The sequence below is a fragment of the Anopheles nili genome, chromosome 3, assembly GCF_943737925.1.
Source record: "Anopheles nili chromosome 3, idAnoNiliSN_F5_01, whole genome shotgun sequence".
In the NCBI taxonomy this organism is placed as follows: Eukaryota; Metazoa; Arthropoda; class Insecta; order Diptera; family Culicidae; genus Anopheles; species Anopheles nili.
In genome coordinates, this window is record NC_071292.1 from 5,770,114 (window position 1) to 5,893,672 (window position 123,559).

A 123,559-nucleotide genomic window follows, 5' to 3' on the forward strand; every position below is an offset into this window, starting at 1 on the left:
CTGGCTGGGTAGATATCGATCGAGATCCCTGCACCTCAAGTGCGGGTGGTAAAACCGATGTTGGTGCTTTAAAATCTTTAGCTTGGGAAGTAATTTGGTACGGGATGGTTAAACACAAATCAAAACCAGAACAGGCAGCGATGTGCTGTTGCATGGGCTTTCGTAGTATCAGCGCCAAGTGGGTTGGTTTAAATCGTCTGCCCTTTTGCGTCAACCCTAGCGTCATCCAATTATGTTTTAAAAAGATTTACGAGCATGTTCAAAAAAAAATCATACAACACATTTTACCGTCTGCCATGTGCGTCGGTGGCTCAAGTGTCTATTCATGTTTATGGAAGTTGTAAAGTTTTTGCCACGTGTAAAGCCTAACCCAAGCCATGACAAAGTGGCAATTTAAATTGGCAAGCCGACGTGAACCTTTGCCCGGCGGCTGTTTCGTCTCGAACGTTACAAACTGCTCTGGGGAATTGTGCCGATGCACACGGGAACGCATTTAGGGCCGCAATCTATTTGCGGAACTCCTCGAGTCGTGTTCTGTTGCCGTATCAGCTTCGAACCTGTAGTACATTTTAACAAACGGACAGCTTGGGTTTTCGAGGAGAATGTAACTTCGCGGAAATATTGAACAGAAGCCAGACACGCCCGATCGTGCCCACGTGTTAATGCAATCTTGTGGGTTGGGAATGATTATTAGACGTGCCGATGAGCTGCAATGCCGAATCGTGACTGGACTCGAGCGAATTATAATGCTAATAATGATCATTTTCAATTGAATATTTTAGATACGGACGTGGAATGCAGCAGCCGTTGGCGAAGAAGACCCCAAATATTCATCGCTAAACCGAGTGTGAGCAGTTTGATACAGAAAACGAATGAGCCGAACCGCATGTAGCCTGGAACAACCTGACACGGTAAGCAAAAAGTCATAAATCAGTCTCGGCTGTTTGCAGGGGATTTTAATATACGAAGCATTACGGCTAATATCTTTTCATTCGCAAACGTCGGGAGGTCCCGTGGCCGATAAAGCTCGAAACAGCCACGGAATTGTTCCTTAGGGTAGCCGCCTACCAAACCGAGGTTGGTGGAAGTTCCAGCATTTTCCTTTTCGTATGCTTTACGATACTTCCTTTTCCATGCGAACCTACGTCGCACGTTTCCTAATATAAATCCTTACTCTTGGACACGGCGCTACGCGCTCGCAGGAGGCGGACATTATTTTACGATTTCTAGTCACGACCGCCCTTGTCCTAGGGCGCTTTTGTGCATTAATAAACAATATTCCAACCGAAGGGTCGGTCCCGGCAAGGTTTCGGGCATGGTCGAGCCCCAGTGCGAGGGATCCTGTCATGTCCTGTCGGAGGAATGAATTGTTTCACGAGGTGAAAATTTCATTTCCAACTCGTTGTTGCGAATGTGTGCGTACGTTTAGGAAAGATTTTGCTACTTTTGAGACACAAATTAAGGCCATTGAACTTGTATTCAATCAACAACTGCCAAGTTCAAGATCGGGTCAATCGGATGTTTGTATATTTGGGGTTTGTTGGTTGCCTTGCACTGTTTGCAAAACACGTTTAGTAATGATGATTGCAATCACTTCCCGGAAAGATTAGATCAGAGCGCAATGGATGCAATTTAAATCTTGACCTGAGACTTTCAGACGCCTGAGCCTGGCTAGAGGATGCAAAAGTCCATTCCGTTTTTAGCACAAAACCGACGACGTTTGCTCGCGCAACTGACGTCGGGAGGGCTGTTATTGAACATGTGATTCAACCTCGAACGGTGGCGATTGCGCTCGAAGCTCAAAACAAATCCCCAATCGATTCCTAGTAATGTGATGGAGATGTACTGGCAAGGTGCTTCCTTATTGCGTTTTAGGGAGTTTTCCGAGCAGTATGCGATCGCAATCGCGACGTCCCTGGTGATAAGATAAAACATTCCACCAATGCACCAATGGTGGAATGATTTTGTGATTCGCAGTTTTTAGGAAGTGCGGTACAACTTCGAACCAAACTAACCTTAATTAACATGACCTTTACCCGACCCCCAGTTTAGTGCTGTCGATGGAGCGTGAAGCTAAGAAGCGCCAAAAACCCACACCCACCAAACCGTAGGGGGGAAATGTGAATGAATCGCAACACCGGCAAACGACAAGGCCACACCATGGCCGTGCGAGTTCGATTTTTCCGAAGCGCCGATTGACATCCAGACCCCGTTAACTCAATCAGCTACCATAAACGTACGCACGTCTCCATCGCAAAGGTCGCCGAAATGTTGCCGCTCCGTTTCGGCCATTTATTAGATGATGTTTTTGTTCGAATCAACTTCGCGATCGGTCTCTCGTTCTGCACGCATCCCTTGGGCTGGTTCATTGATTTCGGTTGGCTGCTTTGAACCCACCGAACCTTGTGCAATGAAAGGAAGCTAGGGCGCGCCATCAAACGGACGGTCGATGGTACGGCGGGGGAGAGCCTTTGACCAGCGAATTCATTTCAATAATCAGCGCCGTTGGGCGGCCTCTGTTCCAACAATAAGCAACAATTTTGGGCTGACCGGTTCGAAAAGGTATGGGACTATTTTTTGCACATTTTTGCTTATTTGTTGCCAAACATCACTTGCTTTGTAGGCAGAAAATGAGAATGCTCGATGCGAACTGGGACGGAAAATGCGTTGACAAAATAAAAAACAAACCTCGCCAGAAATACATTCCTTGCTGCTCAACGGAGAAGGACAGGCGTTTTCGTTTGATTCCTGCCGTTCCGTGGATGTCCCGAGAGGGCAAAATAAATTTTAATCAAACTGAAATAACCATCATTACGCGCCGAAATATTTCACCCCAAAAGGTGACTGGGAAAGGCCTGAACAATCGTAACAGAGGTCAATTAAGCAAGAAGGTGACAAGTGGCACTGCGACGGTAAAAAAGTGCACCCGGGCTCTCTGAACTGCTCCATTTTTTTTTGAGAAATTATCTATCGAATGAAGGAATTATTGGCGAATCCAACCACAGTCGAACTAAGACGGGTGGTTGTGGTGGGTGTTATAAACCCATTACTCGAACGAGTTTTCCCGCGTTTCGTCGAAACGTTTTTATTGCGTAGTGCGATACACCACACCGACAGTTACAGCTGCTTGGAAGCAATGCGTGCTCTAAAGCGCTTAAAATTGCCCTCCAACCATATAAGCGACTTGTGGTCGAGATCGTGTTTTTTTTGTATCAAAGACCGGATACGAGCCATAAAAATAACCCAACGGGACTGCGTGACGATATTGCAATAAAATTCAAATATTGCTACCCCAGTAGCACCTGAGTTCGGTGCGGAGTTGAACGCTTAAACAAAAAACAGCAGCTCGAGTTTGAAGAACCCTACCCATAAAAGATGCGTAGCTGTAAGATTAGCCGCTGACCACGGGCCTAGCCGCTGACCACGGGCCACTGGTTAAGATGGTCAAAAAAAACAAAAAAAAAACTACGTTCAGATCGCGAGATGAGAGCAAACACCTGGCCAATGACTGGGGAATGACAAAAAAACACACGCAAAACAAAATAGATCCTTCCTTAAACTGAACATCATTCCGTAAACTTGCTTCGGCATACTTTGATCAATCTTTGATATAGCCGTGATAGCGGCGGCTTGTTTTACTTCCCATTGCCATTTTTGATCGATCACATTGCCTTGAAGTTGATCAGATCGGCGCGAAGAAAGCCGTCATTTCCCGTCCCAAAGTGGACAACCTTGCGTTTTAGTGGCCATTCGCTCGAAGCCGGTTTTGGGCAGGAGGAGCAACGAGTCACTGTTGAAATTTTGTCAAAAAATAATGAGCGTTTACGCGTTGTTTTTAAAGTGTGCCCTTAGCGATGTGAGGTATCAAAAATCGACAAGTTTATTGTGCGAACAGAGTTATGTTCCACACGTTTCGCGAATGGAGCGTTTTATTTCCCACAGTTGATTAATGGGAAAGGCGAATGGAATAATTTCACATCGCAATACACTTCATATTACGGTGTTATGGTGGGTAATTGTTTTTGGTGACGAGCTTTCTTGTCTCTAGTGAAAGGACGATTAATTTTAAGATGGTTGATTGGTAACTTTCAAAAGATCTCCAACACGTATAACAGTCCAAACTGATTAAAATGTGTAACAAGCTCAACTTCGGGTTTTTCCATTACAAAACTCTCCAACAGGTTCAAAGAGTGGTTTATGGAATAACAACTGTTCATAGACGGTAGTAGCTTAACTAACTCACAGCTTAGCCGCCATGCGGGTGCGTCTGTTGAAGAGTACATCCAAACAGTAGTACAGCGTCCTGCTGCCCTCGTTGGTGCGATTGAGACCGATTTTTATTCAAAACTGCCCCGAATTCGAGAGCGCCATTTTCCCCCGTCTGTATTTCGTGAGACCGCCCTTGCTTTGGTGGTGGCGTAACACTGCCGGTCTGGGAATTCGCGGGCCTATTTTATGTATTCTTTATGCGGCACCCCTTTGCCGCGACCGGTCAATCACCGGTGAGTCGTTGAAACCGGCCCGTTCCCACCCTTTTGCGCCAGCCGGTGCGTATTTTAAATACATTTCGTTTGCTTTTTTTTGTATATTTTTTACGATCCTCCCGAACTGTTGGCTTTTAAAAATAAACGCACAACTACGAAAGCACAGATTCGCATTTGTTGCACAATTAGCTTCATCGCCATGCCAACCGATACCATCGGTGCCATTGCTCTTCCGTTCTGGCACTATCCTGAGACGTCCTGATTATCCCGGCCTACTTGATGGCTCTGACATCACTCATCATCCTGGAGCTCAATGTCAAGTCTGTGGCTCCAAAACCTCCCCTGAATGGGGAGAGAGAGAGAGGGAGAAAGAGAGCACACCCGTGCGAGAGAGCAAACGAGACAAATGTGCACATCATTAATGACCTTGATAAGCGGATCAATATTTTTCTTTCAAAAAAGGATGCCACTCTTCGGGTGCGTCCCAGGTTTTCGGCCGCAGTATCGCAATGCCTCCGCGATGTTACAGTCGAGACGTGCTCCCGGTAGGGATTAATCGCGAAATAAGAGAGAGGGAGAGAAAGAGAGAGAGAGAGAGAGAGAGAGAGAGAGAGAGAAAAAAAACAATGGCACCGTAGCGTAAGGAGCGTAAGATAATGCCATACTCACGGTTGGCGCGTAAATGGCGATGCGTCAGCAAAATGTCGAGGGCCTCTGGTGGGTCGACGCAAAAACGAGAGATGAATTTCGTGCCGCCCTTTGACCGGCTCTATCGGGCATTTCCGTTTGCGGTTGGTAAATAAATACGTACCCCTACACCTCGTGGGGGAGGTGGTAAAAGGGTGGTTTAAAAGGGGGAGGTGGACAAAAGGCGTATTATGCTGGAATTCGCTCACACGCACCCGCGGAACCATGTGCGCGAGCATAAATGTGACCTCCTGTGCTCCTGTGCGTGGTTCGTGGGGTTTTTCGCGGAATTAACTTTCCGGCCGGCACGAAAACCGAGATGAGCACCGAAATTGTCGGTGTGAATGCGGGACACGCGCGCGTATGTGTGTGTGTTTGAGCGTGCGTTACGCAAACGTGTTTATCGCGCGGGGCTTTCCCGCGAAGGGTGCGCGTGTTTTGACGCGCTCTCCGCGAAAAGGGCACCCGCTGATAAGTGATCGCGTCGTGCGGGATGAAGCACGCTTGCGGGGGTTGTTTTTGTGTGATGCCTGCGTTGAAGATCTTGTTGTGGTTAGTGTTGTGTAGCAAGTTGGTAGGGTTTAATCAATGGTCCAACCGATACGCCGCGTGATGTCGACGTTTGTCGTTGCTTGGGAAGCCAAACAATTCGCCGCCCGTAGTGTGAATGCACGCACTGGAGGGCTGGGATTGTGCTGGACATAATTCGTTCGGGAGCGTTTTTTTTTTATTTTGTTGCGTACACTTCCGCTCCAGCAATGAATGCCCGTCCCACGAAACGAAACGGCGTAATTCATCTGCAGTTGAGTGTGTAGCAGCAAATTCCGGGAATCGAACGGCTTCTCGCAAACCCCGGTCAGCTTTGGGTTACCCAACGGCATTAAATACACTCCGCACTCCGGAAGCCTGTGTCACCGGAACGTTACGGACGAATATTACGGGCTACCCACCACAACGAAACTGCGTCAATGGCGAGGAAAAACGCTTTTATTTCAAATGTTCCACGAAGGCGAAAAAGAAGAGAGAAAAAAAAACGACCAAAAACCCAACGCGACAACGCCACGTGCCATCTTACGAAACACAAGGCGCCTCCATCCGGGTGTACGCAGCCCGCCGAAAAGCGGGATTATGATGCTACGGTAATACGGTCGCAAAAGCAGACCACTATCCCTCCTGGCGTGGTCGTGTCGCACGCTAAACCCTGAACCTCTCACCCACTAACCTTGCTTCCCTTCCCGTTTGATGTCTGAGGGGGTGGTTTCACGTACCGGAAAATTGCCGGCTGCTCCGTCGATAACCGACGACGGAGACTGCGAGCTGTTTCGTTGCTGGAAACGGTTGCTGGAAGAATAAATAAAGCCCCTCCCTTTTACCGGTTGTGGAGTGCTTGGAGTATCGTTTCAGCGTATCCACCCGCAGTCCTTCGGTGTTTGATCCCGAGCGTGGGAGTAGACCGTCCGCTTCGTCCTTGCCCTTGGTGCCGCTTGGTGGGAACCTTTGATTACACACCCAATCATATGCAGATTCGAGCCCGGATTCGCGCTCCACCATGGTCCCAAATCCGAAGCCTGGTGGAAAATTGCTTTTCGGCGCTCAACAAAACACACTCGCGGAAGCAACCGCGTTCTTTAGCGCTTTTTTTTTGTGGGTGAATCCCAGCACTTTATCCTTCATACCATGGGCACGACCAGGCGAAGATAGCATATTTTTATTTGCTCTTCGCTTCCACCACGCGAAGGTCCTTCCGCCACGCGCCACGACAGGGATCCTCAACTGAACGCGGGCTGCTGTTGACTTATGGGCTTTCGGTTTGTTTACAGCATTACGCATTTGATAGACAGAGAGGCCTAGCCGGTGTTGAGCTATTACGCTTAAACTGAGCAAAACTGCGTGTAAACGTCTGTCAATAAGCCATCTATGCGATGGTTCGGAGCCCTGGGAGCGCGCAAAGTAGAACAATTTGCCATTGACCTGCTCGCGATATTTATTTTTGCATCGTATGAACCGAAAGTTAGCGCAGGACGATCGAAGGATGAAAATTTGACGTTCCTGGCACACCCGGTGTGTGTTCGATTTCAGCCACCAAATGCCACCGGTGGTCATTAGGAGGAAGAGATGCAAATGAATTCCCAAAGTGTGGAAATGTTTGCTTAGGATTCGCTTCAAACATTTGGTGTCGGAAAAAGGTTTGCCCAAACTCCCTCCGGAGGCACGGAGACAGGCAGGCAAATCGTTTAGGCTAATGGGTGAGTTTAAAGTGGAAAATCTGTCCGCAACAACATTTTCGAACCCACCGCATCGCTCTAACGATGCGCCCTTGGGGAGGGAGAAAAAAGCCTTATCGAGGCCAGGGATCGCTGGTAATTTTGGAAAACACCATTGGCAGCGATGGCGCATTGGAAGTGCGTGTGTTTTCAATTTTCATGCGGAACCGAGCACAGGAAAATGGCCCACCAACGGGCTTGGTGGGAGTTAAACAAAGCGCACTAATCGAAATCGAGACCTATGCAGTGTGTTTACTCAAAAGCTGTCGTTCGTGGGTTTTTTTCTGAGGCCAATGAGATGCGATGAACCTGTTTTCCTTCCTGGTTCGGTTAAGAATCGCTCCAGAGGACGTTTAGAGTACGTAACCGCTAGATGCGTAACTCACCGCATTACCGTGTAAAATAACCTTTTCTCGCGGTGACGCACTCTTGCTGTAAATCCCGCTCGTAAATGTCTCGCAGCGCACCATTCAACTTCCATTAACTGCGACACATTCCAACAATAAACTAGCCCAAGAGACGCGTCTCAAAACGGCTCACGATCGTCTCGACGCATTCGGCTGGCGCATTAACATATTTTACCCCAACCTCCACCGGTAGCCAACGGCACCGGAATGCAGAATTTCGCTGGCTCCCTGTAAGTGCACTTCGTGCCGTCCGTGCACTTGTGCCTACCTTTCACTTTTGGTCTGCATTTCTCGTCGCCTCTCGTTGGGTCAGGTTCGGTGTGCTTGTTAGGCCACGCGGATTTATGCGCTTCTTGCGCGTTGAAAGCGCAAAACCCTTCTCTCTTCGACGTTCGAACGAATCAATCGACCAGCCGGCGGTGTTGGATGCTTCCGCAGCCCAAAATCGTGGCGACTCTTCATCCAACGTGGCACTCAGGTGAAAAAGGGAAGCAGCATGATCGAACTCTCTGTGTTGGCTGCTTCTTTTGCTCTTTTCAACACGGACTTTTGCTTCCCAGCATATTTTAAGCTTTTGAGCTTCAGAGCGGCATAATCGGCGGCATCTTGCAGATCGAATCAGCGTGGTGCCGTCGCGAGTTGGCTTTCGTCCCCCCGAGGGAGCTTGCAAACTCCTTCACCGGCAAGCGGCCAAAGTATTTGTTTACCTTTTGCGAGCACTCGTCGAGCACGGGATGTTGTTTTGGTTATTTTTAAAAACATCCCACCCCCCGGAGGGTGGAAAGAGACACAAACAAAGCAAAGAAACAAAACGAACGATCTCTCTCCTTCCGTCTGCTAAAAGTGCAGCATTCATGTTGTCGATTGCCAACGGTGGACTGAGAATTTTAGTTAGTCAACGGTGCATTCGCTCGATACAACCCGCGTCTAAACGCCATAGGGAATGGGAATAAATTGCTTTTGAATGCAGCTCCTCGAACGAGAGCCTTTATTGCCAGACGTTTGCATAGACGACCGGCAGGACGAGCGCGCAGACAAACGATGGCCAACAAACACACCGCGAAAAGCGCACGACGGCCAGCCAGCCAAGGTTAAGGAACTTACCGTGCTTTCCTTCTATCAAACTGGTTTAAAGGAGGTGTCCTCACCCCCCCAGGCCCCAGTCGGTGTTTTGGCGGCTATCCCCCCCCGTGTGTCGGATTAAATTTATGCTGTATTGCCGTGCCACAACCGCAAGCGAGGGATCTGTTTTGTTGGGATTTCGCGATCGCGTTTTTGCAGCCACGTTTGGGGACGTTTTTTTTTTTTGCTTGAGTGAAGTAGGTTTGTTGGGGTTTTGATTTTTCTCCCTAACCAGGATCAAAAAGGACATGGACCGACGAACGTGGCCTTGGCTTTCGACGCTGATACACGATCACGTTCACTTTCACCTGCGCTTTCGTCTTGCTTTTGTAACCTCTCACACCGGTATGGCTTCCTTGTAGGATGCTCGAAAAGGGCGCTTACGTGATGTCACGCACTCGTTTCCACCGGACAGGAACACCCTGGCACAGCCAGATTTAAATAGACACACGATATGCAAACACACCCGCTGGTCGGATTGCGCTGCATAGCGCATTTATGCGCCACTTTTCGTCCACCCAAGCGACCAAAGCAAAACACTGCACTTTCTCACGGACGCACTGCACTTTTTTGCATCTCACCACCCACTCGCTCGGAGCTGGCGATCGCGTGTGATCGGTCGGAAACCCTCCGGCAGGCGTTTTAATCCCACCGCGCCCTTCGAGGGTTGCATTTATCGCCCGCGTGCACTCTCACATTAAACGTGCCATTTTTGCGCCCTTCTGGTATGCGTGACGTGCGCGTATTGCGCGATCGCGATCGTAGCAAGGGTAGATTTGTTTACCATGCGTTCGCCCGGCGTCCTTGGCGATTGGCCGATCGCTCGACGGCTGTTAGGAATCTGACGTTGGCGCAACTTCACCGCTTGTGCCTCTTGACAAAACGCGCCCGGGATGGGATCTGGCGTGCACAACAAACACGACCACAACAGCATCCGGTGCGAGCTGCTAGTTTTGCTGCCGTTTTTGCTGTTGGCAGTTTGCTCGGTTGTCACTGTGCCAAGCGGGGGCCAAGCGTTTTCGACCCCCCACAACACTCGCTCGAGGGTAATAAATTAAATTCACGCCCTCCACCTTCCGCACAACGACGCAATGGGGCGGAATGGACCGCGCGCGCAACCGAAATCTACGTCCGTTCGTTGGTGAAGTCACAACACGAATGCGATGTGTGGCGCGCGTTTTGGGCCACTTCGCGTCTCGAGATTTGCGAAGTTTCCCGACGTGCTGGGGGGTTGTTTTTTTTTTCTCATCCGTCGTAGGCCGTTTTTTTTGCGCTCTCTTCTGTCCCTTTTTACGCAGGGATATTCCTTCAAATATATTGCCAATATAGCTGGTTAATGTACAAAATTTGCTAAGCTCGAAAAGGGGTTGCAAAAAGGCGTGTTTTGAGCTTGTTTCAAATTTTTATCATTAAAAGATACTCATTGCTACTGTTGAAGATTACTTTCAGAGTAGAGAGCATTTTATTTACTCATTATTTCCTTTGTAACAATTTTAAATGTGCGGCTGCATTGCATGGAATTCATGATATAATTTGTCGCGATGCTAAAAACAAAAAAACTTATGTCCACTCGAGACCCAGCGTGCAGATTCCGAACAAATCCGAAGTTGTTCGATGCGAACACGCAAACAAACGGCCGCGGCCCCCACCATGACGACAAGCAACGCTTGATTATGAGCTCGTCATCGCCTACTATGGTCAAAATAAATCAAACGAGCGAATACTTGTTTATTGATTGCACTAACGGGCTGGAAAAATGCATCGATTACAACTGTGCCACTGTGGGCCGTGTGTATGTGCCGAACGATGATGCAACTTTTTACTCGTTTGCATTTCCAGATTTCGCCAGTTGTCCCCACATTACCGCAGTTACAATATGGAGTTTTGAGTTCCTAGAACGTAGCTAGCGATAGACCAAGCCTACCAGCGCATGCGTCGACAAACACATGTTTTGAATTACGCCCAACTCGATTAGAACATCTCAATCCAATCTCTGGAAACGACATTTCGGGCTGATTAATCTCCTCCGCCGCAGATCACCGGTGCTTTCGCAAGATGGTGTTCAAAAGTCCGATCACCGATCACTTTTCGCCTCTCGATTCGCCCGCTAATTATCAGCAATTAACCGTCGTCTTGTTTACTTCGCCGCGGTCATTAGTTTATCGCCTCGCATGGTTCGGCTGATCGTTGCAAAAATCCTTCGTCCTTCGGGACTCGCGTCGATCGCGTCGATAAATGAAATAAAACCAGCCCGCCCGCCGATCCTGGGGAGGCCAACCGGGGGTCGTTATAAGATAACATAATTTATGTTCAAGGCGACTGCGGCGACTGTAGATAGAGAAAAGTGAAACACACACCCTCTTTGGCTTTTTTTTTCTCCACCCTAGGTATTTCCCGTAAAAGCGGCCTGGGTCTCACGGGCGCGCGCGCATATTCGGGAAGCATAAATTAGCGACCACCCCATGACCGAGGTAGGGGGTTATTATTGTTTCGTTGGTCGGGCCGCTTTGGCTTTATATGCAAATGCGATCCTCTTCGCCGGCTGGCAAATTGAATTAATTCGTCCTCGCGTGTCCGCGACCTTGTGAGAGAGTTTGGTGGCAGGCAGCCAGGCAGCCGTTACATGACCACGCGGTGGTTGGTTGTGAATGAAATCAAATTCAAAACAAACACCAACCATCCCCACCATCCCAGCCGAGTGGGAGAAAACAACCCAAAAACGGCACCCAGGGCCTCTAAAAAGGGGGTGCTGCTAATCATTTATTCCGTGGCGTGAAACGCTCCGATTTTCAGTGGATCGCGTTCTCACGGAGTGTGCGATCGCTGCCGAAGTGGGTTTGTTTTTTTTCGGGTTTCGTTGGAGACTCATCTTACAAAAAAAAAAACGAAAAATCGAAGCTTCAACCACCGATTAATTGTGCAGTGGAGTGAAATTAATAGTGGCCACGGGTACAATAAAAGCTTCCAGCGATCGTGGGGTAGGGTTGTTGGCCTCTGATCGCCTATCAACATACGTACCCTTTTGGGGCGTTTCCCGCGCGTGTTAAAGCAGCAAACAAAGCTTACAAACAACCCCTATTGGGATGGGGTTGTCAATGAATTTTGGCACGTGCCACCCTCAGCGATCGTCACGTTTGTCGCATCAACCCATCGACGGGAAGATGTCGATCGTGAAGTAGAGCGAGTCCAGTTTCCGCCCTCATTTCCCACGATGGTTCGTTTGTATCTCGAGCTCGAGTCATGGTGAGGAATTTTTCTTATCACTTTCGAAAGGCGTCACCACGAGGGGAATAAATTCGCATCACACCGGCCCGAACGAGGCGGACATGATAATTGATCTCATTTTTTGTCTGCCTCTCCGTTGACAAAGCGAACCAAAGCGACGTAAATGAAACTTAGGGTTGGGTTTTAATATGAGCAACTTTCACCGCACAACCGAATTCGGGTCGAAAAGCAATGACAAATAAGCCAACCCACGGGCTAAAAAAGTCGATAAAATTTACGTCTTATTTGTCTTGTTGGCTCGTGCCGTATCGCGGTATTTAGTGCCGACAAAATGGTCCAGAAAACATTTTTTATAGTGCAGCTTTTCTGGAGCTTATGATGGAGTTCATCGTTGCGTAACTATAGTCCAGTCGGGGATGATAAGTAATGTAATAGCAAAGGAATACCGCAATACTGAAGGAATATTTAATATTACGTTTATTAAATTTTACTTTACTCTAATCTAATAACCGCTAACTCGTGCAATTGAGCATCCTTCTCGCGAAGAAGCATTCTATCGTTAATTTTGGGCAGCACATGAAACATTTCAAACGAAACACTACAAATTTTATATTACTAATCACGAAACATTTCACTTTTCTTTCAGATCCTTGCAACAGTCGTACGGAACCTTACAACTTCAACATTTGTGGTGCGCTGCGCGTTTGACAGATTCAAAAACACGTGGGAAACGGTTTGTTGACGAAATAATGACGATCTACGGCCGCTGAAATTACACATTATACATGGAATTTCCCAGAAATACGACCTAAAACGTGTGACCAGATTATTTTTGATGAAAAGAGCTCGGATATTGGTGTGAAATCAGTAAAAGTTGGCGTCTTTTAGCGATCTGTTGTATGAAGGCGTGAGGCATCGCTAGTGCGGCATGTCGTTGGTAGATGGGGTGAGCCGGCGAAAAGTGCTTAGGTTAAGACTGTGCTTCATAGGATCATTTCTATAGGCAAGTTTTCATAGCTACTTTCTCAAAAGTAGAGTTCAACTAACCCACGATGATGAGTCGTAGTGGCTGTCCTGGAGCGTGAAGTTGCCGGATCTCGGCTGTGCCTCTGGCGCGTCGGTCTGTGCTTGATGATCGTATCCCTTGTAAGGGCAGACACATTCTGAGTGGTGGTTTTCGAAATACATATACATAAAAACAAAATAAACGTATAACAACTAAAAATAAACGTTATACCCGAGGTAAATCGATATATTAAGCGTTTATCGTTTATTTACGTGCGAAAGTACACCAATGTATGTGTATGCGTAGCATATTTGCGTCAAAACATGTATGCTTCAATGAAAAACTAATAAAATTAAGCCCTTTAGTGGGTAAAAAACTAAATTTATCAATGTTTAGCCTATGATTTCGAAGATCCGAAAGTATTTATAGCATTTGTAGGTGAAAAGCTACTTAAACATGGTCTGTATACATGAAAATTGCTTGTTACATGTGAAATATCACCCGAAAACTCGTTAGAACACGTTCAAAACACTCACAAAAGCAAAACAATACATTAATTACAAGCTTTACATCGACGCGGAAGCGATTACGCATCATCCGCGGTAAATTCGGCTGTTTTTAATCCATTTGGCAAAATTTTTGTTCGTCGGCAGCTCTTTTTAATCCATCCGGCAAAAAATTTCGTTCGCCGCCGACTTTTTCGCGATTTTGAAAAAAAAAATCAACCTCCTCGATGTTCTGCGCTCCTGTTACAAAATCGAGTTTTTCGATTTTGGTCGGCGAAAAATATTTTTTTTTGCGATTTTGAAAATTAAAAATCAACCTCCTCGATGTTCTGCGCTCCTGTTACAAATCCGACTTTTTCAATTTTGGTCGGCGAAAAATATTTTTTTTTGCGATTTTGAAAATTAAAAATCAACCTCCTCGATGTCATGCGCTCCTGTTACAAAATCGGGTTTTTCGATTTTGGTCGGCGAAAAATATTTTTTTTTTCGCGATTTTGAAAATTAAAAATCAACCTCCTCGATGTCATGCGCTCCTGTTACAAATCCGACTTTTTCGATTTTGGTCGGCGAAAAATATTTTTTTTTGCGATTTTGAAAATTAAAAAAACACCCTCCTCGGTGTTATGCGCTCCTGTTACAAACCCGACTTTTTCAATTTCGATCGGCGAAAAATATTTTTTTTCGGACGGCTTTTTTTTCTCTTTTAAAAAATTAAAAAAAAACACCCTCCTCGGTGTTATGCTCTCCTGGTACAAAGTGGACTTTTTCGGCACAGTTTGGGAGGAATTTCTTTCACATCTTCTTGCCTTTTTGGGGCGCATTCGCACAACGAAAAGACGTTTATTTTCAGTTTGTAACTGGAAGTAGTTTATTAAAACGAACGCTGCTTTTGTCTTCGAACGTTCATAACACTAGCAGCAACGCGTGTTTACAGGCTAATTACAGCTCAACGATCACAACTTCCCCTCGTCAATCAGCTTCTTAACGGTACGCCGCACGATCTTGCCCGACGGAGTCATCGGGAAGCTGTCCACAAAGCGAACGCCTCCACGCAGCCGCTTAAAGTCCACCACCTGCTCATCCACATGTCGCACGATGTCCTCAGCACGAACACCGGATCCAGGACGCCGTTCGACCACAGCCATGGGAAGATCGCTCGATCCGTCCGCCGAGGGGACACCGATCACGCACACCTGCTTAACGCCGTCGATCTTCTGGATGATGCTCTCCAGATCGGACGGTGACACCTGGAAGTTGTTGTACTTGATGATGTCCTTGATGCGGTCGATCACGTACAGGCTGCCGTCGGTGTCCATGTATCCGATGTCACCGCTCCGAAAGAACCCGTCCTCGGTGAGAGCATTCGCCGTGGCTTCCTCGTTGTAGATGTACCCCTGTGTTTGGGAGATAAATAAAAAAAAACAAAAAATGAAATCATCATCGCACTACACGCCACGAAACGGGCACACCTACCAGAAACATGTACCGATGGCGCAGCAGCAGCTCTCCGTGCACACCCGGTGCAACGAGGTGGCCTTCCTCGTCCACAATCCGACACTCGACGTTGGTGGCGAGTGGTCCAACGGAACCGGGACGAACTAATGCTTCGTTGCGCGAGATAAACCCAATCTCGGAACTTCCGTAGATGGAACGCGTGTGCCCATTCGGCAGGTGTTGCTGGAGTTGACGTATCAGCTCGGGTGGAACCATGGAACCACCGAGGGACCACTGTCGCACGCTGCTTAGATCCGCTTGGGCCAACCGAGGATGTGCCAATAGCGCCGACACGTACGAGGGTGGCGTGAAGAGGTTCTCGATGCGATATCGCTCGATCAGGTCGATCAGTAGGTCCGGTTGGCATGGTTTAGACGTAAGCACACGTGGCCGGCTGTACAGGAGGGACGTCATTACGGCGAAGATCCCGGTGGCCCAGAACAGTGAGCTAAAGTTGAAGATCGGTCCATCGGAGACTTGTCTGTGGAAAAACAAAAAAGAGAGAGAGAGAGAGAGAGAGAGAGGTTAGGAAGGAGTTTTATCAGTAGCAATGATGACTAATGCTGGCACTTACGTCGAGAAAACCATTCCATCGATGAAGTGAGCGTGTGATAAGCAAACACCTTTCGGAAGTCCAGTCGTTCCCGAGGAGCACAGAATCATCGCAAGGAGTTTACTCGCATCCCCAAGGTACTCCGGTTGAAATTCCATCTCACCCTCGATCGGGGCCAACAGTTCATCGACGGAACGCGCTCCATCCTCAGCCGGTCCCATCACGAACAGCTGCACAGGGCCATCGATCGCTTTCCGGATGGCTTCGGTCACTGGAACCCGGTTTGCTGGATCACAAAACACCAACCGGGATTGGGTTTGGGCCATCATGTGTGCAAAATCATCCCGCCCGAAGATCGGTGCCAACGGATTCACGGCCATTCCAAGCACCCAACAACCGATGAACACCGGAACTACATCCTCACCATTCCCACACGCTAAACTCACGAAATCTCCTCGCTTGTAACCGAGCCGACGGAGATGTAACGCCACACGCACGATCCGGAGACGCATTTCGGCACATGTCGTCTTCCGGCCAGTGTCGGCGTTGATCTGAATCACCCTGTCCGGTGAGCGGGCTAACGTATCGAGCACAATCCGTCCAACTCCGGCGGCCGGATTTAACACCGTCGGTAACCGTTCACCGTACCAAAACTTCCCATTTGTATCGTACACACTGCTTCCCGTCACGACCCGCTGGGATGGGGAACTCATTTCACGCAAATATCGGAGAATCGGTCTACTCACGACGACGACTCGAACGCGACTGATAGTGGGAGCCCTCTCGTGTCGTATCGGGTGTGTTTTAATCTGGCACCGATCGGTGGATCCCCACACACACACGTTTGCGAACACATCAGCAATTGGCTGCGTGACCTTTGGGTGATCTCAAACGATCTGCTGGAGATGCGCCGTCTCTCACTCGGCAAGAGTGCTAAGTCATTGCATCGAACTCGCAATGCGTAGCACAAATTCCTCCCACCGAACACGACGTCACGTTTTTGATTAGCAAAACGAGACAACCCTACACGGCGCAGTTTCTGTTTACGGAAATTAAAGCCAATGATAAACGTGTGTTGCAGTCCTATCTCCCTGTCGACCTGTCGAGCTTCTCTGCCGTTGCAGCTCAGGATCAAGTGGGACAAAACAAACGTCGGATCGAGGGCGAGATGTGCCTGGATTAGCATGATAAAGCCCGCCCGTGTGCGGTGTTGTTTGTCCGACGACCGATGGGTGATTGTTCTCGCGGGAATAAAACACCGACTGAGCATCGTTAGACCATTGTTTCTTTTTTTCACCGTATCATTTCGTATATTACGTTTATGCACTGTCGCCTGCCAGCTACCTGGCACCATGCACTATCTCAAGTACCTATTCTGTTTCCAGGGGTTGCGTTGCAGTTGCTAATTTCCGTTCACTCACAACATTTTCTGTTATACGACAATACAAACAGGATACTTGCTATTTTGCTACTGTGTTGCTGCTGCTGCTGTTGTTATCGTCCTTGGCTTACGCTCCTCGCAACTACACCCTGGTACTGATAAAGTTCACGCCCTTCCTTCCAGCGTGAAGGTGAGAGGTGGGAGCCTAGCTAGGTATAAGGGTTTGTGGTTTTTAATTATGTCAACATTTGTTTTCTCTTTCTATATATATTTATATATATCTATAGATAGGGGTTCTGCTTGGCGCTCGAAGCGAATAAACGGGTTCCACAACCACTGCCATTAGCCGCTATCATAAACTGTCGATAGTTTAACGTTACGTTACGTGTTTGCGAACTCTGGTTTGTTAATCAATTTGTTTCTCATCTCTCGCGTTTGTAACTATGTTGTATCTGTGGTTCCCGGGGGGTTTGAGGTTTGCCGTTTCTACGCTACAGGTCCTTTCTATTCTCCTCACTCTGCCTACACTCCTTCTCGATTCAGTGCTCTGGGTATCTTTACGTGCAATAGTTGTGTGTGTGTGGATGTGTTCGTTTGCATGTGTAGTGCAATATTAGCAATTGTTGTATAATGTGTAATCATGTATACATCTATTTGTTTATGCCTTTCCACGGGGTGCACCCGTACGTTGTAACATCGTATGGAATCGATTAGTCGTCCTGTCGATTCTCTACCGTTAAAAAAAGGATTAAATTCACTGCCGTACCAAAAATCATCGACCGTCGGTTAGTCCTGCCCGACTAACACATTTGGCATTCGTTTCCGTTCCGTGAAGAAACGAGATTTCGTAAACCGATCGTAAACTGCGTGAGAACTAAAAGGATGAATAATTGCGATATTTTTACCCTATTATGTACTCTAAAAAATCATGCTAAAATTTCGTGTACCGTGAATCGTGAAGAACCTCTTTCGACAAATCGATGGGAAACTGAGCTAACGATGGCCAATAGGAACTGAATAACTGATGAAACTCCTCCCGTATACAAGAGGATGAATGACATATCTTGCTAGATAATAGTAGAGCTAAGGATTCGGCTTTGAACATCCTAACAAATTATTGGAACCGTGCAATTATCTGCCATTGTGTACGTGCCTACAAGGTTATGTGTCGAGAATTTAGAATGATGTAAACATTCCGTTTAATTGTGGGTTTTTCCTGTACTAATACTCTTTCCTCTTACACATTCCTCGAAACTAGCCTTTACAACTCAGAGTTAAATTACCTTACCAATTCAAGATATTATAAAACTCACTTTCGTCTGTGAAAACGAAAAACATCGAAGCATTTTCTTTTCCTCTAATTTCTTGCTTTTCTCTCCATTTTAACTACTGCAATTACGAATACTTAATTATCAGGCCCGTGAAACGCGCCCGTCCGAATCTAAACACATATACAAACTACAGAATATGGATCACACCTTTTGCTCTCGTGGCAAAAGGATGACACAGTGAAAACAAACAAAAATGTAGGGAGGAAAACTATATACAAGTCATTTTGCACCACGGAGATGCACAAATTAACCTAGACGAAGGGCTTATCCAATCGGCGGTTGAAAGCGAAACAAAACAAAAATCTTTAAAAAAAAAAAAGAAAAAAAAACAACCAACCAATTGCTCTAAACGAATCAAAACGGATCACAATGCCACCTATACATATATGCTGCTGTTGCTAACACTTTTGTTTTTGCTTTCGCTTTCCCTTTCTTTTGTCTCTTCCCCTTGGTTCAGTTGACCACAGTAACAGAAATTATCAATAGGACTAATTAAAGTGTTAAGTCTCAAACGCAATAATAAACAAATATTGTACGCGCGCGCGCGTGTAGCGTACTAGCGAACCATCGGATCGAAATCCTGCGCCCTCGACGGACGTCAGCGTCTAACAGCTTCTACATGCTACCCTTCAATCGTCATTCGTGAGATTACGCCTCGGTATGCCTTAGGTGCTAGGAAAAACTATGCTTATCTACGTTCCGGAGGGGCTCACCGTCGTAGCCCTAGATCACACTCGAGGAAAACTTCTCGAACGTCGCCTGATCGATGGTTTCCCTCCGGCGGGGCAACGTACCACTGGCGGAGAATGGTGCCGGATCGGTACAGCCCAGGCTCGTCAGCAGTTCCACCAATGCCGACGTTGTCTCGACGTTCACATGATGTGGCGAGTTGGTCGCCTGTTTGGCTGCGGCCAGCGAATTGGCTGCCTTGGCGAAGGTCAAACACGACCGGCCATCATTGTCGACGTGCTTCAGGTTAGCGTGATGCTGTGGGGGAAAAGGCAAATTAACGTTAGCAATCAGATGGAGCTAAACTTTCGCTTTCGTGTGAACACTTCGCCGGTTCGTGCATCCTACCCATATCAGCAGCTGGGAAATGGCGAGATTTCCTATCGCACATGCCAGCAGTAGCGGCGTCCGGAGGTCCCGATTGCTTGCGGTCGAGTTGATGTGCTCGTTGGTCGCGTTCGCCAGCAGTATGATGATGGATTTCATGTCCGAACGCACCACGGACTCACAAAGCTGCTGTCCGATCGGGGGTGATGGGTTGAAGTGTGGCAGGAACTCCTTGCCTTCGTACTTGCTCCGGATCCACGCTTCTTTCTCCTCTCGCGAGCTAGCTGGAGTTGGTTTCAGACGACCGCGCGTGTTCGCTTCCCACACCGAGTTCGCTAAGCTGTTGCCAATCGCCAACATAACACTCAGATGACCGGGACTGTAACAGAGTGAAGTGTTAATGACGAACGTGGACGAAACATTCTCGCTAAGCAGTCAAATACTTACGGCCACTCGTCTAATCCGAGCGAGCGCACTTTGCTGATGTGCGAACCCAGATTTCGGTGGACGCCGGAACATTCGATGCACATCAGCACGCCCAGATTCAAGCTAGCCCATTCGGGATCTACGGCAGAAACAAAAGCACGTTTATAACTGATCCTAATTCTTACGAGCCGAGTTGGCAAGGAGTTTGCAAGGATGCTTACTTGGCGAGTCACAGTCCACGCAATAGCCGTTGCCGGGTACCCTGCTACGAATCGACTGCATAGAGGCGATATCGCTTGGGTTCAGGGGCTTCGACTTGGATGACTCGATGCCCTGCAGACTCTTGAAGATCTCCTGCTCTATCACCGACACCCATTCGTCGCGTTCCTCCGAATTGGACGCCTCAAAGTGCCACTGCTTGTTATCCAATGAGACGATGTAAAACTCGTACGCGTCGGAATCTGTAACAATCGAAAGGAACCCATCGTTAAGTTAGCAAAACGTCAGCGTCATTCCTCCATCTAGCTCCTTCGTTCACTTACCATCGTATTCGCTGTTTTTCCCCACACCACTGCTCTTCATGCGTCGGTGGCGCTTCTTCACGTTCGGTGTCTGTGCATCGATCTTGCTTCCGCCTCCACTGGCCCCGACATTGTTGCTGTCACTTCCGGGGAAACTCTGCGAAGTGCTGCTACTGATCACGATCCCCTCGTCACCGCTCGTCTGCGAGTTCGATTTGACCGGCTCACGCAACGTGTCAAACGCCGTCAGCAACACCTTCTCCGTGCACTTGCGGTCCTTCGCCAGCGAAAGTCCACCGATGCCCTCCGTTAGCCCGTTACTGCTCGCTTGCCCATTGGCACCGTGTGTTCCGTTGGAAGTGGCCTGGGAGGCTGCAGCGGCCGCCGCCGTTAGTGCACTGTTCGTGATGATGGATTTCGTGCCACGAGGCTTCTGACCCGGCACTTTCACCGTGACGTACTGCAAGGACACCTCCTTCCCGTGCACATCCTCCATGTAGTCGTGCAGAGAGGGATGATACGTGAGCCGGCCATCATCGCACAACGTCACGTACTTCTTTTTCCAGTCCTTGTTCAGGGACTTGCTGCTGCGCTTGTACAGGTAACCCTGCTTGATCGGGATGGCCCGACCGGAACCGAGCTCGCCGTTCTTGATCTTCTCCTGCTGCTGTTGCTCCTTCTTCGAGGACGACGGGATGAAGAGGTTCGATCTTCGGCGGCTCTTGCGTGAAGTCGTCGGAGTCGACGTCGGTGTTGGCAGCTCCTTGCCGTCCTTACTCTCTTTCCCTCCTCCACTGCCACTACCACCACTGTCCTTCGAGGACATTGCCGACAGTCCGAGTGGCTGGAGGTTATCCGTATGCCCGGCGGAAACCGGATGCGATGGTGGCACAAACTTGGCGATGTTGTTGTTCTCGTTCGTAAGCGCCAGCAGGGTCTGTTGGGAGGTGCCGTGCGAAATGGTACCCCACTTCTGGGCACTGGTTCCACTTCCGTTCACTCCGGCCCCGGTGACACTGTGGTGGTGCGACTCGGCGTTGATCAACTCCTGGCTGATCTTGATCGGAATGTGATGGCTCGAGGCAGACAGAACGTGATGCCGATGAGGCAGCGTCATTGTGCCGCTTCCAGTCTGATGGTTCGGCTGCTGCTGGTGCTGATGACTCGGCGAGGAACTACCCAGGGTTAATCCGACCGAACCGGGAACAGTGCCGGTTCCGCTGTTTGAGAACCCATTCGTCGGGCTAGGAACTGACGGGTGAAAGCTGGCCACACCGAGCCGTGTACCTTGTGGCGTCGTTGGCCGCGAGTTGGTCGGTGTTATCGTGGATCCGGTCGAAAGGCGCTGCTGGACGATCTTCTGGCAGGCTGCGGAGAAAAAAAATGCGAACAACGCATGAGAAAACCATCATCAACCATACAACAAGCCCACCACAGGCAGATGTTTTTCGCAAGGGCACACACACACACATGTTGCCCCTGCTCTTTCTGGCCATCGGCGTGAACCCGTTGATCCTTTTCCTCTTTGCGAGGTTGTCCCTATCACGAAGTAATAATTACAGTATCTCCTGTAGAAAGGCATCGTCGCGGCGGTCGTTTGCTGTTCTGTTCGTACACAAGATGCAACAGCAGCAGCAGCAGGAGCAGCGTGGTTACCGAGTGGGTCCGTGTTGCTGCTGTTGCTGCTGCCTCCGCGGCTGCTGCTTCGGACACACGCGTTGGAAGCTTTTTCGTACATAAATGCGGTAAGTTGCACTACGACTGCACGTAGGAAAGAGTTTAAAAAAGACCTCACTACAGCACAACGCTTTTGAGGCACTGAGAAATGCACGAAAACGCGCGCCCTTTGGTATACACGTTTTGCTGCACAAACTACGTTTCTCCAAGGCAACCACAAACACGCACTGCGAGCCTATCCAGTGCGGCTGGCAGTAGGCTGTTCTGTCGGAACGGAGGCTTGACCGTAAAGAGATGCTTTAGAAGCCCGCGCGCGTAAGCTGAGATGGGCATCGGAAAAGGAAACCGAAACGAGCCCCGAAAACGAAGGAGAAGGAGATGATACTGCACAACGCGCACCGCGGCGGCACACCACGATCCGGACCGGTCCACAGAAATCAAGAAGGAACCAAGAAGAACGGAGGCCAAGAAAGCGAAACATAAAGCATAAACTTAAGGGAAACGCAAGCTGCGAGCATAGAAGTCCTAGGAGCAGCAAGGGATAGGGAAGGAAGGGTAAAAATACACAAAAAACATACCACTCATGTGGCGTCCCTGGCACAGGAGTGAGCGAGAGAGAAGGAGAGACAGAGAGAACGAAAAAAAATACCCTCAAGCAAGATGACACGACGGGTGTGAAAGAGATAGCGGCTATGCTTGGATCGGGACAGTGTGTGCATAGTGCCAGTTCATTGGACAAATTTTCTAAATCTCATCTTCAAATCAGCAATCCGTGGTCAATATTCGACTTTAGATTACATTAAAAAGGTGAAGTTCCATAAAAGATAAACACCGAATTGTTCAATAGTTCACATATTGAAAAAAATCTCGAGCAATCTCGATGTAATTTTGGACAATTAAACGACCACTGTGTGTTGTCGCGTTATCCTTGAGTTTGACAGATCCTTACCGTCAAGGGGTAGAACAGCGCAAAAACCGTTTGGTGCAAGGAAGCACATTTCAAAAGCACCATTGTACGGAGAATGATTTTCCAAAAATTCTAAAGGATGATTTTAGAATTCTCTACTGCTGACAGAGATTTTGAAGGTTTAAATCTTCGCTAACGTTTGCTATTCCTGGCCCAACATGTAATTGCTCCTTTTCGCAGAGGGATGCTTACCGTCCTGAAACACTCGTTCCACGTTTAGACCATAGGTGGCGCAGGTTTCGTAATAGGTGCACCGTTTCAGATCTTGCGCCAACTTGCGAGCCCGGGCATCATCAATCACGCGTGGTGCTCGTTCGCAAATGCCATCTGCAATGTAGGGAAAACGCGATTGATTAGTGCTGGGAAATGGAAGCATTCCACCATGCTAGAGGCATTTGTGGCAAAGCCTTAATACGCACCTTGCGTACCGACGAGGATGAACGGGATCTCGGCCGTGTTTCGGTGGTGCGCAATTCGGTTGTAGTAGGTGTAGATCGCATTAAAGCTGGATTCGTTGTCGAGGCTGAAGACGAAGATTACGGCATCGACCCAGGCGGCGAACTGGAAAGGGGGAAAAACCGGAAAAACGGAATGGTTAGTTGGCTCAAAATGCTGCTAATAGCTTACCACACACACGCACACGACATTCATTTTCACGATTTTGGGGTGAAACCGAAAAGCGGTTTTTGCAAATTTGCAACCCAACAAAAGGGGAAAGAAATGCAGGACCCATAAACAGAACGTCTCGCAATTGATTCGTCACGGTGAGCCAATAAATCAAAACCAACAATGTACGATTTCTGAAGGCCAGCGGCGGTGCGGTTTTGTTTAAAAAAACTTCTTTTTTACACTCACTTTTGCGGAATTACGTTACCGTTTAGAACCGTTTTTTTTGGCAAAAATTAAAGAAAGGGAATCCTTAATTTTAAAATTGCACAAAATGGAGAAAGAAAAGCAACAAGGATCCTAAGAAGCAGGCTGTGATGTTCGTTTTTTTGTGTGTGTTAAACTTCGGTTACGCTTGACAGTCGGGCAAAATCAGCAGGAGTTCCAGCGGGTCTGAGATAATAGACGAAGGGATAATATACCGGAAATCCGAAAGCAAAGCGCAGCTCTGCAGTCCATTGGAGATCGTTTTGACGAAATATTAACTCATTAATGGACCAAGCGGAATGGGGTAGAGGTGATAAATGTTGGGAAAGCGAATCCGAGAACAAGGGATTGCAGAAAAGCGCAAGTCTTTCGGGGTGGCGTATAAGACGACGCCCGGCAAAGGGCGGACTCAGGCTTTGATTAATAATGCGTGATTTTTTGAGAACGTTGGAGAAGAGGGTTAATTTTTCGACAGTTCAAAAATTCGCAAAGAAAAGGCACAGTGTGACGTGACGTTCCTTCTCCGTTTGAAAGCCTTCGTTCATGTGCTAGATGATGTCGTAAGTCTCCAACACATTTGATGAAGTCATGACAGGAGTGTTATAACCTACTTTTAAGCACATTTAGACCCCTCCGAATGTGTCTGGCACTGGGGGAGACTTCCGTTTGTGTGTATTTGCTGCCGAAAAAAGAAGTAGCAGACGAAGTCAAGCCACAGGAAGCGTCCTTATGCTGCCAAAAACAAAAGCCAAATGTAAATTTAACCAACATCTGCTACGGTTTTGGGGGCAACTAGCAGTAGTCATGCATCCAACAGCACTAGAAACAAATGCAATGTTTGTCAGCATAGAACGCATGCTGCGCGAAAATTGAGCAATATGATTTCCTTTCGGCCGTGCAGTAACGGAAATGACTTATTTCCCGCACTGATGATGGTACCACGAAACCGTCCGACAAGCCCAGCCGGAGGTCGCGCGAAAGTACTCCGTGGTACCGGGACATTAAATCATCAGACCGTTCTAAAACGCGCAATCGTCCGATTGGAGGTACCGCTAGACGCGCAATCGCACAAGTTGCCTTACTTTCCCCTACGCTGGCGTCTGTTGGAAGGACACACCATGCGGGAGCCACTGGATAATGATGATAATAACGAACACGAGCCGTTCCTGATCCAAAACAGAACCCGCACGGAATCCGCCAGAGAAAGCAATGGCCACTGCGTGGAAAACAACGGGTGCCAGATTTATCGTTTTGGGCCATTTGTGAGAGCAATTCGAACAAAAGAAGAAATAGAAAAAAAACATAGAGACGAAAAACATCCAAACTATCACTGCGCACGTGTTTTCCGCCCTGGTGCGCGCTGGTTGTTGGTGCGCCGAGTTACGCCACTAACTACGCCTAATAGAGCTGTCATCGAACGCAGGCTCGGTGTAAAGGAGCGGCTAACATGCGCAAGAACGTGGGGTGATGGGAGAAAACAGCTACAGTAATGGCACAATGAATAGAGCGAAAAAGCGATGTACGCAACGCGCGGAGTAGAACACACGGAGTGGAACACAACAACGAGCAAAAAAAAAACACACACAGAACATAATCGACAACCGGAGAGCCCACCTTAATGGCACCGATTTAATTTATGGTGGGCTCGATTTTGGGCCTAAATTGTGCACAACATCCCCCTACTGGTAGGCGAGGGCATTGCGCAAAGCTCGCGCACACCACGGAGAGGGATGGACAGTAAGGTCGGTTGCTTCAGTTTTCGTAATTTCTCTATCCACCGTCAACGATGCATTGTTTCGTTCTTCGCACCTCTCATAATCGTCTAATATATCTCTAGAGTGGTGGTTCAACGCACCACGGCCCAAGTACACGTTAGGAGAAATGCGTTATGCTATGGGCTGTGACATGGATTTTTTTAACAATCACCATTCCCTGCTCGTACACAGTCATCGTCGTACGGTTATACGGGTTTTGAAAACATGCGATAACATTCCACGCTACTCTGCTGTGCCATCAGGGACGAGATTTCCTGATGTTAAATATGTAACGCATGTTTTTTCCCCAAAAACAAAACCACAACTCACCAGAGAATGTTCGCAACATTCGTAAACACAACGTCCATATCACCGTTGGGGATGCTTTCAACGAAAGGACTTGCTTCTGCTGTTGGCGCAAACACACACACACACACACGCTTTCACGACACAACCGAGGTATCCAAAGTACGGTATGTGTATAATCAGCGGGCAAACAACCTCCAAGTGCTCTGGTAATGATATCCTTACCGAAACCTGGCTCCCGTTCGGAAGAAGTCAACTCTGAACGCGTCCAATTCGCACACTGAACCGTGCCAGGACTCCGCCGAACCTGCACACCAGTAGGCAATGAACTTGATTTGCAACACGCCACACCGCCTCCTCTGTTTTTGTTGTGCCCGTTCGTCAGCTGAAGGTTTTTTTTTTGTTTTTGCTGTGTTCACCCCACATGGGGTGGTTCTCAAAGAGAAAACGCTGGCGCTTTCTTTTGCGATGTTTGTGAAACAGGAGAGAGAGCAACGAAAAAAAAAACACACACACAATAATTCCTGCAACGTGGGGGAGCCTGCCTGCCTGCCTGCCTGGCTGCAGCAGACGGAAGTTCAAGAGGTCGCCATAATGCCGTAACGGTTAGAGAGGCGCAGGCGCGTCCAACCAACCTGCAGCTCACGGAACTAACCGAGGCGAATGGGCCGAAATTCAATAGCAACGGTTGCGGCGACAAGCACCACACGACGAAGACAGGACACGGTAGAATTTGCGTCGCCGACGGCTACTTCCTGCTGCTGTCGGCCAGCATGTAAGAACACGCCGCTCGGTGCCCGTGTGTTGCGCTTTGCCTACCTTTCGGGGGCACTTGCAAGGCGTATCTCCCGTTAATCACGAAACCACGCGCTCGGGGAGGGAGTTGTTTTCGTAGCAAAGCTTGAGACGCCACTGTGGTTCAGGGGGGAGACAAGCAGACGGGTGGGACAGTAACGCGGAGGTGCGTGACGGAAAAGAAAAATTGAATGCCCCCCGAGGCCCATATTTTACAGCTCACGTTACTGCTTTTCCACGGCAAGGTTCATTGAAATGGAAAGCGAATCGGCGACGACTGGCGACTCTGTCTGTTGGCTTTCACGGATCTCGGGAGTCCTGATTGCGATGGGTGTTGCTTTTCGCCACACACACACACTCAGCTACTATTCGCGGCGTAATATTATGCTCAGACGCCTTACAATTATGCAAACATGCAGCACGCGCCCCACACACTCAGACATGATAGCACGAAAGAGGTTTTTCTCCTGTCGCCTCTTAGATCCTGCGGCATTCACAGCCAGAGGCAACATTGGGCTGCAGCTGCCAACCAGACGGTAATTACCGTGCCAGTTGAGAGTGCTCCAGCACACGAGATGACGGTGTGGTGACATTTCTTTGCGTACGGGTGGATTTCGGAACGATGCCGTCGTGCAAGCGCAAATTCGGCATTCCACGATTCCTTCGCCCATTGCCTGCGGCCGACATGGTTGTGCGTGCAACTTCCTTTTCCTGCTTGCGGCGAGGGTTTACTGAACCCCGTCCAAATCAAGACCTCTGGCGGAGAAATATGAACCGACGAGCGAGACCAAATTTTATGATCACCCTGCGGGATGAGGGTACGTCGTGTGCGCACACTTTAGTCCTTCAATTGTTTGATTCAATTTTAGCTTAATTTCCTGTTCTCTCCTGCTTCCGCCTTCATGCGCGAATGCGACACGTAATTAAAGGGTGTTTTTCCGTGCGCATAGAAGTGGGACCCAACCGCGGGTGGTACACCTTTTTAAGGATTCTGTGGCTTTGAAGCGGACGAGTTGTCCCTCCGACCGAAAGGACCATGTGCATCATGCGGTGCGCCATTGCATTGTCGAGTGGTTGCGAGTGAGATTGAGGTGTCTATTATTAATTTCGTGCGTCACATCCGAGTGGAAAACAATGCGTTCAATATTTAAACACATCGTGAAGGGAGAGCGCAATTGTGGGGTAAATGATCGCTAAAATATTTTTTCGCTGCATGAGGTTTCTCGGTGAAGGAATGGAATATCGAACCGTTCCCGTTCACCTTACTATTTGTTCTTTTTTGTCCTAAAAATAGCTGAAAGTAACCGACCAACATTGAACAACCACTTTCAACCGATCGAAGGGCGCAAATCTAGACCCTTTGCTAATGAAGCGATAAATAATCGATACGGCTTCTGGCTACCGAGTGGTGGCAGTGAGACCGAAAACTACATACGAACGTATCTGTGCAACATAGCATTCGTTCTCGTTCAAGGATAATATTTACATTACAATTCCCACTAGACCCAGCGATACATGCATCCTTCGCAGGGAAAGGCCATTCGTTCGTTCAAGCTGCCAGCCAGGACCGATGTCATGCATGAAATCGACGATTTATAACGAGATTCGCGATCCTTTCCACCGTTCCCGCTTCTGCATCGGAAGCTTTGGAACAAGCAGAAATACAAAAAACGAGCTCCGATACCGTTGTCCCAACCCACCGGACTGATGAGAGTCAATAGCTGCTGCGCTATGGATCAATAAATCGTAAAACTGATACGAAAACAACCCATTAACGATTCATCCCGGACTTGCAAATTGCCCTTCACCCTTCGCATTTTCCCTGGTGTACATAACGGGGTGTGCAGACCTAGTTCTAGTCTAGCTCTGTCAGCCAGACCCGCTGAAGGGCACTGGGATTTGCGTAGATCAGAACCTCACGATCGATGCACTGATTAGCAATGCAAATAAGGTGCATCATCCATCGGCGGGACCGTCCTCCGGCTGCTACAGTTACGGGAGAAAGTCATTAAAGTGCAACAAAATAGCGCGACGCTCGCGCTTAACGCTCCGATAAGCACTAAGCCGTCGATGTTCGTCGCTGAAGGTACGCATCGGCAATCACGCTGGGGCGTGTAATTGATTAGCGAGCGCGTAGTTCCCGGGTGGCAATCGACCGTTGCGTGCGCCGCTAATAGCGGTTCGATCCTTGCACAAGCCTGCCGATCGTAATCGAGGGTGCACCCTGCGTTCGGTTTCGATCTGCATTGTTCGGTGCATCAGACGCCTTGGGCGCATCGGACCCATCGCCAGCTAATGCAGCCAATTATTCACGCACCCCATCTCGTAGCGGGGGGCATATGCAAATTTTCTGCAGCACCCCGTTTCAACCGAACGCACTCCAGGACGCGTTTTTTTTTTCCGTGCGGTGCCTTTCGCGTGCGGATTATCGATGACGTTGGGTTGCGAGTGATGGCGGGGAATCGCGAATCAATTGACGGCAGTGATTTTGCGCGATCCTTGCGAGCCAGTTTTGCGCTAACGGTTGTTGCGTATTGTTGATGGTTGATGATTGCGCCTGCGCCATCCCGGCCAGTTGGGTGAACACATTTGCAACAATTAGGCAACAATTTGAGCGATCCCCTTTTCCATACGCTTTTGTATGTGAATGGTAAAAAATGGTGCACGGGAAGATCCGCTGATAACTCCGCGATGTGGAGGGAAGCGAACAAAAAAAAAAGGAGCTGGTCATGCTGCCAGGGATGCGCGCAGTCAATAGGATCGCGGCCTTCGATTGTTTCCCGATGTGAATGACTTTTAATTGTTACCAACATAAAGCGAATTGCAACAATAGCATTGCACACACGCAAAAAAAACGGATGCAACAATCCTGTGATGAAAATGCAAAAAAATAAAATCATCATTTAAACCAGAGCAACAGCTGCAGCTCATATGCATGATACCATCGAACTGCAATTATGTTCCTTAAATAAACACGACAAGCATGTCTGGTTCTCTCGTAAAAGCTTTAGAACGCCACAAGTGAACTGATTTTTGCCGTTTCTGCCCACATATTCAGAGCGCCAACGAATCTCAGACAACTCGAGAGGCGCCAAACTCGCCAGCCAAGTGGAACCTCTCGATCACCGGGATGGCGCCGCCAAAAGCTTTCAAAACGTACGAGGAACTCGCTTTCCATGTGATGCCCAAGTACGTTACACCTGAGGGCGTGCTTCGTCAGGCTGCTGGATCACACTTACGATTGACTGGCGCACTGGCTCCAGCATGCTCGGAAGCAGAAGAAAATGAAAACACCCTTGAAAATCCAATCTTCGACCTACACAACACAGGCACGAGGCGTGTTCGACGGAAGCACCAGAAGCAGCAGAAAATGGAGGCCTGGGGCAAACGAAGCCAGGTTTCTTGTCCGATGGATGTTTCATCCAATCGCTTACGCAATCACGGCTAGATGGAGCCATAACTCATCGCGTCCATTTGGGGGACGGTCCGCCGTTCAGGTTTTCCGATGACAGTTTGCGTTTCCGCCTGAAATGCTATTTATAAATTAACGCTCCGCGTCTCACCGGAAAATCGCTTATCGTCTGACGAACCGATAGCGAACTGGAGGCAAAGAACAGGTTCCATCGGTTTCCGGAATACACTTCCTGGACGGGGAAAGACATTCCGTGGGTTGCACCACAACATTCAGACGGTTAGTGCAGATGGCATCAAAAGTTATTAAAAGCTATGAATAACGTGCGCTTTGCAGACTGCCACCGATAAGAAACACCAACAGCCGAAGGTTATACACCGTGTCACGCGTGTTGCCGACATTGGGATTGGCAGCGGTGTTTGAGCAAACATTTTATCGGGAAAGTTAATTAGAAGACCTTGGCGAACGAGCGAGTTCATCGTTGTCTGTACGGTGGCATCAGGGCACGGTCGAACACAGAAGGTATACGAAAGGTCAAAGTCTCTAAATTGGGGCAAAAGGATGAGCTAAGCTTGCGAATGGCGTTTGTGAGGTTATGAGCCGTTTTATGGAATCGAAGCGAGACGCTGCACCCTTTCCGAGTGAAAGGCCCCAAGGGAACGCTGCCAAGTCTGGGCGCATATATATATTTTTATAGCCATTTGGCCCAACCCAACTCTACTCCGTGTGGCTCACCTGAATCTCCGGTGGACCTCCTTCGTCTCGTATCAGCAGCAGGTAGCTTTGATTGTCGATCTGAATTTCCTTCTTGAAGCGGCCACCCTCGGGCGATTCCTCCTGCATGTACGTGCCGGTCAGATAGCGGTGCACTAGGGCCGACTTTCCCGAGCTTAGACTGCCGACGATGCCGAGCCGGATGTCCGGCACGGATCGAGAAATCGTCCATTCCTGGCTGTTAACGAATGAATCTGCGAAATAGAGCGTAAAAGAATGGAGAGGAGTCTAATAAGTAAGCCGGAACAACCACGAGCGCCGGTAAATCACAAAAACCCACAAACCCTGCCGGCGAAATTCTTAGTTCAGCTCGCCCCATTAGTTTTGGGTGGAATTCTTGTGTGTTTGAGATGGTGTCAGCATAGACAAAAAAAGACTAAGAAAACAAGTTCCGCAGAGGAGCGTTAATGAAACTTTCGCAGGCAACGGTGGACCAAAAAAACCAACGGTAACTAATCCTATTTCTGACAGGAGGATTTGCATTTCATTTTCGCCATTGCGAAGCCGGAGCCAACTTCACCTTAGGGCACCACGAAGGTCAATGTGAGGACCAGGACGACGAGTCCGGTAGTCTACGGCGGGGGACGACGAGGGGAGATGCCGTTTCATTAACACCTCCTTTCAAGTGTCAATCTTGAACTTCACCGTTCGCTGACGGATCATGCAGCGTGACCGAGTTTTCTTTAAGGATAATAGAGCTATTTTCGGGGGTTCCCGTTCCATCGTTCTTAGCTTCACGCAGTGTAAGCCCGCTCTTTTTTTGCATCACTTACGCTGAGGCTGTTTGCAATTGTGGATTCGCATCAACCGCGTGCGAAAAGAAAACGGAATTAGATCTCATCAAAATGTCATTTTTGGTGACATTCCCTCAGGCTGTCCTAACGGACGGACCTCGCCTGCTAAAGGGACGGCGGCCATCGCAACTCGTGTCCAACGACGAGCTGGTTCCTGTGGTGTTTTGCTTTCGGTATTATTTCTATTTAAATCTGCTTGTAGTTAATCAAAGAAGGATTATGTTTTGATAGGCCGACGTTCGCATGAGAGAGTGTGCGTTCGCATTTCGGCGCCCTTGTATTGCCTTCCTGTGTCCACTTTTCGCGAGGACGATTCGCTCAGCATGTTTCTTTAATTCCCTGACGGAATGTCACCAAATTTTGTTTGGAAAAGAGATTTTTGACCCAACCCCCTTTAAAACGTATTTTTTTCACATTCGCTCATCATGACGGATTGTGACTGGTTTCTGTTTGAGCGGCCGATTCGGTCTGGTTTTGTTCGTGGTGATTTATCTTCGGGTGTGTTTTTACAAAAAAGACAACATTCACATACATGTGTAGCTATATATCACGATTTTTTTTTCATAGTGGCATTGTGAAATGTAATCGCTTGATGGAATAGAATGGATATCGTTGGACGAGAATATTTTCCGTTTGCAAAAGGTAATCATTGCTATTATTTTGACCGAAGCATTGCTTCATCTTCACCTTAACTGAAGAGAAGATATATGCTCTCTCAATAGTATACATCTCCTATATCGCATTATGACAAGATGATCCGTCTTCGTTGCTTATAGTAGGATGCTCTGGATATTCTCGAAAATAAGCTTGGATGCTCGTCAAACCGGCTCGTGAGCAGAAAAGGTGATTGATTGCAAAAAGATTAGCCTCCAGAATTGGGGTCGATGTCGAAGGAAGAAAAGTGTAGACCCTGCTGAGCCGTGAAGCAAAACATAACTGGACCGAAAACGACAGTCCGACGAAAGCCTGCGTGTGATTGATGTTATGCGACCAATACCTTTGGTTGGGCTCGAATGTGCTGTGTTCTGAGTAGCATTTGATATGCTACAAGAAAATCAGCCTACAGAACAACAACAAAAAGGGACGAAGGTGACAGTTATAGTGGGGAGGAGAAAAAATCGACAAACAACAGAAAACATGCCAGCATAACCAGGCCGGGAAGGATGCACACAGAGCAACCGACAAAAAACGAATGCCGTAGAAGACAATCATTCGTCAACCGACACCTTCGAGCAAACCGATGTACGGAATGCACATTTGCATCTTGATTGATAGCCGCAACGCCCTTGCAGCTCGAAGGGCCAACAAATGATGCTACTGTCGCCGCTGCCGCCAAGCAAAGGAGCTGTTCCAAGATTGCGCAAGATTGATTGCATGTAAATTAACACCATTTAGGCAGCGCCGTGAACCTCGAAGAGGGCGCGTTGCAATCCAGCAAAAGGGTTACCCGGAGACGCTAATATCGGCGTGAGAATCGTCGTCCCGCCAGGCAACGGTGGTGGCGTCGTCCGTTGGTTGGGTGGCGTCGGCTGGATCGGGAGCGGACATATACCGGTCGTCAGTGGCGAGGGTCCCGGAAACGATGCTGCCTCCTTATGCTGCCGGTGCCGAACGTCCGGACAAATTAGTTGACGCATATAATCTTCGAATTAATCACCGGTCCATTTGTCTTCGAGAATGCGTGTGTGCCACCTTGGAGAAGAACTTACGTTCTTGGTGCTACGTTCACGTGGCAAATGGTTTCGGTTTGCATTTCAAGGGACGGCATTTGTTTACAAAACTTAGCACCATCAGGGCAGTCACCGGTCGATGGAGGTGAACATAAAGTTTGGTATTTTATAACCGTGCCTATTTTCGTGGTCTAACCCTTTCCAGTCTAGCGCTGAAACACACTCTTCGAGTTTCAATGAAGTACACACGCGAGTGTATGGTGTTTGTTTTGCAACCGTTTTGAAATAAACGCTAGTTCTACAACCGATCAAGAGTACAAAATTGCTGTGGTGTGAAATTAATTTCAGTTTTGGCATCAATCATATTTTGCTGATATTATTGAATGGCACACGCGTGGCTGAGCTGCAAATTGGCTTTTGAACGGCATTTCATCGACGTTTCCAATCAAATTTTTGACACGCCTTCCAAACCACGCTTCTCGGGGGATTAATAGTGTAGGCACGTAATTTATATGGCGCAATTTTGTTTCGCAGCCAAGAGATGTTTCTGCTTTTTTTCTGTAATAGGATTTTCATATTATTAAAGTGCTAGCTGGTTGGGCCTTTTTCTTATCGTAAATGTGGCTTCAATTTGTTAAAAAAGTGAATGTGAAAATCATCTTAAATACCAAAGTTTATGAAGCACCCACGCGTCAGCAACCGTCCCATATCGAAAAGCAATTTGTCCGTGGACGATTACAAACTGGTTCATCGGCGTGCGGCATAAATTTGAATTCATGATTCGCGTTTTCGCTTATTCCTTTACCAAACGTTTCCTTGTGCGTCTCAGCTTTGCACACATGGTTTTGGCATTTCGGAAACTCGTAATCCTTTAAATAAATTTACATATGCGTTGGAGAGCACCATTTTATGAGTACGCATTTTTGTACGCGAATTCCCGCATAGTAGCACGTTTCGACGTACGATTGTGACCAAATGACCTCACTGGCTTGGGGAATCGCTAAACGGTTGGCGTTATTTTGGCGTAATAAAGCCGATGGTAATGATGGCGTCAACGCCATCGCCTATCAAGCCAACGACGGTTTCACTTTCCACAACACAATAAAGCCGGAGGCACAACTTCCGCCAAGGTCACGACACGACAAATGGAATGGCCATACCATGACTAGCCCGCCTTGCATACAGCTTACCAGACTGTGGCAAGTGAAAACCCTAATTAACCAATCCAACTCGCGACTGAGAGAATGGAATAGAAGCGATGACATAATCGCTGGAGCTACATTATATCCCGAACGCCCCAGATGGAGCAACATCAACGGACAAAGTGGCATAAACGTGAAGGAAAAACGCAACCAAGTGAACACAATTTTCCCTTGGTCGCTCATTTTCCTCCCAACGAGTACACTATGCTGCAGGCAGCAGGACACACAGGCCCGAGAACCGGCTACGCACCATCGCCATTTTGCCGCAATGTTGGAGGAAGTTTATGGCCATAAATAATCGCGTGAAATGATTCAAACAAATCATTTACACCTCCTGCCTGCGGGCAAACGGGAGCAGTTGGCACAACATGGCATCATTCCCATGTCGTTCGCATGTTGGGCAGTTTAAGTTGTCGCCACATCTTCACACTGCACCGCGGCTTTTGGCTTGCTTTGTACCGCGTTATCATTACTCATCTTGGTGCGAGAGCTGCCTCATCTGCGACGCGGTAAACGGCGAAAAGTGCAACCACACACATCGTGCCACATTGCGAAGAGTACGGTGACGATAGCGAGACGACATTTTCTGTTCCGTGGTACTAATTTTCACACGCAAACGCGCCTATCCGACCGACAGCTCACTAAATGAAGATGTTGATGTTTCTTTGGAAATTGTCGGGCCCAAGAAGGAGTCCCTTCCGTAACATAACAAGAGCGAGAGCTTAGCTAGGCACTGACTTTGAATAGAAAATCGAGGGGCCAGAACACTTTGTGACGCCCAGCAACGGAAAAACCGCCCGCTGGTGTGTCCGAAACGGGAAAAAGGTGGAATGCTGCCACGAGCAGTTTGTTGGAACTCTTCCACGGTCGTAAAGCTAATGAAGTCTGACGCCGAGAGCTGGGCCTCCGTGCCACGCCACCACGGTATGAAATTAGTCAGTCGAAAAAGGTCCGCTAAATAGTGGTGCGAGTCCAAAAATATCGCTGACTAACAGCAAACGCTCAGCGGGAAACTACACGAAGTTCTCGCCGAATGACGACTTGCTACTAGGGGAGTTGTAAATGTCGATGAATCGACGCCTTTTTTTAGAGTTCACCAGTACACAGTGGCTTGTTTTCTTCGTTTAGAGAGGAAAATAAATACAAAAAATGACTCCCCCATGACAACACAAGTTCGTAGGTCAAACGTCTCGCAAACGGCTTCACTTTCGTGGGTCAGAGTTGCATTATCGTTCGCTTGTCATCACCGTAAAAACCAACCACGCGATGCGAACGAATGTAGACCAGTGATGCGCAAAAATAAGGCAAGGGAAATTAAAAGAAAAAAAGCTGTACGAGGGGAAAAGCGCCTAAGGTGTTCCGCTTAAGTACCTCCTCAGCAGGCGTTGCGAAGGAGGAAGGGATCTTCTGATTACACCTGACCTGGTCAGAGGGGAGCCATTGTAAAGCCGGCTCGGTCCCCTTGGCTATCCAAATGTCAGCAATATTTACCGAATATTGAACAGGATGCTTCCCGGGGGTGGCCTTCAGGGATGGAATTCCATTGAACCACATCCGGAATCTACAACCAGAGGGTGCAATCAACCGGAAAGTATGAGAACCGCTAGCAGGTGTTAAGGACCACTCTGTGGGCTTTGCTCTGAGGGCAGAACGGAGTTAATTGAAAATAATGAACCGGCAAATGATTCGGCAAGCATTTCCGCAGTATTTTGGTTTTGTTTGTGGAGTCTACTTCGTTTTTCCGATTCCAGGTCTGGTTGCGAGATTCTCTTTTGTACGTGTCACTGTCTGAAGAGTTTTCATCTCGAACGATCATAAACATGTTTTCCTTACCCTGCATTCCGTCTTTCATTCATGCCTCGCTGGCCAATGCAGACGGGGGTGGAAAATGTGAAAACGCTTAAAATCCGGAGGGCCGACAGCACTAATAGCCGAAGCGGCGGAAATGTACTTCCTTCTGATTATGCTATTTTGTTCGAATTTCCATACCACCTTTCCCGCTCGGGATGCAACGCTTTAACAACGCTCATCCTCGCCTCATGAGGGCGTTTTGGGTGCTCACTTTTCTTCGTTTTGTTTTGATCGATTTATGCACTGGCAGCGACGGAGCGGTCGGCTAGCTAAGAAGCAGCTACGAAGGGAGAATTCTCCACCACCCCGGGAGAGATCTGAACGTGCATATATTTATTCTATCGCTTCCGTTTCCTGCGGCGGCAAAAAGCGCTTTACCATGGGTCAAATATTTCCTTCCATTGAGCCACCCCTGGTGAAGGAATAAATTAATTAAACATGCAAAAACCGCCTTCTAAATTTCATTGTGGGGCAAGTAATACGCGACTTGAAAAATTATCCTTTTCCGGAAGCGACCATGAAATTTTCTTCCGACCGCATCAATTACCTTTTTTTCTGTTGAAGCCAAATTATTGAGTCCCTTCTAGCTAACAAAAAATGATCATCGATGGTACTTCGAGGGTCATTTTGACCCTCATCTTACAGAAAATCGTACAGAAATATGTCGTACAACGAAAGATATTCGTTTGACTGTGTTTTGCCTTCTTTGAGAAATTTTAAAACAATTTAAAAATAAACAAGCAGATTTGATGATCTCTTTAAGCAATGAAAGAGTTCGAAATTGCTCTAAGCCTGAGATTGTTTCCAAACCAACCGCAACGAAGCTGCGAAGCCGTTCCGACCAACGCCTAAATTATCCACCAGTGGCCACTTGTCCGAAAGGTTAACGAACGCTTTTATAGCCTCTTAGGTGGGATGAGAGCTTTCTGGCCATGGCAGAGCACAGGCACGCTCGAAGCATGGAATGATTTCCTGCGCGTGAATATGTAGCAGACCATTATGTTGCTTGTTTAGCTATCTGTTCTTAGCAATGCCTACGATTCGGTGCTGCGTTGAATTATTCTTCGAACGACTTCCATTTCTATTCCATCGATGACTTCCTTATGTCAGAAGCCATAGGAGCTGCGGCGATCATTATTTTAATATGCATCAACATGCCTGTGTCCATGGGGAACCAGAACGAAAGACGTTTTACCGTTTACACAAAACAACAAAAGACCAGCCTACACGGTGATGTAACAACATAACTAAATTCAAGGATGGCATCATACGCCCTTACCTACGATCTGTTAGCATGTTCTATTGAATTCGATTAAATTATTTCTGCCAGCCGTCTGTCGATAATTGACCGACCACATGTGTAATCGAATATACGTCCAAGCACAGCGTGAATGGCAATCATGATCCACTTACGCAAGTGACGAGCTGGTGATTAAATTAAACGTGATCTGATTCGTAATTGATTACTGCAGGTGAAATCATTTACCAAGGTGCTCCCGTGAGTGTTGCTTTTCTTCCCTGATGCCAAATGCCGCTAGCGTACCACAGCCACAGTGCAGCGGCCGGTTGAAATGAAACAATTTTCGAAGGTTTTTAAAAGGCGCTGTTTTGTTGCTTCATCCGTGCGACCTCATTTGAAGGAAGTTTCAAATCGGTTACAATTGGATGGTTTTGCGATGGAGGTTAAGCCGCATTTGAGCGATATAATCGTTTTCTTCACACTGCGATTTATAGCCTGCAATGCAACAGTCGGCACCAGAAATTGCCACCCGGTGTTCGATTATTTCGATTACACATCGATGATTGCTCTCAGTTTCGACCGGTACCGTGGCGTGTTATTTTTCTTTTCTTGCTTTCCTCGAACTATTATGCAACACAATTATGCTTTCCACTTCATGCTCAAGTACCGACAATGTCGCTCTAGAGATCGAAGATCGCAAAATAAATATGTTTCAAACGCTACGTACTTTCACTCCACCTTGTTGAGAAAAGGAGTTATGGAACAGCGTTCGGAATCGCACGCAGCCGAAGATAAAACGGGACCCCGTGTACGTTGGGACACAGGGATAAATCAATTAGTTCGTCAAACATCGAAAGCACGTGCAGGAAAGTGGCTACAACGTGAGGTTTACCAGCAAACCACGCCAGACTGCTAATCATCGATCCGTCATCTCACCAAGAGGCAAGCCACATGCCATGCACAGTAAGCACTGCATATTTGCATGCTCTCGATACTGCTCAAACATAATGGGCGGTGGGGAAATCGATTAGGTTGGCCCGGGGCGTCATTTAGTTGAAGCGATTACCGAACGATGGCGCCACAAACGTTTCACCAATTTCCTGCTTTGGGTTAATGGCGGTGGGACAACTTTTGCATACCGTGAAAGCCGTAATTGGCGGAACAGGATAAAAGCAGCTCGCCGCCATTATGTATCACTTTGCACCGGATTAATGACATTTTTCTTGCTCTTAGTTACGCTATACGATTATTTGATTGCGCAAATATCGTCAGATAAATCAAACTATGAGCCAAACTGTTTGAACATCCACGGCGCGGGGTATTCCTTAAATCAATACTTCATCGCCTTTCGCCAAACTCGATATCCTAACTACTGAGGTTAGCATCTACGATGCTAAGTCAAAGAGACGTACCACAATTTGAGAGTGTGTTCTTGGAACTAACCTAGAAGATATCATTTCCGGAGCTGCAGTGCTCTCGAAGTCTACACTGCAAGCTATAGACCCTTGCAGCTCTGCAAACTCTCGAAATGAGTATAGAAATTGAAATCATTCTCCCGATGCTCAATCGATGATGGTATGCAAGGAATGGGTTAAGTTGTTTGTTTGTTTCCGAGTCCCGGTTGCAATAAATCATACCAGGAATTGGAAAACATTCGACCTCCGATGGGTGGCTTCCTGCTACGGATAAGCAAACCGTGGCGAAGAATTTCGTATACAAACTCACTCACTCGTCGCTTCGAACCAAACCGGCACGAGCTGACGTAAGATGAGTGAAATAATTCATTACCATCGATCGATTTGCACAACGGGACCAGTCATTTCTGGGAAGATCAGCCAGCTTCTGCTTGCAAACCGTATGGGTTGTTGGCGTATGCCAGAAATTGGCACGCTTTCTGCTTGTGAGATATTTATTACTCCGGCTAGGACGGGCCTGACTGAATTCGATCTGTGACGTGTTGCCTGAGCTAAGGTATTGATGACGGCGTTGTTTTGACGTCGTTGGTGAAAAGAACAAAACGAACAAAGCGAAACGATCCACGGACCGGATGCCAGTCTGAGCAAACACAAAATATCTTTTAAGTAAGCAAAACATCGCAGGCAAAAACTATAGAAAATCGACGACCCAATCAAAAACAAGAATGCAAAAGGAGCCAAACAAACGGGACAATCCAAGGATGTTTTTTAAGGCGCTCACCATGGAAAGTTTGATTTATTTTTCTTCTCTACCTTGATCGCACATGTTTTAAAGTTGATTTTCTAGAAATTGTTCCATGAAATAATCGCCTTCCGGTGCTGCTCTGTTGCGTCACATAAGCCCTCAGGTGGGTTGTGCAAACTGCAACTGGAACCTGGTTGCAGTAGAACAGAATGTAAAGGTCACCCCAAAAACAGGTCGCCTTGGTGCATCGCACTGAATGAAAGGAAAGCGTACAATAACTGCCAATATCGTGCCCTGCGCACCCTCGCAAGCCACACGGCAGACAGCAAGAGAAATGGCTTAGGGTTTTTGTTATCCTTCGCTTTCCATTTCTTACCACTGTGTCCCCGAGCGAGCAAGAATCGCAATGTCTGAACCGTCGCGCTGACGACTTGAGGTTCAGAAACAGAAGAAAAAAACTGGCAATGGAAAGGTGGCCTGGTCTGCGCCGTTTGGCAGTGTTTGCTCTAGATTACGTAGGCATGTGCCCTCGGAAAAGGGATCAATAGCACTCACCAACAAACCCGGGAGCAACAGCGAAGGTCTTTGCGGAGGCACGAATTTAAGGGAAAATTCCAAACAGCTGCCTCACCGAGACGGATGGACGCCTGGTGCACGGGTGTGTTTGTTCGGGAAGAAAGTTTATCGAGATTTCTTCGCCAGCACTGCGCCCTCACAGCGGGTTGATGCGTTCGACCCCTCCTCCGTTGCCAATTGCAGCAGCGCACCAACGTCTTTTATTTACTCTTTGCAGAGATGAGCAGAAGCGTTGAGCTCGGAAGCAAAGGAGGCCAACGGTGCCAATAAATTCGCCACCGAAGAAACGGAAGCGTCTCTCCGCAAGGATAAGAGTGCAAAGAACAGCGTCGTCTGGACCGGATGGGCCGGCACGATGTATGCTCTAGTTTTAACTGATTTTGTACGGCTTTCTTTCGGACCGGCAACAGTCGTTTCTGCATCACGGAAGGGACACGGCATGCGACTAATTACGGCACGATTGTGCTCCCTATGCGATAGCTCAGGAATTGGACAGGAAGCTGGCCATTGTCCCAAAAGCCGAACCGTTGATAAAGGCGCTTACTTTTTGCAGTCTCATCAAAAGCCGGAAGCTCGATGCAGAAAATGAAATGCATCTTTAGGTGCACAATGATGCAGCAGCAAATTACAGTCCTTGTTCTCGGGTAGTGGTCAGGTCAGGTCATCCAGACTTACGTATCATATATATTAAGCATGTCTTGGCCCATTCGACAAGATTTGCAGTTAGGCACGGCTTCTAGCAGAGAGAACCGGTAGAAGGAGTAGTGACCGATGGCCAAAATTCAATCGTCATCGTGCAGCGAAAGAAGCTGCAGTGGATGAGCAAGAAGCATATGCACCTAGAATGTTGGGACTCTTGCATCGGGTGGAAACAGATAGAGTTAATTGCCAACGGGTTTGCTTCAGAACGAACTTCAGCAGTCTTGAATCGCGTTGATTGGAAACAAGTTCAACATTAGATCCGTCACACAGCACGATCGTGTGAAAGAATGTTCGCGATTGCAGCATAATGTTCACAGATTTTCAGCGAACAAATACCTGCCAGGCATAAGGGTGCTTCAATTCATTAAAAAGTAATTGAGTTCTTCGCTGCCATCGGAAACGTCATCCTTTCATCCATTCAAAGCTCCTTCCATTTCGCCCTGGGCGGTGCCGGCCGAGTTTTCTTTGGTCGCCCTGTTGGATGCTAAAATTTGGACAAACGTTTGCGCTTCACTGCAGTCAAATCGAAAACCAGTTCAAATATTCATGCATGGCGCTGTATGCTCTACAAAAGGGAAAAAAGGAGCTCGCCAAAAACGAAACTGAGGTCAGAAGGTTTTCTGTACGCAAAAAAAAACGCGGAACTTCACATCGGTTCTCCTGCGACGGAATTTTTTCGGGTGTGAAGGCTGTTTTGTTTCCTCGGTTGGAAAACGAAGCGGGGAATATGTTTGGCAATAAAACATAGGTTTTCATATGCGATGGGGCGCACACTTGCATGACAATGGCAGCGGAGGAATCAGCAAGCAGAAAACTCTGATTAAGCAAGAAGACAACACCGGTGGTAAATAGGCGCGGCGAGTTGTAGCACAAGGCTCGGTTCCGTACTTGCGTACCCGTCGTTATGCCCTACTCGTCCTAACCCATGACTATCTTTGGTTCTGTTTTCGGCGCTAAATACGGTCGAATCTTCTTCTTCTTCCTCCCACCACTGCGCCAGGATCAGCAAAGGGGTGCGGAATCATTTTCCGCGGTCCTTCGTACGTCCTTCGAAAATAGGGTAATGTCTACGAGCCTAAAACGAATGTTGCCGATGTTTTACCGACGATAGCATTGTTTGCAGTTGATAATATTCTGTTTTTCTTGCATCACATTTCACAAACATACACACAACGTGGCGCATGATTATTCATTGCCGAAAACAGCAGAGGAAACAAAGGTAACGACACAGTAACAACTGACCTCTTGTGAAGTATCTGAAACGAAGCGTGGTGATGGAAGCCGGAGGAGTGAGATGGAACCAAGTACGGGGAGGAGCAATTCTTAGTATCACTACAGAATCGCAAAAGGGATGGGAACGGAAGGACATTCGCTGATCGCAGGATATGGTTCCGAACATGGTGTCCTGCCGTGTGGTGCCGAGAGTTTGATCAAGATGGTGCCATTACGGGCTTGAACGAAAGGATGCTGGTCTTTTCTTGTGCAGAAAGGCAGCACGCCTCGCAGCAGGAGATGGCGCTCCCATTTTTTTTATCAAAGGTAACAGATATCCGCGCAAGATGTATATCGCTGTCCAGCGCTAATTCAGGTGACAAATTTAAGGTTGATACTTAGTTTCGCCCCAGGAGCGCGCCACTTGAGCGCAACATTGTACGAGACCGCGGGGGTTCGTGAAGAACGAAGGGGCGTTCCGGTTTTATTGCTGCTAAATTGTAGCAGACTTCAAAAAGAAGTCTGTTTTCAATTACAACCACGGCCGGACCTGTTTGTTACTGCGATTTTGCGCGGCAAAAGCGTCTTGGCTGATAAAGACGTTGAGGTCTCCTGCTGAGAGTGATCCAGCGGTGGTCGCCTATGTTGGTCATTTTAAAGCCATGAGCTGGCAGACCATCCAAACGGTAGACGAAGTTTTCCGCGCTTACCGTTTTTATGCCGTTTCCCTCGTTCCAACACGTTCACAGTTGGCTATTTCAGTGCAATCTCGTGGAATATTAACGCAGGTTTACTCATTCTAACGATAAAACGCACTGTTTCTTGGCCGTTCTTTTCGCTTCTTCTCAGTGAGTGCTTACCTAAACAGACAAAAAAAGAAAAGAGAAGAAAAACGTGGAGTCAGTATAAATACCATTTACAAAATTACTCCCGAAACATCATATAAATCAAAACATTTGCCACATAGCCGAGGGATGGAAAAAAAACTCCGAAAATCTAAATACGACACAATTACACGTTAATGTTTGCCAAAAGTTCTACCCCACAACGATCCCGGTCAAACCATTTATCAAACGAGGATAATGAATTCGACTCGGTACGCACATGCAATTTGGGTTTGTTTCGTCCAGTGTCCGGAGCTCGGTAGCAGAGAAACCTTACGAAGTGTTTTTTTCCTTTACGTTTTAGGCATAAGATAGCTCGGTACTAGACAATCTGCTGCAAGAAGAGGATGCTACGCGCCATTTGCGGGATCCGAGTTGATCCTGGTTCTAAAAGTTCCTCCTTTCCACTTGCTGCCCCGCCACGAACTGTACCTACCCATTCACAATTTAACGCATCTTTACCATCAAATTAATGCAGGTATGATAATGAACAATCATAAATTTAACGAGTTCCAAAATTTTGCCATAACCCTTTGAAATTGCTCCTGCCACATGGCCGTACGTTGATGGAGCAAATCCGTCCTCGTCGGTTCTCGCTTTTACCTCTACAATTTCCAACCGTAACATCGTTTCTGTTTCCAAACGATGGAAAACAAAAAAACCTTTTCTTGCAACGAAGCTTCTTTCGTAATCGCATTGTAACAGATTTTTCTTTGCATGAAGGGGTTATATAAAATTGCTGCGAATTCATGTTCTCTCCTTGTGCCGCTTCCGAGTTTAGAATGTGACCTTTCCCTCTAACCTACTTAGCACACGTAACTTCGCCCTCTATCCTTCTCGATCGTTCTCCTATCACGCTCCTTCGTGGCACGATTTCCAAACCGTTTCCAGGCTCTCCATCCGCTGTCTGCCTAGCGTACAGTGCTTTAAACACATCAGCCACTTGAGGCGATGTCGTTATGTACCCGAAAAAAAAATTAGGACACCACGAGAACCCAACTAGAGGGATAAACTGGATAGAAACAGGAATTTAAAAAGGCTTGAAGCAATTCAATTTAAAATTTATATTTTTCGCAAATTAAATTCCACTCAAGCCCATACGATCTGTGTAGCAAGGCCGGCCTGTTCTTATCCCTTTTCGCGAACCCACCACCCAGGACAAGGCGTGCTAGCGTACCGTGTTATTGTTATTCTTCAGCTAGATGCGCTCGACTCATAGAAGTGAATCAAAAGCGGTCTCCCGAATAGCGCAATTTTTTGAGCTACACCGCGCGCGCCAACGTTTTTCTGGGCGTTCCGGTCGTAAACGCGCGCCAGATTCGGTTTCATACCTGCCCCGAAGCGGTTGGGCAAAAAAATGAACTTACGCGATCACGTCTGGCGGCACGGTCGATTGTTTTTTTTTTATATTCGGAGCATTTTGTGGTAACCCTTTCGGTGCATAGTGGTTGCAAAAATATGAAAAAAGTACGCTGTACTCTTGTTCGATTTTTTTTGTATTTCGGGATGGATGGAATTAGTTTTAGAGCGTTCTCCTTTGAGAAAAAACCACAGAGATAACAGAGTAAACAGGCAAAGCTCAGGAAAAAAAAAACATTACGCTTTCCAATTTTGATGCGAATAAATCACTATAAGACCTGCGTCAAATTCAGTTTGATAATCTCGAAAGCAAATCATGTCTTTAGTTTTGCACACATATATTGTAATTAGTAAGAGCACAGAAGAAAATGGATGAAGTAAAAATTTGTTCGATATTCTCTTTATAACAAAACAATGCCCAGATATGAAAAAGAAACTATGGTACGGCTTGATGGAAAAATCCGCTAAGTAAACAATCACTCGCAATTTGAAAGACAGCAATAGCAAGAATCGGTCCTGGTTTGCTTGATCCCTGCTTCGCCTTGAATGATCGAGAAAAACGGGACACTTTTATTTCAATCATGAAAAAAAAAACACGCACCAATGATGATCATTTGAAATTTATTAACCTATTTCTTATTGCCCCTGTTTGATGCGTCCGTGTGTGCCTAACTAAGACTATGCCCGGCTCAGTTCCTCTAGGGTTGACAATGTACGGTTGAGAAGAAGTGATTGGCATCAAAAAAGGACGCAGCAACACCGACTCACGCTTTCCGCCAGCTTCTGATTGAGAGATGTGTCTCGTATTCGAAGAAAGGACGAGCCTTTCGCTCCCATATTGCGATATTTTGACTGGTGATGCACTTTTCCGTCCAAATGCCTCCGTCAAAAAAAGTGCATAAATTGTACCGTTGCGAGAAGCACGTTTCCATTTCGATACCCATTTCGCCAGCTCACCCCTCGTTGGGCAAGAAGGATGCGCTCCGGGAGGAAGCCGAGGTGAAAAGAAAACTGTCACATAAATATCACTTTCCCGGGCAGATCTCATCATCGTCAACGGCCAGGGTAAAGGAAGTGATCGGAATCGGAGTGCGATTACAGGGGAGCGGGATCGATTTACTGTCAGCCCTGTCTTGTCTTTGGACCATTTCACATCAAAAAGGGGCAAACAACACGATGCAAGGGACAGAAAGTGCAAGCAAGCACCATTTTTTTGCTTTCGCTGTCGTTCGAGAGACATTTCACCCATCGTGCGATTGATTGAATCCTGTCCTCTAACTAGAAATCAATGACTTGATACGATAGCGCAATGCCCAGAGCAAATATTTCCTCGACCTTCTCCATGGGGTGTTAGCATTACCACGCTGCGCGGTCTGCAACGCAGGCGCATTGAACAGTCCGAAATCAGTGGCACTTTTCAAAGCAAAAGGTTTAAAGTAACAAAAAAGTGCGCGTTCTTGATTGCCTGTCCTCTCCTGTCTTGAAGGATAGTTTATTGCAATTAATTGCGATTATCCTTCCGGAAATATCGAAAAAAAAAACCAGCGATATGAGAGTGTTTCAAATGCATGGAACAGCGGGGAAATATATTTCGCAGGGTACAAAAGGTTTTATTAGTTTTTCGAAACATTATTGTTTTTGTTATCGAACTCAAAAATTTCCGTTAGGTGTCGCAAGACAGCACATTTTAGGCACACACATTTTGTTGATCAATATAACCCACTCGTTTCGTTTCACCCTCAAACAAATTGATATGTTACTCTTCATCGGTATAGATCATTTTGTCTCGTTTGTATTCAGTAACTTAAGTCAAACTTTTGATACCATCTCGTCACCATTTTCATTAGTCAACAGAGGGTTGGAAAAACCAACTTCGAGTTCATGCGAAATGTGACTGCCCATTAACATATGTCAAACGTTTGACAATAATCGGTTCTATCATTAACTTCGCGCATTTTCGTTAATGATATGCTTGCGGCATGCGTCAGGGTCCGAAAAAAGGTGGCCCTCGCCGGCAGCAACAAATTTGACACGTTACTGGGAGTTAATGAAAAGCCCTGGTGGTAATGAAAAGCGACCAATGGCACCCGCTTTTTCACCACCCTTATGCAGGGGTGGCTAACAGAGGGTCCAGTTTTTCATGGACCTCGATTCCGGCCGGAATGACTCATTTGGCGAAACTGAAGGTTGAGACCCGTTGACAGTTATTGCGAAAAATCATGGATTTGTCCCTCAATGCATATTCATTCAGTGCACACGACTAGCATTACGGTGCGATATTCTGCAACATTCGGGAGGGAAAAAAGGGGAAATGGACACAGCAAATTAGGACAATTGCATGCACGAATCGAATGCAACGTGCGGAAAACGTCGAAACCTGACCCAGCAACAATATGACGTTGGCTTGCTAAAGTGCAACTCACAGAGAGTTCCTCACAGGACCTCACTGTTTCTCCCTTGCATTTGGAACATTCATTGAACAACTCGTAGACTGTCGCGATCGCGATCGTCGACCGTTAGACATGCAACTAGCGCATTACGCGCGCGGCACCGAGCATTTATTGAAACCCAACGGGACCAAGTTATATTTGGCCCGTTTGTTGCTATCATTGACGAAGATCGGTCAAAGTTTGCGGTGTGGTGGTTTATGATGTCCTGCAGCCGACCGGTTGCCCCCGGGAAGAGGGAAAATCGACGCCGCACACATGCCACGAGCGAAAAATGAAGGAGGAGAAAAGGGAAATATTTTAATAACTGTAATAATAAAATTATAAAGTGAAACCTTCGTACCAACCGCCCAAGGGACGGCACAGGCACGGTACCTGAGGGATAGAAACGTCCACTGCTTGTTTTGAGGGGTGACTTCTATTAGCCGGTGGACGAATGTCCCGCGCTTTAGGGTTCATCAGTGCAAAGGGCACAATATAGGCAGGCGAATCCGGATGTGTGGTGTGCTGTCCAGTTGGCATGGACCGCTGCAGAAAGACGCAGCTCGTCATCCATGCATCGCTCGGAAACAAAACGGTCAGTTTGCTGACGAAACGAAAGAAAAATGACGCACGACGAATGCAGGACCTCGGAATCGTTTACAATCCGCGCCCGGCTCGGAGTGAAATATGAGCTCATTTTTTCAAACAATCGCGCATAATCGGTCATAAAGAAATAAAACGATAAAAAAAGACCCATTTCAATTGAAGAGTGAAGGGACAAATGCGGAACTGACAGGACATTGGGTGGAAACATGTAAAGAATTTCGCTCCAGACGCGACAATGCGAGCGGCAACGGGTAATCATATGCATCGCGCCCGGTTTCGCGGGGACACATAATGGAAAGAATGGCAAGCATTTAGTGTAGAAGAAAAGAACGCTAAACGGGGTTACATTAATGTCAATTTGTCCGACTGGCCCGGAAGCGAAGAGCGGGACCGGGAAAACTAAGAGACCACCGCTTGATGAACGCGATAGCGCGCAAGAGGCGTGCGTGACTCGCCTGCATCGGTCTACCCTTTGCATCGGAATCTCGGATTTTGGTCAGCTCATCCTCATTCACGCATCCGTCCATCAAGCGGAACGATGTCGCCGGCTATCTATCTGCAACCTTTCCACTCTCGAGTGGCGCACAGCCGCGATTAACCGCGAAGCCCCAGAAGAGGAAGATGTCAACCGTAATAAAGCGTGATTGTATCTAACGGGGCGCTTTCCTGCATGTACTTTGCACCGATTGTGGCCTGGGTTGCGTGCAGATGCACGTTTCCCGGGAAAGATCGATCAAGCCAGGCAAAAGGACACGTCATGGATTCGAGAACAGGAATGCCACGGATGGGACATGATGAAACAAACAGGCTTCCAGGACATGTGCCCTACACCGACCGAGCCAGCTTTCCTGGTGCAATCGTCTTCCTGCTAAAACCACCACTTGAGAGATAATTGGAATTCAGAAGAAACTGTTGCATCCTTAATCGTGGAGAACGCGTACTTGTGCGAGGAAGACGCAGGAAAAAAGGAAGCTGCAGTTAGACAAGAGTCCTGATCGATGCTCTCGTGTCCTGACGTTCCTGCTTTCCGCTTCTGTTTCGCTCTGCTGCCACTACTAATTGAAATACATTGAATTTATGATGCAACCAAACGACGTGAATCAGAAGAACAAGCACCGATGGCATAAGTGTGTCTACATAACGCCGGAGGATGCAGATTATTTGTGATAATGAAGACGACAGATCAAGCGTACGAGGGAGTGAGAGCTTCCTTCAAAGTATTGATCTTCACATTCAGCCAAAGCTGATTGATAACGTTCTCTTATCTTGTAAATATCACCATGCATATGATTTTCTTGAGAGGCACATGCGAGTTCACATGACTCAAACAGGATCATCCTTGGGACATCATGTTTAGTAAAACATTGATCCGCTGATCGGCGTCCGGCTGTCGGGCTGTCAATCAACGAATACGATGTTAATGTTTGTGGTGGCTCTTTTCCGATTCCAGTCCACAACTGATGGATGAATGGATGCGCTGCGTTCTGGACCGGAAGCAACAACACATTCAAACAACGATCGGGAACGATCATTCAACAATTGCGTCTAATAATAAATCGCAACTTCCTTCCGCTGGTAATGATGAACAAGTTGATGAATGAAAGCCAGAGAAAGATCCGAAGATAAATGGAAAGAACAATTAATGGTACACCTCCGGACTAGGCGCACGTATTTTCTTTTGCATCAAAACGCTTGAAAATTAATGTACTCATTAGTTGCTTTAGCTATTTTTGTTGGAATTTGATAATTAGAATTGTAAAAAAAAATCATTTATTCTACTTTAAGGCACGCAGCTGTCATAGCAGAAAATACAATCCAGACTTTCCAGAAGACAAATCAGGCATGAATGTAGGAATTTGAGAATGCTAAAAAATGCAAGCGCCGAGAGAAAATCCTCAAGCCCATAATCTTTCTCTGAGAGTGCGTAGGATTACCATGTCTAAAACGTGAAATGAAAATGAACTCGTCAAATCTCAACGTCGGTGATCGTTCGGAATAAAAGCTGTGGTTTCGAAGTAACGCGTAGCGTGTTTGCCGTCAAACGAAGGATAATCCTCTTTCTCAAGAAACGATATCATCTTCATCATCACCATCGCCCCCTCCGCACTGCACCCTCACACACACACACATCCGATCTCCCCTCGTCGCACACCCAAAGCGGCCAGATGGCACGGCTGCATCGAAACATAAATATGCAATTCGCCGGCTTAACCGATGCGCGCTGCCAATGACATCGAAACGCCTCGAGGGGGATTCGTGTCGGTGGTGATGAAGGTGTTTTTGTGCCTTCATCCCAAATTAGCATCTAAATTGGCCTGCTGGGTGCTCGCCCCGATCCCGGATTGCGTCGGGTTTCGTTTCGGGGAAGAGATCTTGGCGATCCGATCAGAAGAAGGGGCAGCTTTGGAAGAACAGCTGCTCACGGGTGCTTCTTCATCATGCGCCGCGTCACGTGAGGACTCCTGCGTTAAATGCCACGCGTAGTGTGCGTGCGCACTACCTGCGTGCTAATGCGAGCACCTCTGTGAAAGGACATGGAGGAGGACATTTTTTATCCTGCACTTTTTCATTCCACCATTGTCCGTTCTATTTCCTTGGTTCTATTCGCTCGTTCCATTTATTGACCATTTCCTTTTTCGTTTCTTTTTCGGTAGCCCTAAACCTTTCAAGTGCTGCTTTTTACCATCCTATCAGCTGTTTTATACATCGGAAGATATGCGAATGCGCACGCACTTGAAAGCCTTTCGAGTGGCGCGTGGTTCAAGGACCACGTGGGAGAGCACAAGGTAAAAAAATGTCCGTGCATCCTTTGCATTCGCTATTCGCAGTTGCCTTGAAACATTTCAACGGTACCGATTCGATGAAATATTTCTCCAATATACCGTTACAGCGAACCATCGTTCCCTTTAGAGCCCTTCAAAAATGCCGTCACATCATATCACAGCCAACCCTTGCGTCAACGGGGAACCCCTAAGGGCGCGCAGTGCATCGGTTTGCGCCAAACCGAACGAAGAAAATGCAGTTTTCTTCATGCCCGAGGGGTGGAGCTTATTGAGCCGGGTGAAATCACCCTTCACCTTCGAGCAGCGTAAGGGTTCGGTGGGAGAATTCCTCAGGCAAACCGGTCGCGATATTTTTATGTCATTGGTGCAAGGATTGCAGCGGAAAGCCGATGTGCGTTTCACGATGGCGGACGACGGCAGTGGCCCTCTTTCAGGCTTCTCATTTTTGCAATGCCATGGCCAGAGCAAAAAAAAAACGCCGAAAAGATCGCTCATTCCTTCGTATGCCGGGTAAACGTCCGACCGAGCGGACATCGCTCCATCGAGATCGTGAAGCGTGGTTGAATTTTTAATAAACCACCGAATATTCGTATTCCTTCTCACCTTCATCAGTACAAAAAAAGCGATCGCTAGAATGGGCGCCAGCCAGTGAGTGGGTTTCGAGCGCGTGGGGGTTTCGACACATTAAGGTCCACAAACGTCAGCACCACCACCGGAGAATGGCAGCAAATGCGAAAAAAACAACACCACAACCCAGCAACGCGCCACTGATTGGTTAAACAGCGTGGGAAGGAAGCGAATAATTTACGGAGGGATCCCGATCCTCGTGCGCCGTAGCAGAGCAGAGTGCTGGCGTTGTCAATTGAGGCGGAACGCCGGCACCGGTTATAATGTGGATTCAATTTACCGAATCGTGCCCTCGGGTACGGACATTTAGTGAGTTTAAGGTCAATGAGATTAGGCCACATCCGATGGCAGTAGCCCTCCATCGAAGAATCTTCTATTGCTATTGTCTTCTAGGGGCTAGGTTAAGGAATAGATAATTGAGCAGAGTACTAGACCTCGTTACAAGACAAATGAGTCTGCAAGGCATTTGCGAGCTACAAAACGTATGTATAACTCGGTAAATATATCCTACAAAATTAAAATATATTCCTCCAGACAACCTCCAAAAACAGCACTAGCCCCACGTCCACGTTTATAGAAATCGTGAACTCGTTGGCTGTGCTACCAGTGTTACCGTTGACAGCACGAAAACAGGATCATTATTTTGCAGAACGAAGATAAATGACCGCTGGATTTAACTATTTTGTTTTGGCTGCAGATTCTAGCCAGGCCCGTTTCGATGATTGCACTCAAGGCGAACGGCTTTCTATTTTGCGTTGTAAAAATACACCGGACAGTCCTGAATCCGTTCGACCTCACACACGATGCCAGGCGCGAGTGGAAAAAAGCGCTTTCTAACAATAACAACAGTGCCCTTTTCTGGCCACTATTGTGTGGCCTATCCACCCGTGCCATTTAGCTTGGTGGGGCCAATTTTGTCTCCCATCGAAACTCCAACTAGAACACACGACAACGACTAGTCGCCGACCGATCACGTTTAGAAAAAAAAGACCGTAAAGAAAGAATACCTACTGGAGTGAAATGTCGCAGTGCGCTGCTTAGACGTTTTCTTAAGCCGCTCGCAGACGGCAAGTCACGTTTCCTTGTTTACTTAGATGGTACTGTGTGGTGCACGGCAGCTAAAAAACACACTTCTACTGCCATGGTCGCGAAAACAGAAACACTTGTATCGCTTGGAAAGCCATCAACCTCGCTAAGACTAATCCTCAAGCGTATGGAATCGTAAATGGACTCCAAACAGGGAACACCGAAATACTGTCAGGAGAACAAACAAAATAATACTCCGCTCAGGTACACTCAAATTTGGGGCTCCCAAAAATAAGAACCTGATGAGCTTAAAATGTCCCCCCTACAAGCCAACACGGAACAATCGATAACGGTGGTGCGTACATATAAGGAAAAACAGGTCAGGAAATTTCGAGAAGCGCGAATCCTCACAGCCGACCAGCGTAAAAAAACAGGAACAACGAATTTCACCACTTGGCCAAATGTTTCCTTTTGGCATGTGACTGGCATGGAGCGCAACAATGCGCAATCCCATCCTAATGCTTTTCCAAGGACAGGAAGTCCACCCTCGATGTTCACCCGGCGTTGGACGCATGTGGGAATTTGATTACGTGCCTTTGAGCTCCGGCCATGCTTCCGAAAGGTGTCCAGGCGACGTGCTTCAAGCTACGTAACTCCACGGCATAATCACGTATGCGCAGCACATGTGCCTGCATCAAAGTAGATCCGCTGAGAAGCCTCCACGTGTGCAAAACTGACCGTTAGAACCATTTCGCTTCTTCCTTGCTCCGTTGGCCGAGGACCAGAAGCAATCATACCGCTAATGTGTTCTGACAGATACGAACGATGCCGCCACCGCCACACCAATGACATCATCTTTCATCGCATGTTTGACCCAAAGGCTACCTTTTGGGCGCTATTTCCAGCCAACCATTCGCGCGAACAAGAAATGACGCAAGACGAATCGATAGAAAATTGGAAAACTAGAACGTCGAAACCGCTCGTGGACCTCGTATGCAGCTTCGCAAGGAAATGGACCCGACGTGAGAGTTTTGCGCCTGTAGGGTCATAAATTTCACTCCACCTTCCGGTGCCCGTTTCGGACACACAGCTGGCGGCCCTGGGGTGGTTTCGAGGGTGCGCAAGCATTTGGTGCGTTGGAGAGCCGTGCTTTCTTTCCGGTGCAAGAATTCTGGATCTAACCGGAACAAGATTCACTTTCGCTCGGGATCTCGGACACGCCGAAACACGCGAGGAAAATGATGCTGCTCGGAGCAGGGAAATTCGCAACGGTCAGCTGACGCGTTTGTGGCGCAACCCGTGTGTATGTGTGTGAGAAAGCGGCAAATTGTAGATCCGGAGCGTCGGAGAAAATGAAAATCCGCCGTCGATCTGGCCCGTCCCGTAGAGGCATCTCTTTAAATGAGTGTGAAATTTGTTCACGCCGAAAGAAAAGAGTGCATTGTACAAATATGCATGCATCTTCACCGCTCGGTGCATTCGATCCGCTGGTGACGATGTGCCGGGTCGACCGGCTGCGTAATCCCGGCACACACGACTCGTGGAATTGTAAACCGCCCGTCGAGCAGCTGCTTAGGAGAAAGCTTGCCCACCACCGATTGATGACTAACCGAGCCGAAGGCAGTGAAGACGAGTAAAACTTTCCTTCAAGGTTGTTTGCCGGGCGCGAAAGCAAAAGCTTTGTTAATTTTCGTTTTTCCTCCCCAGCCGAGGGCATGGAAACAATACGTCGAAACGGAAACCTTTCTTCACGCATGGGAAAACGACCGAACCGACGCGTGTCGGGTGCACCACGTCAGTCCACTTTCGATGGATATGCAGTTCAAAGTCTGTGCACGATTACCAGTACACCCGGCACTGATAAGCCTGTGTGCAGGCGCTCTTGATAGCTTAACCAAGTGGTAAGCGGCTAAGTTGGAGCGTTTATCTTATCTTTTGATGCGTTTGAATCAAAATAAGGTGCGGTACCTAACGAAAGATTACGTGTTTTTTTTCTTATCGAATACAAAAGATGCATTATAGTTTTTTTAGGTCTATTTTTGTTTAATATTTTTTTTATCACGGTATCATTGGCACATACATACAATGCGGTTATCTTATCTACACCTTTTCGACCCCTAGCCTGTCAATGCCAAAGCAAAATGAAAGCAACACACTGTTTCGATTGTGCGTTGCAAAAAAAAATGCCTTCTTAAGGACATATTATTCTGTTCACATTTTTTAAACCAAGTGCTTAACAAACTCACAAGTTGAAACACACGTTAATACCGTTAACGTTACATATTATTTTACTATGCTTCAAGATATACCCACCACATTGAAAATGTTGCTGAAACGTTCCATGTGTGCACGCTTGCTGGAGTTCCATCACACTCCCGCAATTCTCGACGTGTCCATACAACGACATCATTGCATCACCCTTTTCCGCACTGCCAACCGACATCATAATCCTCATTTCCGACCAGACGAGACACGCCTCATCTCCGATAGGAAGGAAAAGACAAAAACACATGTGGATTCCATCTGGTAGCGGGTCGCAAGACATTTGCATACCGATAGTTTACTCCCAGCCAACAGCACCGTCGTACGATTTCGCGTGACGATGTCTTTGGTGAATTTGGACGCCCCTTCGGAGCTGCACCATCCTCCATCCAGACGAAGAGATTATGCTAGACGGTGCCCAAGGAGCGTAGGAAAAAAACCTAAGCACCAACTAACATCTAAAAATGGCTACAAAGCAATATCGGTCATTGGCAGCCTCACGTCCATTACGAAAAATGAATGCTCGTGGGTAGAAAGCGAAAAAAAATGACACCCAGAATACAGCCGGTGATTAATATTCATTAAAAGTGCCATTTACGATGACACCTCGCGCCGGCACCATCATCGGAGATTGGAGATGAGATAAGCCCGACCTTGAGAACGAATTTTGCACAGTTTGGAAACATGTTTTATCTTCTCGCTGTTCGAAATTTGTCATCATACGAATGGCTCATTTTCCATCGAATGATATTTTATCGACCATTTCTTTCGTCTACTGTGCGCCTTCTCCCTCAGCGGGAAATGCGATAGGAACCCATTTACGGCAGGTTCGGTTGGGGTTTTTATATGTTTTAATTACCCGATTTTCGCTTTTCCCGCTCCACGATGACGGTTTTCGGGCGCTTGATGCGCAACGAGCGGCGCCGGATGGAGCGCAGGAATGCTTCCGGCATGCGGCTGAACTTTGGCGTTTCCGGTGGAGCCTTCCGTTCGGGGAGGAAGAAATTTTTCACCGCCAGCATCGTCATGGTGTGATTTTTCTCTTGTTTGCCGCTAGATAACTGCGCGCCCTCTGTACTCTGTGCGCTGCTCTTTTTCTTACTGTTTCGGTTAGACGTTCTTATATACCACTTACACACACACTCTGTGGCCCACGATGGCCTACGTCATACCATAAACGCTACACGGAGGAGAACTTAATGCGTCTTCTATGCGATTCTAATCGACTTTTTCGGTGCGTTCTCGTTAGTAGCCTCGCGTAAGATGAACCTCGCAACACTTTTATGGATGTGTGTCGACACCCTCTCAGGCAGATTGCAGGTGGCACGAGTTTCTTAAAAAGGTACAAATATTGCTACACTACACTTTCTTTGGCATCGATTTGGCGGTGCAGTCGAGTTACGCTCCAAGCTGCATCACTATTTTTGGCATACTCCACACCGGCGGAATCCGATATTGTTACACTATCGTCACTAAACACCGCACGACATCAACAACATCAACACGCTAGGTTTGCAGAGGCCCTTCTCTTTTGATACCACTAGCTGCGCAACGTGTCGTCGGATAAATTTGGCACCGAAATCATCATCAAGATCTCGCGGGAGAAACTTTCAAGGTTTGTGGTGCAAATACGGTCACACTGTGCCACTGGTGCACCCTCGGTATCACACTGCTAGCGCTTGATAGGAGATTGCACATCATTACTCTTTGGCAGCCACGTGTCTACATTTCACATAGCCGTTTGAAATATTCAGCTACTTTTCTAAACTGCACTTTTGCGATACAGATCACAGCGAAAAAGCGACACCGATCAAATGCACCACGTAGAACACACAACACGAATTGTTGGTTGGGTTAACTCGATAGTGCCACGTGCAATAGAACCACGTCCGCACCCCAGCAGAGCGAACATATGAATGCTATGCTTCTGTGCTCATCGAGCGGTTTGGCCGGTTCAGGCCTTCAAAATCCCTCGCACCAGGGACGTCAAACTCCAAAAGCTGCTCGACAACGTTGCGCTCGGTTGCTCTCATGCTCTCGTGTTCGACATGCGCATTGGCGCTGTACACACTGTGTGGAACGACCAGCATTTAGTTGGAATTGAACCATGTTTGATTCGTGTTATATTTGAGCTATGTTTGGAAATCATCGAATATTCCTCTACTGCCAACTGTGGTTTAGAACTGTGCCATTAGCTGTTTTAAAAATTATGATATGAATTACGAGTTGCATCCACAATGTTGGGTACAATAGTGTGTATATCGTATATGCGTATGCTGCCAATCAAGGTAAGAAAAACCGAAGTTATCTTCGTGCCACGAGCGCTTTCGTACGTTTAAGGGATTGCAATACATTCCAAATGGTCATTGAGCAGGACCCTTTGCGGTTGTAATTTGTTAGAGTAGACAAAATATTTGATTACAAGAAAAACAAAAAAAATAAGATATTTTAACGTTAAACGCTTTACAGTCTCCCAGTTAGTTCGCGCACAAAGTTACATAGTTCTAAGCAACTATTAAGCACAACCAACTTTAGCTCCCTCTTTTGCAATGCATCGAGCGGTCTGCTTCGCAGGCCTTATGCGTGTGGGTAGGTAGTTTTGCTGCATGAAGGAGACAACGCAATATTCAAGGTGATTTATAATCCGGAAGGGTTTATAGATCCAAACAGGCTTGTGGAAGGTGAATAACCTGCTCGAAGCTGGTTTTCATCGGTAACGTAAGCTTTGATGTCCACAGGAATGCAGGAAGAGAAAAATGCAATTTAAGGAATACACAAGTACTCGAACGCTGGTTCGTGCGTTCTAACACTTCCACCAAATCCCTTCGTTCTTGTTGAGCTTCTACAGAAGATGGCTAGACTTTTTTTAATTTTTTTTTAAATCCTGGGTCTTGGGAAATACTGAGAGTTTATCTATTTCACCGGCTGACCTTTCGATGACACATATTGGATCCCACATTGACTCACGAACCGGTTCCGGTACAAAGATTCTGCTTGTCGAATAGACAAACGCTTAGCGCCATACATTATACAGTATCGTGCATTCAATTTACATCCCACGAATAAAAAAAGAAACAACAACCATGAAATGAAATCTGGGAGAAATGCATTAAAATACACAACCGAATGGAGCAAAGGACCGCCCGAGAAGTGTAAAAAGAAACTGGGTATCGTGGCATTCATTACCATATCTGGAAGTCCGATAGTCTTCGCCTACGAGCAAATGCCTTTAGGAATGGATGTTGAGGCTATACGGAGCTAGAATCCGCAGCCTTCTTCGATGGATACTGCCCTCCCAAGAGCCCATTCCCTACCGGCAGAAACATTATGCTTCACGATCACTAACTAGCCGTGCTATGCTGTCGTGCGGATAGTTGAGAAAGGAACGCAACACGCAGCCTCAAGCGAGATGTCAGGTCCTTGGTACGATAGGCGTGGGATGCTGGAAGGTGGACAATGTAAAGCCTCGAGTTCAGGGTGTTTTCGAGACGCAAAACGACTTGGTCGCAGTCTTACAGAAAAGTATTATGTGTTACCATTCAACGGAATAGAAGGTGATAAAGTAAACGATACGATTTTTGTTCCACTGTAGGTGTTAGTCTGGCCCAAGAATTAGGAGCGAAACTATGTTGAAAATGGTTCAAGCTATAGCGTCTGCGTCTTGGTTGTGTGGTAAATTAGCATAATTCATAGCTACCTTATCAAATGTAAACAATTCCCGGAAACGTAATAGCTATTGATGACAATTTACCTTAAATCCAAAGAACTTGAGCAATTATCGAGGCCTTTCTAGGGTTTCAGAAGCTGAAAGCATCACACAAAACCATCAATTTGGTACAAACCTGGAAGAAAATAAGAAAAACAGTAGAAGTTAGTAATGCGTAACGCAGCCTACTCCCACATTTTCCTCAGTGAAACAATCCCGTCGAGCGGGTTCAGAATCGATCACGTTAAATTGAGTAAGCTTGCTAGGTTTCAGAAGTGGTTTAAGAATGGTTAACTTAAAGACAGAATAATCTCCGACAGAAGACGCACTTATTAAAGGGCTTGAAACTCCCGTTGCGTGAACACACGGGGCGGTATCTTTTGACCATTTCGTGCCGGAGAGGTTAATCAAATTTAAATAATTACAAGATACTCGTTTTTTGGCTCACTTCCCCTCCCAATGCTACCAGTGTTATGTTTCAAATTATTGCCCGCACCGTTACCTTACGGAGACGGCGAATCATTCATTTTTTGCCATTTCGTCACTCGGTCGCCAGATAATTAATCTCCGTGGCGATTCATAATTTATCTCCGTTTCTTTCATCCCACTTCACTACTGGGTGCAAATTTGCTGGTTAATGATGAGCGCCCGTCTCAGGTGATGGGTGCATAAAATATGAAGGCACTATAATCATGCGCGATAAGAGGTCAATCGCTCCCAAACTGGAACGATGAACGTGAATATTATGACGGGGCTTTGAAATAAAATCGCACCAGAGCTCGTAAGAACGGGTATCACCTCAACTTCTTTGTGATGCAAGTGCTATGAAAACAGGCACCGAAGGCTTTTACGCAGAACAGAAGAGCCAAGAGGTAACGGTTGCAAGAACGTTTTCTATGAAATGCAACCAAAACGAGACGGCGAAAGATGGTAGAATACCTGTAGAACATAATCATTAGTTTGCTGAGAAACAAAATGGCACAAAAAAACAAGACATGCTGGAACAAAGTTAGTAGATGCCATGAGCAAAAGATACGTCGTGGATTTACATGCATTCTAATACTAAGAAGGCGACGGATGGATAGAAAAAATCCAATCCGCAACAAGAAGCGCACACGAAGCATTTTTGTGCGGGCAATCTAAAGGCAGTAGTAATGAGTCAAAATCGTTACAAGGCATTGAATGCGACTTCCTGTTGTTAGTACAGTAGAAACTGTAGTACTTGTAAATCAAATTCAACATAGATAACTAGAGATTATGTCTGTCAAAGACCAGTAAAAAGCGATCAGAACAAAGATAGTTCAGCACACGCTGGAACATTTTGCAAGAAAGAGAACTTTTACTTCCACATAAACTTCCCCAAGACGAGGATAATTGCATCCCAATCTAGCACGATAAGAATCGGAAAGTTTTCGGACAAAGTTTGGCATATCGATCCGAAATAATGATAGCCACCGCTCACACCAACAAAGGCTGAGGTTTATTGTCTCTCTTTTGTGGAGTTTCCGAGCGCCCGGAAATAGATAGAAAAACTTTCCTATCTCGAGCGAAAGTTCTCAAGCAAATCAATAGATATTAATAGCAAGAAAAACGATTCTACCGTCGGGCTGGGTGACGTAAGAAAACCATCACTTATGGAGTGTGTTTGTGGTGAAGCGAAAGTTAAATTGAAGACAACTTCCTAGCTGAAACATCACAGATCAATACGAAACGTATTAACATTTACATGCCCGCGTGATTTAATATCAAATGTCTATACTAAAAAAAACAAAAATGCAAGTAACAAACTTCACGCTCGGGTACAGGTATCAACGATGTACTGCGGCAGGAATTAATGTGCCGTGAAAAATGTGCATAATTTCCCATCATAGCATATCACACGCTCTGCTGGCCTCCCATTTGCTCGCCAATTTGGTTGTTATTTTGCAACGAGCAGTCGTCGCTACTCAGCTCAGATTGTCATGTCTAATTTTTCATACGAGAATGCTCGTTTCTTATCTTGTTCCCATCCCTTTCGCAGAACTTTTTACCTTTTTCATTTTTGCAGTATACGCAGAAGAATGCATTGCATTGCTTAGTTCTGATTCTTATCGCGGGGCCACGACACCACCCAGGGTATCGTGAGGTCGCAAAAGTAGAGAGCGAACGATACGCCAATAATCGAAATCGATTAGTTCCAAATTGATGTACAAACAGTAATTTTATCCCGGCATTTCAACCTTCCAGCAGGGAAAGGGTTTCTGCACATTAAAGTTTGCCAATAGAGGAAGGGAAATAAAAACTAACCCATTCGGAACATGCAAAGATCGCATGCAGGGGTACGCACCGATAAGGATGTAACCGAGAACATCATGCAGACCTTTTCTGTCGTTGCTATTTTAACTGTTTTCCTTAGCCTGAAGGGATTTTCTTACGCTAAAACGCACATTCGACCAGGGTTATCGATTAACCCGGTTTGGCAGGAACGCAACGAAAAAAAACAGTCACCAGTAAAAGGGTTGAACATTTCGCGAAAATTCTCAGCCCTTCTTTTCCAGAACATGTTCTAATGCTGTGTAGAAAAAGTGTCTATTTCATGACAAGCGCCAAGGGTCAGACGGCGGTTGCGATTTTCCTGGGGTGTAAAAATTAATTTCACGCAAATTTGCCAACCACTGCCATGTTCGAGGCGAGCGATCTGAGGCGCATTATCTCAAGACCGTCGCTCGAGAGCAGGATTTAGATCGGGCGGTGCCCATCTCAAGCTCCTTGATCGTTGGTACCCGAACGCGTGATGGGCGTGAAATTTAATTGTATTTTTGTTGACATTTATGTGAATTTATTTACTTTACGAAACGAGCTACGAAGCCCTCCAGGTCGGGAAAGGTAACATCACGCCCGGGCAGGGTCGAACTTTCGCGTCGCGTTACGTACTCCTTCCTAAAAGCGACCTCCAGTAACCCCCAAAGCGAAGTAGCCATAAAGTGTCAAAACCGATCGATTTCGCCGGAACCGACCGATGCCATCGTAAATTTTGGACATTCAGTACCGGTAGGACGTTCGATGGTTCGCTTTTTTTGTACTTCATCTTGCGGATCGATTGGACAAGCACGCTACTAGCATGTTGATACGGAGAAGACGTCACAGTCGTTCGGTGTGCAAGAGGACAGAGCATAAGCTAAACAACAGTGGAACATTTATGATTCCGCAGCTCCATCATCCGGGAATAGAGGTCTTCGCGTCAACGCGTTTCTCCGTCAGTCGGTAGGAATTGGCCACACACCATCAACGAAATTGTACGAGTCGTAAAAATTTGTGATTTATATAGCAGCTTTCTTCAGCGGCGCATTCGAAGATTCGCAACGTACGGGATGGCATCCATTTATTGCATTCCTGGTATCACCTATGGTTGAAATTGTAAGTTCGTCCTCGAAGCACCGAATGCTCCTGAGAATGTTCCTTGCATCATAACCAATGGCACAAGCGGTCTCCTGTAATGGTTTCTGACTGTTGCTGACCCAGTTTCGGCAGCTTCTCATAGTCAAGATGTTTCTATCACCAGGATCAACACGCTACACTAGAGACTGTGTTCAGAATTTATGGCATTCCCTGAGAACATCAGGAAATTGCCTCGGAAAAGTTGCTAAGGGGTTGTAACCTTTTACGGCTCGAATTTAGGATTGTGTGCGAGAGCGATATCTTCGGAGATAACATCTCGAAACATTTACCCATTCTGTAGGGCAGCACGGGTGAAAGAGTGGCAGTGCGAATATCATTACACATGAATATCAATTTGCAAATGTGTCTGCATACGATCGATGCCGAAATATAAGGTCTTGAAAGGGTTGTTGGGCTATCTAAACACGATCACGATAGGTCACGAGGTAAAGCACATAATTTACGATCGCTGCAAGATCGTTCGCTACGAGCTTAATTACAGGGGATGTGACTCTAGAAGGCAATCCTACCTAATTATGTAATGTGTAAATCACGGTACCGCATTATCGGGACGTAGATTTAATTAAAAAAACACGCTATGCAGCTGGGTTAATGTTTGCCAACCAAACGCAAAAGATTCCATCGTACGACCAACCGTTTTTGGGGCAGCAAGCCCTCAAATTAACACGGCACGATAAGCGACAGCTCGTTTCAAGCTAGGGCTATCGTGTAATCATGCATCATGCCGTACTCCTACGGTCGATCCATCGTAGCGCACTTCCCTTTGCATGACAAATATTTCCATAGATATATCACTAAACAAGACTGCCTCCTATCGTCGGACCCCAAAATTCAAATGCTTTGCAGGAAAAGAAACATCGCTGCGTAACATGACTAAAAGGTCCATGCGTGCACAGTGTGTGTCGGACAAGAAATCCATGCACGTGCGTGCGCATTGAAGCCTAGTTCCGCGCTGTTCGCGTGCACGCGACGTCGTTGTGTCATCGTCGTCTTCAGAAACGACCGAGGTAGAGACCTGTTTCTCACCACACCGGCAACGATATGCGTCAGTTACAACGTAATGGAACCGCACGAAACTTCTCACTCCCTTTAGTTTTGCTCGAGCCCACCTGAAGGGGGAGTTGCCGAACCCACACGTTCGGAGGTCAAAATGGAAAGCCTCAGTCTTTTCCGGGTACAGGTCGAACTCCAGCACGACCCCTTCAGCCCATCTGCTTTTGGTTATCTTCCGTTCGTTATCGCTATTCACTGTGGCGTGTGCGTTAAAGAAATAGTTATGAGCTTTCCTTACAGATTAATCATACACATGAAGTTGCTAGCAAGGGTGAACACTTCTCATTTGGGGCCAGGTGTAGGCCACGCGCGGTCATATCTCGTTCGGTAGCATGATGCAAAGATACACCTTCAAACCAGGAAACTAGGAAGTACACCCGCACAAGCAATCAGGTGATAACTCGCGTTTCCTGTCGTCTTTGAGTTTGCGCAGAGCATGTTAGTTCAATTTTTCATCCGAGAAACAGTCGGAAGATGTACACATTTGCACATGGATTCAATGGAATTCGTTGCGAATAGCTTTCTCCCAAAAAATTGATACAAGCAATGAGCCACTACATCCCTTACGAGAGCAAGTTTCTCTTGGCGCAAGTCACGAATTCTTGACGGGAGCGACCCGTTCGCACGAATACGTGGCTAATTAATGTGGTACGCGAAATTAAAGACACTTAAGATGCCGTTCGTGATCGTGAGTAGTTAGCTTGGCGTTATATCCAGTAGCCAGCCGCATCAGTAGGTGCGGTTTTAGGAAACATGCTCAAATATATTTCCCCCACCATAATCGTTCATAAGTTGGCGTGAAGAAAGCGGAAGCAACCTGCGATTCTATTGTACTACAGATTGTTCCCGAGAGAACAATGGCACCTCATACTGCTACGTGGAATCACTTCGGCGATATCCACAACGCATGCGAGCTCCCCAATGGGCGGTAACATAGTCTGGGTTTGGTTTGAGGTTAGCCGACCGCGTGAAAATTTACGATGTTTCTCCGGCAGCATAACCACACCGGTGTCGGGTTGTGCGAAGTGAGCGTTAAAAACTCTATTACGCGAGCATATGCGAGTTCGGCGGTGTGAGGTGATATGATTAATGTTTCTATTTTACTCCTAATCCAGGAAACACACTGCGCGGCTTAGCCGAGGCGACAGCGCAACGCCTCCACCGCGAATGGACAAAGCGCGTTTGTTTTTGTGGTCGGCCAAGGAAGCGCATAAGATAAGTTAGTATAATTTATGGCTTTATTTCCAACCCTCCGAAATCAACCATTGGAAACAGACGGTGGAATTTTAAACATTATTTAACAGTCGACATTTAACGTTAGAAAAATAGAATAAATTTTCATCTAAAATACGTGCATAGATCACTCACAGCGATCCAGAAAATCACACCCTCTAAAAATCATTTTAAGCGATTAATAATTCGTTCTATCCACCTGGCGTTCAAACTAGCCATTCGTGATTGAAATGAATTTCCGGCCCTCAGATTGTCGATCAGAAATGTACGAAAAAAAATCGATCAGTGCATCGATCAACGATCGCGTGACCATAGTTAATCAAATTGATATTCCGAGTAAATGACTGCAGTGTCCCTCGTTTTGCTTGTCATCGAGAAGTCCCGAACGCGATGGTGACTCGGCTCATTAAAATATAATTTGTTACCCAGTAACGTAGAGCAAACATACGCTCAACTCGCTCCGTATACCGCGCGGTGGTCAATAGCTGCTGCTCGCTTTTCAACGGAACTCGTTCGCCTAAAATGGGCAAAACTCGGAATGCCAGGTGCGAGCAAGGACCGTCCATCCACCAGCACGGCACGCTGACCACCATCCAAATGCATTTCGCTCCTATCAAGCGTATCCCAATAAACTAATGACCCCTTCGGGCGATATCCCGCCGTTTCTGTTTTTCCCCCGTTCCAAAGCAGACTCCTCCTTTGTCTGGGGTGCGTTTGCCTATTCCACCGGTCAGATCCTGTAGATGGCGAAAATGATAGCATCGTAACGGCTTCGAAGCGTTCGGACGCGGGCTGGACCTCCAAGGGTGCCAACCAACGGGAGATGGTGTGCGGTCAGTGAAAGTGAAATGAAAATATTTGGACAATCGCTTTGACCGGTGAGTTTTAGCTGATCGACCCGTTAATGCTCGGGGTGCGGTTTTCAACCGTTCGTTTGGTGGTTCGGTGCTCTACGATCGAACGCGAAAGGGATGAAGGTGGTGTGTGCGTATGGATTCTGCCGAACCGGGTGCAGATAATTATTCCTCACCACAGGATGGCAGGAAAATTGCCATATCACGAACGTGTGGCACGATCTACTCGGCCCTGCTCTGGAAGGCAGGCAGCACCACACGGGTCATATGCCGCAGGAAGTAAGGGAGTTTGGAATGTTTTAAACCTCGTAATTACGCTTGGTAAATTTTCCCCGGCGATGCTAGCGCCATCGAGAGTAAGTAGATTTTGTTTTTCAAAACCTGAGGGAAATCATGATATCGAGAAAAGTACGGCAGTTTCCGAACCAATTCTGGGACGCACGAAAATGCTATTCTTCTCCGGAGTACTGACTACCGGATTTTATGCTGGTGGACGATGGTCATAAATTTCCCCGCCACAGCAAATAAATTCGCAAATGACCTACATTTGTTGCCAACAGAATGGAAATATTATCATTCATTTTCCTCTAAGTACACTCCGCAAATCAACAAAACGCATTGAAACGAAAGAAAAATGTTGAACAACCGAAAAGAAAGGCACGAGGGACCATAAATCAGGATTTTCGAAATATAAACTAGTCCTTCGAAAAAGGGATGAAAAAACTGACTCGTCCAGTTCCCGTGAGGTTGCAGTTTGATCTAATCTGCCTGCATCTGCATGAGGCGTAAGTTAAGTTATTATGTGCTGCTCTATCAACGGCAGTCACATACACACATCAAATTATAGGGATAAAAAATACACTTTCTGCATGTTGAGACTACACGACAGCAGTCGCCTCAAAAGGACCCCGAAAACCCGCAACCAAAACAGACCCAGCATGATACCTACACCCGGGCGCAGGCTCTGCACGGCAGGGTGGGGATTTTTTGTTGCAGTTACTGCCATCCAAAAGCCAACATCGTTGCGCCCATGTCACCGGATAATGCTTCACGGGTGGTACGGAGGATTGCAATGCACTTTTTTCACCCTCGAAGCTACTGGCACCCGCATTTGAGTTCCCGAGCACGGCGGCATCCCGTGATGAATGTGCGATGATACGACTTTAATAAGCGCGAAAAACATTACGAAGCATTCCGCCGGGGTGGATAATCAGCATTTCCTTTATTATTATTTATGCCTCGCAGGCAAGAAACGGCCCCGCAAGCGACTCGGGAGGATGCAGATGATATCCCTACGAAAGGGAGAGCCGGCTTGCTCGGTGCAGTGTTGTTCCGGTCGGTAACAATGGTTACGTTCTAATCCTCTCAGCCCGTGCAGATAACCTGCTGAGTGAACGTTTCACCCTTTATCAGATTGGCGTGTGTTTGCTGCTATCCTTCTCGGCTTCTGCCAACGATCTCCCTGAGCGGGAATACCCTAGAAGAACTCCGCATCATCGCTCACATGGGGAAAGTGCATTTTAATTAATTTGATTTGCATCGGCAATAAGCAAAACACAAAAAAAAACGCCAACCCGCCAGATGAAACGCTCCACCGATGCAAAGGATGTGTGGTGTGATCCGTTTCGGACCGGCGAAAGGATTGCGATTCGTAATGGTCGGACCGTTAAAGGATAACAGCATCGCGAAGCGCAACCGACGCGGATCTAATGGTTTTGTTCGCGAGCCCTTTCACAAACAAACACTGGGTGCGATGGTAGGGGTTCGGTGGATAGGGGAAGCATAACGCGAAAGCACGAAATTATTCGGATTCATTTTTATGACCATCCGACAACGTGCGTCCTTCAGTGGACGGTGAAGTACCATCGCACACCGAGAAGAGGTCCTTCTTTCTTCGGTACGGCACGTGTTACTTGCGTCGTCTGGGAACCGGGAAACCGGGACACGACACCCAAGGCACGCGACGGTACCGGTCGGAGAGCCACGAGCATCGAGAGTCCTTATGGGCGCGTTCTAATAATAATCATAATAGTTCTACCAGTCCGCCAAGGTTGGCGTGGAAATTGAAACTCACTCAAGTGACGCGGCCCGCCAATGGGTCGTATGCTGATTGTTTTAGTCGAGTGTCCTGAAACCCGCGTGTTGGAACTACGAGCAGGCATTATAAAAGCATCTGCTCGCGGAGAACGAGCGTACCGTACGCGCCGTAGTAGAGGTGTGACGGAAGAGCGTTGAAACCTCGGAACGGAATGGGAGAAGAACACTTTCCCCTTTCCAGTTATACAGGTATAAATAGGTCACCTGGCTACCGTACGCTAGACAGCACCTAACTGAGGTGTTATCTATCTACAAGAAGTTCGGGAAAGATTTACGCAAACAAATCGGCAGCATGTGGCTTTTCGTGTGGGTTCTAAATAATATTTACACGCTGGAAGCTAACGATTGTAACCATGACAAATCGATCAAATATGTATATTTAACGATATTAATTTTTATCATTATTCTACTCTGGATGCAGCTGTTGGGTGCACTTCTTAGACATTGATATCTCGTTTTCTTGTCTCAATATTATTGAAAACTTCGTTCAATAGAATGCAGAGTATGATATAGAAAATCGTGTTACAATTACATAAGTCGAGTGATGGGTTAGAATTCACTTATCGATATAGATCGTCGTTTAAATTTGTGCGAAAGTAGGAACCCTTGTTTTCTGCCCATTAATTTCGATTCCGTAGTCCATAAATTGAAGATAATTTTATGTTCGTAAAGCGAAGCACCACAACTGCAAGTGGATGCATCGCAGGACGATCATTTAGCACTTACCCACGACCACAATCGAGCATTAATTAACCCAACTCATTTGGGCGTGTAATGTTCTCCTCTAAACGATACGCTCATTGCCATCATGTCCTTGGAAGCCAGAGTACAGAAGAAGACGACTCTCAATGGAACGATCGCGAGGAGAAATAATCGAAAGGCTACTCTCCCAGCTCGTTATGCTGCAAACATCTGCTCGATAAGTATAGAGCGCTTCTTGAAAGGCCACTTATTATGGGTTCATTTCTAAAAGAGTCCTTTCGTCGCAGCACTTCGTTCGTTCCATTTCCGTAGCGCTTGAAGAAGTATGCGCGATGGTGAAAGTATGCGGACTTGTGACATTTTCAGTGAGTCCTTCAGCACATGCGAATGAGTCCTGTCGCGTCCTTTGAATATGCCACTCAAGCCACCATGTCACCAAGTCCTAACGATAAGTAGAAACCAACAGCTGACATAGTCATGGAGGTAATGGTCATCGCAAGATTTGGGTTTATAACAAAAATCTCTAAAGAGCAAAAAACGAAAAACACGCACAATCATACATTGCGTAATTGTTAGGGGAAAATATCGAATTCACCCAACCAAGCTAGCAACGAAAACTTCGTTTAATTTTTTAGTCCGTTGATTTTCGATGGCGGTTTACCGTGACACGCCATGCCTTAACCATTTCGAGGCACACTTCCGTTTGTAAACCAACAAACGATCATTTATTATGATTGCTATGAAACCTCACCGTAAACCGCGCCATGAGTGAAAGGGTCGCTCGAGGCGATCCACAAAAAAGTTACGCTGATTTCAAGCAGCACGGGCTATAATTTTGCGCATACGCGTGTCGTCCGTCGGTCGACATTATTGGGAAACGTTTACGCTCATTATCGGGCTTGATGTAGCCAGAGGCAAAGCCAGCTTTGGATTGATCCATCATTAATCATAATATAATTTACTTCCGATCCTCCTGCCATCAAACGTGTTACGCGAGACGTGTTTACCCTAATGCATGTAGTTTTTTTTAACATTTTCGATTAAACGATACCAGCGAATCATTATAATTTCGCTAGTGACTAAAATGAACATTACGGGGCACACACGCGATGCTCAACGCACAATTTTTTTAATGACAATCCCGCAATATTGTTACACACTGTGTAACAATAGGATGTTTTATGAACATTTTTGCACGGAAAATTTACCATCTGTTTGTAGACTAAGGGAGAAAATGTATATTACTTTTCTTCTTATGGAATCGATCATAATCCATAATTATGTAACAACACAATGTTAAAGGTTACTGGAAGAGTAATAAAACGACTTGAAATCAATCAAAAACAATTCAATCGTCATTGATGAGTAATTGCGGGATGTTACATTTAGATAATTCACATAAAAAATTATCCGTTACAAACGGTACGATTCACGTGCGCGAATTTCATACGGGTCTGTTAGATCGGGTAGGTCAAAAAACCGTTCATAAAATTAGCTCCCAACAGTGGAACTAGAACAACGATTACCATCCTAACGAGAGCAGCCAACACAAGGCTGGCAACATAACGTTATATCTTAATTATTACACCTCCCGTCTGGCACGCGATGCATGCTGACTTTGTGGGAGCGAAAAACATAATAGTAACGCACATCAGCTGCATAAGGTACATGCAGCTAAAGGCCTACGTTTCAATCTGGTCGTAAAACCTAATTTGAAAATTATGGAAAGTGCCGCATAGCACACGTGAGCTACATTTCACGCGGAAGAGAATTCTTTTCCTAGGGTTGCACTGCATGGTGGAACGATAAATGAACACAATTGCTTGGTGTGAAATGACAGCGGCAAAACACGATATTGTCGAGAGATAATGTGAAATGAAATGCTACTTTCCAGTTGGAACATTTTGGGCATTTCATGTTCATTCGAATTCTTGATATTCTTAATTCTTTTACGAGGGTTCCACAAGCCAGCTGAAGGAAAATTTGATACACGTGCTACACTATAAATGACCATACTCAAATCATACATCACTGCGAAGGTCTGCCATGCATTCAACACAATGGATTGTGCATTTTACCCCCAACCAAATGCAATGGGGTTCCCAAGTTTGCGAAAACGCACTAAAAATAGTGGACCAAACCCTACAAATGCCAATAGAACGTGCCAGGTGAATGGGCTTTTTTGCCAATTTGCATCAAACGCGACCCAGGCGGACGTTCTGTGCAGGAGTGGAAAAACCATCAACTTCCCCATTTGCTGAACCGCAACGACTCGTGATTCGCGTGTGGCAAAGTTGCGCAGCTCGCAAAAAAAGAATAGTCGGAAACGACACTCGAAATTCAAAATCCGAAGCCTTGCTTGATGGGCAGTGTGCCCATTTACACGCAAAAAAAAGCACGCTCAAGAGCGGGATCCGTTTGAAGAGGCTCTATAACGTACTTCTCTCGTCGTTAGAGTGTTAGTTTGCCATTTGTCGGCGCGGGTCATATGCAAAAAAGAAGGGAAATCATGCTAAAACCACGCAATTGCGCCCCTGCGAGCGATTTTGCAAAGCACACGCACGAAATGGTATGCAATTTGTAGGTCTTTGTCCTTGCAAGCACTTGGCTCCCTCCAAGTCGTATTTTGTTCATGTTACATTACTCTAGCTCTGCTTTCCGAATGCATATCCTGCGCAGCCAGCAGCAAGAGGAAAATAATCTACAAATCCTCTAATCCCTCCATCGATGCGTAGGGAAGGCATCACATTCCACTTTTTTTGATGTGCCACTGCAGCAGTGCAACCTTTTCCATGTTTTTCGCATGAATGAGCATCAAGAGGATCACGAGGTGGAACAAAAAACATCCCATCGGAAGCAACAATTTCCTAGCATCGTGACAGCATAGCGCACGTACGAACGAAAAAAAATCTTCAAAGGAAAATCATGGAAATGAACGGCTTCAGTAAAGATCCATCCTATTGCATCGGTGGGTGCGACGTGCGTCCCGTTCATTTCACTCGTAGTTTTGTACCATCGTTCAGAGTTATGTTCAATTCAAGCGCTCTAGCATGCTGAAGCAAAACCCGAAAGCCCACAAACTAGCAAAACCACCCAGTGGCACGTCAAGCAGGAATCGTTTCATGATATCATTAGCGTGGTGCATTTTTTGTACAAGCCACTCTCATCGTTCGAATGCCCTGCGTATCACTTCAATGTTGCGCACAGCGTACAAACGTTAGCGGATTGACGATATGTTTTTTATTCTTCGTTTTCTTGCCATTTACGTCAACATAAAAAAATGTTACAAAAGCCGCCTCTTTCCGGTCAGCGCGCGCACGTAAAACAATCTGATTAACGGGATCCCGGCGCAACCGATGCGAGGGGTCGACATGATCCTACAGCGCAGGGGGAACAACTATCATCATCGTCAACCGTTCGTTGTGCACGTTCGGTGGACTGTGTGTGTCACTGTCAAGCGATCAAGCGGCCCATCGGATCCCAAGGTTGACAGGAGGACAGGACACACGATGACAGTGAAAACAAGCCAAAAAGGATGCAGCAGGACGATGCGGTGCTCATGCGCGCGCAGGAGGTGAGTCCTGTGCGTCGAAAAAAGGGGTTAAGTGGCGCATGATGCGAATGGTGGATATGTTTTCCAACGTCCAAATCATACTCTGTAAGCGTCAGCGCAGAGTGAGGGCTGCAGGGACATCAACCGACGTTGGGACGTGGATAGAAAAGACAAACCAGGATCGTTGAGTGACAGTCCGAGGTAAACCTTGGCTGGTTTAGAGATCATGCGTTTTTCCTCACTCTCTCCAAGGGGTTCCTCATAACGGGTGGGATATATTTCCGTTTGCTCAACGAAGACCGATGCCACCGATTGACCCGGCATGACCGATTCAGGACCCAATGATTAGAGCCTGCGCTTCGATTCGACAAGAGATAAGCCAGAGTTTGACACCGCTTATCTAACCAGTACAATCGATACACGAGAAAAACGATTTCGTTTTTTTTAAGCTACCGAATTTGAAACCGCAATGTTACAGAGCAAATTGATTACGTCGAACACGCCGATCTCCCTGTGTTTTATTGTGCTTCCGGTTTTTTTGTGTGGTGTTTATTTTAGTCCGTTCCATTTTCACCCGTGTTGATTCTGCGCTCGCGCGCGCGCATAATGCCAGAACTATTCTTCCTGATTCCCAGATAAACGAAGGGGGTTGCTATTTTTTCATTCAATTTTGCACAAATAATGTCAACCCCTTCGCTGAGGTTGCAAAAAAGGCTTATCCTTTTTCTGTGCCAGAGCTACATTGTATGGGAGTCAAGCATTTTGCGGCGCTGGGTAATCGTGTTTTAAACGGTTAAAACCGCAGCTGAGGTTACGACAACGATTTCGCAGTCATCGATTGAAGAGCGCTTTAATATGCCAAGGAGTGTATGCAAATAGCTAATAAGGTTTGCTCTCATGGCAAAGCGCACATAGATCTATGTGTTTGAAAAAAAAAAACGCGCGGCTGTTTGAAAACGTCATTTCAGGAGCAAAACACGCTCACAAAAAGATCTCTGTATTGTTGTCTGGCAAAAAGGATCAATTCTAGGTATGCGTCTACACGATCACCATAACGCATGAATGCATGAGTGGGTTCTGCAAAAACTATCGCAAATCCGCTTCAGTGATTCGCGGATTGGCAGATTTTTTTAGCTCCAATTGCAACTAGTACCAACACGGTAAGTCGATTTTCCCCTGTTTATCGTGTAATTCTGGCTACTTTCTATGTACTTGGAGGGTATCGCATAATACGTCACCCCGCGAACACGTACGGGTGCATTATTTGCAAAAAATTGCTTGCATGCATTTCCCCCTCGTCCGTTACCGAAGGACACCCTCTCTCTCTCGTGTACCCATGGCAAATAAACAACATTTCAGCTACAGTTTAGCCTCAAAGCTGATTTCGTTTTTAATTATTCTAATTATAAATTGCTACCGGTGCATGCCATCGTTATCCTTTCCGGCGTGCTCGGTGAGGATTTACGATTTTTTTCGTCACTTTTACTGCCATCGTTCGTGAACGATTTGTTGATTCTTTCTCCCGTTTTATTTATTTATGAAACGTTTTGCCCGCGGTTCTATTCCTGCCGCGCCCTTCAAAGCATTCGGTATTCCGTTGCGCAGAGCGCGACGTTTTATAATTTTTTAGCGGATTAGAGAAATTGTTCAGGCTCTAGAATTATAAGCTCGTGATGTCGGGCACCGGCAATCTGATGCCGGGCACGTGCGCAAACCTCGCGTGTGCGATAGGGGGAAGCGCCATACTTGCGTGCCGTTTATTGGCGTAGCTACTGGTGACCTCGCGCCATCGGTTGATCGAGGGAATAGGCATTAAATTGCGAGAGCACAAAAAAAGATTCATATCTGTTCGTAACCGGAGATGCAAAAGGACTCGAGCTCGTAAAGAGTCTGATATGATTGCCGAATTTGAAACTTCACGAAAACATGTTCCACATTACCAAGGATGCTTGAGCAAAAGGGCGTATATTCCAAGCCATAGTTAAATTTGAACCGTTTTGCCTGTCGTATGATCGCTCTCTCTCCCCTTTCCCTAAATAGTAATTTAGTCGGGTTTTTCAAATTTACGACACATTCCGACAATAATCTGTAAATTATGATTGGTGCTAATCCTGTATTACGGGTTTTATGACAACGGTTCTGCGCGCAGGATAATGCCACCGTATTTCGGATGCCATTGGGCGCCAATCGATATAGATTGTGCATAGAAGGATTTCGATCAGCCATTCACAATAATCAAGTAATGCATTGATCGAATTCATACATGTTACAGAAATTATGCAACATTCTTGTAGCTATTTTTAGCAGAGATTATTATTCCAAGAGAGAAGAATTATTCCAAAAACAAAAAGGGTTAGAAGCAGGTGTTCTTGCGATGACACTATTTATTCAAACCTATTCCCACACAGACGTAGTAACAAAGCCTAGCGTTGGGCTTTTGCCATTGTTCACTACCTAGAACACAGCTCGATCGAATATATCGATTTCTTATTAAATTATTCACAGTTTCCTCTCGGTCTCGGTGAGGCTTCGCTGTCGTGTGCGAAAAACGAGAACGTCATTGGCGAAACTATTTTTAGAAAGAACCGAACATGTAACATGTAGAAAGCTTCGAAACACGGGAGGAGGAGGCTATTTGTGCCATCTTGCTCAAAACACCAATTTCCCTACCATCGGTACGCCGGTGTTTGTCATCGCTTTATACCCACAGACAATCGACACCCCAACGGCTTCCGAAAGAAATTTCTTTTTTCGGTCGATACCCATGGGAAGCCTGTTTGCGACCACCGATTGCTAATGGATTTATACTTGCATTTTAGTGGCTCTATTTTTCCTATCCCGCTGATGAGTCGCCTGTTTTCGATCCATCGGAAAGGCGATTAAGGTTCGTGCCGTGATTTTTTCCTGGTCTTCTGTCCGTTCTAACTATAACCGAGTGTTCCGTTTTCTGCTTCGGCTTATCGTTGTTTGGCGTAATCACAGACACAATTTCATTGACTCGCCACAGCGAACGGAGGGACGAAAGTTCGATGATTCGGCAAATAGACAGTTCCGTCTATTCGGTGTGCGACGTACATCTAAAATCCGTACCAGCTTTCCATTTTCATTTTCCTCTGTGTCATTAGATTTAGCTCTCCCTCGACAGGGCGCACTGAAGCCGCGTTGGTCCTGCCCTGACCGCTTCAAATCCGTCTTCTCCGATGCAACGTGTTTATTTAATGAAATTCATTTATTTGCATTATCGCTCAATAACGAGCGAAGGATTAGCGTCCTAACGGCCAACATATATTTGGTGCGTTTCGCGATCGACACTGGTAGCTCGCGTGCATGCACTTCAAGGGTGCAGGCCCGAAATATAGCCTGGTTTTGATCATAATGCACTGAGCAAACGGTACGTGGTGCCGAGGGCAACACAAATAATAAACGAAAACAGAAACACACACTCCAACGACCAACCAAATAATAATAATACCGAATATACTTCCACCCTGCGTTTGAGGAAAAGATTAGAAAAGGCTCACGTTCAAACAATGGCGCACACCACGGACCCTCAAATGCACAATCGGGGAAAAGAGCGTGCGTCAGCGTGGTCAGCATTTCGCGTCCCAACTCCGGCAAACACATGAGCAATCGTACCGGACCATCGGGCTATGCGCTACCCTCGGATCACTGAAACGGATCCGATGGCGTATCGGTGGACGCATTTAGCCGGTGGGCAATTTGGCGACAAATGCTTACGACATAATCCGGCGACCGGTCCGTGGCCGGTCTCGTACGGTTGGGTGGATTTCAGTGGCAACTAGAAATAGCTGCGATACGGGCAGCCGGTTCACCAGCGTGTGAGTTGTGCGACTTCACTGTTTGATTAGCTTAGCTGTGGCGTCTGCATTGTACACGTAACGCTTGTTTACGAGCCGGAGTGATTAGTGCCTAGACTATTGATGAACCGTGCCTAGCTAATTGGTGTGTTGGTATTGGGCTCATCCAAGAATACACTGATCGGAAGGGATATATTTATACTTGCAGTTTGGATGACTACCATGCTGACTATGTCCCATATCGATCCACATGATACTTTCATCTAACATCGGCTGTCAATTATGTTTTTTTTAGTTACCTGAAAATGAAAGAAAGAATGATAAATATTAGCCAAAATACAAGAAAAACGTACTTTATACAAAGGCAAGACCGATTCTTATCGATTGCTTAATTGCTCCATCCAAAAAAGTAGAACAATAGTGATAAATTAGCAATTGCTATGACCTCATTCCGGTGCGACGCACCCGTGTGCTTTACACCAGAAAGTGAAGAAAAAAAGACCAACAAAAATCTGCAACTGACGGAAGTGGAATTGGCTGCACAAACGAATGCGCTCTCAAATGAATTCATCAAAAGGTTCCGTCGTCAAGTCACGCCCGTGTTCTTATCGCCGGGAAATGGAACCTAAAAAAGGAAAACAGGACGCTGTCGATTGCGCTTTAGAATATGCAAGCCGACAACCATTTACGGGCGCTCGTGAGGCCATGCTGGATGTCTTGCAGGCGTACGTAATTAAGTTGCATCGCCATTGCGTGAAGAAGAAACACATTTCAATTCTTTAGAAACCGCGTAGCAGCCCACTACCCGCTACCATCGCCGTACGGTTGCATTTTCTTCTCCACTGACCGTTTGTCGCGCCGCATTCTTTTGTGTTCCGACGCGTTTCAGCCGCCAAAGAGGATCACGAAAAACACACGAAGATGCATTCATGAAGTTTTTTTCTCTCTATTCTGAACGTTTCCGAAATAGGCACGTGGCACGCTTTGCTACTCGATGGGGGTCTCAGACCACTGCTCTCCCTCTAAGATGACCGTCGTAAATAACAAACGCCTTCAAAATTATCGTCCTTTATCGTGTCCTGCGCCCAAGCTGGGTCGGTTATCGTGTGCTTCCTTTCAGTGCCCACAAGCCGTACTTACTGAACCCTTATTCAATGCAATGTAGAAAACGAAGAAGAAAAAAACGGATCGCCAGACAGAAGGTGGCCTGCCTCTTTCAACATAAGTGCGCCCAAAGCACGGTCGGGTCTTGAATCCGCTTCCCGCTCAAGTAGCCGGCCGGCACACTGCCACCACGCATCGCAAGACAGCCTCTCGGCAAACATCAATCGTCATCTGCAGGCGTACTGCACGTGTGAGTGAAAAATGCAGCTTTTCATTGGTGGCCCAGGAAAAAAGTAATGCAAAAAAATCCAGCACCGGTAATAGAATCCCAAACTTCTCCAATGTGGCTAGCTCGCTCTATCCTTGTTTCCTGGCTGTACCATATCGTTCCAGAAGACGCAGGTGAAAACAAGATAGAGAGAGAAAAAGAGCTGCATCACGTGCCACCAACACCAAGGGATCAATGGCCTGCTAGCTTGCTTGTTACCACTCTTCCCTTGGTCGCTACCTTCGTAGATTCGTCCTTTTTGCCCCGTGCCTTAAACCGTACCGATTACCACCGGCGAAGAAGGTGCTTATGTTTTTCCGCCAGCGCTTTAAGCAGTGTTGTTCGCTTCGGCGGGATTTTACACTTCTACTCCCACACAACCCACAGCACGTATCGTCTCCATAACATCTTGTTTGCTGAGCCTATTTCGTTCCAGCCCGGCTCTACCGTTTTACCGACGTTTTCCTCGGCAAACACATGTATAACATGTAGACCAATTGAAAAGCCTCCTGTCTGGGCATGCATGCCCATATAAAGCCAAGATTGAATTGCACCAGCATCTACCAGAAGTCTCCCCAACTTCCCGTTCCAGCACATACGCCGCTTGGTTTCATCTCCCTTGCTGGCTAGATAGAAGGCTCCCCCTCGTTGTTGCAGGTATAATTTTTCATCATTATTTATTCATGCACCTCTACCGAGGCCAACAGAGGCAGAGAACGAGATGATAGTTTTATTTTTCTCCACAGGAGGAATCCCTTCTTATCGTGCACATTCTTTGGGGGCTGCTCACGATCGGTTCTGTACGCCCAAAGAGCGCGTTTCAATTCACAATCGGTCATTTTGGATGGCTTTTTTTCCAATTGCCTGTGCCAAGTATGTTCGCCAACCCAGGCATGACAGACAGAAAAATGCGTCGAAGCATTGCGTTATCCAAACATTCGAATACCCTCCGGAACGGTGCTGAGAGCAGCGTAGCTTGCATAATTTATATTTCAATAGCATTAACCGCACGGGTTCGATTCCGCTCAAAATATGATCCAATCCTATTCCATCTGCTTGCCTCTACACCTTCTAAAGACGTGGTTTTGGCGATAGAAGAAAACAAAGAATTTCTATCCGATTGCAAGTACCCAACTCCGTTTTTATGCGCAAACGCTGAATCATCGAAAATGATTTCAAAGCTTAAAATGAAAAAAAACAAGGCACAATACATACGATGCAGAGAGCTTGCGACGTGTCACTCTTAATTCTTCAATTTATCATCACCGCACACTTTATCGCCTTCACAGCGCTGGAGCGCCACGAAGATGCTGCCCACACCTGGAGTATGAGTTTAGGAAATATGCTAGCCAATTGGGTTTATGCAATGCAGTTGCGAGAAATGTCATTCCGATTGTGCTTTCTCTAGGGTTTGCCTACACCCAGAGGAGATTTACAGAATGCGACAGAAGAAAAATGATTTCAATTCAATTAGGGAGTAACTTTGTGAAATGACTTTTTTTGTCGTACGTGTTCAAGAAGAAAAAAGCCCCTCGAGAAATGGCGATGTTGGTGCAAGTGACTTGGGTGTGTTTGTTGGTGAAGTAGCTGCAAGATAAATTGTAGCGATTGCGACAAAAATGAGCCAAATCATTTCCAGATGCGCCAGCGTACGTGCCGTGCATACAACATGGAAAAAGCTTTTGAGCAGAATTTATCACGTCTACTCCAGAGAAATGAAGATTTTCAACCTCACGACACTTTATGCTTCATAAACATTTTTTTAAAATATTTTAATTATTTCTTTCAAACATAACGTGATTAGATGCAGTGAAAATCATGTCTGTCTAAACCATGTATTCGTTGGCTGGATTAGTTCAACCTTATCCGAACAATCCCAGCAGACCCACCCAGGGATTCTCAACACCTGCTCAAAGAACAGCAACAGTTTATGTGTAAGCAGCCACACACCCAGCATACCTAATCCGATTTGGTTAGTTTTTAATAAACAACTAGCTCATTTGCACAGCTCTACCACAACTCTGTGCATCGGTGGGAAAGACATGTTGCAAAAACATTAAAGGAAAACCCGTGTAAAGCTTAATTTACGATTTGCATGGGGATCGTAGGATAGCAGGCTTAAATTCAAAACCCTACCGGTAAGCTTAAAGAAGAGACAGGTATGGAATGCTCGAAACAGATTTACTTAATCCCTTCCTGGGACTTCTTGATGGTAATGAGACAATATTCAGAACAGTTCAGAGCAAAGAGTAGTAATAAATATTTTATAAAATATTTTATTAAAAGTGACTATGGAATTTTTAAATCCAACAAAATCAATTTCGAATTGCATACTCTAAAGAGCAGTGTACAGCATGACATCAAATGCGGCATCTTTCTGTTGCTATTTCACTTGTGTAGGACACGTAAATCTGTTTTGCATCTAGCACCAAGGAAGAAGCTGATGTCCAAAAATACTTGCTCAAACATCCGATCGGGAAATCATTCCGTAGGAATTCCATCCAATTAGCCTAACACCTCTAAGCACCATGATTCCAGGGCACCCGGTCAGTGCACCGCTGCGACGACGCCTATCTCCGACGTTGAGGAATTTTCCGCGGTATTTCCACGAAACGACGGACGACCATTTCGATTATAAACGTGTCTAAATATAAACCACAACACAACCGGTTGGGCTACCGCTCATTGTTAACCGGGTGAAAATTCGCTCGGCGAGGAAAATCCACAAAACCAGTGGGTTCAGAAGGAGAAAGGTAAAAGAAGAGAGTGTGGTGGTTGATCTTGTAAGATCCATGTACTTGGCCACCGCTCTACATGTGTGTTCCCTGAAACCTTGACATGGTTCGACCTGAAACTAACCAGCAAACTAAATGTCAACAGCTCCCAGTTGCCATGGTAATGAGGATTCGATGTTTGGTTCCCAATTATTCGCCAGATCAACCTAATTTGCGCAAGCGGATCAGCAGTATCGGGACAATCTGATGAGAAATTGTAGAACATGGGGATGGCTACCTTCGAAATGTTCAATGTATGTATATGTGATACAGCCATTACAGCGAACACCAGAGCATTTCATCACAAGAATGCATGAATACAAAGCGCTCTGTTACCAACAAACTATTGAAGAAAAGTTTGCAACCACATACATAACCACATCATCAGAACACCGCCAAGGACGAATCTGAGTATTCAGTCGCACTTTCTTTGAGTTTATGACGTGGAAAACAATGGAGCATCCCTATTTCAGTTTTCAACATCGTTTTCCAATGTCCACCCTAAAGCGTAAGATTCACGATCTCTACTGTCGGAATCATGAAGAAAAGCCCCAGGAGTTCTTTCTCCCCCTCGAAGGCGAAAATAAAATTATTATTTATCGGCAAATAAATTATAAATAAACAATGGAAACTAGACCATCCCTCAGTGACTCGCTATACAGGGGCCAGCTATATTGATGCGTTCCCAATTAATGATTCCTAGTTTGGGGTTTTCTTCTCTTGCGCTATCTATCATAAGAACACATCTATTGGCGAGATTCTTATTTTTTGGCTGAGGAAAATAAATTTTACACTGTTACCCAAAAGGCAACCGTGGCAAATTGACCAAGCAAGACAACATGTTGAAACATGAAATAAGGACAGAATCTATCGCCTTAAGATATTTCAAAAATTCCTCAAACATGTGGCTCTAATTGGAGGGTTTGAGAGGGAATAAAATACGAATCACCCCATAAAACAGTACAATGTCTTGCTCGCAAACGAAAATTGGGCAAGGTGCTTTATTCTCAAATATATTGTTTGAAAATATATAAGTCTTGAATGTGCATGTGTGTTTCTGCATATTCTGTTTAACAACAACGAACCTTACCACATTGAAGGCGCTTTCCCGAAAAAAGAAAACCTTTACCGAAACAATTGAATTAATGCAATTATTCACATCCATCCAGAAGCAACCGATGTTTCTTGCTCTAATTATAAGCTATCGAAAACAGAATCGAAGAGGAGGCAGTTTTCATTATGCTCCGGATTGTATGCCTCCAGATGACAGGAGGGTGTGACGGACATTTCAACGAAATGCACGAACGAAAGCAATATTCCCCCTCTCACGGATTGGCGCAATCGAGAATCCTTCGCACTGAACTTTGCACCGTTCGTTCGGTCGAACTACGAACGTCACGACACGGACTGCATTTAGTCCATGTGCGATTGGGAAGTTTTTTTTTTATTTTCCTTTAATTTTTTTGTTACCCCCCGTTATGATCGGTACTTGGCGTAATGAACGGCACCATAAATATTTTTACCGGATTTTTGGGGACGTAAAGAAGCGTGGCTTTTGGGCTTCTTAATGAAACCCCCTAAAAGAAGAAAATGGGTTTTGAAGCATGAAAAAAACAGAAGGTGTCGAACAATGAGCGTTTGAGAGCATATAATTATGATGTATAATGCAGGACGCTTGCAACGGCCTATATCAGCTTTAGGAAGGTTTGTTTCCGCTTTCCATGAGGCGACGATGCTTTGCGGTTTTCCTGTGGTGTATTGCCGGTCGCATTTGATGGTAAGTCTCAATTAACACTGCAGGAGACTTATGCTCTAGTAAACGATATGCTGTAATTTGCGGAAATCGCTGCGGATAAACGTATGAAAGCAAATAATTAGCTTGGGATTTTCGAGAAAAAAAAACCATCAGCTCAGTGGAACTTTTACGTAAAACGTCGCCTGTTATAAAACATTGCACGCATGTAATTACACATAAAAAAAGCGATGTAGCGGTTTAATGTAGACAATCTATATCACGTCTCATACAAAGGAAGGTCAAAACAGTGCTTTCAACTCGAACCGTTTGTTGCTTCGTCCAGAAAATTATTCGGTCAAGTCTTTCTGGCACGAGACAGCACGTCGACGTCCAAACTCCATCGGATTTCCTTTCACGTGCCAGCGATCCTCATCCTTTAAGTTGCTGGCTTACATGCGAAAGGAGAACGACCGCAAAACGAGGCAATGTTCCACGAGATGTGGGCGACCTTTTGCCATTGCTGAAGTGAGGGCCATCTTTTCCATCTCGTTCAGACGTAACATCATGTGGCGATCACACGACACGAGCCAGCGGGTGTGAATCAGCAAGTCTGGTTCATCTTCTTCGAACAGTCTTATCCGCCCACGAGTGGCGTTCAGTTGCAAGAACACATTGTGCTCCGGGTGGTCTTTCGTCGGTGGAAGCGATGGAAGATGGTATTTTCATCAGTGGCTCCCACCCAAATCCCAGCAGAATGATTCACGGGTTGAATGTGTTACTTGAGACGCCAACGACGAGGCGAACCTGCCAGTGAAGAACGCTCGTTATTCGGAAACAGTTCCCAAGCACCATCGACGAACTTCTCTGACACGTTCGTTATGGCAGGTCCTTTATCATGATAAGAGTCCCGCGTTGAAATAAATGGGTTAAAGTGCAAAGTTGAAAAGAGAATATCCTCCAGCGTTGGGAGAGATGTGAAACGGGAAACTTTCCTCGTCTTTGAGGCTAACGCAAATGATATTAGGTTTAATGCGGCAAAATGTGTGCCATCCTACAAAGGACTTGCGGTTTGGAAAGCGACACATAAAAGGATCAACCCGACCAGATACGTACCTGGTGTGAATCTCTTTAATGTTCCATATCCAACCATAAAATAGACTGTAGTTCTTTACCAATGATCTTTTGAACGAACCAAAACCAAGCACAACATGTCTGCGAGACAAGCCTAAAAATAGGCTTGTAAAAAGGTTTGCGCCCTTGGCAATGGAAGGTACCAAAACTACTGATTTTAAGAGTCCATTTTTGTGATGGGCCAAGCCATGCTGCCGCTATTATGTTGCGAACCGTTAAACTTAATGTAAGTGCTGATACAGTAGAGACTCCAGTGGCAATCTTCTCTGCCGCAAGGGTCACTGAGATGGGTTTGCTGTAGTCCTTCTTCGGATTCCATTTGAGCAGAACAGTGGCCACAATGCATTCATACAAACTCAAGAATATTTCTGCATCTATCCAAAGAAACGCCGTCCTGAAGGATCGAAAAATCGGGCTGACACGCCAAGTGACATTAAAAAGTCGTAAAACCAAACTTTGTTAAATGAAACGATTCTTTCTCGAGAGCAGGACTCTTTTCGTACGCATTGTTTGCTTTGATGGTAGTTTTTTTTTCATGCCCAAGAAATCCTCAATGCACATTCAAGCCTTCTTAAAAACCGTTCAAGCTCAGCTGCAGAAATGCACAACAGTGCAACGTATATGGCTCCATATCCGGAAGCACGCTTGAAGATGGTACGCTTTTGATCTCCCACCGATCTTAATTTTACGATGTTTTACCCCGGCAGCTCAGCCAAAATTGAAACAGCCACAAACGACCATACTTCGTGGTCGTAAAACACAACCCACTTATAACCCACGAGACACATCCGAAAGGGGCTCGCTCCGGGACAGGAAACGCAAACTTTTTATAACCGATTTTAACTGCCTTTTGGCAGGCTCAACATCCAGTTTCGGATTGATGAGACCGCCGTAATTTATAGTATTTTGATTGAACACTTATTGGGACGATGGGGCTTTCGGGGAGAATCCATATTTCTCTGCAATCCGGAACGCAACAAAAATCAGCGTAAATAAAAACTGAAGATGACACACTTTAGGCACTTAAATGCAACCTCCTTTCTGTGTAACCATATGCGCTGCCGTCACATATGACTCATCCAGAGGACTCTCGATCAGCTGGATAGTCCCACACCTGGAGGTGGGTGGGTTCGTGTGATGTCATTATGCTAATTTCTTATATACTTTATAATGCAATTTGCCTTTTGAAGCTCGCTTAGTCATACGGTCGATTTTGAGTTTCCGTAAATTGTGACAAGTGATACGCAAAATTTTGAAAAAGTACTACCCATTCGTACGAAAATAGATTTCGAGATCGCATGAGCGTTGCAAGAAATACGTGCTTATTCATGGATTTTTACCGGTCACGGCTGAGTAGGTTGCCAAGTTAAAAAATAAAACGATGAACTATCGTAAGCAATAAAAATGACGAAGATACACATCATCATATACCACGAACGTCATGCACTGTGACTAATATTGGCACTGAATTGCTTGCACAAAACGTGGCAGAATTCACCATTCACCCCTGCTGGAACCATTCGCAGGGTCACCTAGCTTCTTGACCATCTCCATTTCCGATTGTCAGTTTCAGTCATACGATATATTTATAAAACGATTTTGAAATACGATCCTAAGAACACTGTTGCACTGGGCAAGAGTGGAAAACTCGTGCAAGTCATGCCATCTTCCCACATGATTTTCTCCCCATACAAACCCCGTACGGGCACAATGCAGTGACATAGCCAAGGCCCCGAGGGCCAACGTAAATGGGTTTGCAACAGCAGAACAATTTCTGCAGCGGACAGAAGCCCCTGATGCAATGGGATCTTGGCCGCAGAAGGCACTCCCAAGCGTTCGTTTGAACTGCACCGCTCTTTTCCCGTTTCTGGCCGGCATTACTTATTCTTCCAATACAGGGAAGCAGAGAGGTTCACGTTTCAACATGTTGCAATAAACGATTCCTAAATTCAATTTCAAGAAAAGTTCGGCGAAATTCCCTTTGGTTGGTACGTGCCTCTGGGTATGGTTTGTTGTAAAACTGTCGTTCCAAAACGACAGTGTTGCAGATGCACACAGCTCAAGAACCCTCGAAGGACCCCCACTTGGTGGCCTCTTGGCATCGACAGGATGACAATTCTATTTTGGGTTTCCTACCAAGGGTGTGTGATTCATTTGAACAATGATACGTGAATTTCTTTGTAAAATTTTGTTTTTGCTCTAAGAACGACCACGACGTATTGATAAACAATTGTTAGACATGTAGTTTTGAAAAAATAATTATTTCATATTCATATTCATGTTATATTAATAACAAGGTCATTGAACTTAACAATACCTCCCACCTTTTCAGAATAAAACGATCAATCCTACGGCGATACCCTATATTGTAGAGCACCCGAAAAAAGCCGATCTAAATCAGAGGGGAAATGGAATTAACATAATATGCCATATCCCAAAACTTGATAGCAAACGCTATGCTTTCCTTAACGTCGAAGCAACATTTTTGGTAATAGCGATGAAACATGTAATTTTTTTTAATGAATTGTCTAGTTTGTCATGTTTGAGCTAACTAATGATGTTGATTTTTTTGCCTCTTCCTCCTTTGCACTTTCAAACGATCTGAGCATCATGCTAGAACACTTCATAACGTCAAACGGAAATCGCGTACCTTATGATTATGGTTGAAAAGTAGGCGTTGGCGCTGTACTGCAGGCATACAACACCAAAAATGCATTAGCTGCTAGGAGGGTGTGTTGTGACTATGAATAAACGAATGCATCCGTGAGCACTGGAACCCAAACCCAAACTAATTAAAAGTCAAACAGGAACCGAATAACGTAACACTTTCCAAACGTTATCGCTCGACTGATGAGCTCGCAAGTTGATTGCAACGGTTTAGGTAACGAAACGCAGCGCTTATGGACGACGCTCGGGGAATTCGGCCGATTTCTTAATTTTATCACCAAACCATCCTGGAGCGAAGGGAAATTCGGATAAACTTTCTCCTCTCTATCGCACCATTAACACTTACGGAAAACTAGAACTCCTAACTTAACTGTGTTTATTACCACCCGATAGTTCGGCCAAGCTTGCCGAACCAGAAATTATGCCCAATTGTGGTCATCAACAAACGGACGAGCCAACGTCGAACACGACGCGTCATGTGTCTAGGTGAAGAAGGGGAAAAATGGGACCAGCCCGATGCATCGCCATTGTTGGCGATGTCGATTGTTTTCGGAGAGAAGCGTGATAAGGAAGAAAGTGAGCTGTTAATAATGAAGCAATTAAAAGCCCGTCAACGTGCAGCTTCGGTGAAGCGTCCCAGAGGTTTTAATTGCCGCTTGTGCCAACGCCGATGCAACACCCTCTACATCCTACCAGCGCCATTGGGAACATAATTATGTTGTGGGTTGATCGACGCGAGCATTCGAAAAATTCTGCGGTTTATTAGAGGGCTTTTAAACGGACACTCTGGATGACATATTTCTCAGAAAATAGACGATCGTCGAAGGGCTGGATGGATAATACAAAATGTACTATAACAATAATACAATAAACATAAAACAAAGAAAATACCACCATCTCTATTTACTTGATCGAAACCATGCTAATAACTCGCGATGCCACCTGAACGCTGAAATATCACCACAATGCATGTGGCTGAGGAAAAGTTACCTGTAAAAAAGAAAAACAAAATAGCAATTAGAATCCAACCACTGGATCCAACCACTTCCCTGGTGAACAGGAAATATCTTATCGCGATCTATAGGTCTATAAAATCTTCAATCTTATTATAGATCAGTTCAAATGCAATGCAACGAGAGAGACAGGGGACAATAAAACCCCAGGCATGGGCATCCTTTACCTACATGGCGCTCAGTTAGGGGAAGCGCCGAGTGAAAGATCCTTATCAACAGCGTGCTTCAGCTTGTTGTGGCCGCCAGGAAATTGAGCAGGGGGCACATCTTCATCCACCTAGGCTTTTTTTAACCATTACGAATTGCTCGAACGCATGCAACAAGAACCACGCGTGCGGCGTACGATCGTGATAAAGCACCACGATATGATCGAGCGGTTGGGTTTGGCAGGACAGACAAATAGAGCGCACTGAGGGGAAAAGCAGTCGAATCTAGAAATGCTACATAACGATCATTTCCGGATATGTACTGCCATAAATTATCCAACAAGTAGTTAGTTAAAATACGATCTTAACACGATCAATGTTGTGTTACACCGACGCAGCAATCTCAATCAAACTTCACCGATTTGATTCTCATCAAACTTTTCGTTCCAAAACGACCGCTTTCTTCGACCAATGAAAGCGTTCTTTCCTTCGGCACTTTCTCAGGCATTTTCCCACATTCTACGCTAGTTATATGGTCATTTATTTCCCCTTGTCCGACCACCCGACGTTCGTTCTCGTTGACCTAATCGGGGTCATTGACGGTGGCGGTACAGCACGACCGAAATCCCAATAAACCGTCAAAAGCCGCTTGCCGAAACTCGAGCAGGAACAAATCGGTTTGGTTTGCGGGAATCGTACACGGCGTCATTGCTCGACATTATTATTCTATCGTACTTTGGCGGATTAGCCGTTTCTCCGATCCACTCGGCATCCGGGTCGGCACCCTGGACTGCCATCTTTCCTTCACACGGAACTCAAGAAGCGGGCGAACATCGCTTTATGTCCGTTTTCTCGCACGGTGGGAAGCGCAACCCTCGACCCTACCCGTTCGGCTTTCCATCAGGGGCTGTCAATGTTCAATCATTTTAAAATAACAATATCGATTGCAGCTGCAACCGGAGCAGCATTTTGCTGCACATTCTGCCACGCGTAGACACAAGCCGACCCTCCACGATCTAGCCTGCGAGGATCTTGTAATTCTAGATACTTGTTTGGTGGTTTGGTGGCGTCTGAAAGAATACCCATCACAAAAAATCCATCCGTTTGACGATCCACGCCGAACAATATATTTCTTTGCACACGCTTCAAATATATGCTCTAAAAAAGATACTGTAAAAGTCACTTCCTCAAAAAATCCTTTACAAAAAGTAAGAATGCGAATAAATTCTAAAGACTCTATGCCGAAATCTACTCCAGTTTCTTTACAAGCCGCTTTGGAAAATGACAAACCAAACCACAAAAGTGTTACAACATTTCCCACTTTTTTCGGCAGTGTTCAAACGAACTTTTGTGGGGACGATGTGCATCGTTTACACGGATGTCTCATGCATTGTGTGCTCACGAATAGCACATCCTTGTGGTTTTGCTGTCACAGCGATTCGTAGTTTCCGGGCATATCGTTGTTGTCGGATGCCTGGAATCCGATACGGCACAAAAATATGCAAATTCCGCACATCATTATCGACGGATTATCGACGGATGGGTTTTGGATTTCTTGTACCAATTGTCTCCGTCTCCGGGAGTGTCACTGATCGCTTCCTGGCCTTAGACACTCCCAGAATCTATTTTAACCGAATATATCCGGTTCGGATGCTTGTTTCGCTGGTCACGCAGACAGACGGTATTAGTGCCAAGCGTTTTTTTGCTCACTGCTGGGAATGAAGTTTGAGACAAACAGGCGTCTGCTACAACAGTAATATTAATGAGACACGTTCTCAAGGATTCTACGATAATGCAGAAAATGGGATATATCTCTGTGTCTGGCACACAACTGCATGCTGAAACAGATAGTTGAAAAAGTTCGATACGACATATTCTCATTAGGGCAAGTTGCACAGCATTGCATTTAACTACATTTGAAGACCATTCTGATCCCATCATATGACCCAGTTAAATTTTTTGGAATCGAAATTTCCGAACGAATGAATGCGAACTGCATACTAAAATAGGAATGAAAAGTTAATATGATTACTGGTACGTTTACAGTGCCGAAAACATCGGCTACGCTACCGTCCATCGCAGAGCAATCAATACGGGAGCAGGACTGCAGCAAACCTAGTTCCACAGCGCCATCATCGTAATTGAGAGAGCAAACTGAATGAAAATTAGGTCAACGAACTTATCCGTCCATACCACGCACAAAAACGTAGTTCAAAAAGAGTTCATTAAACATTCAAGTCTCGTGCAACCATCGAATAGCGTCGGGGATTCGATGGCCCGGTTATGCTGTATCCATCCAAAAATAGGATCAGCATTAAGGATAGCAACGTATCCTGGCTAAACAGCAACATGAACAGTTGCTGGCCGCTATATTTTAGTCTGCATGATTTAATACTAAATTTACAGAGTGTTTTACTCAATCGTCCGATTCCCACAATATTACAATAATAAAAACATTCTCATAATCACACGACCCAAAACTTTTCTCAACTGAAGTGTCTACTTGAGAATGTACGATCACAAATCAGATCAACCTCGTAACATCTTTACTTTTGTCAGACATGTTTATGGATAGCTCAATTTTCTTCTGACAACTTATAATTATTGCACAGATAATTTTGGCCTGCCATTAAGGATAACAAGCCCAACTGCATGGGAAAGGTGAAAATCGAAAAAATAAGAATTATGTACTTTTCTTCTTCTTCGTTTTCGGAAATGAAATGGATAACGACAGAAAACGAGGGTTTGCAAAATCAATGAGAGTCAATCGGAAGAAAGGTGAAATTAACCTTAAATAAGGGATCAACAGTATCACAAAATACATTAAAAAATGCGAAGAACGCTAGTGAGAGCGAAAAATACACCACTTTTTTCTGACTGGCGTTATGTTTTTTTCTTTTTGGCACAAACTTTCATCGGCGGGATAAAAATATGCGGGGATACCAACAGAAAAAAGGGCGTCAAAAATGTTTGCTATCTTTCGATTAAAAGGAAAAAAACCTTTCATTTAACGACCCTTTTGGCAGCCAATATCGAAATTCTGCGGCCCTTCAAAGAAGAAAAGATCTACCAGCTAATCCAGAGAGCGTACCGGGGTACTTTCTTTTGTTAGAATATTATTCAGCACAAACCCAAATCAAATAAATATGTCGATCATGCGCCATATTTTTCTCCCAAATAAGAACTGCTGGATACCTTCACTCATTCCGATGAAAGCGGCCAAAGGCTTCCGAAATGGTTCCATATCAGTGGTGCACGAGTTACACCGTGAGATGCGGTATTCGCAAACGATGCAACAAAATTTCCGAAACTGAACTTATCAGCAAATCTCGTGAGACTCTGCGCAACAAAAAATGTCTTTGTTGTGCATCAGTCAACATTCATCGACAAAATAGCACCAGGAAATGAAGATGATTAATTTCCTTTTACACACCAATCTTTCGGACCATTCCGAAACATTAAGACTAAGCCTTAGCGGCATACTTCACAAGACTTTTTTATTCCTTCACTTAAGATTTTTCTCATTAGTCATGTGTTGGATGCAAGAATTAAAGAGTGCAATTTATATTTTGCAAACCATTAGGATCACTTTAGAGAATGCAATTTCTTCCCCAATACAGCCATGCTGCAATCCACTCGCGTGATTACAACATAAAGGAAAGTGCAATAAAAAGCGAACTTTTTAATGGGTTCTTACGTTTGAAGCCATTTATTATACGTGCAATTAATTTATAGACGAAAGAGCACTACAGATGGGCACATTAGGCTTGTATTTTTATTGCATGGGACACATCGGTTGTAAGGATCTTCGCGTACGCTGTGATAAAACCACAATCCTACCAAAATCGCCACCTAAGTGTAAATTAATATCCCAAACTTCCTTTAGGATGCATCCTCTGGGTAAAGGTTGCAAAACTTCTCGTAGGATATCCTATGGTGCAATTAAAAAACGATTAAAATTATTTATGATCATTATCAACACCTATGCTTCTTGTGTTCGTATACTTCTGGGTATTGAAATTTTCAACCTAGGAGTTCTTTTCTTCCTTCAAAAAACCAAGCAATGCTATAAATATGGCGTGTCTTTCGTGTGAAACGCTCAAAAGCAGTGATTTTAATTCTTTACAAGCCAAAACTTATAAAAGGGGTTTAATTGCATATGATAGAGACGCGTTGTGATAGTTGAATTTCCCGCTGATTCCCAGGAAGTATCGCATCAATGTTTTTGCACATCGGCAAATCAAGTTTCTGATCTTTTTTAGTCGGTAATTTAATTTCCCTCGTTATTATTTGAATCATTCCCAGGCGACCGGTGATCATATTCAATTTCCAAAAATCCAGTTTAAAAGCCTCAAAAATGATTTCTCCTCTCTCGTTCTCTCTAATGGCATTTTGTTTGCAAAGACTTCATTGAGCCGTTCCGAGGTCATTCCCAGCAAAGACCGCCGAACAGTCAGTGCGCGTCCAGTTTTGCGTATTTTGATCCCATCACTTCCTCATTCTCCTCATCACTTCCGGATTTGGTGGTGGTAATGGGAATTTAATTTCGGCCAGGATTTTCATTAATCCCTCCATTCAGACGGTCTCGCGTGAGAGATCTTCCCTTCGCAAGCTGGTTTCGCAATCCAGCGACCGTGGTTACAGTGGATTTTTCACAACCGAAAACCTCAAAATAGACACGAGCATCAACATACCCAATCCATGATCGCACATGCACAGGGCGCAACAATAGGCATCGGAAGAGCTTGTCCAGCATCGGAAGAATGAGGAAACTAATTGGATGTGATTTGTTTTTCGTCAAATCCTATTGCCAAAAATCTCATGAAGAGGAGCTTAATAGCACGAATGCTCCCTACTGTCCGTGATTATTCCACCATACAGCACATAGTAACGAAATGGTGCACATTTTGAAAGGAATGCAGGCTTCCAAAACGGAGATTAAAATGATGCCACGTCCCCCGAAACACACAAACCGGAAATAAATATTTTGGTTAACCTGAATGCATGGATTGTGGCTTTCCCTGGATTTCTCCTAGGATGCACTCATCGATGTAACTGTCTATCACTGGCTGGGTCTTCAAACTTCCGGACCGATTTTCGCTTTCATCCCATAGCCTTCAGTAAAGCAAAAATAATGGACATTTTTTCTATATTCATATTCCATTCTATCATGCATCCATCACCTGGTTGACGTTTGGAGTCGGATATTTTCGACTGTTTTCCAGCCCGTTTTTTTTCACCTTGGACCAGGAGAACGCAAAAATGAACCGATCCTTAGCTTCCTGCTTGACTGGGCCTCGAGAAAAAAAACAATTCTCCAAGCTGTTGCGCTGCAACATCGCAGTTTCAGATCGTGCCGATTTCTGCAGAGACCATGTGGTTTTGATGCCTTTATTTGAACAGATGTCTTGCGAAGTTCTGCAGATGGACGGTGAAAGCAAAATGCGGAAAGGATTCGATTTCGATTAGAAAACGGATTGAAAATGGCACAAGAAACATTAATCCCGCAAGAAGGCGAACGCATTTTTACGATGCGCAAGATTGCAATCTATTTGTTGTTGAACGAATCAGTCATCGCGCAGTGGTTTCTTCAATTTGTTTCACGAAATCCTTTCTTTGAACGGAATGTGTGCTTTTACGAAAGATTTCCAGACTTTTTTTCCTGTGCTTTATGGACTCAATGGGTTTAAACCACCAAAACTTCTTATCTTTTGAACGCATCAATTTATTTTTTTTGCAATATTTTTGGATTAAATGACAGATTGCGCATTTGTGGCAATCCTAAAAAAACACCTGGATGTATTCTGGATTCAAAAAATCGTGTTTTTTCTTCAACATATTGCCTTAAACATGACCAACTGTTGCTTTCATTCTGTGAATTTTTTGAAATGTTTATTTTTTCATTTTAGGAATTTTAAGAAACCACTAGTATAACATAAGCTTTATGTTATATGTATATTCAATAAATGATGCATTCATCGTAACCAGTTAGAAGGATAAAACAAATCATTGATGAGAAATGAGCCAGAATTCAGGCTCGTCCTTTTTCAAGTCATGTCCAATAGGTTCAACACAAACCTCCCCAGTTGAACCGTTTTTCTGGCACCAACCAACGGAGCAGAACTCGCTGTGGTGTATTGAAATGCGACGATTGAATAGGCCCGATAGGAGAATAATCCTCGACCACCTTTCCACCACCATGGTCACTCATGAATACCGTCATTTCCCTGCGGACCAGCAACCCCGTTAACCCCATTCCGGGTTGAGCCCGTTACTGTCCTGCCATTGAGCTCTCCATTAGCCAGCTTTAGTTGCCAATCTAACCGGTGCAATCAATCAACTCACTTCAAAAAGGATTCGTTGCACTCAGTACGCGCGTCCCAACTCAATTTCATCGTTGACCCCTTTTCGAGAGTGGAACCACCAGCAGAACTGGCCAGTGGTCAGCTCGAAATGGTCACTTTGAAGTGTGTATACAATGATGTAGGAGCAACTTGGTCTATGGTATCTTGACATCATGTTTCCATAACAGAACCCTTTCACTCAATAGCAATTCCCTTCTACCGGTAAGCAGGTAGTGACCTCGACAGGACCAAAGTTTTTTTTATCAGAGGTGGATTAAAAACTGGATAAAATAAACCTTTCACAAGGATGACCAATGATAATCGTAGATAAACTAATTCTTCGCATGTAATCGTATAACGGACCGGATGTGACATGAGTTTTCAAAGAGCTTCGTTCCCACCATGCGAAAAACGACTAGATTCGACAACGATTCTACGAACATTGAAAATTCGCTCTGAATGAACGATTGGTAGAAAAGGTCAGTGTCCCCTTCGAGCTTAATTGACGCAACTAAGACCAATATTAGTTTTGCACTTATTTTCGCCCATGACTAGCATTCCAGACTATCCACAAAATTCAACCCAATTCTGGTCATTCCCAACAGCAAATTCCCTCTGAATTCAGAACACCAATAAAGCAACGAAGCGCTTAGATTAATAACGAAACAATTTATCAACTAAAAAGGGCTCTCTCGAAGTCCTGCACGATGTATTACCGGTCCGATCAAATTGCATCAACTCAGGACTCGCAGCTCGGTTGACCCAGCTTCTCGTACATCGGAAGCCTTCAAAAAACACATCCCCGGTCAGTCAGCCTTTGGAGGGATTTTAAACGATCGCATAACAAATGTTTACCAATTTATCACCGATTCGATTGACCTGGATTTCCCGCTCACAGCGATGTTGCAGTCTGCAAAGCCAGAACGACGTGCCAGCCAGTCGTTGGGTGTTGCAACGACGCATCGCCGTGTACGCTCTCACACCCTGCCTAATCTCCACGTATCCTGATTGGACGTGAATTATGGGCTCGCAAATATTTGCACAGAGATAGAGAGCACACCAGAGAAAGCGAGGATGATCGGGCATGGAAATTGGAAGGCACAACAGTGCTCGGAATCATGGTGTCCAAGGTAGAACATTAGATGGGCGGTGTGTTATGCGTGCAAATTTTACCGCTGCATTATAGTCCTTGCTTGTGCAACGGCATCCAAGCTGCGAATGGAATTTTGCAAAATAGACAAAGAATATTTGGATAAATCGATGGAATGCGGATTGGTGCGTGAGAATTTTTGTGCTCGGTTCCACGATGGTGTTCAGTCTTGAGAAAACTAAGCTGATACTCTTGTATTCCTAACGCTCGCTAAACATTTCGTCAGGGACACGGTTGGATGGGTTCCGCGAGTTTATAAATCCTTTCCATGGTTTGGTTTGTTTGGTGTACGGTGGAAAACATCGCTATAAACCTATCAAAACCAACGGATTAGAAGGCATTAACCATTCATCGAGTTGTCATATTTAGTTGAATTATGACCACTCGGGCACATCCTTCGACCTCCTTGCGTCAGTGTGTAGAACCGTAGATCTACGTTCGTCTAGGTAGCAACTACTCTTACGAATCCTCTCATCTATTCAACACAGACCGGCATAACACCCTTCGGTGTAAAAATATAAACGCGTCACTCTTGCGTATCCTTCCACTGCAGCAACGAAAGGGGTTTCGGCTAAAAAACCTAATCGCACTTCTCGACCTTATGCACAATTGCGCAACCCCCCATCGATTATGGAAGGCATAATTCCCCGCTAGCATCTTCACGATTCGAGGCGCTCGACCGTTCCGGAACAACACCCTTGGCTCGCTCATGCTGATCTAGAGAGTCGTACGGTATTGCCTTGAGTTCTACGCTTTAATTTATTGCACTTTAATGGTCGATTCACGCCGAAGGTCCTTCCACCAGTGCCAATCTCTAAATCCGAAAGGGTTGCGATGCTCTCCCCGTGCCACAGCACGCTGATTGCAAGAAAGGTATGCCACGGTGCCAGACACATTCAAATCTCGTGGCTTCTAATCAGGATCAAACCATGCCCTGGTTGATACTTAAAACCCAGAAGAGTACGGTTTGTTGTCGGTCGATTGATTTATGGATGGCAATAGAACGATTGCACTCCCGATGACCTCACGCCGCGGGATCAATAGGTGGTATAGGAATAGAATTCCCCACCAGGAGTTGCCCTAACGGATTAACGGAAGCGGAAACTAGTCAGAAAGGACAGATAATCAGCTTTGTCAATTCGAATCTAAACAAATACACATAAGATTTAAAACAGTTTAATAATAGCTTCCCGGAAAAGGTTTTCACTATTCACAGAATTCGATAGCCAACAACCGCGTGTGTTCTACTCGACATACGCATCGTTAATTAACATTTTAGAGGATTATAGAAGATCTTCTTGATAGTTGCACGCCTATCGAAATGTAAAATTTCCGGAGCGCGACATAAATCACACAAATAATTGATTGTATTCGAAATACATCATTAAAACCCCATCGTAGTGTTTGTTTCTTGATTTGCATCATACATGCAAATAAGCTCCTTGAAAAACCGTTAACTGGGAAAAACTTGGGTTGAAACTTCAATAAAGACTTTCCATAGATTGGAACAATAATGGGGAGTAATATCTGTTTCCGTTCAGCAAGACTATTATCCACAAGCTAAAGTCACGTAGCAAATGCCTCTTGAAAATATGTACACCAAGTTTCTTTTCTCCTTCAAAATATACGAACATCGTACAGAATTTTTAACAACGACTTGACGGTTACCAACAAGGCTAATAAAAAATTGTCGCGTCAATGTCGTCCAATTTCTGCGCGCTAGAATTGATTCAAAAACCTTTCGGTGGCGCATTCGCACACCTTTTCTAAAATCGCGCATTTTTTTAGGTATAGGACTTTAGGGCATCTAGTTGCCGCGCTTTCAACGAACTAGTGAAATATGTCTTGTATCCAGTTTGGTCGTTTCAGTTGAAACATACCGCGGTGTCGAAGGTACCGACAGAAGGTTGAGGGGGTATCTACTCGCAGTTTTCTTACCTGCTTTCGACCGAAAACAGGACGATCGAAAACCTAACCGAAACACATTTCCAAGCCACGGACATACATGCGAAAGAATAAAATGTAGCAACCCTCCGAAGTCGTAAGATAGGGGGCCAATCTTGTTGTCCAATATAGGATCAGACACAACGTTCAACCTGGGCCACAGGAGTTGTAACGGCAGCAACTGAAACATCAAGTTTGGACATGTAAAGGAAACAATTTTCCAACACGTACTGGATATATAGTTCCTTATAGTGATGAAACATTGGTTAACAGTTTGCACCAGTTTGCAGCAGTTTGTGCATATCAAAAAACGCTCAGAACTGATTTATTTCCCGTCAAAGCCTAACAGAAGGAACCGTAGAGAAATTTCTAGCGGCATCTTATAGCATCTGCTGTTGGAAGTTTTTCGCTTTCAGCGACTTACAGAAAACTTCTTCCAACTTTTGGAATAAATGAACAGTTTCTACTTTCAACTTCACTCTGATTATAGAAAATATCACGATAGAAGTTAGAATCCGGATGTTACGCCAGCTGACGAAATGACAAGCTGATAAAAAAGCGGAAAAAGCTAAAAATCGAGCGTGACCTACTTTCCTAAAATCAAATTGGCAAACCATCGACACTCTTAGCTGGTTTCTCCAATCACCGATTCGTGGTATCTTTTTTCCGGAAGGAAAATGTTTTCCAGGTGGAGGCGACGACAAACGCACCGCGAGTAGGTGGTGTCTGAATGTTTGCCTTGTTTATGTTTACGAGCCAGCAACGATCTTCGGCGCTTTCCTCACCTCAGGAGTTCGGGTTCTCAGGAAAATCCCAAATTCAACTCACGCGGATAGATTTAGCGGGTTGGAGGGAATACTTTATATCCGCTAATGGTTTCGTACCATTATTAATAATGGCTGACTAATGGATTCGTTTCTCTAGCTCACAAGACACCAAACAGGAAGCAAACAGACAGGCGCAAATTTTAGCCGCAAGTTTGCAGCAAGAAGAAAGCGAGAGAATAGCGAGCGAACGGTTCCCAATTTATGGTTATGGAGAACATTAGATTAAGTGTTGTACTTAAAACTCTTGCTATAATAAAGATTATAGCGCACGAGGCGCAGAAATAAATGAGATAAACTTTCGCTTTCTTATGCATCTCCATGATAAGTGAGAGGCATTATTGTTTGAGCTAAAGATTGTTGCAATGTTGAATGTACAATGTTAAAGATTGTTACAATGAAATGTTGTTAGCTTAGTCTGGTGGCATAAGTAGTAATAATAAGCGCAACGTTTTTATTAATCGCAACCATACACATTTTCCACTTATTTATACTACTTTCACTTGTAACGTTGCACTCCGGGAGACGTTGTTCTTTTGCAGAGTCTTCCGATCTTTTTTGTGCATCAAATGAACTCAAAACGGTTTCCAAAGTCCTTGCTCAACCCATGCCCGAGGAATCTAACCGGTGAAAAAAAACTTAATTTCATTTTAATTGCGCACAATGCGCTTGTTTTGATTGTTATTTTAACAGGCATGAAATTACGTCGGCCTTTTTCTCTCCCAGGACTCCGATGAAACCCGAGCACCCAAAATCGGGAACGAACGTCCCGGGGTTTTTTCTGGGCCTACGATGTACCAAGGTGAAAAACAGGGAAAGCGTACCGAAACGGCAGAAGAAAGTTGAAACAGATGCACTGGCGTAAGAAACTTTCTTTCCTCGTACACCTCATCGACTCGGGCCCATGTCCGCGAATTCGTCCTTCATCGGGTATCGTTCTTCTCCGACTGCCAGCTATGACACTGGCCTTCCGAAAAGACGGCTCGGCGTGACAGACGACAAGCGGAATGGCAACCACTCTGCGTTGAACTGAAACCCAATCGTATACCCTTGGCAGCACGCGGACTTCTTCAAAGGCAAAATCGCACGACAAGAACAACGTGTTTTCGTCAAGGGACGCGCGCTGCACGATGCAAATGCCGCCGAAATTTCTTCCAACGAAACTGCACCTCAACCAGCAGCAGGGGTAGAATCGGATATCGTGTTCCGGGGTGCAATGATTTGATTCCGAGCAGCACGAAAACAACGCACCTTTTTCAACCCTTTTCACTGCACGACCGAACCCGATAACGGCAGTGAGATGAGGCAGGAAAAGAAAGCACCCGAGCACGCCAAGTGAAAGGGTTACGACCCCTTCGTAGGGTGGAATATGTCAAGCCAACTGACGTGCCGCAGCGCTTTTCCCCCACGGAAAACTCACTCTCAGTGCACCTTGAATTTTCTCAACGCAGGCGCGATGCACCGAGTGATGCAGCCTTCGATGATCGAACACGAACCCAGCCGGGGCGCGTTCGTACGATTTGCGTAACAAATTTTCAATCATCATCAGCTCCCGGTGTGGTAGCTTCGACACATCGTTGTCCCCGAGATGCGTGTCACCGGCCCCGCCTGTCATTAGCATAACAGCGATTGCATTTTAAGTAGCAGCTCTCGACGTTTGACTTCGAGAATTGTTCCGCTGTACCGCTGGGAGAAAGAACTTGGCCCCGGGAAGGAGAAAAATACCTAACGAATTATAAATACGGGGCGTTATGCTGTTGTGCATAATTGCAGCAACATTGGTGCGACCGGCGCAGTGGGGTGTCACCGTTGAAGAAAATGATTTTAGTTTTTTTGCTGTTGTTGCTACTCTGCTCCACTCCCGGGAATTTCGCTACCCAACGCTCACACCATAATTGCCACAAAATCAAGCGCACGTAAGAGAAATGCAGGGAAAAAACCAACTAATTGACGTGCCTTTTGTTGCGCAAAAAGGTCGCGAAAATCGCTCTCGGAGGGTGGTTGCATAAATTACGCATTTCATGTGTACCAAACAATAAAACATTTGGCAGCATGACAAAGCAGACGATAGTCGTGCGTCTGCCTTAGCAGAGTTTTGCCAACAAGACTGCGCAGCTTCATTATTCTACAAGGATAATAGAATGCTAAGGGATTCGCGTTCGATGGGAAAAAATTGCTTCAAACCGATCATTCTGGCAGCTTATCCTGGTTTTATCCTGGGCCCTGAGACCATCGTGCATGTTAACGTCATTGTGTATCAAATCCCTGGAGGCATCTCGTGGGTTCGAGCCCAACTTTCTTCCGTCATCGTCCCGTACCGGAATCTGCGGAACCGTACAGCATCTTCAAGCAACAACAGCTCTAGGGCGTGATATGATTATGTGCCGGTAAAAAAATCCCTTCTGTCCGTCCCGTCCTGTCATTTAGATAGCGAAATTGCCCTCTATTTCCCCTTTCGCTGTCCTTTTGCCACACAACTCCCAAAGATCGAAACCCAAAAGCCATTCCTCCCGACCTGGGAAATGTTTGTTTTCTATTCTGACAAAGGAACAAAGTCGAAGATGCTGCTCATTTCAATAGAAACATCATCGGAACGGCCGGATCTCACGACAGATTAAAATGTCCGACCTGTGGCAGCGCAGCATCAACACGCTTGCCGATTTCGGGGTCTTTCAGTGTTTGACCCTTTCGTCCACTTCTTGACCGTTTGCACCCTCGGGGGGTTGGATGATGTTAGCTGGACCCGTGGTCGAAATGACCATCCTTCAGCGGGAAGTGAACCCGAACCGGGCAATCTCAGGACAGGTTTCGGAGGCTGGTCGCTAGGACATCAGAAAAAAATGATCCCTGATGAAATTTCTCCACACACCAGCGAGGACACACACGTTGGCTTACAATTGATTACAGAGGCGATTACAAGCGTTTTCTCGGTCCGTAACCAAATATCGCGCCTTTTTTTCAAACCCAACCCAACTGAGATTATGAAACGGGTGATTTTTTTAGTCAGATAGCGTGAACAAGAAAGTACCTTGCGTCAACTGATAGTTGAGGCATTTTCTGGCTTCCGTAAGGAGGGTGAAATCTGTTACAGAGCGTTTTAACAATCCTTATCAAAAGACGCCTCTTCCTGGCAAGGGATATTCCTAGATTTTTTTTTCAACGTATGCCAAACACATTCATCCTTCAGATTTCGATCTACATTATCTCGACAGCAAGCCCGTTCGCTTCATTATCTGGCTAATTATTCCTGACACGCCTGACTGACATCCGTGAAACGCGGGAAAGAGAAAACGAAACGCGATTCCGCTCCGGGACGGCATTTCGGTGGCCATCTTTTGCCAGACGAGCACAGAGGTGGAAAACGGGACGAAAATATGCTTTACCCTAGCCGACACAAGAAATAGGGTGCGCGTAGACGCCTAACCTAATGTGAGATAAACCGTCTCTTGAGGTGTCTTCTGGCGGGAAAGCAAAAAAAAAGCTCCCCTTCATTTGTGAAGACGCTGCGAGACCTCACAGGACCACCAAGCTGAGGTGCGTTAGAAACAATCGCCTTAACACTCTTCCCGCTCGCGAGAATGATGCTTGCCTCAGCCGGGCACTTTTTTTTTGAAGCTTTTCAATCTTAGAGTTCACAAGGATACACCCCACACAGGGAAGGTTATGATGGCGGAAAAGCAGATTACGTCCTTTCGACGCACTTCTGTTTACTGCTACTGTTTATGATTTGTTTTTGCCTACAATCAAAACACGGACCCCGTCAGGCGCCGGATGCTTGGCTCCTGGATCTCCACGGATTTCGTTTGACATCGGTTTTGTTCCTTCGTGGGATATCGGTTTGATTTGATTACACTCTTCTGGATGGGGACGCATGAGATGGGTTATGGAATCAGCCTGCATCCTTACAATTACTTTGATATACAACACCGTATTCAAAAAGTAACTCAAGAAAAAAAACATCCGACCCAAAGACAAATATTTGTTTCCATACGAATCCTCGTTTTAAATTGGACGAAACAAAAAAAAACTTGTTGAATAATTCGTGGTTACTGGAGGCTGGAGCTTTAAACATGCTTTTTCCAATGAAACGAATTGCTTGAAACGGATTGATTAATGGAAATTAATTCGTAATCAAAATAACCGACCACAAGCGCTTGCTGGAGAACAGGAAAGGAAGATTATTATCGTATCAAACGCTTTTAAGCTGTATCATGATACGAAATTGACTGGCTAATGCTTTCCGGATCATTAGCCATGAAGAGGATCTTGCGCAAGAGGATGCGCGTGTGCAGGCGAAATGATTGCGATTAGACGAGAATAGTTTCCAAAAATAGCAATCCAATGATTCGTCCAATAATACTTCGTTATCAGTGACGATTCATTTATTTTGCAATCCCCGTCAGCGTTTTACTGCTACACACGTGTATGGGGCTAACGATCCAATTATCAAAACTAGGACACTACGCAAACCGTCACCAACGTGCGCACCGCCGTTACGTGCAATCAAATACCATCCGGACTGGAATGAACGGAAGATGCACATACACACAAACTTTCGCTTGTGGATCCTTAGCGGAGGATAAAAAAACAGCAGTGCAAAAACTAGAAATCGCTGCAGCAGTTAAATGAGGATGCAGTTGCCAAGCGAATCTGGTTCAAATGCCGTCCCCAGCGGCAATCTAGCTGGCCGGTCAGACGGTGTCCTAGTTTCGTTTATCAGGAACTCATCTCGGGCACACTTCCGGCTGGCATGCAAATGGGCCCGAATCGCATCCAACGATGTGACTAGCATTTCTAGGCCAGTTTTGTGGGAAGATAAATGACGCACATTTCGATAGAGCTTTAGTCGAAAATGGGTCGTTGACCCTGCTAAAAATAGCAACTGTAATTGTAGCACATTATAACGTCAACGAACAATCCTTATCTGCAAAATATATTCTACACTGAATAGATTTTGCTTAAATAAAAAGGATATATAATTTTAACTAACATTTTCGAAGAACTAACAGATAGAAACTTTGGTCGGAACCGTCAACTCTAAGGATACGTATCCTTCCCTCCGAAAGACAAGCAGAACGAGAGCCGTGATGCTTCATTATGCAAACACAATAAGATTCGGGCGTGATAATGCTGCACTGTTCCAGAGCTCCGAGCAGCATAAGACCGAGAGAAGCCCGTCATTGCATGCGTTTGTTTTGCGTCACCTCGCCAAGGATCACGCGCCCCGTAATCCGGACGCCAGTTGGAACTTTTTTATGCCCGAGGTCAGACGCCACCAATGGTGGTCCCCGCAAGGAACCGATTTCCCAAGTGAAACCAAACTGAGAATGAGCTGTTTGTTTTCATCCGATGCGCCTAGAGCGCATGTGCATGTGGATGCTTTACGCCACTGGAATTGGTATGGAAATGAAGATTTTTTTCACTTAGATTTTAGCAGAATTTTTCCTTTTTCCCATTCACTGGCACTGTTTTCCTATGAAAGTGCACTTCTTAGTTTGTTTAGAAACCTTTATACGTGCAGGTAAGCGTAACGGAGGACCGGCCTCACAATAGAAGGGAGACACGAATTGCGTCGCCATGGTTTGACTTCACAACGGAGAGGCGTTGTTGCGTTCCGCTTAAAAACCGCTTGCGACATACCTGAGGAGAAAAGGAGATAAAAACAAAAAAAAAGTTAAAACCACCATCATTAGGCAGAAGGTTCTCGAAGGGGTTTACCCTTCGTTTGTGAGAAATAAAAAAAAGAAGCACACTCTGATGGCGATGCAACTGAAACCAAGAATTGCACAAATTGCGGAACCATAAAAGCGTGCAAATTGCTGCGCAGACAACCCTTCCGCAATCGGGAGCTTGTCGTCACTTTGACAAATTTGCAAGAAATTTGCGTCCCCAAAGGACCAAAGACGGTCCCGACGACGAGACGAGGGAAACATTCTCAACTCAGCCGACAAAACCGCAAAGATGCAATTAACACCGACACCGAAAGTAGCGAGCGGTAACCTTTTGTGGTACAGCTTTTCACAAATTCAATTTACCGTCCCCCATCGGCTTGTCTTAGCACATGATGGATATCCCGAACGAATGCGCAAAATTTGCGTATAATTGGTGTCATTTTGGTTCACTTTTTTCTGATTGGATTGCATTTAAAAATGTGGCAAAATCGAGGTAACTGGAACGAGTAGAATTTGCTGACATTCCTTCAATTGTTTTAAACTAAAAAGTATCCTTGATGAAGTTGTTTCATATTACTCGTTCCCTGCGGCTTCCGGGAACGCAACACTGTTATCGACAAACAACGCAGTTACTTGCGTAATAGTTTCAAAACAAACACACCACTTGATGCATTTATGAATTTATGATCGCATCCGAAAAGGACGAAAAGGAGAGCAAGCAGCCTTATTCCCCTATGCCCAGGTGGCACGTTCGCGCATAGAAATTAATAGCGCACATGTCCCGGCACGGAGTGTCCCGCGACCGACTGGCGACCCCTTCCTTTAACGCTAATTAAACGGTCACTTCAACCGTCCACCTTGAGCGACGCGCAATCCTTCAGGACACGCGTGCACCATTCTATCCTCGCGATCGCACTCCAGAGAAAACGCTACAGAAGCGTGTAACAGGGCGCACGCATCCTCGAGGACGTGCAGAAGACGACGACGACGTCCATCTGACGTGTGCCGCGCGCCGTCAACAAGCGATCTTAAAGCGCTCCTTCGAAGGAGAGCGCGAACGCAGACATAAAAAAACCCTCCACAGTGTAATTTATCTTTCACGCATCGCGAGACAAACGTACGTGGCGGTCCGCTCTGCCATAAATGTCCATAAATTTATTCCCTCTAGCACACCACGGTACTTGGACCGAGCCGGGCGGTCCGATCGCTTATCGTGTCGCGTGCGGAACATTACCAGAAGTTGTCGAAATTGTAAGCAATTTAAAATATAATTTTATTCACTCCTGCAGAGGCGTTTTTTGGGCAGTTTTTGTTTCTTTTTCTTTTTCCTTTTATTCCTGACCGGACTTGCATCCCTCGCCCACGGCACGCTTCAAACAACCAAGGATCATTTGTTCGCATGTCTCGGAAGGATTTCCTGCGTAGAGAGCAAAAAACGCGTAAGGCGGTACGCCCCTCTTAGAGTGGTTTAATTGTTCATAATTTTAGGTTACGTCAAGAAGCGGCGTTTGACGAACCACAAGCCAAAACCCAACCGAGACAGAAGGTAAACCCTAGGGCGGTGGATATCCAATCGAACCCACCATCCGGATGGGTTATCCTGCCACTAGAACGGAAGAAGTAAGCGACGGGACAATAAAGAGAGCTTTTAATTCGACGCTAGGACAATTATTGTCCTTGGAAACGTTTTTTTTTTTCTCTCTACTGTCAGCTTGTTCTTTATTTGGCCAACGTAATTTGACGAACATTGACCGGTCATTATGCACTTTTTGTGTTTATTCTTGACGCTCCTTTTCAGGATCAGGAAAATTACTCGGGAAACAAAGCGAAACTTCGCCAACCATCGAACGAAGCTTAGGCGCTTCGTCATGGAAAAGAGATATTTACATTGCCTAATGCTTTGTCGTTCCATTCGCTACCTTCAGTCAGATTGCATCGGGCGAAATTGAAACCTAACCGACCGTGGTGTTAGACCAAATGAGCACAGCCACGGACCGAAGCATCGAGCATGGGTTTGAGGCTTAGATGAGTCCGGAAGTGCAGCTATCAAATGAGTCTGCGTATTATTTATGTCGTTGCATTTTTGTCGTTTATTTTCTCTAACCGCTACCAAGAATCTCCACGACACAATTATACCACACGAGCAAAAGTTTTCGGAAGCAATTGCCTGTCGAAAGTGAAATGAACGATTCAATTCGATCCACAGGTCCCCTGTTAACTCGAAAAAAGGACGAAAGCAAGTTGCACCCGCTTTTATGCGCCGGGACGTACTGCTTATTTGCATATTTTGTGAAATTTTATCAGCTGTCGACAACATTAAACGGTGCGGCGACGGTGCAATTGGGTGCATATCCGGTGCAATAGCAGCATCCCGCAACCGCGGGTTTAATCTCTGAAACATAGACACACTCACCGATGTTTTTAATGTTTAAATTTTTCCTAACCCACCATCAGGATCTCGAAAGTTATTTCATTTTTGAGATCAACCACACCACGGTTTTCGTTGGTACAGTGGAACGTATTTGATCCTCCCTAGTCGCTACGGTGAGATACGAATCTGAATACCATACCATAAATACATGCAAGCCTAACACCGGGAGAAAGGACGTTCCAAAAAAAAAGGATGCCGCGCGCGTAACCTCAACGGGAGTAGAACAAAGAGAAATAGATGACATTAGTCTGTTTTATTGACACACACCACTTCTAAATCCTGTCAACCGGAGAAATAGAGCGAACGAGGCGATCTGCATATGGCGCGTTGCGCACGGATATTGCTTTCCCTTTAGGTTTTCCGCATCAGTGATCACGGAAGAATGATTGCAGAACATAGTGCGTGGCACACGACCCAGCAGTTTTTGGTGGAGAGCTCGATATGGACGAAAAGATTCTACGGGAAATATGTCTCGTCGACTATTGATGTTTTTTTTGCTAGCATGGGCATATGATGATATTTATTTCTTTTTAAGCATGCAAACAAAAAAAAAGGAAGTGTTTAAACTTCAAACAGACACAGTCAGTCATGCATAATGAAGTGCGGTACAACACTTTTTGTCTGTATCTGTATATTCAAATTTTCTAGCATGATATAAATTTGACCCACAAAAATGTACCATATTTATTACGGGTTCCAAACAACAGAAGGTTCACAAGTCGGTAGCCCATAAATTACCCAAAAATATCCAAATAAAACCATTTTCCATCACACAACTAGCAATGCATCAACCACGAGACGAACTTTATTTATTCATTAAATATTTGGCCACCATTCGATGTAAGCTAATACCTTAAAAGCCGCCCGCTAAACCGATCCATTATTAGTGACGAAAGCACGAAAGGAACGTTATTCTTTCCTTCGTTCGGCTCCTCCGAGTCACGTTTAACAGGAATGACATTCGAGCTGCCGCTATGCTCCGTCAGGATTGATTCTTGTCCTTGAAGAAAAGCCATCGACAAACGAACAGGCAAAGAAAATTACTATCGCATCAAACATCATTCACATCAGAACCAGGCAGAAAAACGGTCGGAATGATATCTAGAGCCCTGACGTGGGAAGTCATAATGGCGGAATATTTTGACGATGAACGTACGCGATGTGGTTAAATACGCTTTATGATTGTAATTTATGTTCTTCGGCGTCTGGGCCCATTTAAATGATACCAACGAGAGGAACAACTTGCTGTAAATATCATCTTCCATCGTAAACGATGCGAAAACATGAAGTTAAAACTTGGCGCGTGGTTCCTCATCTCGTTTCTGTCCGTCAACCCAAACCACTTTCATTGCCAACCGACCGGCTCACTCCGAAGCATCATTCGATGGTGCAATTTTCTGTACAATTGTTCTTCCCCCGTTGTCCTTTTCCCACGTTCTGGTTTGGTTATGTTTTGGCCTTTTCCCTTTCCTTAAAGTTTGTATGTGTGTTAGTCTGGGTGTTTGCAATTTATTGAAATGAGAACAATTCCCCTGTCGCTCGGTATGACATGCGATCGAGAGCCTCTTGAGGTAACTTTGCACATGAAAAAATAACATTCTTGTTTGATGAAAAGAAGGGCAAGAAATCAAAGCTGCGCTATTGATCGCACCGATGACGCAAGATGTCCTTCCAGGGAATGTGATCCTCTTCTGGCGCTTTACAGCATCGGCAGACAGACATAATATTCAGGAAACGTTAACCCAAAAGCCAAGGCTTTTCTGGCCTAGATCCTGCATGCTGAGATGGCCCATCCGGAATGGCCAGTTGGGCAATTATTTATGTCCACCATCCATTTTAGGCCTCATTTTGGCTGTTTGCATATTTTTGCGTCTTTTTCTCGTGCCTTTGTCCGTAAAGGACGCCGAAACGAGATCTTTCGCCGGTAGGCACACAATGAGAAGGTGTTTTCGGGAGTGAACAATTCCTTGCTGTTTAAGAATTGCTTGACCAAGCTCATAAATTGCAATTATAGAGTTCATTGCTGCATTTGGCGACGTTTAGTATCTACCAAAAATATTATGGTTTTTAGAGAAAATGTGCTAACAAGCAACCATTGCCTTGCTTTCATATCTCGTTTACATTAGTGGAAAAATTATAACAGCACGGCAGAAAAAGTATATTATCGTTAATCGACACATGTATATATATAAAAGGGTTTACAGTGGATGTGTCTATAAAAATTCCATCCCATCTTCACAACATATATGCTCGTAGTAAATTTGAATATTCGAGCGATTCAACTTTACGATGGCAACCACATTCGCAATAAAGTACAACCACAACAGCCGGTCGTAAAACTTTTTACCATCGACGAAAAAAGTACAGAAGCACGATTACAAATTGCAATATTGAAGTGTGATGGCCAACGAAACCTCCCCGACCTCCATCCCTCGCCAACTCACGCCACAACTATTTTGCATTTCTACATAAAATAACGCTAAAAATAATGCCATTGCGAAAAATTCAGTAGCGAAAACGGCCCAATACCGGAGCCACACCACAATCGGACCAGTGCAACTCGTTGCGCCTCGTTTTGCAATTGCAACAGCGGTCAACGAGCGTTGCAGCAACGCGGCGCGAAACCATCTGGCAGCTGCTATTCGCGCCGTTTCACTGCCCCCGGGGTCTGGGCTCGTTGCATTGGAGGCATACAAATTTTCCGTTCTTCCGATGCCACTTCCGGGGCTCTCCTGGGATCGCGAATCGATGAATTCCGTGGAGGAGCAATCAGCTTTAACAGCCTCGCGGTCGACGCATATCGAACAACACCTCGAACGTGACGTATGCGAGGCGCGAGAGTATCCTTCCAAAGGGACAAAAAATCGAAATTGCAATAAAAAAGCAGTGAACAAAAAGCGGAATCAACCAGCAGCGTGTCCTCGTGCCAACGTACAAAATTACCAGCTCCTCGCTATACTTATTATTTCAAGCACTTTTTCGTACTGTTTTACCCTCATCACTCGTCGGTTTGCATGAATATGGGCCACGTTCGTACGCTGTCGCGCACATCCGTTGGCTCCGGCACATTTGTCAATTAGGTCATCGATCGCGGCGGGTCCTTTGCTGGTACTTTCGGTGGCGCGTTCGAAGCTCTCCATGGTACAGCCTTAATGTCCTGACTCAGCATCGTCCTGTCGGTGAACCGGTCGCCACTCGAAAGGACCATCATTACATTCGGAGAGGTCAGGGTATCGAAGCTTGGCTGGCGAGCTTCCATGCCGTTGCGACGCATCATTAATCAAAATTCATCACCAAACACCGGTGTAGCGTGCGGTGGCTCTCGAGATTGATCGACAATTTGTACACAGCCACTCGGCGCTCTGCTGTTGTTCAGTCGTCCTTTGGCCCTTTCAGTGTCCGAAAACACGGTCATTTGAGGATAGTTTTCTTCGTAGACAACACCGCAACCATCAACGGGTGAGCAAATAGCATGCGGAAAACCAACCGGCGGGTTCAGGAAACGATTCTACCGAACGCATCCGCAAACAATCGCCCGACTCTCAGCGACAGCAGTTTACACAGCGCCCCGTATTCATCCTGATTGTTCTCTCTCGTGTTGGTTTTCGGGCCTTTTGGACGCTAAAGTGTCATTAAAATTAATTGCATAGTGTGAAAAAAGTCATTCTCTGTCATCCATTAAGCACGGCGGCGGTGTCGTCGCACCGGATTATGTCCCATGTCCATCATTGACCAGTCGGAGCAGACCAGCAGCAGAACGATGCGACACACAATACACATAGTTTGCAAATCTAACACATGTTTTCGGTCGCCAGACGGCAGAAGGATCGATTTTTGAACGGACATGAAAAAACCGAGAGTTGTGCATGATTGTCTATGTGCTTTTTACATTGAATACATCTTGACATTCGCATGAGAGTGGATAGAATACAGAGCACAGGGAAAAAATGCAAAAAAAAAACCTAAGCAACATTTTGGCTATAGAAATGCAATGCATTTCCAAATGATAAATTGTTACGTGATCAATTTCTGTCAGAACCATATCCTCTCATTTGGACGGAAATAACTCTTAAATAGATTGTGGTTTTGATTTTGTTTCTGTACCTTTTCATGCCTCGATGGGGATTTTTTTGCATTCTCCTATTTCATCTATTCATACTCATCGAACATTCACTCCACACGTTACGTTAGAACAAACCCGTACCTTTTCATCACGCGATGAGCATTCAGAGGTCAGTCCACTCGTCTGTCCGAGCGGTGGAAAGAATGAAAAACAATCCCATGTTTATGAAAGTGCAGTAGCGAATGCACCCATCCGTTTCGAAAGGGGGCCTGTCAATGCAACTGCATGCAAACGCTACCGATTGACAGGCCAAACGACCCCGTATGCAAGTTTGACATCCCGCTCGTCCTGTTTCATTTGCTGCCAGGACGCGACGGCTGCTGTTGGTGGTGTTATATCAAACATTCCAAGCGGTCAATGAGCTTCCCTTTTTCCAATACGTGGGCGGGTGTGTGTATGTATATTTTGTGTATCGATTTCACCTCTAGAAAGAAGCTCTGGGGTACGAGGTCCTGGAAAGGACTGGCTACGACCCCACCAAGCACACAAACGTTTGTTTAATGTTCGTTGTTTCGTCGGTCGGATGCTTCCGTTATTATGATTTCACCTTTTGAAGTGTTTTGCTTTTTTTTCCCCCGTCAAAAGCTGACCGAACGGAAACCACCTTCCATCCCCCGTGTTTCGTCACTCCGTTTGAGGTCTGAATCCTCTTTAAAACCACTCACCACGGCACGCTGGCTATCTGTTTGGACGCGCGGCTGCTGCTCGACGACGACGTAAAAGGACCCCGTGGTCAGCTATTTCAATTATGTTTGAGTTTCGTAACGGACCGTAGAACGGGAAAAACGATTCCAACCGGCGAGTCGAACCCCGGGAAAGGGAATGCTTCGAAAGGTGGTGCTAACATAACGATCTCGCATCCCACGACCGCGATTCGCTTCACTTGGAAGTTTAGGTACGGGAGGATACGCGATTAGATAATGCGGATCAATCATCTCCTCGCTTCGGTCACTTTCACCGTTTTGGTGCGATATTTGATCCTACTCGGAATAAAGTCGATCTATGCGGGAAGCAAAGAATAACGGACGGAAATATCCCACAATTTATGATCGCTATGCGACCGAACAAAAGGAGCCGTCCGTCCATCAAGCGGCACTAATTCGATTTCGATACGATCCTTCAAGAAGAACCTCTTCCCAGTTCCCGTAGTCTTCAGAGAAACGGCTAGGCTTTTCGATCAAAAAATCATAACCCACCGCCGATCACCGGACGCCTTAAATGGGAGGGAAAATCAATAAAATCCATCACGTCGCCTGAGAAAAGGACCCTACAAAAGTCCATAATTTATCGGAGAAAGTTTCGGCTCGAAGGCGAAGGAAAGGATGTCTCAATTGCGGCATCATTCGAGAAGGCGTCATTCAAACACTGCCAGATGTAGGGATTTTGGGCAAAGGTCAATCGGTAGCTGGCATTTTCCGTTTGTCAAGCGCCGAGCATAATCTATGAACCAGCGAATTCGGTCAACCAAAGTGAGGCTTTCATTATAAAGTTTACGAGCAGCAGAACCCGCTTTGCGCAACCATTAAGACATTTCCCGGTTCAACGTGACGAAACTCTAACGCTTTCTCACCTTTATTCGTTTCGATGCAGTGCCGGTAGGACCTCTTGAGGGAGCCATCTTAAGTGGTGCGATAAATAAGAAGTTCATAAATTGATCCTGAAATACGCAACGATTTTCTTCGCCACAAATGCGACGCAGAAACGTAAATTATGAAATATATTTTCGTTTTTTGTTACGAGAAATAACGCACATGGATTTCGATCGACGATGAATAATTGAGTCCTCTCAGAGAGTAGCCCCACATCCTGCTAAAATCCGGAGGCAACATTTATGTTTAATTCACCTCCACCGTAACGCAGCAAATGGCAAACGGCAACATCAAACAACACCGAAAACCCTCGGCAATAAACAAAACGTAAAGCTTGCTTTCCAGTGGGTTTTTTTGGGGGTGCTTTACCTTTGCGTCAATCCAAACCCAGTATCTAAAGCCCCCAAACAACGGGGAAACTGGGTAAATAAAACTCCAACAGGAGTACCTGGTTGTTTGTTATGGCGTTTCAGTCTGTATCTCTTTCAGCGAACGTAAAATCCTTCACATCCGTTGTATCAAGCAAACCTTCAACAGCAACCAACGGGTGCAAAGCCTGCTCTACAAGGATTTCCAATTCATCCACAAGGAATCCTTCCCTGGGGCTTAGGAAAGTGAAATGATCACATCATTTCAGGCAGCGCTTTCGTTATGTACCACGTCTTGGGGGGGGAAACAACTTTAAACGTGCTCCACATTTCCACCAACAAACAAAAGCGCTTGAATGGAGAGCGGCTCCAAAAGATACACATTTCATTCGGGCATTTTCATGCCTTGCAGTTCCACGCCATCGTCTGGATTTCACTCGATTCCGTACATCCTTGGAAGGTGCTTTCCTGCAACAACATCCTCCTTGGGTTTTCAAGCAATTTCTCGGGTTGTAGGAGTAAGACCAAGATTTTACCTAACGAACCCACCCGCACAAACGTACGAACGTCTAGATGAGAACACTTTGAAGCGGACGTTTTTCTTGCTATTGTTCGAAAATTCTGCATGCATCCTATTTTTGTCTCGCAGCGAACTCGGAAGCAACATTGGCCCAATTTCAGAACAGCAGAAAAAGCCAAAGGAACGAAAAGGCGGGGACGGGATAAACCTTAACAGCTCTCCAAAAAAGCCCGTAGCTAAACAACCCACATTACGTAAAATCGACACAACGACGACGACGGGGGCAGAAGTTGCATGAATTTTTCTTTGGCTTGATTTGAAGTTCCTCGCTCCATCCTGCGGCGCGCTTGGAACAGAGCTGGCAGGGGTACGATGGTACTGGTAGCATTTTCGGGCAAGGACGCGATGACTCATCGGTCGCCGGTTTCAGTTCGCTTGTCTTCTGCAAGGCGAGCGAACGAGCATGCTCCATTGTACAGCCATTTAAGGCACGTTCGAGGAGGGTGGAAATATTATCCTCACTTGCTATTTTTCCAGCATATTTCTCCCCTTAGGAACAAGTTACGACACTCAAGGCCGTCCCTAGGAGGGAGAAATCAGTTCGATCATGATGACGCCTGAAGACGTGCAATTATAAGCCCAATGGCATCCGTTCATTAGTTCTTGCACTTGCCTTGTCAAACGAAGGTGTATGTTAGGATTTAATTAAAGCAGAAATACACGCTCCATCAATCGGATGAAGGAAAGAACGTACGATAGGGTGGAATAGGTAAACGTTGATGAGGTATTGAGTAACTGCTGCTAAGTATGGTATAGTTAAAATGCATAAAAGAATACATACACCGAAAATAATATATGATAAACTTTAATACATAACTTTCTTCACTACGTGAATTTCATCATACAAAAATGAGCATTAAACTTCTACTGTCCATTTGTGTCTTCCTTCACTAATAATGCGCACTGCACTGTATTGCACTAGACATAGCACGAGGAACAACATCACTTCCTCCACCTAGCCGAAAAACTCGGAAATGCAATAAAAACACCAAGCAATGTGAAACGTCCGAAGCAAACGAAGCGTTTTATAGCGTCTCGAAACGTACACGTACGCTACCATTTTATGAAGCGTTTCTCGCGCACAGCGCCATCTATCGGAAATGCAACTACGAAACGCTTGGCGGCAGCGCTATCTAGCGCTCAGTAGTCGAGTTATTGCAGGCTACTAGAGAAAAACGATATTTTACAGGGTTGGCTTCACACACAGTAACAGGTAATGATTACAGGCTTGTTCATGTGGAAAATCTCATGTAACGAGCGACTCTACAAACCAACGAATTTCCATTCCGCAATCCGGGGGTGATGGTAGCCAACCACCAAACGACGAGGATGACGTTGGTGTTAGCAAGAAGGATAATGAACGGCAAAGAAAACACGACAACCTCTTGCCACTTGAAAAACATAAAGCAAGGGTGAAGGTGGCGCATTTTCGTTCTACATGAATTGAATAAAGGAGCAGCACTGGCTCGACGCTGCGTGCTCAGCTCTTGGTAACTTTTTAGCACGAACGAAAAGGAAGTGATGGTGGGAGTTGCGAAACGGAAGAGTAATTTTCAATAACCTCTCCCTGCCAACCGGCGTCCGTGTGCATCAACCTCTATCAACCGACAATTAGATTGATGGAAAGCATATTTTATTCGCTCCAATGGTAAATCAGTCTCGGTTCGCTAACGTTCAGACCAGAATCCCGTCTAGCCTTCCCGTGGATGGACCTGGCGAAGGAGTTGGGTGGAAAATTCGTCCGCTCAAAAAATGCGCCTATCGATGTTCACATGTTTGTGTTGGCGATTTTCCCGACCCCCGACACGAGACACGCCAGTACATTTCCGGGGAAAAGACCACCTAATGCCCCCACCCAAACTGGACAGCTGGAAGGGTGGCTGATGCAGACGAGGAATGAAGGGTGACAGCGGTGGTCTACGCAAACGGTTTTCCCGCCCCAATGGGCACGGCACATCAGTAAGCTTCGATTTTCACATGCGCGTTCCAAGTGTACCAGGCGTCAGTTTGATCGCACGGTAGCGCAGTCCTTTTTACTCGTATCCTTACCCAGGCCAATTAAGCAGGGCGGGGAGTAATTTTCCGACAGCGGATGGAACAGAGTCCGGGGTACAGGTCATCGTGATTGCGATGGGTTTTCCCGCTTTTTCAGACGCCGCGGTGGCACAAGCTTAAAGTGAGAATACTAATCAAAGGTTGGGAAAAAAGAACGCTCTGCCGACAGAAATTAAGCGACTTTACAAAATCCAATTAGTTTGTGATTTTAGTACTCTCTAGTGGACCAGGGAAACAGGAATCGCTGAGTTGGAAAAAGGCGCCAAATGTGCCCGGACAACGAGAGTAGCTCTTGTTTTAAAAAGCTAGCAGAAAAACGTAAAAATCAGTAAGTAATGCACATGAGCGAGCATAAAACCACCAAGACAAGAGCGGGTAATTATTGAGCCACTCTTTCATTACGGACACCGACCATCCCCCGTTCTTTCTCGTCCTCTGGCAATCGGGCCACCCATTGGACATGGTGATGGGAATGCGTTTTTCCACATTTTCGTAGCCACACACCATCATTTTTTTCTTTTTAGTTTCACACTGCGAGAAACAATCGCCCTTCAAACAGGGGGCTTTTCCACCCCTAGCCCAGAGGATGGGTTTGCGCAATGATAACGAACACCCCCACGGCTACCGTTCGTGAGACGGATGGAGTAATCCCTCAACCTGTACCTTAGCACTTGTTCCACCACCACACGAAGGTCGGGAAACACGCGACGTGCCTTTGGGGGCGAATTACTGTCGCAATTTCCGTACCGCGCACGTGAAAACGAACCGCAGATGAGCTCGGTTCGCCGGTTGACGTAAAAGACAATCGTCAGGAAGCAAATTAAATGTACCACACAAGTGGATGGGGGGAAAGAACGATAGGAGGGAATAATTTACCATAACAATGCACAACATCGCACGCATAAACTGTAGTGTCATCCCCGATAAATGACGTATTATGACAGACGTGCACCGAACGCGATAACTCTCTGGTTTGCCCTTGGCAGTTCTTGCCGCGAATTGACACGACAAACATCGACGAGGCAAATTTTGATTGAAGAGCTGCCAGTTGCATTTAGCATATTGCACACCGGGTTGAACAAATGATGCTCCTCAAGGAGACGACAACGACAACGACGATGATGATGGTAATTGCGTTTAAATGGTAACGACAGCAGCAAAGGTGCTTATTTACACTGACGTGTATTTGTAAACTTTTCGCACCGTAGCGAGCGCCAAGGCGACAAAATGTCCGCTGAAGCGCACTTACAACCTCCTTGTGGGATTGTTGCTTTCTCTTGATAACACTTTTATTAACCCATTTAGAAGGATGGTGCGAGAGCTCAACGAGAGCTATGAAAACAACGCCGAATCTGGCGGGATGGAGAAAGGCCAATTGATAACCCCACAACCTTCGGGTGCGAGATGCCGGGAAGTGTAAAGTACAAAGAGGTTATGCTAGTTTTCGATTCAGACTTCACGCCGTCGACTGGACTGGAATTATGGTCTTATCACTAATGGGGCGTAAAACACTGTGACTCACGGTACGTTCAAAAAAAAATCTGAGTGTTTGATAATTTGCATCAAGTGGTACGAAATTTTGCAGCATAGCACACATACTTAATTGCGAAACATTCTAGCAACAGCTAACACATCAATTAGGTTATCTGTTGGAAACGGATTCTGTCCGTCCTTTAGCGCGTTACAATTTACGCTTCGCGATTTTTTTGTTCAGCGTGCGAGAAAATAATTGCAAGAATGCGCAATGTACACGTTTCATGAAAAAAGCAACGATTTTAGCGTTCAAATGGTTCATTTAGCTTTTAAAAAAGGGACTACATATCAAACAGAAAATCGTAGGAAAACCCCCAGATCAAAAGGCAATTAATACAGCACGGGCACGGGTTGGATCCTTTCGGCGAGCCGCATATGTATGCGGCACGAAATAAATTACGCTTAATCGAAGCTACCCGGCGTGTTGCAGGGGAAAATAAACCCCTTCCCAGTAACATCAAGGGCACAGCACAAATCTGATTCCGCAAGAGCATAATGAAATCAGCAAACACCGTGTGGGAAGCGGTTCATTTGAGCCCCAGAAATATACAGCTTACCGTGTGCAACACGCATCCATTATGCCCATACCCAACAGGAAATCGGACAAATGCAGAACTCGGCGATAGCTCAACCAGAAGGTGGCTTTGATGACAATTGCACGATAATTTGCATACGGATTTGTGCGGCACCGAAATCACCGGAAAAGCGAATGTTCTATAAAATGGCCATTTATCGAGTGCGCTAAAATACCAACGCTACCGCAATTAAATTTCCAAACGATCGTCTCCTCTTAAGGCTTGAGGCGTCGAATGGTGGTAAATAGCCAACGAGAAGGTCAACCGCGGAATTTGATGAAAATTTCTTCCAAAATCAAACGGGACATGCTTACGCGTAACATTTCCATTTAACGTGTGATTCCCCTGACTCAAATATCCATAAGCCGAGGAGTAACCTACAGTACGCTAACTGTGACTACGTCCGCGGGGAAAAGACCGCTAATCTTAGGGTCCTTTTTTTGTTATTTGCGGGAAGCAGATCATTGGAAAATCCCCGGAAAACGAGCAGCCAAATGGCTACAAAAAATGCGTCGCGACCCCGTGGGAGAAGTAGATATTTTATTTCCATTTCGCCGCTCTCGTACCTTCGCTAAGGCGGAAATGGTCGGGATAATCCTTCGAAACGACCTCCGGCAGTACCTAAAATAGAGAAAGTCTTAATCGCGAAAAAAACACACAAGCGCACGAGTGTCGTTTCGATTTCGACGAAGCGATATGAAAATAGCAAAGCCGAAGGGAAAGAAAAATCGATCGATTGGCAAACCTTGACAAGAAAAGAAAAACGCAAATCTTCACCACAGATACTATTCCTTGCCTGCATACCGGTGGTACTTCCACATCGCAAGGATGCCGCCTTCGTGGTGAAGCGTTCGATGAATGTAATTCCAAAAATTCCATCTTCAATAGCCACGCAAGTGTGCGGGGATGAATATTGAAGGGCCTTCGGGAGTGGATCTCTATACAAAAAACCAATACAAGGAGTGTACAATCCAAGGAGATCGGTAAATGGAACACAGAAAAAATATACGCAAAAGAAAATCTCCTTTCAATTGCGTTCAAGTTCATCCTTGTTCATATTTCGAATTCAAATTCATACGAAGACAACGAAGACATTTTCCGGAATAGAATCGTTTAGCAGCAGATTTCGTCATCACATGGACGTATTTTCAAAAAGGGTACCAAAGAAAGAATGGAGTTGTTTTTCTTTTCCTTCTCTTAAAGAACAATAACTGTCTCTTTCAAGACTCGGTCGAGATTGTTTCTTATGTTGAAAAAGGGTAGCACATCGTCAGCAAAAGAGAACCACATTTCTGGGGAATTCTAGAAACATTAAGCAGATATAATACCCTAATACATGCATTTTTCGATCTGAAACCACAAAAATCACAACATATACTTAAATATTCCGAATTTTGCGGAATGCAAGCACAACAAAATGGAAATGGTAGAACCTGTCAGGATTTTCTAAATAAGCAATGGAATAAGCCAACGTTTTGAGGTTAAACGCTCCAATTACGTTTCCTTAACCTATCAAGGATAATGTGATACAACCCCCGTTGGGTAGTTAACGTCCGTCAGCGTTGATAAGGGACAAGACCAATAAAAGGTGTGTTCAGACAGACCAGGCCTAGGTTCTAACAGTCATTCGGCTGGCGGACTTCACTCGACCGATAAACGATTCAACTTCCTAGCGTGTGAGTATCATACTCTCCGTCGAGGTGGCTTGCGGTTTCGATTTTCCAGAGCGCCTGCAGAATACTACCTCACCCAACAATGCATCGTCATGGCGAAGGATAGGCACCGTCAGGATATGCCGCATCCTTCGGAGCCTAACGAGAATGAACGACTTTCCGCAAACGACTCTCCAGGCACGTCGAATGGCTTCCTGGCCCGTGAAGATGGTATGTGAGCGATTAGTGCCGATTCCACCGGTCGGAGGAGTGCCTTGGGGCAACACTTTAGCATGCACGTTTGACATTTTCCCCGTGCAACTCATGCCACGCACGCACACTTGAGCCGGCGAAGCACCGCCAGAATGCGATCCTTCAGGCCCGCGTCTTCGTTGTGCGGATCCGGATCCGGAACAAAACCGGAGATTAAAGACGTTTAGGCATCCGCTCGAAGGGATGATGAGGCTCGTTGAAGGCTCGTATGCATGACACATTACGTAGAGCAAGATTAAAGATAGAACCTACGTCCCAGTGGCGGTGCATTTTAAGACGAACTATATGGGCTTGAATTGGTAAAAAGAACAATAATTAAAAAACGGATCGCATTCGTACTGAACAAGCAGAGAAATGGCCCACATTAATCTGTACGTGCCGCTCTGGCATCATGCGAAAATTGCCTCGGAAAGTATTGACTTCGACACACCAATTAGCATACACTTTGGATCCAATCCATTTCGTTAATCATACGCATTCGGCCATTATTATTGCAACAGCATGTTGTGGCGGCACGAGCTTGTAAATATGCTACCAACCACTGGACCAGATTCGACCACACACACGCGCACAACGTGCCGCCAAACAAAAGGCAAAAGCGAACGGAGGCCATCTCGCCGGACGACCTAACCAAATTGCAATTAAACAATTGAGGCCGTAATAACCGGCCGATCGAATGCAATGGGCGAGACGGAGAGCACACGTGTATGTGAGCCACTCGCTGCAACTCTCGTTTTGTGGTGATGTTTTGGCACCGCACACACCTCCCGCCAAGTGAGAGATAATTTTGCATGACCGTAATGAATGATAATGAGCCGTCTTGCAACGCACGAGCCCCTGAACCAAACGGGGCGAGGCGTTGATAATGTTTCAACATGCCCACCTTAAGCATCGCCGTCGAGTCCGCGTGTATCGCTATTGCCGTAGGAGTGCGTAAACATTCCCAACCTGCGGCACGGAGCATGATTTGATGGACTGCAATGCATTTCGCTCTACCCCCTTCGTGGCATTATTATCCTCCTCGGTCAAGTGTTTTCTCACACACCGCGCATTGGCGAACAATCAAAGTTGTGCGAACGACAACGAAACGGAGCAAAAAAAAAATGCGGAACAATCTCCACACTGCAATGAAGCGCACGCCATGAAAACACGAAACACACTCAGAACCAACTACCGATCGTCAGTCAGGATCATGATCACGATCATTATCGTTCCCATTTATCAGCGCGAAAATAAACAATGGCATATGCTTTAATGGAACGAAGATGAACAAGAACAGACGCGATATATGTTGCGGATTTTGAGCACGAGCAAATTGTGATGTCTTATTTCATTGTATTGCGAGTTCGATGATAATGGGCTACAATTTAACCCGCTTAATTAACCTGTTAATAACCCAATGAAACCACGCAATAAAACACTTACCAAACGGTGGTCCCCTCAGTCAAATCAAGCAAAATAGATTTTCCACATTTTTTTAAATTACCTGAAAAAGAAAAACAAATAAGTAACACAGATTGCTTAGAATCAAATAAGGGAATAAAGCAATGCATTCTTCTTCGAATAGCTAATCAAAGTTAATTCAATTACAACACAAAACACAAAAGAGCACCTCGAAACATCCGTCAAAGGTTCGAACCCAGTCAAAACACAATTTACGTCGATCCGTAGGCACATCCGTCGGAAGGAAAATCGATGAGAAAACCCCGTCCCGAAACAAGCGTTCTATCCTGCACACAATAATATCCGGTAATGTTTATCTCGTTTGACTCAATTTCGCTCGTCTTCTCGGTAACGAGAAAACGCCGAAGCATCCTTCCCATCCGTTCCACGAAATTGCAGCCGTAATTCCATTTTCATCTCCTGTCTGGTCGCAAAGGTGGAAAGTCCGCCCACACCAGGAGGAGAGCTCGGACCAAACGCCGGATCCTTCTCAATGGTACCGGTTCATGAATTTCATTTTAACGTTTCCATCGAGGGAAGGAGAGAAAAAAAAGAGTGACCCACGAGTGGGAAGCACGGTGGTTCGTGTTATTTTCGTACCGGTTTTGATGAAGCACCATTCACGAAAGTAGAGCAAAAAAAAACCTGTACGATTTATAGCCTAACACGCTAAATGTACGATCCCTTTATCGGATGGTGTAGATTAAATTTCACACTTTATGGACGGTGCCGACCGCCCGGTTTCCGAACAATCATCAGCGGAAGCAGATTGGCCCTCGAACTGTCCCACTGGGAGGATAGTAGAGGGCGAGGTTTATCGCCAGGAGCTACTGGATCTCACCGTTCAATATCCAATGTCCAGCGTAAGCAGCACGAGTAGTTGTGTCTTGGCAACATAAGCCAATGGAAGCTTTTTATTCTCCGTTTTCTCGTCATGCTAAGCTTTCCTCTCCTGCTAGACGGGATCAAAAGCAAGCTTCTAAATAGTTCCGCTGTGGTCGATGTTAAGGTCCCATAAGAGTGGTGATCCTTTTCTCCGGGGCCCATTCGAAAAGATTTCCCACCTCGCAACGAAACAGGATACCCGATCCAAAGGTAACACTATTTTCGCTATGGCGGTGAGAAACACGGGGGTTGTGTGGCAAGCCTCCGACGAGACATTTTTCACGCTAGACTACGCACCGTCATCCCTAATGCGGCCCAGTCCTGCGAAATAAGCTTCTACCGCTCGGAGAGACGGCATATCCACCTGCTGCTAAACGAAGCTTTTGTCGTATTGCTCGCTCTTCCACCACAAAACAACGCCACCAACGTGGTCCTGGCAAAAGCCTCCATACGAAACTAGAGGGAAAAAAAGAAGCCTAGCCACCGCAGGATACACCGGCAAACGACTTTGTTGGGCGTATAATTTATTTAGCACAAATTGCTATCCATTCCATTCCGATCTGCATTTTCTTCTCGCTTTTCCAGCCCTACAGCCATAGACGGCGCCGTGGCCGAGGGCAGTTTTCGTGAGGTGGATCCAAGTTGGGAAAGAAAAGCACAACGAACCAACAGGGTGTCCCACGGAAAAGCGCCGGAAGTCGCCGGCACCGAAGGTGGTTCGGAATGTAATTGGAGTGAAAATGTTGCGCTTCAACAAATTGCATTACCATTACCGAGAAGGGTGGGGGAAAAGAGTGGGATTTTAAATTGTCATTCTAAGCAAATTCAAACAAGCCAATCGAGAAATGAATATTTAAAGGACCCTTTTGAAAGCAACACATTGGAAGGGCTTTTTGTTGCACAACTTTCCATGCTTTCGTAACAAATGTTCATCTTTTTAGTAAAATGCAATAATATTACAAAAAAAATCTTTTCTCTTGGTCCTAGACAATATTCCTTTCAATTCAGTTCCCTACCGCAAAAGGGTGCTTAAAATAAGAGGACAACGTTAGCGTTACTCTATCCAACTCAGCAAGGACTCGAGCTGAACTACTGGTTTGCGGGAAAAAAGCTCATCCTTTTTACAGCAGCGTTCTATGAAACCACCCCCGCAGAGCTCATGTATAATTAAAATTACACTACGCCACTCTTGGCCCTGGTCATGCTCGGTATTTTTGCTCCTTTTTGTAAGAGCATAACCACCGTACCAACACGACAACCTTCTCGTCTATACTACCATGTTGCTCGATGCTGGCTGAGCAAGGTAAGGCACGAACTGACTGTCGGTGGTGATCAAAAGCGTCTGCTTGCCCTTCTGTTTGAACAGGAGAGTGGTTTTTCTTGCCCGAATGCCCCCAAATGCTGTAGCGAAACATCCACCGGCGAGCATTGTAAAACTTTGTATTACGAGTTTATTTATAAATTATGACCACCGCTGGGAGCCGTCTCGGAACAAAGATATTCCAAATCCTTCCATACAGGAAAAGGACAAAATAATTTACCACCGGCAAGACCTCAAACGGAACCGGTTTGGTTAGGACGGGAAGTTTGTTTTTTCGCCATGAAATTAATGACCCTTTTCGTACGCCTCGTCGATGTTGGTAAATATCTGTGTTGATTTCTTTTCCTTTGCAATTTTGTGTTTTTTTTTCATTACCATCATTTGATCAACCAACAAATGTCACATTTTACGACGAGTTTCTACTAGGAAATCGAGTTGTTGGGGTGGTTTAAAACTATACACAGACCAACCGGCCAGCCACCAAGAACCTTCCAGCAAAATCGAATAAAACTTTTAACGATGCACATCCGTGACATGCAGCACCGTGGAATGCTACGGTTCGCAAGTTCGTATTGCTTGACGCCTGATCTCAACCGACCCTCCTGCCGAATGGCTACCCTCTAACAATTGACATTACTTTGTTTGGAAAGCGAAGAGTAATATCGTTAAGTTAAACCGCAAACGCGACAGTGCACTTCCACCAGCCAACGCCAGCACGGAGTGCAACGGCATCGTATGTGCAGGTTATATCTCGGGTACTCCTCACTTGACACAAACGATTCGCAGCGAGACGGAAAAGAAAGAAAAAAAAAGCTTCGGAAGCTCACCAGTGATGGCATCGTAAATAAAGCTATCTACACTGCATCGGGATAAAAATGCACTCCCGGTGAGTGGAAAATGGTGTAATAGGTTTTTGGAACGGTTACACACACGATTCCTGGCGAACTTTCGAATTGAAAGGAGCCTCCTGTCCGGATCCGGTAATGACACTTTACGACCGAACAAACGGCAAACGTCAACAGTGTTGCCGTTCCGTAATGGACGAGAGAAAAATTTCAATTTTACGTACCTATTCATTTACCGTTTTAACTGCCATTTCACGGCTTTAATTTAACGGTTCTCCGGCAGTCGAAATGCATAAAATCACAGCTGCGATCGGTGTTGATGACAATATTTACGTGCTTTCTGACACCTAAGCGTTGCACAACCAGCGTTTTAACAATCTCCGTAAAAGCACAAAGCCAAAAGCAATGCTTTTACCGCGAAATAAGACGAACGCCGGCGAGTTTGAACGGAGCGCTCCTAATGCAATTTGCAAATTAGCTGCCAATCTCCTTCTTGGTTGCGAAACCTTTAGTGACACACGCTTTGATGGCGGAGAAGAAAGAACGATCGTAGAGAAGCGATCATGGCCTGAGTTTTCCTTTACGGAACATTGTTGGACTTTGTACGCAAACATTAAAGCGTTTTAAGAAGACATTTGGCTTTCTTCGTCGTCATCCGTCGACTGTCAAATCACGTTGGCTAGCACGAAGCCCCAACCAAACCTAGCACAAATACCCCTAAAGGCGAGCGGTACAACCGCCGGAAAGTAGCAAAGTGCCAATTATGGTCCTTTTGATCGAGCTACGCAAGTCAGAGTTTGGTGGATTTTGTGGTACCATCGCGGAAGTGCCCAACTCGAGCCCATCACGAACATATGCGAAGCTTTTCCACAAACTTCCATCGCTTTTAGGTGCTACCACCACCCCCATCGACTTGTAACCGCCATTTTGTGCCGTTAGCAGATTCCCCACAAAGGACACTCAAGGCGCACTCCCGTCAGGCGGAATGATGATAACCACAGCTACGCCACAGCAGGGAGCAGAATTGAATTGTTTGTGACCGACGTGAAACGGGAAGTTCACGAAGCACCCACAGGGCGCGGCATTTTCCCAACGAGCAGGATATCCATTTGTGCTATCTGCCGGTCCAGGATGTGTCTCCAGCGACAGAAGAGAAAAACGTGACCAACGAAAGCCATCCTGCTGGCTTCCTGCTGAAATAGTTTCCATCGCGAACGGTCATAAACATAGCACACGCGTCAAACCCCCCGTAACGTGACGTGTACGGCGAGAAAAGCTACCTTCTCAACCCCACGGTCAACGAAAATGAATGAACAAGCCAACATCCCCGTGGAAAGTGAAAGTGCACAAACACGTTCGATGTGCGAATGTGCGATGCATTAAGTGCGTACCATTACTACTGCGAAGCACACAATGCCAGCCAGCCTCGAGGCCGCCAAATGTGACCCATTTAATAATGCCGCCAGCACGTGATGGAGAAGCTTCGGTGGGCGAGTGCGGTGTGCGTGGAAAAGCGCAAAAGAAAAGCGAACCGACGAACCCAAAACTGGCTCGGCACGGGCGGTGCCGCTCGTCAAAAACAATTTATAACAGTACGTTGCGTGCATAAATTAAAACCAGCCCCGAGAGACCACCGACCTGTGATTCACCGTGTGGTTGCTTGTTTGGCGAGTTGTTTTAATGTTCCACTCTTTCACGTGCTCAAGCATGCATGTTCCAGGGCTCATGTTGCCGTACGACGCAATTTTTTATCACACACGCATCCGTATCCTGTGAGGTCCAAAGATGGCGAACGAAAAGGATTCACATTTCTATTCTGTCTCTTGTCGGTGTGGTGTGGATACGGAAAATGGCAGCTGTTTCTTAAACACGCCATAAAAGCACAACAAATTCGACTGTTTTTTCTCCCCAAACCATAACTGCCCACCTGACCCTGCCACCTCTGAAGCCGTCAAACCTCTCATGCCAACGTCGAGGGTGCTTAGAAATTGACCTTGCCACTTGAAATTGAGTACGAACTATTGCTCGCACCTTGGGGCAGCACCATTGGTGGCCAAATCGATTTTGGCTCACGTTCACCAATCGAGCCACTAACATTCTCAACAACACTCAGCCATGGAGCATACTCTTAGGCTCCCCCTTTACGTCACACCTTTGACCCGCCTGTCGCAGGTGTTAGAAACGAATTCGTGTTTACGTTTCGGGAGCTATTTACTTTTTTTTTGCCCACCCATAATACCAAACGAACGGTCCAAG

General features: G+C 45.8%; 2 protein-coding genes and 1 non-coding gene across 3 annotated transcripts; 1 reads left to right on the forward strand and 2 right to left on the reverse strand.

The window, feature by feature from the left end:
• Positions 1–13,161: 13,161 nt before the first annotated feature.
• On the forward strand, positions 13,162–13,361 carry LOC128728051 (small nucleolar RNA U3). The gene has a single exon (XR_008411004.1). It is a non-coding gene; the product is annotated as a small nucleolar RNA U3 (small nucleolar RNA).
• A 1,202-nt stretch (positions 13,362–14,563) lies between these two features.
• On the reverse strand, positions 14,564–16,831 carry LOC128722833 (probable 4-coumarate--CoA ligase 3). The gene is made up of 3 exons (XM_053816515.1): positions 15,770–16,831; positions 15,175–15,676; positions 14,564–15,095 (listed from the first exon to the last, which is right to left on the reverse strand). The coding sequence occupies exons 1-3, from the start codon at positions 16,459–16,461 to the stop codon at positions 14,655–14,657; spliced, it is 1,635 nt and encodes a 544-aa protein (XP_053672490.1). The 5' UTR covers positions 16,462–16,831; the 3' UTR covers positions 14,564–14,654.
• Positions 16,832–19,183: 2,352 nt separating this feature from the next.
• LOC128723252 (centaurin-gamma-1A) lies at positions 19,184–55,426 on the reverse strand. The gene is made up of 9 exons (XM_053816971.1): positions 55,264–55,426; positions 30,983–31,215; positions 23,527–23,668; positions 23,300–23,434; positions 20,485–21,831; positions 20,164–20,403; positions 19,964–20,081; positions 19,538–19,895; positions 19,184–19,447 (listed from the first exon to the last, which is right to left on the reverse strand). The coding sequence occupies exons 1-9, from the start codon at positions 55,424–55,426 to the stop codon at positions 19,184–19,186; spliced, it is 3,000 nt and encodes a 999-aa protein (XP_053672946.1).
• Positions 55,427–123,559: the final 68,133 nt, after the last annotated feature.

What these genes read in the sequence shown, in the direction of transcription:
- LOC128722833 (XM_053816515.1), bottom strand. Translation starts at nt 16,461, where the DNA reads ATGAGTTCCCCATCCCAGCGGGTCGTGACGGGAAGCAGTGTGTACGAT. An exon ending in GATGGAATGGTTTTCTCGAC is followed by an intron (nt 15,677 to 15,769) that starts GTAAGTGCCAGC and finishes GTTTTTCCACAG; the next exon opens with ACAAGTCTCCGATGGACCGA. An exon ending in GCCATCGGTACATGTTTCTG is followed by an intron (nt 15,096 to 15,174) that starts GTAGGTGTGCCC and finishes TCCCAAACACAG; the next exon opens with GGGTACATCTACAACGAGGA.
- LOC128723252 (XM_053816971.1), bottom strand. Translation starts at nt 55,426, where the DNA reads ATGCTGGCGGTGAAAAATTTCTTCCTCCCCGAACGGAAGGCTCCACCG. An exon ending in CATCCTCGTCGGTACGCAAG is followed by an intron (nt 23,435 to 23,526) that starts GTGCGTATTAAG and finishes CCTACATTGCAG; the next exon opens with ATGGCATTTGCGAACGAGCA. An exon ending in GGAACGAGTGTTTCAGGACG is followed by an intron (nt 21,832 to 23,299) that starts GTAAGCATCCCT and finishes TTTTCTCCGCAG; the next exon opens with CCTGCCAGAAGATCGTCCAG.